The 118,773-nt window shown below is 37.2% G+C and overlaps 2 protein-coding genes across 2 annotated transcripts; both read right to left on the bottom strand.

Annotated features, from left to right (window-relative positions):
- Window positions 1–5,158: 5,158 nt before the first annotated feature.
- On the bottom strand, window positions 5,159–12,930 carry hspb8 (heat shock protein b8). Its single transcript, XM_084115589.1, has 3 exons — window positions 11,991–12,930; window positions 10,306–10,369; window positions 5,159–6,482 (listed from the first exon to the last, which is right to left on the bottom strand). The coding sequence occupies exons 1-3, from the start codon at window positions 12,379–12,381 to the stop codon at window positions 6,287–6,289; spliced, it is 651 nt and encodes a 216-aa protein (XP_083971715.1). The 5' UTR covers window positions 12,382–12,930; the 3' UTR covers window positions 5,159–6,286.
- Window positions 12,931–16,367: 3,437 nt separating this feature from the next.
- Window positions 16,368–71,184, bottom strand: srrm4 (serine/arginine repetitive matrix 4). Its single transcript, XM_084115588.1, has 13 exons — window positions 70,406–71,184; window positions 37,007–37,147; window positions 31,319–31,408; window positions 30,115–30,186; window positions 29,968–29,994; window positions 29,514–29,564; window positions 27,945–28,019; window positions 24,016–24,154; window positions 21,360–21,688; window positions 20,266–20,451; window positions 20,049–20,153; window positions 19,793–19,921; window positions 16,368–18,887 (listed from the first exon to the last, which is right to left on the bottom strand). The coding sequence occupies exons 1-13, from the start codon at window positions 70,534–70,536 to the stop codon at window positions 18,632–18,634; spliced, it is 1,731 nt and encodes a 576-aa protein (XP_083971714.1). The 5' UTR covers window positions 70,537–71,184; the 3' UTR covers window positions 16,368–18,631.
- Between the last annotated feature and the right edge of the window lie 47,589 nt (window positions 71,185–118,773).

Genomic DNA, 118,773 nt, shown 5'->3' with positions numbered 1-118,773 from the left:
AAGTGCTAAAAACTTGCAAGGACGCTATATAAACAGCATCTGCAATGTCCACTGGCCACATTTGTCTTTGCTTTCAATCTCTACAGCATCTCTTTTTGTGTAGTTAGTGCGTCTTTAATCGTACTGTGGCTGGACCTTCCAAAAAAAATCGTTCTTCCTTAGAATTTTCAATTTTGTCACTATGGCGGATGCTATCAAGTCACCATCCAGGCCTCAATATTGTAATGAGGTACCTTGGAATCCCCTGAGCTACAGATGGCCCAGTGCAATCTTTAACCAGCATTACGGCTTGCCTCCGTTATTGGACCCCCGAGACCTCAGCTGGATCGAGGGCATCTTCAGGAGGCTGGGGACGTCGTCTTGGCCCGGGTACTTGCGCACACCCGTGTTCGCTCCCTTTACTCAGGCCTCAGGACAGCACATCTCTAAACTGCACAGGGAGATGAGTGGAGGGGTGTCGGAAGTGGTTGGTGAGATGAGCAAGTGGAAAATTAGCTTGGATGTCAATCACTTCGCTCCCTCTGAGGTTACGGTCAAAATAAAGGACGGATTTTTGGAAATTGCAGGTATGGGTGAAAAAGTGTATTATTCTATATATATATATATATATATATATATATATATATATATATATATATATATGTGTGTGTGTGTATATATATATATATGTTTATATGAATAGTATATATGTTTATTTATTTTATTTATTTATTTAAATTTCACCTTTCCAACAGAATTCAATGTTAGATAACACATTATACATGTAATTAGTCTACAAAACAGAATAAGCCTGGAGATATTGTACATTTTATAATTTATGAATATTTTCTGAATATAATTTTTTTAATATATTTTTATATTTTAATATGATATACAAAATATATTATGCTCTTATTTGAGCTAATCAATCTCAATAATTTTGTTTGAATATATTTGATCCAAAGGAAAGCATGAAGAAAGACAAGATGAGCACGGCTTTATTACTAGATATTTTGCAAGAAAATACAAGTAAGTGTTAACATGCACACTACACTATATCTGAACTACTGTTCAAAAAAAGTTTTTTAATCTGTCTTATGCTCACCAAGGCTGCATTTATTTCATTAAATATACAGTAAAACAGTAATATTGTGAAATATTATTACATTTCAAAATAGCTGTTTTCTATTTTAATATACTTTTAAGCGTATTTTATTCATGTGATGTTAAGCTGAATTTTCAGCATCATTACTCCAGTCTTCAGTGTCACTTGATCCTTCAGAAATCATTCTAATATGCTGATTTCTGCTCAAGAAACTTTTCTTATTATTATCAATGCTGAAAACAGTTGTGCTGCTTAATATTTTTGACGACCGTGATGCATTTATTTTCTGGATTCTTTGATGAATAAAAAGTTAAAAAAGAACAGCATTTATTTGAATTTTTTTATAACATTATAAAATGTATTTACTGTCACATTTGATCAATTTAATGTGAATTAATTGCTGAATAAAAGTATTAATTTATTTAAAAGCAAAACATTAACTCAATGTCTATTTTATTCTGTTTTAGCATATAATATTTCACAGGGCAATGGTGTCAAATTGTCACAAAGCTGTCTATATCAAAGCAAATTTCTAGATTTTTTTCTCACCACTGCCTAAGACTTCCAGGTGGGGTTGATGCTGAAAATCTCCAGTCGTTTCTGTCCGCCGATGGGATCCTTACAGTGGAAGCACCATTACCCAGCATTCCCATCCCTGCTGATGTTATTATCCCTATCCAGGTATTGATTGGTTCTGACAGCCGTTTAATCTTTAATTATGCAGTCCGAACTTATTCACTAACTGAAGCTCAAAATTAGGCACTCAGTGTTCTGGGTGGCATGCATTGCACTTGTTTATAAGTTATTAAATGTGTCACCCTTATATTTAAGTGGTGCTTTCTGTCATTCATAGAAAAGTTTTCAATAGTGACAATTATTGTGCCACTTCACTAGGTAAATCCAAGGTTGAACACTAGCCATTCATTCTCCAGTACTTAATTGGTCTTATATAATAGGTAGACATCGCAGGTAGAGTAACTGTCTATCAGGTGCTGTATTTTAGCCAGTCTAATGTTAAAAAGCTGACAGCTATTTGCATTTGCTGGGAAAAGTAGGGAAAAAAGGGCATCTCAAAACTTATTTCAGTTGTTTTGTTGTATTATATTATTGCAGAGAATGTGGTCATCATGCTTTAAAAATTGCAGATATTGTTTACCCATTGCATGTCTTATTCAACTTAGGCCAATTTGCAGCACCGTTAAGCCGTGCCGTCATAACAGGCTGCAAAACAAAATATTTTTTTTACATTACTGCAAAAAAGATTTCAGAAATAATTAGAGGTATACGATTCTACAATGCCCCATAAACATCAAATGCCAAAGTCGAAGTCAGTTTATAAATTAATCACCCTGCAATTCCAATTACCAGGCTCATAATTGTTCTAATAACCAACAAAGAGATTAAATGCAAGCTCTTATTTTCCCGCAGGGGACATATTGGCCTTTCTTCACTACCCAGAAAATTAATATTCTTTGTGTACAGTGAACCTGGCACTTTAGGGTCTTGATTTGGCATTTAAGCACTTGACTTAATTTGAAAACTGTTTCACGTTTGCCACAGGTTGAGATGGAGGCACAAACCGTGGGAGGAAAACAACAAGAGCCTCAAGACGCCATTGAAGCCGAGGCTAAACCGGAATCATTTGAGGGAGAAACTCCCGAACCCTCTGTCTCAACTGAGCATCCTGAGGGTGAACAAGACCAGCAGACTGTATCTGATGTAGATCCATCTAGAGAACCACAACCCCAGTCCATCACAGAAGCTGCACCAGGTGCCTCTGAGTCTGGAAGAGAGCAGGTTGGAGAACCCAGCGATGGCATAGAGAAGGACAAAGAAGGTGCTATTCAAGAGGCGGTTGAGGGCATCGAGCGAGACACGGAGGAAGTCCATGAGTCTGCAGACAAGCCTCAGGCTCCAGAGACTCCAGACACCATCACCTCCGAGCAAGGAGAGCAGGCAGAGGTCACGCAGCCTCTGGAACTGGAGGGTGAAGAAGGATATACAGACCCTGCTGTGACAGAAGATGAGCAACCAACCTTTGGGCAAACCCAGGAGGTGTTCAACCCCCAGCTGGAGCTCCAAAATAAAATGGATGTAGAGAAAATTTAGGCTACAGAAAAACAACATCCCCAGCTCTTTCCTTAAGCTACGTCTACATTAATCCAGATACATTTGAAAATGGCATTTTCTTTGTCCATACTACTGTTTTCAAGCGTTTTCCCAAAGTTTATTGTCCACATTGAACCATCATAAATGCTAAAATGACCTTACTGCGCATGCATAATACGTAAAAAGCTTACTGAGATGATACCAGACATAAAGTTCTCAGGCTATTCTGCCACGATAATTGTATTAACAAAATATTTCACCACTTACTGGCGCATCCAAGTCGCACTCAATAGCCATTACATGGTCTAAAACACGATTGCCCTCGTGTTTTGCCGCAGGACAGCAAGTACATTTTCTGTCATCTTTCCAGGAATGTAATATGATTGTTCTTAAGCAACACTGTGAAAGTGAATACAGTTCCACATAGCAGGCACATACCGGTATAAACATAGATGTGTACACTGCCAGGCCAAGTCTCTGCTTGGATTGAAATAGGCAAATGCTTAAGAGTCTATGATTGGATGATTATTGCAGTGATTATTATGTTAACAGCATGTTATATGTTTGGCAACTGTTCCCTAATTGATGGAGTGTGTAGCTTTTCATTTTTTAAACAACCATGTAGGAAGACACATCACGGCCATATTCCATAATGACAATATCAAGATTCATCAGGCTCAGATTGTGAAACAGTGGTTTGGGAGTGGTTGAAGAATCAGTTGCACACATGAATTGGCACCTCTGAGTCCAGACCTGAAAGTCATTGAAAGTCTTTGGGATGTGCTGGAGGAGACTTTACAGAGTGCTGGACTCTTGTATTATCAATACAAGATCTTGACCAAAAAATTATGCACCTCTTGATAATTTTTTGGTCAAGTTCTTCTATTGACAATACATTTGCTTATTTAAATCCAAACAGCTTTTTTTTTTTTTTTTTGTCGGGCAGTGTATATTGGTACAACATGTGTCACATGACTTAACATGCGTTGTCATTTTCGAATACCTCCGGTGTTTTCAAATGTATCACTTTGGGAGAGCGTCATCGATAAGCTTTGTTTTCGCAAGACACACTGTCTCAGTGTAAGCGGAAGGCCAAAGAAAAAAAAAATGTTTTCAAATGTATCTGGGTGAATGTAGATATAGCCTTAGCCTCTTAATTCCCATAGATATTTTTGAGTTTACTGTAACATGCATCCTTTTAGCACTAATAAAGACCTGAGCACGATTGTGTGAAGCTTCTTGTTGTGCTTTACAATAACAAGAATGATTAATCAGGGAAAGCTGAGAAATGTTCAAACTTAGGTGACAGACGTAAATCTGTCACATTGGCACCTAGTTGACTTTCTGCTGTGCTTGCAGAGAATTTTACATGAATCATTTATGCAGTGAATATGGTTGCACATTACATCCCTTGAGTTTTAGTAAATATCGTATAATTCTCATCTAACTCGGGTGGTTAAGATGCCAGCTCCTCTTGAGCACGGGAATATTCATGATTCATTAACCTCAAACTCTGAAAATTAGACAACGAGAGAGCTCGGATCAATTTAAAGAGAAAAATCCAATGGGCAACACATCAGTTAATCAGCAGTGGAGGACCGTTTTCTTCAATATTTTCTCTCCACATCCTCGTGGAGGAGATTGAAAGCGAGCCAAAGCGTTCGGAATAATCTCCACACTAATCTGTCACCCAATTACCGCAACCGTGCAGAGACAACTCCCATGGAGTCGTTCCCATAAGCACACAGCCAATCTGCCAACCGAACACCCAGATGTGATCGAGGACAGAGGATTGTGAGACAGAGACAACCGAAGGAGGGAATGATGCTCGATTTATTACTCGAAAACATCCGAAGGTTATACAAGTGGGATAAGCAAACAGGTGTAAAGCTGAGAAATAATCTGTAATGCAGCCCAATTATTAACTTGATTGAGATTTGCAGAGAGGAGTAATAAAAGGCTTGCTTTCGTAAAATCATTTATTATAAAAACGCATAGCATACATCCCTACACAAAAAGAAAAAAGAACACCCACAAATAAGAAAGAAAGAAAAGACAATAAACAGCACTTGAGAAAAAGCTCTAGCATTCAGGCCCAGTTCCCAGAGAAGACCTTCATATAAATAGTCCAATGTGACAAAAATTCTGATTATTCAAACAGGGCCTTCATTCGAACTCAGGGACAAAACAAGATTAGGTTTAAATGAGGGACAGAAAGTCCATAACATATTTTAAAAACATTCAATTTCAACATCAAAGCTTGATTTCACATCCAATGTGTCTGAATGGAATTTATAACTCAACTCAAACACACATCGCATTCTCAGTGTCATCTTGATGAGATCGGCATGGCGGAGCAACAGTTTAAAGAGAATCGTAACTTACCAAGCAAATTAGATAAAAAGATAGGTCAAATGAAAATTAAGAGATTATTTACTCACCCTCGTGTCATTTCAAACCTGTATGACTTTCTACTTGGGAACACAAAAGAAGATATTTAAAAAAATGCTCTGCTTTTTTTTTTTTGTCTATACAATGAAAGTCAGAGGGGTTTAAAACAGCATTGGATCATATTGAAACTATTGTTTGGAGAATTTTTTTTCTTCTTTTGTTTTCCACAGAAAAAAGGTTTGGGACAACATGTTGGAGAATAAGAGATGATTTTTGGGTGAAAAATCCATTTAATTGTTGACATTTGAAGGGAACTCTATCGCCCCCTTTAGGACTGAGAGGAATGCAGGTTAAGTATATACAATGAGACGTGCCATTACAATGTTGACCGTGCATTCGCATCTACGTACATTTTTCCATGCCTATTTCCAGCCGTACAGAAATTGGGCCTGGTCTCATCCCATTTCACACCTTTTCCTTCTCACTTGACCGGTAGCTCTATCACATTTGTTTATCTTCATTGATATAGTAACCGAAAGCTTCTGGTATTTGATCCAACCATGTACTATGTAGAGTAACATTTAATTTATAAACTATTCACTAGCAGATTAATGACTTTTGATTTAAGTAATTTTTTGAAACTGATGAATCTAGATTTTAACACTGGCTTGGAACAAATACCATAGGCATGCGAACACAAGTTCACTCCCTGACATCAAAGACTGGAGCTGAAGCCATGCTGGGTTCCTGTAGTCTGGCCTCAGGTTCTTCCATGGATTCTGCAGGCATTTCGTTGCTGTAGAGGTAGTATGGAGGGGTCTGTCGGGCTTCAATGATGAGAACACCTTCCGGAGACAGAGAGGCGAACACAGTGACTGGGTCCACATCAGATGGGATTCTGCGAAAGTAGAGAGAGTTCAGAACGATGTCCATTTTCCACCAGTAGAAATAAAGGTTCTAAAACTGGATTTTTGCTGACATAGAATGTCTGGATCCCCAAAAAATCTTTCAGTGAACCATTTTTTCTTAGAGTGATGAACATTTTAATAAATAACCTTTTGTGCAATGGAAAGGTTCCATGAATGTTTAAGTTTCTTTCTGGAACCATAGATGCCAATAAAGAACCCTTATTTTTCTTGGTGTACCCCCCAACACACAAAGATTTAAAGATTAGATTAGCTATTTTTAAAGGGAGAGTTCATCCAAAAATGAAAATTACCCCATGATTTACTAACCCTCAAGCCATCCTAAGTGTATATGACTATCATCTTTCAGACGAACACAATCGGAGTTATATTAAAAATATCATTGCTCTTCTGAGCTTTATGATGGTAGTGAATGGCGGTCCTGATTTTGAAGCCCAAAAAAGTGAATCCATCCATTTTCGTACTTTACTTTCTTATTTTTCTACTTTCACTTCAGAAGACCTAAGTTACCCCCCTGAGCCGTGTGGAGTACTTTTATGATGGATGGATGGACTTTTTTGGGCTTCAAAATCTCGCCCCCCCCCCCCATTCACTGCCATTATAAAGCTTGAAGAGCCAGAACATATTTTAATATAACTCTGATTGTATTTGTCTGGAAGAAGAAAGTCATATACACCTAGGATGGCTTGAGGGTGAGTAAATCACGGGGTGATTTTCATTTTTGGGTGAACTATCCCTTTAAATGTGGTTGTACTGTACATTGATACATCTTTGATATCTAATATCTAAATGCACACCATATTTTGCAACTTAAAAAGTGCTTTTTGACTGTACCTTACAGCTGCACTGAAACAAAGCTTGAAACCAAATGTTACAATAAGAACTTGACAATGGTCAGTTTAATATTAACATCTACATGTACACAGAATTGTCTGAACATAACCCAGATTAACTGAGGTCTAACTCAAGTCTTTAGGTTAATATTAACCCAGAATGGGAATCATCATGGAAATTGCAAACACTATGCCCTATACTCTGTATGTTCTCATTATGGTTTAATTTTCAACAAACTTCATTTTCTCTGTGGCAGCTTGTGGCTAGAAGATAATTCTCAATGCATTTTGTGGTTTTCATTTTAATGTTCTGCCTGCCATCACTTGCAATGAGAAAGAGAGAGAGAGAGAGAGAGAGTGAACGAGGGAGCCCTGCTCCAGGTGCTGGCTCAGAAATAGAATCTGTTCCCAATTATTACAAATCGCCTCCTGATGCAAAGTTTATCACCAGAAATTTCTATCTACAGACTAGTCTAATCATCCAGCAGGCAGACTGACTGCAGCTGTTCTAATGAGAGGAGTTCTCACTGTCTGTTTGAATGTGTTGCCTTTAAGGCTGGATTAACATAAATTCATATCTGCTCTACAGAGAAAGGGTGGAACTTGTTTTAAACGTGAATGGATGGTGATATCATGCAAAACTACTTCCTGCTGGTCTTCTTCGACAACAGTCTAAAGGGTGGGGGAACTTTTAGGGCTGCTTTAGAGATTCGAGAGACGAATGCTGTGTTTGGAAAATGCTAGATGAAATAATTGCACTTAACAATATTGCAATATTGTAACCTGTAGTTCTATGTCTGTTTAGCTTCATTGTGTTTTTATTCTGTTCCCTGCTCTGCTTTGCCTGAGTTCTGTTCCCTAGTTAGTTTTCTTGGTTATTCATAAGCTCTACACCTGTTCTGTTTTACCTTGATTACCCTGTCTGTGTATTTAAGCCCTTCATTTCTTAATTTTAAATGTAATTCAATTTTTAATGTAAGGAAATACAATTTAAACAAAATTCCTCATATACCTAATACACTACTGTTCAAAAGTTAGGGGTCAGCAATATTTTTTTTAATTCTTATGCTCACCAAGACTGAATGTATAAGATCAAAAATACAGTAAAAACTGTATTATTGTGAAATATTATTACAATTGTAAATAACTGTTTTCCATTTAAATATATATAGAATGTATTTATTCCTCTGATGTCATCATTACTCCAGTCTCCAGTGCCACAATCATTCTGAAATCATTCGAATATTTGGTGCTCAGTGAAAATTTCTAGTTATTATCAATACTGAAAACACTTATGTTGTTAAATATTTTTGTGTAAACTGTGATACATATTTTCTCAGGTTACTTTGATAAATAGAAAGTTCAAAAGAACAGCATGTATTTTAAATAGAAAGCTTTTGTAATGTTATAAATGTCTTTACTGTCACTTTTGATCGATTTAATGAATCCTGGCGGAATAAATGTATTCATTTCTTTCAAAAAATAAAAACAAATCTTACTGAACCCAAACCCTATCTGCAAATGCTTCCTCCACAAGGAATTTGGCTAGAAGAACAACGTAATGTTATTGACACCTATGATACTTTAAAATGCTACCTAGTTAGCTCACTAAGGTTTTCTGTACTGTTTTATTTTTATGAATGTTGAGAAAGAGTGTGAGAGAACACAACAGAGAGAGATAAAGAGAGAGAGACAGTGTCCCTGAGCTTTGTCAGTCATCATGGCCAAATAAGGCTGGAAGGTTTCACACTTGTTGCCAAGCATCTGCTGAGTTTATATAAACCTTAGCATGTAGCCGACTGCAGTAGCCTGACACTATTCAATTAGCACAGCAATGTTATAGCCGTCCTGCGCTGTGACTCAGACATCACAGCTCTGCTACTGAGGAGCAAATGGCAGAGATTGAGATTTCATTCAATAGCTGAAAGTTATTAATAAAAAAGCTCAATGTAATTTATGCGTGGCCTGTATCTTCTATAAGTGTGTGTTCTTAGCTTAGTTTAGCAGAATGCTAATGTTCAACTGTTGGAATTTCACACAACCAACATGGCCTGTCAACATCAAATTAGCTAAGCAGTTTACATTGGATGTAGAAGAAAGACTTAAAACACTGAGAGGAAGCTTTCATTATTAATCATACTTATCGTTCAAAAGTTTAGGGTCGGTAAGATTTCTTCATATTTTTGAAAGGAGCCTCTTATGCTCAAAGCTGCATTTATTTGATCAAAAATGCAGTAAAAACAAAAAGTAAATAACTACTGTAAAAAAATGTGGTAATATTGTGAATATTATCATTTAAAATAAATAATGTTTAATGTAATTTAATCCTGTGATGGCAAAGCTGATTTTTCAGCATCTACTCTTCAGTGTCACACGATCCTTCAGAAATCATTATATGCTGATATGATGCTTAAGAAACATTTCTTATTATTATCATAGCTTAATATTTATGTGGAAACTGTGATTCAATGTTTTATTTTAGTTTATAAAAGTCTTTACTGTTTTTTTGTGTTCAGTTTTTTCCCTTGCTGAATAAAAGTTCTTTCTTGGATTTTACTGACCCCAAACATTTGAACAATATAGTGTAAAAAGTGCTGGATTTGTTCAATAATTAAACTCTCTTTCTTTCTTAGTCTATTTCTGTGTGTCTCTGTCAGAGAAACAGCATGTTGACGAAAAAAATCAAATCACTATTTATCTTAATTACTGCAGACATCGGAGCCACATGATATGTTGTCTATTTTATCTCTATAACTTTGATTCTTTTCCTCTGCCTCTACCATCCAATTTGACTCTCTGAAGAGCAAGAAGAAAGCAGAGAGGTTGGGGCGGGTGGAGGAGTAGGAATGCTTTGTGTTGCTTTAATAACTCAGAGTGACATTCCTCTGGAAGCTGCTTCATCATTCTAGAAGGTTCCAAATCAGAAGCCCCCGGAAACTTTTGATACAATCATCATACTTACTGAATTTTCTTCGTGAAGTTTTTGGTAACAATTCCGCCCTCGTCTTGCTTTTCCTCGTGTTTTCCTGGTGAAAAGACAAAGGCAGTTGTTAACGCAGAGATGGATATGACCATAAAACACTTGTGAATAAGAACTTATTTCGAAAAAGATGTTGCTTTAAACACAACATCAACAGGTTTCTTCAAGTGAATCCCCACACTGGTTGCTCACAGAAGAGTAACCTTTGCCACACTGACATAAAATTAGACCCGAACATGTTTATTAGTATCAGATTTTCTAGCCATGGCATATAAGGTTTTTTCTTCTTCTTTTTTTCACATTTTACAGACATTGCAAAGGCAACACTATATATGATTTTGTAGTATTTCAAACCAAGGAAGCCTGTTTAAAAGCCTCTTGGCCTCATTCTCTGCAGCTGTTGGTCACTAAATGCCAGTCATGCCATATTGTGTCTCGGCGCGGTCTACATATCTCCAATAACCAGCTCTTTAGAAAACACATTTGATTGATCAATATGCTCATAGCACTTTCAACATTTCTAATCAACAACTATCCACATATATAGACATTTACCCACTGACATACTGTGCAATGGCCTTTCCCTATTTAACAGAGACATTCAAACTGTGACATTTGTTTGACAATGCTTTACTTCAGGGCAACGTTGAACTTAAATGTTTTGCTGATTTTGGTGGTCCAAAACCGGTCATCAGAATCTGAGTTCAGTGAAAAGGCCTTTAGTAAAACAGTGCGTAGGGTGGTTCACTTTGATATCTCTGTGTGACACTTTTAGAATGAGGTTATGTGAAGTTAAGTCTCGCTGTCCCCACCCTCCTCCCACTGTGACTGAGTGACCCAGCTGGAATACCAGCACAGTGTTTATATTAATCCCTGCACACCAGGCCTTTGCTCTCTCCTGAACTCTGAACTTCTGTCCTGCCATCACAGTCAACAAAATGTATTTCTGGAGCAGGCAGCAACTGGCCTTCGACTTTTCCGCATTATAGATACACAATTTCAGTTTTTACAAAAGAACTTTAGTGATTAAAGAGAAAAGTATGGGACTATTTCAATGTGTTTAATGTAAGTGGTCATCAAGGGATCTCAGCAGTTGGCTAATTACAAGTGATTAGCTGATAATGTGCAAGTCATACTCAAAGGCCTTCCATTCTCAAACTGCAGCGGAGAAACAGCAGCAGAGATTTATGGAACATGGAGTCCAATATTTAAAATAGGATATTAAAGCAATTACAATGGGACATAAAACATTCTAAAAATTCAAGTCAATTTTGAGAAATAAACAAATTCATATTAAATAATCTGTGTGCTAGGCCTATATGAAATAACAAAATACATAAATACAAATACATACTTGGCAGAAATATTTGTTATTTATTATTTTGTAAGAAAGGGCCTTATTAATGTAGGAATAATGACAAAAAAACCTACCAAAAATGGCTAGGTAATACGTTAAAAAAAGTTCCTATGTTTCATAGTAAATTAAATGCATATGACGAACTGCTTAATGCTCCTCTATTTAGGGTAAATCGTCAGGTAAATGCACAAATGTAAATTATAATCCATTCAACATTATTCCATGATTCATTATAATAGGCTATAAAGGTAATTCACTTTGTGTTCTCATAATAACTCATCCTTCTCAATGATTAGATGTGTTTTCTCACCTGACACCTCTATAAAACCGTCTTTAGTTTTGACATTAAGCTCCTCAGGTTTGAAGCTGTGCACGTTCACGCAAACTTTCCAAGGCTCGTCTGGGTTGGTCGGGGGCGCGCTGGATCGGCGAGGGCTCTCGCTGTACATGGAGCTGAAGCCCTGCGGCGAACCCATGCTCGCCCGCGGGAAGCCCGTGCGCAACGAGCCCGACCACGGCGCGTCGAGGCGGGCGCTCAGCCGAGGTCTCGCCCAGCCGGGCCATTCCATCGATAACTCGTCGGGAAAGGGTGACAGTCCAAAGTCATCTTCCATAAAGCGAGATGCGAGTGACTGTTCCCGGAACGGATCCCGTGGAATCCTCTGTCGGTTGCCCATAGTGTAGTAATCCCCTTCTGCCATTGTGAAACTTGGAAAAAGTGAGTTTAGACAACTTTTCCTGTTCAGAACGTCGCGTTGCTGTCAGATTTCCGAATAGGATCAATTATTAAAAAGAGCTCAAAACAAAAAAAAAGCTCGTTTTTTTTTTCGCAACAAAAGCGCAAAAACTCTCCAGGCGCGTGATTACGCACCTAAGTTTTAGCCTACCACTGTACTCATGTATGAGTTCTAGAAGTTTACTGACGATGTAAGTGCTCTTTCACCGGTTTATATGTGATTTGCCGGTCTATAAAGTCCAGAAAGTGCTCGGTAGCACACGACAGCTGACTGAAGACCCTCCCTATCCAAGTTTAGACCCCGGGCTGTGACTGGCTCCACCGGACAGCGACTGGTCCAATCTCACCCACCCCCAGATGACTCATTCACTTCATAATAGAACACTACTCACTCCTCAAGGCCAGAGAGGAGTCACACACTCATAAGAACAACACTAATAACGTTCTAAACACGAAATGTGACGAAATACAACATAGGCATGCGGTAGGCCTATCTCCTTTCCTTCTTCAAACGAGTCCTCCTTGCATACGTCATGTAGGGGAAAGTAGGCTACGTAAGATGAGCGAGAAAAACCATGCACTCAGTTATATTTTAGGATGTCTTATATCTGTTGAAATGTATAAGCCATGCCTTAGGCCTACTTAAAATGTATTTAATTGTATTATAAGAAACAAAATATCAACATTTATTTGACTTTTCAGACATATTTTCTTTTAGCAAGTATACATTATTATATAGAATATAATAAGTACATACTTTTAGATATTTTTAAATATAAAAGTTTTTAAAGTTTTTTTAATTTTACTGTATAATGTTAGAAAAAAACATTTTGATCACTTCATGGTTTCCATAGAAATAGGGCCATATGTCATGTGAAAGTGGTCCATGTTAAAAAAATAAATACTTTCACTTTCATGCACTTTTATTATGTGCTCTTCTCAGTCACAAAAAGATAAAATAATTCCTGTTTATTTTGGTCAAATAAAAATCAAGCACACCTCTCTATGTGGCTTAGCTTACCCTCTGACTTGTAACACGTAGAGTCCAAAGAGGAAGATGAGGAGACGATGAAAGTACAAATAAGGTAATACTTTAATCAAAATAAACAAAAGCAAATATCCATAAAGCAACATAACAGTGAGCACTAAAACTCAGTCAACACCAGACAACTGAACAAAAGGAACTGAAGGGTATAAATACACACATGATAATGCTCTGAATGCAAACAGGTGAACTAATTAATGAATAACCATGGATACTAATGATGGTGGGAAACAAAGGACAAAGAAAACAGGATGTAACAAAAATTAAAACCAAACACAATGAAAGTGTGAGAACGCCCAGTAACGGTTCGACCAAGCGATTGGGGGCTGGGGGTTCTGGAGGAGGACGCAGAGCTGGTGAAGGGCTGGAAATCGGCAGGAGGGCAGACGAGAGGAACTAGGGAGGAGTGGATGGTGGCAGAATCCAGGGAGGAGTCAATGGCGGTGACAGCCCACGGCGGAGTTGATGGAGCCTTGGCAGAGTAGACCAGGGTGTAGATTAAGAGCTGAAGTGGGTGAACGACTCTGATGACTTAGGAGACCATGGTGAAGCCACTGCAACGAGCGATGGAGGTGGAGCCAAGGAGCCCGAGGACTGTGCTGATGACATGCAGACTGAGGAAAGAGGAGGAGCATGCGGGAAGGAGGAGCCCGGTGAAGCCGTAGGGGTGGAGGGACTAAGCGTAGCTGACGACACACAAGTCCGTGGCGACTGACCAGGGTGGAGCCAGTGGGACGAGGGAACCCAGAGGAGGCAGAAGGACGATGGTTCTGGGTGAAGCTGAGGGAGGGAGGAGCCAAGGCAGAGCTGGTGAGTAGACTGGCAGAGGTGGAGTGAATAGCTCAGAAGCTGAAGGCAGAGCTATGGGAACCTCTTGCCTAGACTGTGCTGGCGACCGGAGGACCCGAGGCAGATCCACACTTGAGTGGGGTAATAGGAGATGTCAGGGCTGAAGAGCTGGCTGGATTGTGAAGTGGTGGTGGGAGAGGGAGACTGGGCGGGTGCTCTGCAGGTAACAGTAATTCAGAATTGGGCAGAAACAACAATGACGAATACACAGGGGACTCTGAACTAGGCAAGATCATTGATGACAAAGACACAGGAAATTCTGAGCTGGGTAGGATCAGCATCAATGGGAGATAAAAGGAGTCTTCCTCTGCTAAACTTCCCAAACAACTACTGGGCTCTGGAATTGGCGACGTGATGATTGATGTTGGGTGGGGCTGGACGGTCGCGCTGTTCTCCTCTTCAGCGTTTCCCAACTCAAAGAACCATCCGTCCACCCAGAGAGCAAAGTTGATGTACTTTGCTAGACTCCAACAGCGATCCCGACTGGGAATGAGGAAGCCCATACCAAAAACCTTGCATGAGTGTGAGCACGTCACCCGGTGGCAGATGTCAGTGAACTCCTCCACACAATCCTCTAAACATCAGCCACCTTGGAAAATAAAAATAACTCCTCCACGTAGTCCCGGCCAGTTTCACAGTGCCACATTGATGGCAGCGATTTTCATCTTTCTTCTCATTCTTTGGGTCTGGTGTCCTTTAACACGTAGCGTCCAAAGAGGAAAATGAGGAGACGACTTTAAAAAGTCATAAAAATACTTTGATCAAAATAAACAAAAGCAGATATCCAGTCATGATAAAGCAACGTAACAGTGAGCACTAAAACTCAATAAACACCAGAAAACTGAACAAAAGGAACTGAAGGGTATAAATACACACGATAATGATCTGAATGCAAACAGGTGAACTAATTAATGAATAACCATGGATACTAATGATGGTGGGAAACTAAGGACAAAGGAAACAGTCCTTGTCCTTGAAAATGAAAACCAAACACCAGGACTGAATCCGAAATAGCCCCCTAAACCCTTAATCACTATTCCCTACAGTACGTTAGTCCACTAATACAGTTCACAAATGGCGCTTTTCCACTGCATGGTACGGTACGGCTCGGTTCGGTACGGCTCACTTATGGCGCATTTCCACTGCATGGTACGGTGCGGTACGGCTCGCTTCGGCTCGCTTTAAATGGTACCACCTCTGTTGAGGTTCCAAGCGTACCGTACCGATACTAAAATGTGACGTGAAAACACTGCAGATCACTGATTGGTCAGACAGAATCATCGACCAGCGTCATTGTATTTACGACACGAGACACTAAACCCGCTAGATTTAAATAGCCAGTAGACAACAGCCAACACTGTAGCGCCTGTTTTAAAAGTATTTGCTTTAAAAAAAAAAGAGTATAAACTTCAAAAAAGAAATGGCTGAATCGTGGTCAGTGGACGAGGTGCAGACGTTCCTCTCGTTGGTTGCCGAGGAGTGGATGGGGAAATGGGAATGAAAAATTCGCATTTAATATGATGATGTCATGGCAGTAGAGACGGCAACTATAACGATCAGTCCCACCCACTTTGAAGCGGTACTAACTGCAGTGGAAAAGCAACCGAGCTAAAGCGAACCGAACTGTGCCGTACCGAGTCGAGTCGTACCACGCAGTGGAAAAGCGAAGCGAGCCGAACTGTTCCGTACTGAGCCGAACCGAGCCGTACCATGCAGTGGAAAAGCGCCATTAATGGAGTGAATGAAAACGAGTGAGCGAATTGAGACAACCGTTGAGAGTACATCGGCTGTACACTCGTTAATGTGGGATAGAACGAGTGTACTCGATAACGTCCACTATGGTTTCGGACAGCACTACAATTGACTGTCCCTTCAAATAATAATGCCCTATTTGAGGGTATAGGGGGCAATTTCGGATTCAGCCAATGGAAGTGTGACAAGACCCATCTTACCCCACCCTCCATTTTTTTACTATGCAAATCACAAACGCAAGGATATAATTTGAATGTGAATAAAGAGAGTGCAATTTTAAAGAAACAAAATATTGGGTGAATTAATTAGATGAATAATTTATTTAGAACTCTTTGAATATCATTACAGATTCAGACCACAGAGAACTAGCCATTAATTTGAAGAGCAAGGGAGACATTGATACTCTTGTGCACATAGACAGCATTGTATATACATAGTAGAATAGGGTAATATGAGGAATGTCCTTAGCATAATCTTCAAGCCTGATGCCCTGCACTGAGGTTTTTTACTTTGCACTAAAACCAAAACACACTTGCTATATATCTTTACCGCACATTTTGTGCAAAAATAATTATTGGTATTACAGGATGTTGCAATAGTGTTTTGCAGTTACAGAAGCCAATGGCAACCTCTGTAGCATGTTTTGACTTTGATTCTGTAAAAAAATGGCAACATTTCAGCTTTTTTTTTTTTTTTTTTAGAAAGAATGCAAATAATGTAAATTAGAAAGCCAGCCTTGTAAACAGTCAGTACCACTACTCCATCTCAATAAATAAAGCCCATGCCTAATATTGCCGCACTAAACGTTTGCATATTTACACAACAGATTTACATAATCATTTACTAAACTCATTTACGGTTTGAGACGAGAGAACAAGATGAATTCAACAAGATAAAACATTTGATACACTTCAAGTTTTTTCCCCTTCATCTACAACAAATTTTCTGTACAAGTGTCAGAATTCACAACAGTCAGACAGCTAATAATGTACAGTGCATAGAGATCACCATGCCTTCGTTTAACAAGCACTCCAATAGACTTTATGACACAGAAACAAAGAAACTGCCATTATCTGTTGTGATGAAGGTGATGATTTTTATACGCTGTTTCATCAAGCTGTATCACACAACAAATATATATCTTTGATCCTTTCAAAAAATCCTTGATCTAGCCACTCTGATGGATTTCTTATAACAGCCGTCTTCATTTCTCCCAGTCTGTAATAGTTTCTCTGTTGTTACACTGATGTGCAACCAATAAATATGCTTTATAAAACATTTGTATTTATAAATATCATCATCATTTACATTATGTAAAGTTTGTGATTTAATTAATGCAGGACTGAATGTTTAAACTGTGGGATTTTGTGGAAAACTAATAGAAAATATCAATCAGTCAAAAATGGATGATATACTGTAAACAAAAAAGTTTTCTATATGAATATCAAAGGTTTTATATTATAAATAATTCAAGTGATCAGAGTAATAAATATTTATACCGCACTATTTGCATACCTAACAGAAATAAATAACAGATACAAATAGAAATGACTAGGCATTAAAATAATAAATAATTCAAAATATTATACAATTTAATACAACTTATGTTACAAATTACATAATAATAATAATAATAATAATAATAATAATAATAATAATAATATGTATGCCAGTGTCAGTAGAGTTTTACCTTTCTTTGTTCACTCAGAAGTAGCCTTGAATTTGATGGATAAAAAAAAAACTTCATTCTGTCTCTTGAGGTCTTGTAACACATTTTTTAACACAGTATGGACAGCTGGACCCTGCAAAAGGGTTCCTACCAGTGGAGCACATCCGCTGCATTTTGATTGTCCACCATCATCATCATCATCTCCATCACAGCCAATGACATTTGAATTGTTTTCCAGTTCAACAGAAGATAAATAAAGCTGGCATTTGGGCTGATGGGGTGTGCGTTTGCCGGTGGGGCTAATTCGGATGGCACATTTTTCAAAGTGAAGGTGTGTGCAACACAGAAGCGGCTGCTCTCAGTAAAAGCTGTTATGGAAGCAATAAATCTTTCTCCTCAAGCGCTTTTGACATCTATAAAAAAAGAAAACACTACAAAAATACAATAGATTTAAACATCGGCTTTTACAGTCAAGGCTATGAGCGTCTCGTGAGTGACCCTGCACATGAAGACACTTCCTTTTATCTACTACGGCTGCTTTTGATAAATGAACAACAATATCCTCACACCTATGAGCAAAACCAGGTATAGCAGAAACTCACGCATTGCAGTGCACATAGTGAAACCTCCATTCAGGTCCTTCCTACAACAGCAGGTTTTGTGAGCAGGCTTTTTCTTTTCCTTTGAGCGGGATGGATGAAAGCACACAGTTTAGTACACAACAATATGGAAAGCTTCAGTCTTATCTGACACTGAACAGATGATCCTGTCACTGCCTGGTCTTCCACATCCAAGCACAGCATGTTCTCAGTGCTGCTCCATTTCATTTCCAGTTACAATAAGATGCGGTCCTGGGCTCATGCTGTAGCTCAGCATTCCAGCATCTGGTTCATCCGTAAATTAGCGACGGGCTCTGCTGTAGCTCACAATTGAGTCATAGCTTCTGCTCCGACTGCGACTGCGTCTGCTATATACAGAGTTCCACGATGAGCTGCGACTGTAGCTCCTGTATGATGAAGAAGTGTGACTGCGACTGCGACTGCGACTCCGTGAACGACTGCGTCCGAGAGAAAACAGGCGCCAGGACAGGAGGCTGGAGGATCTGCTGCTGACAGAGGGGCTGGGACGATGGTAAGGGATGGGCCTCTTTCTGGCACTGTGCAGGACAGGAAGGCATGCAGAAAGAGAATACAAAGAAAGGCTTAGTAATAACTTGGTAATTTTACATTAGAAAAATCTTTTTTGTCTAACAATCTCTCAAGGAAATCTCTTATGCTCACCATGTCTGCATTTATTTGATCAAAAAATACGGTAAAAACGGTAACATTGTGACATATTATTACAATTTAAAATAAGTGTCTTCTATTGTAATATATTTTAAAATGTAATTTATTCCTGTGATGGCAAAGCTGAGTTTTCAGCATCATTACTCCAGTCTTCAGCATCACATGATCCTTCAGAAATCATTCTGATATGCTGATTTGCTGCTCAGTAAACATTTTTTATTATTATTATCAATGTTGAAAACAGTTGTGCTGCTTAATATTTTTGTGGAAACTGTAATTTTCTTCAGGATTTTTTGATGAAATAAAAGTTCAAAGGAACAACATTTATTTAAAGTAGAAATGTTTTGTAACATTATAAATGTCTTTGCTATAAATATATATTGTTATACAATTGCTTCTCCTAAACAGCCATCAACATTAATTTGAAGACTGTATGTCTATTTTTATTTCTCCTGAGGATGCCAGCAGAAAGCTCTGCATTTTTACACAAACTTTGAATGCCTGACATTCCCACGACTTGCTTGTTAATGTGTTAAATATTTTTTGCTAATTTGCTAATGCCTTCAGCTACCAATTAGAGTGTGCGCTCAGCTCACTTTTAATTCATTCTGCAGGTTTCTAGAGATTTCTTCCTAGAATCAGTGCAGAAAGCTGTGGGAAAAGTATATAGTCTCATTCTGGGTTAACTGATCTCCAAAGTAGGATCAGCAGAGTTGTTTATGTTTGTGATTCATACAGTTTGTATTGTAACACTAGTATTTCTCTAAGAACAAACCTTGTAATTCTACGGGCTTCCAGGTGGCTGGGGGAATCTCTTCTTCTCTTTCTCATAGGGGAGCAAGGTCTTCTCCTGCTGTGCTTTCTACTCTTGCAGGAGCTGCAGTCTCTTTTCCGCTCTCGAAACCTTTTCATCCACACATAAAAGAGATGCGAGCATGTATGTGTTCAAAAACAGATTTCAGCAATGCCACAGTCATTATCAAAGAATTATATTAGATCAAATTACACATCTCCTTTCAGCTAAAAATCACCTGTCTGGTGTGCACCGTGAGTAATTTAGACTGCGGCAACTGCTCGCACTAGACAGACTGTCTCTCCGTGAATCCAGCGAATAACTGGACGAACGGGAATATGATCTGTAAGTGAGCCGGGGGGAATGATATTGTCAGATACAAACATACGAGTTTATGACTAAATCGAAAGCTTAAAATAAGAGTTCCTATAATAAATAGCCGCTGTGTGACCCACCTCCTCCCTGAGGACAGGGATCGGCTTCTGGAATAGCGCCCTGAGTATCTGCTTTGGGATGATATGCTTCTGCTGCGGGACCTCGCTCGTTCCTGATATCTATCATAAGACGGACTCCGATTTCTATCTGTGACGAGACCCAGAGGCTGTGTCTTCTCCAAATCAGCGTTCCTGCCTGTTTCTTCACTGGAATTACAAGAGGGAAATTATTTTATCACAGTGTAAGTGACAGGATATCTGGATATTTGCAGAGAGAGAGTCTGCACTTTGTACCAGGATTATTATAGTTAACTAGACATTAAAACACAAAACTAAAAAAAAATTACTTTAAGTAAAATTAAAATAAAATCTAATTCAAACTATTAATAAAATCTATAATAGTATCTCAATGATGCCTTAATAGCACTGCTCTATGTAACTGCTGTTTTGGTCACTCATCAGTGGTCATATGTTAAAAGTGAAATGGAAGCCGAACCTACACCGACAATTCTTTCACTGGAAAGATACATGGTTTAATGGCATGTTAGTGATACATTTGATGTACACCATCAAAATATTTAAAGAGGCTATATGCGTTTTTCTGAAATTTAAACTCGCGACTGACACCTGTGGCCAAAAAACAGAACTGCTCTTCCTTTCTGCTCGCTCTCGTACGTGCACACTTCACAAGTCATCTGCTGCAAGGAGGTCAACATTATGTTTACAGAGGTAAGAACAGTCAAATACATATATTGTTTGAGATAAGTGTTCTCTTACACTGATAAGAGTAAGTTTCTCCAATGCACTGCTTGCGAGTGTAGGCTACTTGCTGACTAGCGGTGGTGGCAGAGTGATCTGAAACGTTTAACATGAACGCGCTTGACGTCACATCCGCAGACAGCGCGGGAAAAATCCGACCCGACAGAAAATAGGAAAAATAGGATACAGGCTTATAGGTGCACCCACTGTGAGCGGACAAGGTGTCAGTATGCTCATCAGCAGATGTTTGAGTCATAAATGGTAAAATAAAAAGGCTATTGTTACGTTTATTTTGGGGAAAAAGTTGCATATAGCCCCTTTAAAGTTAATGTAAAATGCATTCAAAACAGCCTTACCCTTTAAACTTGTTGAAGACAGAGCTGTGTAGGGTATTTTCTCTGAGTACTGGTTTACCCAGAGAGTCATAGCTGGTTAGTGAGTTGCCTGAATCCGAGGCATTGTCCCCATCGGCTAGTCTAAGCTTCTCAGGACATGTTAAATCCTGACAAGAGAACTTTCCATTTCTGGTCACTTTTGACCTTGTGATGCCAGTTTTACTTGACAGTGGAGAGGACGTGTCATTTCCCGAATCGTAATCTGCCTGACCTTTGCCCTTATTGGATATTGAGTCCTGGACGATCATCATTTTGTTTAAACCCTCAACCCCATGACGTGATGGTGAGACCTGCAAGCAGACAAAGCAAAGTTGTTGTTTTTCTAAAGAAAATTAAGGCCGTATCAATCTGCTACCTGCATGATGCAGTCTGAGTACTCTTTAAAAGGCACATATGTCCCTACAGAGCACAGAGAGGAAATTAATCAAGATTTTTTTGGGACAGAAACTAAAAGATTAAAATCCGCCATGCAAATCTGTCACATGCGAGAAGTTTGAAAAGAAAGGAGAAGAACAAAGCAAGTACTCTTACAAAAGAAACTAATGAAAAAGAGACTGAAGAGAGAAAAGAACAATGAACCAATGCTAATGAAAAAGGCAAATTAAAGAAAACATCCAGATCAAAAAAAGAGAGAAAAGAACCTACATGAATAAACTTCCAGCTACTTTTAAGTCAGAAGAAAGAGAGAGTAAAAGGAAACAGAAAATCCCCAATTTGAAAGTTGCTTTCCTTTAAAGAACATTAAACAGACATCACAGAATGGGCTTAAGTAATATATATATATATATCTATATATAATCATATGAAAAGGGTTGCAGACAAAAGAAATATCTCCATCACTCTAAATATTTAAAATCCTTGAGAAAAACAAAAAGAACATGTTTCTGCTTTAGTCCCCTGTCGGAAGAGATTTTACAGTCCACCAGCGGCCTACAGTAAGTCCCTAAATCTGCGGATAGCATCGACTTACCAATCAAGACTTCCTCCTTAAGTAGGTAAGGTGTAAGAAAAAGGGAAGAGCGGGTGACATAAGTGCATCATTAGAGTGGTAAAGTGCAAGAAAAAGACAATAACCCTCTCTTCTTTAAATCCAACTCCAATCTGCCACACACCGGCATGAGCCTTTTTCTTTACCTTTGTTGTTCACCTGTAGGTTTGAAATTAGGTCTCATTTTCTATTGTGGGACTGATGGAGTAAATTTAGGTAGACTCTACATCCTTAATAGAATCTGTATCCTTTATAGAAAATGGAAAGAAGCTGCTTAGTTTCAATAAGATTCTAGTTTGCTACAATGGCACACAAAAGCAATCAAACTGGTTTATGTTGGAATTTGCAAAAATCTGGTATAGCCCAGTGGTTATTTGTAATGATCTAGCTGTGAAGTATAGACTGGAACAATTATGTGCAGGTTTATGCATTTTGTTTTGCAGGGTATCAGCTTTTTGCAAGCTTCAGTATATGAAACAAACTGCACCAGTGCAAAAGCTTGCTTTGCTTATACAGCTAACCAACCAAGGATCCACGGCAGGGCCAACCGAGCATTAAAATTTACCTCCAAAAAATATATTTTCTTGAAAAGGGAGACTTTCGTACAAAGATGTTTATAGCAACGTCTACAGTTTAGGAACAAAATAACAACAACAAAAATCAGTGGAAGGAATATTTTCTTCACACTATGGACAATCTTTAAACATGATGGTGCAAGACAAAAATATTAGCAATGATTAAAGTTAAGAAAATGTCATTCATGTTACTTTAATGATTTTGTGATTCATCTGCCACGCAGGCATTTATTTTTCTCTGTGGTATTCAAACTCTCTTCAAAGGCTTAAAAGCTGTTGCAAGAGTTTCTTTAAAAACTTTCAGAAACTAATTGTTAGAAAATCCACAGTGCAGTATATAGGATTATGTCATTAACTTTATTAAAATATTCGTTTTTATGACGTTATACAGACTAGGCATTCTCTGGTTCCCAAGGACCATGTTCTTTAGTGATGGTGAACTTTTTTATTTATTGAATGATGTTTGATATTTCTGGTTGGAGTGGATGCATTTAGAGTGTGGCAGTAGGTTGCGTGTCACTTTAAACAAGTGTAATTACTGAGAGAGCATGAAAACACTTGAAAACCACTCTCATTAAAAAGTTACTTCACTTAAGTTTAAATTATGTGTCAAGCACGTGTGCAATATGCAAATCACATGTTGGTTAAAAATTCTAACCACAAAAATAACCTCACTCGAAGGCATTGCTACAATCATTATTGTTCCTATTAAAAACGAAATGGCAATGCAATATGAGCCAATTTACAAAACAAAAAGGACTATAGAAAAACTTAATCTGTGAGAATTAAAAATACTATGCCTTTACGCTTAACTATGGCTAGTTTCAATCCAAATCCAATCCAAAAGCAAGCAAACAGTCACATAAATAACGATAAAGATTTCTCCATACATGGGGGAAAAGATTTGCACTTGCATTAGTTTAACAGACAAGTGTAAAACAACATAGCTTTTGGTCTTGATATCCGTTAAGTAAAAAGAAATGGTTTCACAACGGCCTTACAGAGCAAGAGTTCGGCACTGTGAGCGCATCAGGTAGCCATCAGAAACACTTACGGTGCTTTCAGAAAAGTGGCAGCAGCACTTAGAGGAGATTTTATTGGTCAGCTTGATTGCCGACCTGCATGCATCGCCTCCATGGACAGCTGATGAATGGCCACCGTCTTGGAAACCAGATTTTTCACAATCTTCATATCTAGGCATAGACAAAGCACATAAAAACGTTGTTAAAGGCCCCTTCACCTCAAGGAGAAATTTTAATATTTATATTCACATTAAATATACAAAGTACTGTAAGTTGAACCATTTTAGCTTATCAAGGTGCTCACAGCACCTTTACAACAGTAGCAATAAAATCATAATGTCGGACATCAAAAGAATAATAGTCATTCTTCAGTTTTTCCTTTGTACAGCATTTAGGCAGTGAGGTGGAAAAATGAGTCCTCCACAGGTTAACATATGGGAATGTCACTGTCACTGGGAGAAGCATCAATTTAAGTGGCAAAAGTGTAAAAATACAGTATGGAAGCACTTTGTCTAAAGAATCTATTTAAAAAAAAACCCATTTGTCTCTGTCGATATTATATTTCTGCTGAAATAGCAGTGGCAGAGAGATCCAGCTAATGTCCATTTACTTGAACAATTGGCAACAAGAAGATTTCTATTTCATTGTTTTAGACAATCGTCTAGTTCCTCTATCTTCATAGGCTTAAGGTGGAATAAAATGGTTTCCCATGAAAGGACATGCCAATTATACCAGCTCAGGACATAAATTATATGTAATGGGTCTTTGGAAAGTGAATGAGGATTGGGAACTGACGGCCATTGTTCCTGTTGTGTGGCGTGAGTGGGTTCTCTGTGCCTTTTCAGCTCCTGAAACCATGTAAAGCTTCACTGTGCTCGCCCTCTATAATGATTTTGTCCTTTGAATATCCCTAAGAAATTCCAAATAATGGAGAGATCAGCTAGGGATTTAAAACCAATCATCTCCAGCTTAAGATTATTTCAATTTGAAACCGAAGCTTGGTCTTCTCCGGTCTCAAAAAAGCCAGAAATTCTGCGATGAATGAATGAGAGGCTTTTTTTTGAATGAAGGACTGATGAAGTAATCAGAGTGGTGACACCTGGGAGAGCATTTGAGGCCAATTTCTAGTATGAAAAACTCTTTGTCTGTGATTACTCTGATGTGTTGGTCTAATTCAAAATGTATTTTTAAAATATGCCTTTGACCCAGTACAAAATGGTCTTATTTTACATCTCATAAACTACTAATTTGCCTAATAAGGAATCATGTACTCCAACGTCCTAGCATTTTTCATAATATCTGTACATGGGCGATCAGCAGGACTGACTTTTCTATGCTTTACAGGCAATCTTCACTGACACCTACTATCAAAGAAAACAGATTTAAGCCTGAAACTTAATTTCAGCACTATTCCCTACAGTGCTCCATCTCTACAGTACCTCAACCCCATCACCCCACAACCCACTCCAAGGAGGCGCAACTGTTCACGGGGGCGAGATCTCAAATTTCATTCCCTTTCCCGATTCCATTGATCTACGTGCCAAATGTTGGACATAAGCTGCGAGAGCCAGATAAAAGCGTTTCCTCAGTGTCACCTCTACCTTTATCAGTCATCGCCACAGTGGCACTGGATGTTGACTGATAAGATAAAAAACCTGACTGGTCAGCATGAAGCCATGAATATCTCTGACCCCCAACATTCATCCAAATATGCCAAAACTTTATTTTGTGGAATTTTTAAAACATTCTGAACTATCTAATCCATACAAATGTGGGACTTCTTTAATTCTTTAATGTTGAACATTTACCTGCAGGTAAAGACTTATTTTTCAACTTATAATTCTATTCTATACTATTCTAACTTGAATTTGTGGTCACTTTAGAACACTGTTCCGTCATTAATGAATAACTACACAGGAACAAATGAGTAATGCAATATTAACATTAGTAACTGCTAACTAACAAGAACCTCTGATTAACAATTTAGTAAGTGATAACGCTCAGTTGAATGTGGTGGTTCATTATTAGCTAAACAATAACTATTTTTTCATACCTCCCAGAGGACTACTAAAAACTACTATATACAGGTTCATAATTACTGAGAGTAATGCACAATGTATATGTATAATTATGTCCAAACTAAAGATCATGGTAACCTACTAGTAATGACTCAAGTATTACAGTTTTTCTCGATTGCTTAAACACATTTTTTGAAACTATGCCTCGTATTCTCAAAACTACAAACACAAATCCATAACGTCTCACCCAATTCCCCAAACATCCTATTTTCAGGTCAAAATGAAGCTCTGAAAAAACAAACTTTGCCCTCAGACAGGACACACAAGCCCTCAAAATCACACACACTACAACATAGTCTAAGACACTGGTGCAATAATTCAAAACAACATTTCCAAAACTGGTAAGTTATGTTGCTTGTGGTTCCCCTCTCACAAACCTTTTCACATGATGAACACAAAAGACACAACCAGTGGATACATTGGCACATTTTTATTCATACACAGAAAACACACACACACAAATATTTTTTTTTCCTGTTTTACTCTTCTTTTTTTTTTACTCTTTTTTTTTTTACTCTCTCCTATAATTTTTTTTTTTTATATTTACTTACAGTAAGATGTGTGTGACCAACATATGACAGTAAAAGAGCACACACAAACCATATTCTAATATGGAATTCGAATTGTATTGGAATGGTAAAGAGTGTTGGGACGTGACAGGAGGGTCTCCACTCAAGGATACAATATGATGGATACGTCTAAGAATGTTCCACATATGGTTGAAATACCATCATTTGCCTAGAAAGATAACATTCTGGGAGTCAAGACTATAAAGGAGAAAGGATGCCCTCCCTTCACTGTCACACTCTGCAGCCGCTCTGTGTGACTGTACGACTACTGGCCTTTTCTTGCAAGAAAATAAACCTCATCAAAGACTATTGGAAATGTTTGTCTCTTATTCAGTGATAGAATTTTGTTTGCCACCACACCTCCCTGAAGGTTCTCGAGGCGACGGTAAAGCAACTCAAATTTGGCCTTACTCGTAGCCCAGCCTCCCTCATAGTCACACCATTGACAAAGACATGGGCAACTAGAGTGGCTTGAATTTCATCTGAGACTGCTTGTCTTCTTGTCCTTGCCCTTCCTCCTCCTCATTCTTATCCCTCTTCCTTCATGTCTTTCTGGATCCATTGTTCCAAAACGCAATAAACTGATTTGGGCCCTTTTATATATCTATTGAAGGTTCTGATTGATGTGTGTTAAATTTTGACTCTTAGTGTTTCCACCTGGATAATTGTGTGCTAACTGAGCTGAAGCTGTGCTGACTTGAGTGAACAATTTTGAATGCTAGTGCTTTCTAAATGACAACATGGTCTAAGCAATGAGAAATGAAGGGATTTGTGTGTAGAGTTTTGCAGTGATAGTTCAACAAATCTGACTCATGTGTCAAAACAGGGAATAGTGTTTATAGTTTAGTGAAATGGGTGTGCTTTTTGATAAATGGCGTTATGGTTTTGAAATTTTAGTTCAAAAGCCTGGTTATAGTGTTTAAGCAATCGAGAAAAACTGTGTCAAATCCTTCAGAAGGAATTATTCATTATTTGGAACAGTCCGCTAAAGTCAAAGCATGATAACTCTCTAGTAATGACTGAAGTCATTGTAAGATTTTGAGGTTTTGGATAGGAATAACTCAAGTGATATATATCATTCTAAAATAATTACTGGGCATTTGGATCAGTATTCTAAAGTGAGGATCATTTGTTCCTGTGTAGTTATTCATTAATGACGGAACAGTATTCTAAAGTGTTACCGAAATTATTATTTATTTATTTTTTAGATCATTAAGATGTGATGTTATAATGCCACTGATAGACTGGACAGCAACTCCACCATGGAGTTACACTGAAGTTTACATTTAAATTGGCCTTCTCCCAATTATTCACCTGTTTTCCATGCAGGAGGAACTCCTAATTTCAGCTTTCCGGCGCCGGTGTCTGCGATGAGAGTGGCTCCTTGACCTGAAAGGTAACCAATAGAGACATACATCCAACAAATCAATTATCTCACCTGTATTTATGCTATTTTGTGTTGGTACAGCAAATCAAGATTTTAATTTGCATTACTCTCCCATTAAACCTCTTTTTTTAATTTATCTTATCATTGCAGTAACAGAGAAAGAAAGAGAAAGCAAAACAGTAAGCAAAAGATTAATTACGATGCCATGAGACAATAAAATACATGACATATCACCCCAGCAAGAGTCAGAGCTCTGTCTCTGAAGTGTTATAATTTAATGTGGCACATGTAAAACAGTGTTAATTGAGTCTGAAATGGAGACAGTTGAGTGCAGATTCACATGAGTTTGCTGAGTGAATTCAATTAAAGTTCCAAATTGAATTTAGCTGCCCAACAAACCATACAAAAGAGCAGCCCATGTTTAATGGGTTGAAATTAATACATTTTAAACAGGTAGTTTAAAACCTTTTATAGCTACATTCCATTTATGTATTGTTTTTGAATATGTTTTTTATATAGCCTATACGTATTACAGTAGTGACAATACTGATTTTATATTTTGAGGACACTGTGATGTGTTATCCACCTGGGACATCTTCTTAATGCATTAAAGACAACTTGAATAAGCAATCACAAAAAAAATATATATATATATATATATATATTAAATGAGAGAAACATTAACAGAAATTTTTCCTGTCCTGTGAAAAGCAAAATTGTTTCAGGGGTAGATATTTCGATGATTAAATGAAACATAACATTTACAATTTTAATGCTATTTCACAATATTACTATTTTTACAGTATTTTTGATAAAAAAAATCTTGGTGAGCATAAAAGACTTCTTTCAAAAACATTTTAAAAAATGTACCAACCCCAAACTTTTTAATGTAAGTGCACACAATTATGCACAAAAGACCAGTAACATATTGAAAAAGTAAAACTTTTTATTTAAAAACTATTTTTGTTTTTAACACAATTATCGACCCATCTTGGGTCATGAAGCAAAACCACTAGGGAACCATTGATTTAACCCACTCACAAAACCTGAAGGTTTTGAGGATCAGAAGCCCAGCGAGGCACTTCTTCCCTGGCTGTGTGTGTAGCAGGCTAGCGGCGTGAAATCGGTTCATGTTTCTGTCTCTCTGGCTGCTCGCCTGCTTCAGTGAGGAGCTGCTCTCAGACTGCACCAGCTCTCCTTCAGTTCGAGAGAGCACACGACAAAAGCAGCCAATAACAGCACTCTCCGAGAGGAGCTGAGGTGCACTACAGAGTGGCTGTCAATACACTGTAATCTAATCTAGAAAATATGACTCTTGTGCATGAAGGGTCATGCAGGTGCTTTATAGTGTAGAATACGTTAAGCATTTGACACTAAAGGATAAACCACAGAGGGAACTTGAATATAACTCAATAAACTGTCAGTGTTTGAATACTTTCAACTGAAGTGTAAGCTGGTGGTTTTAAATAATTAAGGCACATTTTGAAATCACCAACCTCTTTTTATGTTTTTTCTCCTCCTTTCTTTTACGTCTGGGACTCGATCGACTGTAAAAATAGCAGAAAAAATGATTGATCGGGTTTAAATGAAAAGGTCCCATAGGAAAGAAAATTCACACAGCTTGAGCAGCTTGCTGTTTCTGCTAGACAACAATGTGATTAAATGGAGAGCAAATGGAGGTACAATAATTGTACCTTTTTTTCTCTCCTAAGGAATTTTAGGAGAAACATCTGAGACAAAGTGGATACTTAAATGATTTATAACTAAGCTCTCCATTCAATCTCCTGGTCTATAAGAGAGGAATCTCTGAGCAATAAAATCATCTTCTGGGAGCCATACACTACATAACAATAATAAACAGGTATTATGTGTACTGTGTAAAAAAGCACTGTGCCCTTTATTGTAGGAAAGAGTATAAAAACAAGCAAAATATGAAATAAATAAATGTACCTGTGCCTTCCCTTCCTTGAGGCAGACCTAGAGGCAGAGAGGAGATGACTTTAAAAGCAGTCGTGACAAAACAACCACACCACATCAGAAAAGCGTATACTCAAAGCAAACCTCTAAACGTGACCTGATGTGAAAATCAATCACTACCTATGTCGCTTCCTTTTCTTTGAGCTCTTCTTTTTCTTCTTCCTCACAGGTGATGGACTGCAGGAGGGAGATCTGGGAGATCAAATAAAGCCATATGTAGTTAAAACACGTACAACATTTTGTTTCAAAGGAATATTTCTACATTTACGAAAATCTTGGAATGTGTTCCAAAGACTTTCAAATGCTTTCAAATAATTTAGAATATGATGCACAAGAAATCTGGATACGTTTTTTTTATTATTATTATTCCATCTGTGCTCCATATTCATTTGAATTATTTTGGTTGAAGTCCTTTTATGCCTCTTCCTATTTGTAAAGTTATTAAAACCCTTATCTTAGATTATTTTTTATTCAGTAAAGGCACATTGAATTGATCAGAAGTGACAGTAAATACATTATTATGTCGTTGGCATTATTACAGAAGATTTTCATTTCAAATAAATTCAGTTCTTTTGAACTTTCTATTCATCAAAGAATCCAAAAAAAAAAAAAAAAATGCATTACAGTTTTCACAAAAATATTAAGCAGCACAAATGTTTTCAACATTAATAATAATAATTAGTGTTTCTTGAGCACCAAATCAGCATATTAGAATAATTTCTGAAGGACCATGTGACACTGGAGTAATAATGCTGAAAATTAAAAAAAATAATAATAATTTATATAACATTTGAAAATATATTGAAATAGAAAGCAGTTATTTTAAATTGTGATAATATTTCTTAATATTAATGTTTTACTGTATTTTTGATCAAATACAGTAAATGCAGCCTTGGTGAAAAATATATGACCCCAAACTTTTTAGAAAAATAAGTAAATGATAAGGACTGTAGATAAGGAGTGTAGATGTAGACGTATATGTTTTGAAGATAAAACCTTTTAAACGGAATGGAATTCAGTGAGTGCATTTCCTAATTAACAGGCACAGAAAACGCAAATGGCAAGAAAACAGAACATCTAAAATAAAAAAATAAAAATGTAAATGCATTTCCTTTAAGCTTAACAAGCTTAGAACATTTATTCTGTTGAATGGCTCTTCTTTACGACACTAACACACTATTGTGAAAGTTAAACGCTGTTGTTGGATATTGACAGCAGACACCATTAAATGCAGCATGAAATCTTTCTATGTCTTTTCCAGTGCTGTAGACTGGTCAGAAGAGAAGGTAATTATCACATGTGACCATTTGTTTTGTGGGCTGACCTGTGTCTCCTCCTCTTCCTCTGTGACTTCTTCTTCTTTTTTTTCGTTTTAGGCACTGGCCGAGGAGAAAGTTCGGCATCAAGAGACACACTGGAAAAGCAAAGTAAAGAGAGAACATAGTAAAAAGTTTTTCATTTTCAAAGTCAGTTCAGAAACGAAATGTCTGGCTAGTGGAGCTAAAAGATTGATGCTCCATCATGTTTAAAAATAACGTACCACCTACATTTAATCCTACCCTAAACCTTACCAACAGTGTTAACAAGAGCAAGTGTGAGTTAACACATTTGCTGAGGCGACCATGCCATTTTAGCTTGCTTCTACAAGTTTCTCAGGTATTTTATCATGAGTCTTGCTTCACGGGACTCGTAAACGAGTGCTCTGCATCATAAGAGCAATCCTGTACCAGTGACCGAGCAAGTTTACTACATCAGAAAAGCTATACATATGGAGTTGATCATGTGATGCAAATGTAAAAATAAATTACTTTATAAATCATGAACTATGATAAAAGTATTTTAAGGTCAACATAGTATTGTGAAAGGAATTGTGTGGAAATAAGTCTTTATTGCTTGATAATCTGCCCCTGTAATCAAGGAATAAAAGTTGTTGGTGTTTTCTGCCACTAGTATTAATTTCAGCTTGAAACTTGGAGTTTTACAAAAATGTGAGTAGAGGCAAGTTTTTTTCCAGTGAGCTTACTGTAGGTTGGCAATGTGTAACCCAAAACATCTCATCTCAAGAACAGAAAAGGCACAGGGAAAAAAAGAGGTTAAAGAGGAAGGATATAAGAGACAGCAATAAGGAGAGAGAGGGAAAGCAGCATGCTCGGACAGATACTGTAGATGACAGGCAGCTTTTAAAATCAATTTACTTTTAGTGGCAACACTTCTGCAACAACAAAGCAGAAGATCAGAGAGAATGGATGGCGTGTCCTGACTGAGTGGGACATGTGTGCCGTTTTAAAAGCACCGCAGCGTCACCTCAGAGGCGTCTTTTAAAGGCAATAACATTGAGGGGAGTGCAAGGAAGGATTTTAAGCTTAACAGAGAGATATCACAGTGTATCCACTACTGAGAGTCTTCCTCAGGCAATTCAAATGCAATCATCAACAGGGAGACTATACACAGACAACAGACATTTATATCACACATTTTCAATGTGTTTACTAAAGCACAGGGCACAGCTGTTATAATTGTGATTATAGCAATGACACACCACTCTCATTCCATCAAGACAACAGAAAGGGTCCAATCAAAAGTGGGCGTGAAGCGTTTTATCCTAATCACTAATATTCTTGATTCAACCAGAAGGGAAGAGGCGAGCTGATCGAGTTAAGACATTTTCCGTGCTAATTGCAAAGGTTACATTTCTGACCCCCTGAATGTAGAAGATTTATCAAATATAAAGACTGAAAAGCTTGAATGAGCAAACACTATTCCCTTGTGCCTATCTTATTTAGCCAAATAAAGTAATGTCCTTCCATCACTTTTAATCCTTTGAACCCCCAAAAAATCCATTAGATGCTTGAAACTCCCCAATCTGTTCCATTCAGACACTGATAAGGCTCATGTAATGGAACAGCTGACCTCTATAATATTTTCAAAGGCAGATTTTCTGATACTCACCCTATTTATATCAAAGAGACTCATTTTAGCTTGCTATATTAAGCTTAAAGTGCTCTGTGACCGAAGGAGCTTGCCTCACAAGAATTAGCACAATGGAGGTAGGAGGGATAAAACACTGAAAATGTAGATGTTCTTGCCTTCATAAAGATATGTGTACAGTAAATAGCACTTCATAATTTACACATACACATCACAGACTGTCATAATGACATGCATCTGACAGACAGCAATGAAAATATGAAGCGTGGGAGAAGGTATACAGGATATTCGTGACAAATACACATGACTGGTGCAGGTTAAAGGCACGATGGCAGCGGCAATGAGATTTGCTTCTTGCGGCACATCGCTACAGCAGGATAATAATATTTCATAGACACAGGGGAGTGCTGTCCGTGACAGTCGATGAATTACAGACTGTTGTAGCTTTGGCTTTGCCCAGCCAGTCAGTGATTCAATATGAGCACTGAGAGGAAGCCATTTAGATGGATCAAAACAGACGGTGAGCCAGGCAGGCCGTGCAGATGTGCTTGCGGGGGAGAAGGCTGCTTACTCCATCTCTGAGGGTGGAAAAGGCTGTTTGGCCTGATATAGTAATGCAGTTCATCCAGCCATTGCTGCATTAGCAAGTCTGAAACGCATTAGAAGCTGATTAGCAGAAAAGCAAGTTCCATTTCTGCTTAATTAAGAACCTTTGTCTCACATTACACCCTCGGCACAAAGGCAAACACACAGACACTACAAAAGTCCAAGATTTTTACAGTTAATCTTGGTCCTGCCTTTTTTGGTAGAGTAAATGAGATTTGGTTGGAGCAGTTTTAAACAAAATACAGTGAAGCAATTATGATAAGCAATCACAAGCAATGACAAGTCACAATTAGGGCTGTCAAACCATTTATATTTGATTGTAATAATTTTTCTGTCCTTTTTAAATCTAAATAAAGTGTAATATACCAAATATGTGCATATCGATATAAATGGATCACAGTTTTATTTTAGTAGGCCAATCATTAAGATACTATTCTAGTTTTTTTTTTTTTTTTTTTTTTAGTAAATTAAGTTTTTGTAATTTTGAAAATAAGTTTTAAATAAGTCTTAGTAATTGTGTTGTGTTGTTTGTCATTTTTATTTATTTAAAAAAAAAATATATATATAGTTCTAATACTTTTTATTTCAGTTTTAGTTATTTTAGTAGGCCTACATCAAGTTAAACTAAGGGTTCTTTCACACTTGGTTCGATTGCCTGGTCCGAACCAGAGTTAGATTGCTCCCCCCTCCCCCTGCCGGATTATACATTATATTATTTGGGTCCGAACCGCTGTTTACCCCTGTTGCTTGGTAACGACAATGAAGGAGAAGGTGGCAAAATGAATACCTCACTTTTATATTGTGGTTTTTGAACCTTTGGTTTTGTTTTCAAAGTGTCAGCACTTGCGTCTATCTGTTCTAAAGAATGCGGGAATCCAGCAGAAACGAGATGTACATTCTCTCTGCTCACAGTTCGTCAGTCACGCTTGACAGGAAAGTGAGTGAGAACACACACACAGTTTTATCAAATCATAGGCCATCAGCGGTTCACTTCCGCGATTTAGTCAATTGCGTTCATATCAGCGAAACGTACAAGAGTTCACATGAACCGTACCCCAGACCAACCTTTTTATGCGGACACGGGTACGGTTTGCAAATGCGCACCCAAGTTCGGAAAACAGTGTTCACATCATCCAAATGAACCGAACTCTGACGTCAATTGAATCTGTGTGTGAACCAAAAGTGCTAGAGAAAGCACCTTAAATGAAAATGAGAAATGTTACTTTGGCAACTAGCTGAAGTTTAAGATTGTTATATTTTATTTTATTTCAGTTAACGTTTATTTTATTTTAAGTAACAAAAATGTTTTTGGTTTTTAGTTTACTACAATAACCCTGGTGGATCGAGGTAATTTTTTTGTAACAATGCTTGTCTGACTTGCATACCAAACTGATTCTATATTTCTTACACTGCATCAAATGCATGGGAAATTCAATTCTGCAATCATTTAAGAATTTAAAAAAAATGTTTTCACTGCTGACCTATGCATTAGCCTTTCGATGAATAAAGGTGCTTCACTATTGTGTGATACACATTTCTTGAGCTTTGGTGATAATAAAATTTCACAATACAAAGAAGACTTATAAGCTTTGATAAGTGTCCGAATTGAGTTTGATTTGAATAAAGATTTGATAAACTATCCTTAAAAACATTTACTGAGAAAATGCTCCTCTAAGGACTTCTGTCAGCTTACGGTTCAGCTCCGATCAGTCATGAATGAAAAAAAAAAATATATTGATATTGTGTAAATAACAAACATATGATAATGTCAAAATATTCCAGTGCCAGTGACACTTCAACATTGCAAGTGGCGGTATTGCACAAAATCAAGTCAGAGGAGATGTCACAGTGAGACACTCTATCTACACCTGAAGTAAGTGTGACTTATTGGTGGAAAAAAAAGAGAAAACATCAAATAAAGTTAAGCATGAATTTGATATTAGCATTATTTTTCCCAACATTTCTATAAATATTGTTATATTATTGTTATTGTGTATTATCGTTATGTTTTGTTCATAACATTTGTGTAGTGAAAATCTGATATCATGACAGCTCTAGTTCCAATCAGCTCTGAAATCAAACTCTTGATAGAAGCAATACAGAACTCTTGAGGCAACACATTCTGATCCATCGACCAATTTCACGTGTCAGATGTGTCCAGTTATTCCTTTTATTTAGCTTGTGGGTTTGCTCTCCAGCTTTTAAAGTCTTTCTGTCAGTTTCAGTTGACCTTGAAGGCGCACAGGTAACGAACATACCCCTAATGGCCACCATCACTTCAGCTGTCAGAAGAGGGTCGTCTTGTGAGTTAGACTGAGCACTGACACACTCAGGAGAATAGACAAGGTTAGAGAGTTAAAAGGCTGTCAGCATTTATAACTGACATTTCACTGAGAGCTTCAGCACTGTTTACACGGCCAGCACTGTACCTTTCAGCTTTGGGGAAAAAAATGCAACATGTTTCCCAAAATTAAAATTGAGAGGCTTAAGCTTGTTACAAAAGTTATAAAAAGAAAAAGGTGCAAGCAAAAGATCCCACATAAGGCTTTTGACTACTAACACACTCCAAAGGATGTCAAACTTACAGAGTAAAAGAAAAAGGACAAAAAGGACAGAAGCCTTCTATTTAAATGTCACATTATTGAGAATGAATTTGACATACAATAAGACTATTCACATTTGAGATGTTTCTTTTATTTGGATTAAGACAGCATGTCGAAAATAACTGTCTATGTACATGATTTAGGATTCTTCAGTTGTACAGATGAAGGAAAGCTGTTTGTGGATTTTGGTGGTTTAGCTTGATCTGACTTAAACATTATTTGATTTCTGCAGTTGTGTGCTTGATTATAAAATCTCAGCTGAAAAAATGCATTTGCATCTGCTGTTTTCTGGCAGAGAACTGAGCATGAACTCAACTAGAGATTAGCATGTTTAAGATAACACTTGATCTGCCGTCCTTCCTGTTTTACATAATGATGCACTGCTTTTGGCCTGTGTTATCGCACACACTTTGAAGGTATCAGTGGAATTATGCCGTTGAGAATCCAATGCTGAATCAATTCCTTTCACCAGGTGGAGTTTGAATTGTTGTGGATGGGAAGTAAGAGGACCCCATAAAAGACATGCCTGCCATGCTTTAAAGTTTGGGGTTTCTAATTCATTCTTACAGAGTGAGGAAGAAGCTTAGAAGTGGATTCAGTGCTTCATATTTACATGTGTTTGATCTTCTTTGGGGTCAAAATAAAATTCACATTTGAATAGCTTTATAGGTTCTATGGTTAAATTGTACAACGTTTTCAACAGCACATGCTGTTTTCAACCACTTCAAAGTTGGTTTAAATCAGCTATTTTACTTTCAGAGAGTATACAAATAGTTTCTTTTCTAGCACATACACACTGAAGTGTTTGCTCCTAAGCACTGAAATGTCTTTGATGGAAGATGTGTGTATGAGGAACAGCTTTAGAAGATACAGACCTGCGAGCTCGGCGGTGACTGTGGCGTTTACGTCCTCTGCGTTTTGTGTGTCCATTTTTCTCATGTTTTCTTGTGACCGTGTCTTTCGTTTTCACTTTCTCCTCTTCATCTTTGGGTGCAAGGCTAACTGCTGTCTCCAATCTGGAAGAACAGAACATCAAAAACTCTTTAGCTTCAAATATTTCATAGTCAACAGGTTGTTAAATCTGAATTATGAAATGATCTTAAATATAAGATCTCAATAATGAAACTGAAATATTTTTTTCTGAAGGCAGAAAAAATGCCCATCATTTTGCTTTTCAGCTTGTAAGTGCACTCATGTTTGAATAATGGGACTGGATTTGGTTCTCTGCTGAGAAACATTGAGCATTTTCATGTTTCTCCTCTAGACCTTCATAAATGCAGAGGTCATCTGCTCAGCATTCAAATGAGGTGTCAACAGAGAAGCCTTTATTTACACGCCTCAGTTGAACTGACATTTCTGAAATTATTTGTGCGTATCCCAAGGTTGTAAGGAACATGGTTTGGAAACTCAAAACTGTGTGCTCGTCTTTCTGTCAGTGGAGGAGAGCAAAAAGAGTTTTATGTGTATTCTTCATGATCTGATATTTAAACTGGAGAAAACTGAAAACTGTACAAATATATTTTTCATGTTGTTTGATGATTCACTGATTGCAAATGTAATAATTGGTTGACATGAAAACTGAGCAATTTGGTTTGTGTTAGCTATACAACAAATTGCTTACTAAAATGTTAAAGACCCCCTGTGGTGAAAATCAAGTTTTTAATGGTGTCTTTAATGTCTATGTGGTGTTTTTTAATATGCTTTAAGACAAACCATGTGCAAATTCATAAGTCAACACCATTGCTGAGTATTTTCTCCTTAAAACTGCAGTGAACCAAAGACAGTCTCAAAAACACCATTTGAAATCGCCTGTGTTTCTGACGTCACAAACTAACTTGTAGCCAATCCCGTTAAGTCTATCAGTAATTGCTGAGAAGCAGGGGAGTCTCAAGAGAAGCCAGGTTATCCCAGTATATTTTTCTGTTGATATGAAAATTGGTTACATTTAGCAACATAACGGGTGTATTATGTGTACACATTGGGCCCTATCTTGCACCCAGCGCAATTGACTTTGTACACCGACGCATGTATCATTCCTATTTTGCACCCGACGCACAGCGGACTTTTCTTTTTAAAAATTAGGGAGTGAACTTGCGTTCCCGGGGCGGTTCAGCGCAAAGAGGAGGCATGTTCCGGCGCAAACGTTCCCTGGTGCTATTTTGCAGTTCCAGAAAACAATTCCGCCACAGACCAGGAAAAACCTAGTCTAAAGTCAGTGGCGCGTTTTCAGTGGCGCATTCAGATGCTATTTTAAGGGCGCATGCTTGGCCATAATGTAGCGTGTGCACAACGCACATACACTTTGCTTCTCTCATCTACACACAGACGCAGCGGTTCACATTTTTGCAAACCATACATAATTACAAGGAAAAATATTCCACATGAGGGAAATCATTGTGGTGTCCATGAAGATGTGAAAAAATAGGCATAAATCTAACTTACACATTTACCAAAATTATTATACGCCTGTTTAACCGAAGCTAATTTGGGTGGGTTTCTCCCATTCCCATACAATGTCACTCTTCTGTCTTTTACGGCCCTGAAGAGAACGTCAGTCTCCTCGGCTGTGAACCGCTCCTGGCGTGCGCCTGGCAAATCCGCCGTTATAATAGCAATCCGCCATTGAACAAGCGTGCCTGCTCTTAAAGGGAATGTGAGATGACGCTCTGATTGGTTTATTTCACGTTACGCCCAAACCACACCTATGAGTAATGTAGCTACTTCAGGCCAACCCCTTTTAGATTTGCGTCGGGCGCAAGAGTCATTTATCCCGCCGGTATAATAGCAACAGCGCCAGAGACCACCCACAAAGCTACTTGCGTTTCGCGTTTGATACTTGCGTTTCAGATCTTTAAAATATGGCCCAAAATGTGTACAGTCATTACTGATCCACATTTGACCAGTTACCAATGATTTAGTGTTAGCAGTTTTCATTTTTCTAACACTAAAACTGCAGCTTAATGCTCTTTACTCTATTCACAATCAAAATGTGTCTGATTGAAATTGCACTTGAGCAGAGAGAGACCCAGGTGATTCAGCAAAGACCGTGACATGACACTTGAGCCATTCTTTTCTTGTCATTGCCATGTTCCTTACAAACAGTTTGAAAATAAATGCATAAATAAAACTGATTGCAAGAGCTGGGTAAGTAGGCCTGACTTGATCTCCATGGCATAATTACAGATCCACCTCTGGAGTGTAAGAGTGTATGTTGCATGCATATGTCTGCGTGCGGCCCCGTACATTTGTACATGAATTTGTGTCTGTGTGTCTGATTGTAATGAGAAGTTAATCAGTCTTGCAGATTAAATGCTGATTGCCTCTCTCTCTCAGCAGCAGGAGGAGGCCTGCCCTCTGCCACCTCTGGATAAGAGAGGGCAAAGCACAATCACATTATTAATGTCAACCTTCCGGCACCGCAGCCCTACACGGCCCTCCAATGAGCCAGTACGTGATTGGAAAATACACCGCCCTGCTGGGTATAATCAGGAGAGGATTAAAGATGGTGAAACAATGAAAACATGTTGGTGTGAGGGCAGTTGAATGACCCAAACATTAAAGATGTTCATGAGTCTCAGTGTGATCACATGTGGAGAAGAAAAGGTCTGTGATTTCGAATGAATAAAAATTTACTTTAGATATTATTGGTTGATATAAATGTTGTTCCAGGAACAACGATATTGATGATCCAGTAACATGTCCCTTGGTGATGAAATCACAATAAGTGTGGTTGAAGGTCAGAACAATGGACTAAACACAGTTCTGTCAGAACCACTATCATCAAAGGTCAAGAACGTCCTAAGAGCATGGAGCGCGTCGATAACCCTATTAGGGTAAACAGAACAGAACCAACATAAATGTTTTACAGGTATTTTTTATGTTCTTTATGACAATAATTTTATGTAACAACAAATCATGATAAATTACTGATTCGAAGAGGAATATCAGAAGGCCAAGTCCTGAGCAACGCAATAAAACTGCTTAAAATACTGAATGAACCTTAATATGGATGCTGTGATACGCATAGTATTCCTATAGGCAGACGTGGATCGGCTGAAAGTCAGCTGATGGGAGCTTAAATGACGTGACCTGCTAGAACTAACACTACACTTGATTTCTGTCAGGACCACTATAGTCAAAGATGACTGACAATAGCATACAGTTTGGATTGGCGGTATGGTTCTGTTCTGGGCAATAACTCCCTGCCCCTCCATGCAGCCTAGCATGGATAAGAGCAGGGAGCACAGCGTTAACCTCCCAAAACAAAACTATATGCCGACATCCCCCAACCACAAACTAAAAGTGTCTGAGTTCCAAGATTTCCCCGACCCCACCCGCCCAAATACCCAGATATTGATGCAATTCATGCCCTGATACTGGAAAAAGACAGACAACAATAGGAGATTTTGGAAAGAAGCAGCATGTCCTTCTGAAATAGCAGTGACTGGGGGCAGCATGCCTCTTACAAGAGAAGAACAGCAGCGAAGGGGTGCTCTCCTGTTACAAGCAGCGGAGAAGAGCAGCATGCCCCTTTAAATGCAGTTACCCGAATGAGCCTCTGAAAAAAGCATGTTGCCAATAATAACAAGAAAAGCGTTTCAGCCGATTGAGCATGTTGAATCAGCATCAGAGCCGTTGGTGAGAGATGATCACAGAGCTCTGAATGAGCAAGAATTGCCTGAATGGGCACACACAGAAGGGTTCTTCTTCTACTTCTGAGCATTCCAATGCAATATTTCCATAAATGTCGTGCTGTCTGGAAATGAGGAAAGTGAAGATTAAGTGATCAACATCAATCAAGCACTGCTTGCTTTTGGTTTGTAAATCCGCGGTACAACCGTACAAGTTCTAGTTACATTTACATTTTTACATTTACATTTAGTCATTTAGCAGACACTTTTATCCAAAGCGACTTACAAATTAGGACTAAATTAAGCGAGTCATCATGAAGAGGCAAAAACAACAACAACGCAAGAAGTGCTCAAAATACGAAGTTCAAGCATTATTCAGAGTAGCATAAGCCCGATAAGTGAGGTTTTAAAGGGAAAGGTTTTTTTTTTTTTTTATGAGGTTAAGTGCTCACGGAAGAGATGGGTTTTCAGCTGTTTTTTGAATGCTGTCAGGGATTCTGCATTCCGGATGAGGGTGGGGAGAGTGTTCCACCAGCATGGAACTGTGAATGAGAATGTTCTGGAAAGTGATTTTGTGGCTTTCTGTGATGGAACCACGAGACGTCGCTCGTTGACCGATCGTAGGTGTCTGGTAGGGATGTAGGCTCGTAGGAGTGAGTGAAAGTAGGAGGGAGCTGAGCCTGTGATAGAGATCTGTAAGCAAGCGTCAATGCCTTGAACTTGATGCGAGCAGCGAGAGGTAGCCAGTGCAGGGAGATGAACAGAGGAGTGACGTGGGCCCTCTTGGGCTCGTTGAAGATAAGACGAGCAGCAGCATTCTGGATCATCTGTAGAGGTTTGGTTGCACATGCTGGAAGTCCGGCCAGAAGAGCATTGCAGTAGTCAAGCCTAGAAATGACCAGGGCCTGGACGAGAAGTTGTGTTGCATGCTCAGTTAGGAAAGGCCTGATCTTCCTGATGTTGTGCAGTGCAAACCTGCATGATCGAGCTGTTTTTGAAATGTGATCTGTGAAGGTCAGCTGGTCATCAAACGTTACTCCAAGATTTCTGACCGACCTTGATGGGGTGATTGATGATGAATCTAGCTGGATGGTGAAGTCGTGCTGTAGAGACGGATTGGCAGGGAGGACGAGAAGCTCAGTCTTTGCCAGGTTGAGCTGCAGGTGATGTTCCTTCATCCATGTGGAGATGTCCGCCAGACAGCTTGAGACCCGTGCAGCTACTGTGGGATCATCTGGTTGAAATGAGAGGAAGAGCTGTGTGTCATCAGCATAGCAGTGGTAGGAAAAACCGTGTGCCTGTATGATGTGTCCCAGTGATGTAGTGTAGATGGAGAAGAGGAGGGGACCAAGAACTGAACCCTGGGGAACCCCTGTGGTCAGTTGATGTACTCTGGATACCTCGCCTCTCCATGCGACCTTGAAGGACCTACCTGTGAGATAGGACTCAAACCAGTGGAGTGAAGTTCCTGTGATGCCCAGTGATGAGAAGCTGGACATAAGGATCTGATGATTCACAGTGTCGAAGGCAGCAGACAGATCCAGGAAAATAAGGACTGAAGATTTGGAAGCAGCTTTTGCAATCCGTAGGGCTTCTGTGACCGACAGTAATGCAGTCTCAGTTGAATGCCCTTTCTTGAAGCCAGATTGGTTGACATCCAGCTGGTTGTTTAGAGACAAGAAGGATGTTACTTGGTTGAAAACAGCTCTTTCAAGTGTTTTCGCAATTAACGGTAGGAGAGAGATAGGTCTGTAATTCTCTACAAATGATGTGTTTAGTGTTGGTTTTTTAAGCAGTGGAGTAACCCGAGCCTGCTTGAATGCTGTAGGGAAAGTGCCAGTATGGAGGGATGAGTTGATGATGTGTGTGAGTGCTGGTAGAAGTGTGGGAGAGATGGCTTGTAGAAGGTGTGAGGGGATGGGGTCTAGAGGGCAGGTGGTAGGATGACTGGAGAGGAGAAGTGTAGATACTTCTTCCTCGGTTAGCGGAGAAAAGGAGGACAGAGGGTTATTGGCTGTGGAAGGGGTCAGTCTGGGTTCCTGTGTGTGTGGAGCTGAGAACTGACTGCTGTTCTGACGGCTGTTTCTTAATGTAGCAACGCGTCTAAATAAAATACAGAATTATGTGAAGTTAAAAATACAGAATAAGCAGAGAATCGAAGATAGGCTTACCTTGACTTAAATACAACACTGAAATAACAGGAGAACTGAGTATTCTAAAAAGCCACTTGCGCGCTCTTGCCGTGCGTCTTCTGCTGACCGCTGGTCCTGAAGAAATGACCTGAAACTCCTCTATTTATATCTATTCTTACAGTTGCTGTCTCGGTCCGGCAATTAAGCCAATAAAGCGAAAATGGGGCAAATCGAAACTGCTAGGAGCAAAAACTTAAGTGCAATTAAACTGCAATAATAATTTTCACACGCGGCTGTTTCTTAATGTAGCAACGCGTCTAAATAAAATACAGAATTATGTGAAGTTAAAAATACAAAATAAGCAGAGAATCGAAGATAGGCTTACCTTGACTTAAATACAACACTGAAATAACAGGAGAACTGAGTATTCTAAAAAAACACTTGCACGCTCTTGCCGTGCGTCTTCTGCTGACCGCTGGTCCTGAAGAAATGACCTGAAACTCCTCTATTTATATCTATTCTTACAGTTGCTGTCTCGGTCTGGCAATTAAGTCAATAAAGCGAAAATGGGGCAAATCATTTTGAGTGTAGTTACTTTTGAGTGACAAATACAGAGTCGCCAATAACAACTGGATGGCTTAATTTCTCATTTATGAAACGAACGTACGACAGAAAACTGGGTGATGGCTACGATCAAATGTCACGTCAGGTCTCAGCTCGTGTACGCAAGATTTTGAGTTAGCGTGAACTTGTGTGCAGCCTAGTCAATCTGGTGGAGAATGGTAATGAGAGCATTTTGTTCATTTAGATTATTTTCCTGTTCTAGTTCAAGTTCTAGTAATTATTTTCCTGTTCTGATGCGAGCTTGACTGACTTGACCTGCCAGAACTAACACTCAGCTTGATTTCTGTTCTAGTAAGCTATAGCTCCAAAGAAGTAAAAGTTTATAATTCGCATAAAGTTATTTTTGAAGCACCTGTGGCCAGATTCTATGTGGAACATAGTTCTAAAAATGTCTATAAATTATAAATTCTTAAGAAGTTTGTAAGAATCTTCCTAGGTGCAATTATTGAGAAACCTTAAGAAAAAAAGAAGAAGATAGGAACATTCTTAGTAAATTTATGTGAATACATAATATTCTTAAGAATGTTTTGTGAATCCAGACCCTGTTGACCAAAGAGGATAAACCTGCTGGGATACAGCAACCATCTCAAGCTCAATAGGCAGCTATTATTGCTTAAATAACAGCCTTCCACTAGCCTAGAAATCTAGACGCACCCTAGCGGCAGCAAAATGTATTTTGCAGCCAGGGTAGTCTAGCAACTCTCCGTTGACTTTCGGAGCTGTAAAAACCTAAACTGGGTCAGGCCAATCACATCGTGTATAGAGTAGGCGGGACGGGCTGAACATAATGACGACAGAGTTGTGACGGTTCCCTGCTACTTGAAAACAAAGAATGGCTGCTGCTGGCGAACAGTCCTTCGAATCGGCTTTGGCTGCGACTCTGGAGGACTTGGAGTTAAGTTTTTCTTTGAGAAAAGAGCAAAGAACGGCACTTAAGTCATTCTTAAAAAAGGAAGATGTGTTCGTAGTTTTGCCGGCCAGATTCAAAAGTTGAATCTATCTAACGTTAGCTCCGCTGTTGGGAAAACGCTCTGGTTGAAGCGCTGTCCTATTGCGTGCAGAGTGAATTTGAAAGACAGCCATTTATCCTGCCCCTCGGATTGAGCCGTGTCAATGGTGAGTTGCCAGACCTAACATCTTGATGTAGGTCTGGCTTGCCAGGCTAGCCTTCCGCTGTAATAGAAGCTTTCTCTTAATTTTCCATGCACTTCTTTAAAGCCAGACTCTTTCTTACTGGCCATGAGCTAGAGAAACCTGCTTATGAGAGCTTTAAATGAAATTGATTTCCCCATCACTGAATGACTTTTCTCTGATCGGCTTCAGAATTTATGGAAGAACTTCTCCACAGGGAGTCAGATTTATGGAGTGCTCAAACACACCACACACACACACACACACACACACACACACATGCTTGCATCGGTTTGGGCTTGCTAACTTTCAAAGCTGTCTTGAGTACTTGTAATCCATTACTCTGGAAAGTACAGATCATATGAAGAGTCTAAATGGAACTATTCAGAATTCACAGCAGGAAAAAGCTTTCTAGCTAATAATAAGCTGCAGATTTTATTGTAGAACTGTTAGACACTTAAGCCTTTCTGTTTGTTAGCAGTTATGGAATGGAGACTTTTATGGTTTAGTTTGATTAAAAAATAACAAATACTGTGATGGGTTTATGACAATTCACAAAACACAAGAGAGAAAGAGAGCGTTAGTTCTAAACTATCTTTAGGAGCTTGCTTAAGGACTTGCTTTTGACAGCAAGCAAAATCTGTTTACCACTTTCAAGGATAGATGGGCATGATTTATAAAAACTTATATAAACACTGCCTTTACTGATTCATATTTGGCCAGTTTCTAATTATTTAGTTTTAGCAATTTTCATTTGTATAACGCTAAAACTGCAGATAAACCAAATGCTCAGGAATTTGGGCTTTGTTCAATATTAAAAGTGATATCCTATACCTTAGAAATCACCACTAATAAATAATTTTGATGATTAAAAAGGCTTATAACAACCACAATCATGGGTCTATAAAAAACATTGTTCATATAAATAAATTAGTCAGGCACAAGAATATTATAACTGGCAATCTGAGACTTTAAAGTGTTGAAAATGTAGGGCCTTGTCCTGTCCATGGTGTGTTGTTTGTGCTGTGATGTACTGTAGGGTCTCTGTGGCAGTCTAATGGCAGCTCTCCAGGTCGTGTTGATGTGTTTCTGTTGTTGAGAATGAGTCATGGCTCCTAGCACAGGTCTCCTCACAGCCACTGTCATGTGACACTGATACCGGGGTGATGGGAAAGAAAGGCAGGGAAAGCAATGGAAGACTGAGAAGGGAGCGTGATCCAGAAAGAAAAGGCAGATGGCTTAGGATGCACACAAACACACAGATGGGTGGGAGAAATATCACGTCTCCACAAAGACGGCAGAGAATACAGAGGTCTGTTTTAGAAGTTTGAAGCCATGAACACACACAGGTGCCCAAATACACACATGGGCCCTATTGCCATCAGGTATAAAGATGCAATTTTTGTGATCCACACTAAATACAGGTGGTAACAGGGTCTAAAACATTTTGTGATCAGATCGCTGAAACCGCATTCAGAGGAAAATGCATGTGACCACATAGAATTTCACAGTACTCACCGCCAACTGGGACATAGTCTCGCATAGCCAGACCTTCAGACTGACGGCAGAAGGACTGGACTCTATCCCAGCTTTTCTTGGCCAAGGAGCACCCAAGAGGACGTTTGACTGACATATGACGCAACCAATCACAGTTTGTTTTGTTCCGCGTCATGTTTAGGGTCGTGACAATATAATGTCGATGTCCCTACAATAACAGACCGGTGTGCATCTAATAAATTATTCATTCAAGAATGTTGTGCAAGTTACTGCAACAATGGAGCCGCGAACTTCACATACTTTTGAAAATCCAGCGTTTAGCCTAGTTGATCCTGGTAAGCGCTTGTTGTCTTGTCACAGTTGTAAACAGAACAGCTTTCTTCTTTCATGAAGGGTTTTGGCATCACGGCATTTGTTTCCAGGCGGATCGATAAAGAACGCGACACACACGTCTCCCGGACATCCTGTAGAATTCAACCAATCAGACTGCGACATCGAAACTCCTGAAGTGTTTCCAGAAAAGTGTGCCATATGCATCAGACGTTCAGCCAACGTTCCGTGGGCGTGACGTCTGAGGCTGAGACTAACTGGGACATGATGTGAGAATGCGCACCAAAACAAGCAATCTTAATGCCAGGTGGAAAAACATTCTTCTTTTGTAATTTCAAGTTAAGTTTCAATTAAGGAGGATACTAATCAATGCCTCAATCATCCCTAAAATACTTAAAAAAGACTGCTACATTTACAATAGCTACATTTACATGCACCTAAATAATCTGTTTACAATCGAATTGATGGCTCAGTCAGACTCAAAGACCTTCATGTAAGCACCTAAATCTGAATGAAATTTCAGTCAGATTGAAAGGGGTGTTATAGACCTTAAATATTCTGATCAGTGGGAAGTAAACTATGCAAATAAACGCTTGAATCTGACCACTTTCTCAAAAATACCTTACATACATGCGCAGTGACAATATATGTAATATAGTGTTAACATACGTTTTACATCTTATGAACATGCATATGTTTATTTACCTTCCACAAACTGGTCAGCTATATATATATCCTCTATATATTTCAGTTTTCTTTTTACGTATGTCACCAAGGCATAAACAGCAATTACGCTGGTGGTAGCTCTGATTGCATTACCATGGCGGCTTTCTCTGGTCCTAATCATGGCAGCTGGGCACTGTGCATACATGCAATGCACATCAGATTGCAACATTAAGGCCACGTGTTTTAAATAAACAGAAGTTTCAAAATCTGAAATCGGATTAATTTGAGCAGGTAAACATACCTTTCTCAAGATTAAACCTAATTGACTTTGCTGAGATATTTTACAAAATATATATTTAGTGTTCCACAGAAGAGATAAAGTAATACAGGTATGGAATAACATCTAGGGTGACAGAATTTTCAGTTTTGGTGATCTATCCCTTCAATATGCAGAGACTACAAAGAAGCCCTTTGTTGGGAAATTTCCTAAAAATCATAAACACTGTGGCACTGTCATTTCTTGTTTAGTTTAGTTTGATTGGCCCAATAAAGCAACCAATAGCTTGAGTTTGGGGCAGGATCTGTCCGCCCAATTGTTTTTTTTATTCCGTTGGGTGACATTATTGGGACAGAAATGACACACTTCTGATTTAATTACCACTCAAAGAAGTATGCTGCTGTATCTCCAATTAGAATGTTTATGCAATTTAGAAAAGGATCATGAGATGACAGCAAAACAGAAATATGAACACATTTTACTAAACAGACTTAACCCTATATGTCATCTTAAATTGCCTGGATGCACACACATACATTTGCAGTGCAGGAGTTTATGTAACTGTGAATAAGCGTAATTTAAATTACCTGTTGAGCTCTGAAAACTAACTGCTTATTGTTTCACTCGCCATTATATTGCTCTTAAAGACACTCACAATCTGTTCTGATTCATCGGGGAAGAAGTGTTATTTGAGAATGCTGCTAGTTACCATAGCAGCCAGATATGAACAAGTAAGAGATGTTTCATGGAAGCTAACTTATGACCCATAATTATATGCTTTAACACTCAGAGTAATTAGTGCTGTTAACACTCAACAAGAAGACCTGTCACAGAGCAGATGAGAAATGTAGAACAAAATCTTCACATTAATACAGCTGGATGTTTATTTTTTGTGACATTTAGTTCATATTCTTTTATCTTTGTGTTTCCCTCTTGTAGAAATTATCCAAAAAGGGTAAAAAAACAAACAAACTGGAACATCAGTTCTATGTTTGAACTACAGTACCTACTAAAAGCCTTACAGACTACTCCCTAGACTCTTGGTCTGCAAGAGGACAACAGACATAAAATGAGACACCATCCTCCCACTGCGGGCACATCTGATATACGAGTCTCCTGTCCATCCTGTAGTTCACTGAGGCTATCCAGTGCTATTAGGCCTGTCATATCCACAGCCAAACAACTGATAATCGCTATCATGAAAGAGGAGGGCGGCAGATCATTTTGAGAGAGAGACATGATTGAGCATGTTAATTAAGGGTGGATACCGATTAACTTGCTCCAGAGCTCCGTCTATCAAAATGAAAAGTGATTATACTGTTTGTCTAACATTCAGGGTAAAAGACAACCTATTTTTATTGTGATATTGATACTAATGATGGGTATGCTTAGGCCAGACATGGCAATTAAACCATGTTTAGGCAAGTGAACATGCCGTTATGAATCAAGACTTGATATTTATCATTTAAAGATTTCCAAAAATAAGATCTTCTGAATGAAATGTAATCTGATTAATGACCAGAAAGCAAAGAGCATTTTATATTACATTAATTGTATAGTACATTTTTGTGATGTGCTCCAGTAATCTAAAGCTCGTAAACTTGCTGCATCACACTGCTACCAGGTCAAGAACAATGCAAATGGATAATCACAAAATTATGGAAGTTGTATTATTCTTGAGTAACACACACACACACACACACTTGCCTAATAACAGTGGATGTGCATAACAACCCTATGGGAACTCTACATGAGGAGCTGAGCTCATGTCTCCTAATGGAAGCAGTTTATAGGATCTGCATCACTCCTAGATCCACCTATCAGAATAGGCAATATCAAACTAAAACAAATCAGATTAGCTGTAAGTGTGAACAAACACTGAAGGTTAAACATGTAGCAATGTATACCAAAAGCATTGTAAGCACTATTGAAATGTGCACTTTGACCCAAATAATTTTAGTATATTCATGCCTTCGGCTGTTGATGCAGGCCAACGAACACATCAAAAAATGGAATCCACTGTCAGATGCAATTACACATGAATGTGTATGAACATATCACTTGCCATCATATCACTACAAATTCAAGTGCTGCATAAAAGTTCTGTATTTTCGGTAATTCCTTTGCCAGGCCTTGATTTCTACTCCGTGTAAATTTGAGCTGTTGCTTCTTATTTGATAAAATGGGAAGACAATAACACCGGCTTAAATTTCTGCAACATGAGGCCTGCTGCCTCCACTGAGAAAATAACCTGCGTGGCATCATGGGAGAAAGAAAATCACAGCATCAGACCTCATTATCTGCCACAGACAATGTCCTTGCTAAATCCCAAACGAGCAAGGGAAGGTAATTGATTTGTAGAGACACTTTCAGAGTGAGGGGGAACAGGAAAGCAAGTTAGGCAGTTGGGCGGGTAGTCGTTGAGAAGAAAATCCACAAACAGAATTGGCTGCCCTATTTCCAACTCTGCATGACAGCTCCACTTGAGCAATGCAAGTGGACATGAAGGATTTAAGAACAATCAGACTGATTTAGCGGCTTATTCCAGCCCTCCCATCTCTCTCACATTTGTTTTGCTCAGCGGGAGGTAACGACATAACAACAGAAAGTTACATACTCGCTATGCATGTGATTATTTTACATCTCACTGAATTTCTTTCTTCAATCTGAGTGAATTTTTACAGTTTCTGTAGAACAGATGCAGAGTTATATACAGGTATGATGATGAACAGACGGATAGACAGATGGAATGATAAAAAGGAATCATTTCAGAATAATTTTCTTGTTTATATAATGAACAACAGGAAAATTTCCAACCTTCTATGCAAAAGATGGTCAGCACATATAGCGAGGAAAGTCATTCTGAAGACAAGTGGAGTTAGTTTATTCAATTATTGCTACCTGATGATAAAATGGAGCAGCATAATGGTTTGATTAATTTCCTTATCACACCAGGCACAAAGAGTAATTATGGCCCGGTCCACTACTCTACGAGCCACCAATCAATCAATTTAAGCACTCTTCACTCCCTACCGTCCCCTCTGCTCAAACAAAACAAATTACCCCTCTTTTTCTCTCTCTCGGTCGCACACTCACGCTCTGGAAAACTTTTGCCCCAGGCTGTGGAAATAATGCCAGGCAAACTCCAGATGTTCACACACACACACACACACACACACACACACACACACACACACACACACACACACACACACGCACATTGACTCAAGCCAAAGTCTCTGTACAACAGCCTAACAATAATTCTGTGGAGAAGCATTGTGAGAAAAAGGGCACTGTTCACAATGAGCAATCAACAGCTTGTCACTCCAACTTCACCCAGTGCAATGGTGGGTGAAACATGTTGAAGCATATGTTAATGACTCGACGGGTGCATTCAGAGCCTTCTCAGTTTCTCACATTTTCTCATGCCTGATTGGACTCATGTATCTGTATATATCCTTAACTGAGACTTATCTGAGGTCATGATCAGAGGCGAAATGAGAGTCCCCTGATTTCTGATTTACATATTCATCTTCTCCACCATGCAATTAGTTTTAAAATGCTGCCCTTAAGTCATGTCAGAATCATATTTATGAGATGAGTGTAGTCATGGTTCTACAATAATTACCATTAGGATTTTATTTGAGCCCTGATGAGTTTTATGCTGTCAATTAAAGAATCATGACAAAAACGTAGTTGTATTTATCATATTAAGTTGTATTTATGAATGTTGACTATAATTTAGTTTGTATAGAACTAAGGACAAACTACATTTTCCATAATTCTTTTTTGTAGCACAAGAATGATAAAATAAATAGATAAAGCATCAGTTACAGTTACATCTAGCATGCATTTTTTGCTCTTAATCTTGTTGCAGTAAAGCAAAAAACAAACAAAAAAGGCTTATGGTGTTTGTTATAAAATTAAAAAGAAATATGAGATTGTCTAACATGTCAATTTTATTGAGACCAAAATCACTTCAATCACTTCCCAGAAGGCAGCATTAGCAGAACTTTCATCAACGCTAACTGAATACAGGTTGTCTCTCTCGCTCCCTCTCCATGTTAAACACAACTCTATTTTAGAGGTTCAGTAATGCCTCAGGAGCTTTTGGAATGTGTGGAGTCTGCTGGGAGAGTTTCTGTTTGTCTCTAACCAACCTCTCTATCTCATCCTGGCAGATGAGAAGGCACACACTTGATATCTCCATTGAACACTAATAGAAAATATTACAACATTCCGAGAATAGAAATATGGTATAAAGAAAAGACAGAGTTTTACAAAGTCATATTTAAAGTGTTTAAGTGTTTATAACAGCCATTTAGCACAACAGTGATGCATATATTATGATATGACATAATGATATCATGATTTTTTTTAACCCTCAGGTTGTGATTAAAACCCTATAACACTTCCAGTTCCAAGGTCAAAAATGACAGGCCTACAAAAAATAGCTTATAAATCACTTGTTATGCTATATTATCACCCAATATTGGATTCAATCTTTCTGTCAACTTGTTCTCTTTCAATTAGGACTGGTTTTATATTTCTATTTGCATCTGATTAATCGTAGGCCTCATTTATCTGAGAGTAGGCATCTCATTTATTGAGTAAAAAAAGCATTATTTATGAATAATTTTGGAAATATTAAATAAAATATGAAAAAAATATGCACTGTTGATCACACTAGTTTACTTTAATGTTTCACAAGGAATTTTGTTTTGAAAAACTTTTATTTTGTACAAAATGGCACAAAGTTATAGTTGTGGTGTTCCCTCATATTTTGAGCTTTTTTTACTCAAAATATTAGATGCCTACTCTCAGATAAATGAGGCCTACGATTAATCAGATGCAAATAGAAATATAAAACAAGTTCTAATTGAAAGAGAACAAGTTGACAAAAAGATTGAATCCAATATTGGGTGATAATATAGTATAATGAGTGATTTATAAGCTATTTTCTGTAGAACACCACAAGTGTAACGAGGTGACAAAATCCCCCGTAAAAATGTAAGAAAATTGTCAAAAAACATTTGAGAAGTAGGCATACCCTTTGTGAACAAAGTTACTAAGTTTCAGTCCAATGCGATAACATTAACTAGTATTTTCGGGAAAAAGAAAAATTTCTCCGGGTCAAGATGACCCGAACACAACAGGGTTTGATGAAAGGTCTGAGGATGGTTGTATAAATGAGTACCTTATTCTCTGGACACCTTTGACTCTTCAAATGTTTTACAGCCCTTGGAACACAGACCTCAAATAATATCCGCCCCATTTCCACTTTCTCACTGACACTCTTCAAATTCCATTACCTTAACAGCCACCCATGCATTACAAGCAAATTTATTTCATTTCATTAACCTGTATCAAAAAGCTTTCATGACTGCTGGGAGATAGAAAGGGAAGAATGCAGTGTAGGACAAAGTGTTAATCTCAAGGATGAAAATAAAGATGCTAATTAAAAGGTACTTTTTTATTATTGCCTTAAAGGGGACCTATTATGCAAAATTCACTTTTGTATGGTGTTTGGACATAAATGTGTGATGGCAGTGTGTGTACACAACCACCCTACAGTGATAAAAATCCACTCACTCCTTTTTTTTTAATCCCCATAAATCATAAGCAGTCTCTCCAAACGACCCGTTTTCAGAATGTGGCTTTAGTGACATCACTAAAGCCACAAGCCCCGCCCACGAGTGTTGACTGACACTGCCGTTATAACTTAGACCCGCCCTGATCGAGTTCACTGCGAGTTGTACACATCAGCCATTGCTGCAGCAATGCACTCACGAGAAGCGTCGAAGCATCTCCCAAGCGTTGAAGGTGTTGTAGCTGGATGTATTCATTCACATAGCTCTCTCTATTTACTCTTGAAATCTGCCAGCCACTGAAGACGAGGTGGATTCATTTTGTTTTCAAAGAAAATGCTCCCTCAACTCTACAGAAATGTATGTAAGTTACTTATGCACTTCTTATACTGTTTACTCAGCTCTAACAGCGATTTTCTGAAGAAAAACTGATGCTTCATCTTTTGTGTGACATACAGTAAACTTTATTAAACTCATCAGTATATTTTGTGTCATCATTCAGACAATTCAGATCGTCAGACGGAGTCCTACAGCAGGCTTGCATTAATAGTGTATACAAGCAATGCCAAATAGGTTATAATCGTAATTAAACTAAACTATACCTGTTCCAACTCCATACAGCATATATTCTCTGACTCTGTAGGCATTTTTATGGTCGAAATGAACACCATTACTGTGACCGTCTGTTTTATTATTATCATCTTCCCTGTTCTGGCTCTGATAGGCTCCGCCCCCTGTGCCGTGAACCAGCAGCTCATTAGCATTAAAGGAGAAGCACTAAAACAGTGCGTTTTTCACAGACCCAAAAAATTATGATTTAAACGTGCTGTAAATAAAATTCTGTTGGGTATTTTGAGCTAAAACTTCACATACACACTCTGGGGACATCAGAGACTTATTTTACATCTTGTGAAAAGGGGCATAATAGGTCCCCTTTAAGCAAAGCAATATGTTCTAGGTTTGTTTTGAAATATTATTGCCAGTATGGCTAAAAGTGAATCTCACGAAACCTGTAACACATATACCTGTACACATATATATCAACCCATTCTCACTCCCAAAGCATTAAAAAAAGAAACATGGCATCTTATATTGAAGCATCAATGTAAGATGCTAAAGGTACCACATGAGACACACAAGAGTCAATGACATTTCACAATCGAAGCTGACGTAACGCTTATGCAGGCCGCAACTTTTGAATGTGTTTGTGATTTGAGCGATGCGGCTGATGGAGACTGGAATCACTTTAGGGTCTGTCCCTCACACAAAGAAATTTTTAATAAATTGTGAGTGTAAATAGTGTCATGTAAATAAAATTACTGAGCTGTTTAAATCATACCCCAACATATATGTCATAATGACTAAATTATACCCCAATATATAATCTAATGACGATAAACTTCCCATGCCCTTCATGTCTGTGTATTGACGGCATAGGTTTCCTTCTGAAAGCATTTGGTTTCTTAGTCTTAATAGTGACGCTGAAGGCACTTGACCATGCTTCAGTTTTGGACACCTTGGGGGTGAGAATTGATTGTATATACGGATATATATTATAATATAAGTAGCCCACCTATCTACTGTAAATTTAATATATGATATATATACATATATACAGTATTTTAACCATAAAGAAAACTAGCAGTGCTGTAGTGCACTCACCGAGATAACTGTAATGCCTCTCTTAAGGTCATAATTAACAATGCTAATCTCACCCTCATCAAGAACAGATATGTTTTCGTTTGTTAACAACCAAAGAATGCGCATTAGATCACAATGACTCACAAAGCCCATCAGCTAGTCTGTAAATTACTCTGTAAAATCAAATTAAAGAAAATGAGACATTCTTTGTTGCGCAATGATAGAGACGAAATGTTCCTTATTTAGATTTTTGTGATAAGCCCAATCTCCATGACACTTCCTGTCTGCCTCCTGGGGAGAGAAAATATGTCTCTCACAACACAGCTAATAGACAAAGAGAATAAGGGCTCCAATCAGTGGGCACACTAGCTAATTACAGTGAAAGGGATGCGTGGAGGACGAAAGAACAAGAGTCAGCTGGGGCTGCTGATTGGCGTGTGGCATTTCAGAGGGAGCAAAGGATCCACCATTAACACATCAGGCATGGTTCACCGAAGCAGATTTAGCTTCTTACCACAGAGAAACTCCATTGAGCGTCAGGCTTAGATGTGGGCCAGTTGCCACTCAGAAGCAGCAGGCCGGGAATTTGACTGAAAAGATGTGAGGGCTGGTCCAAACCCATGGGCTCTATTTTATACACAAAAGAAGACAGATGGCTCGACTTGAGATGTGAAACTTCTGATTTGTAGTTCTTTTGATTTGGGAAGCTTTTTTCCATGTTAAGGAGAAGGACAGGAACTTAGCAGGAAGTCTGTACGAAGGAGGCCAATTAATTTCAAGCGTGCTGATTCTAGATGGCTGAGAAGATGAGCAAAAAAACCAAATACAACTCAACTCAAGTTAATTGCTTTTCAACCAAGACTGTTACATTGTACAAAGTCAAGCATGGTACTTCTTTTTCATGTACTAGTAAAGTTTAAATTAAAGTTCATGGTGTTCAAACGCCACAAAACTGGATGATCAAATACTAATACAGTTTAATAGTGCATATTGCATTTTAATACATCAATGATAAAATCCTATTGATTTTTTTATGTGGGAAAGTTTTAACGAGGACAAAAAGTAAGTGCACCTTTAAAGTAAGACAAATATTAAATGAAAGTTAAAAAAAATACCACTGAAAGAAGAGTGCAAATTAACGTGAGTTAGTTAATGTAGCTGAGGTGAACAAGAAGGCACACAGAGAAACTAATTCAGTCTGTGCTGTCTGATAGGGCTGTCAAATACAAATAGAGCTTATTATCTTTAAATTCCACATGGCTAAAAACAGAATCACTAGCAATGGACCCTGCAAGCTCCCTCCTTATGTGGCACTTGCAGAATTTTCAGACACACATCACGAATTTAGAAAATGAGTATTGAAAAAGAGAATTTATGGTTTGTCATTATTCAAAGGGGCCATTTAAAAAGGTGGTTCAGTTGCAAAAGGTTTTAAAACCCTCTAGAATTATCTCAACAAAAGATAGCCTACATTTAATGCTGGCATTGTCTTTGGAAGAACTACTCTGCTAATGCCAGTGGTGTGCCAATATAGTGATTGTATGAAGAAAAAAATCCTATCCCAGCTAGGGATATGGGGGGAGTACTCTGGGTTCGGTCAAAATTCAGAGTTCAGAGCCATTGGACAAGCACGCCAAATTTGCATATTTGGCATAAGTGTGAACTCATGAAAATCTATAAGTATGCAAAGTGGATGTGCGGCATCATCTCATAGTCAGAGGAAGGATGACTGTAACAGCGATGAGGCAAACAGCTAACGTACTGTGCAGTGGAGCAGGACTAAGCAGCTTCACACTGAGACTCAAAATGGAAACCACAAATCATTGATTATTTCAGTCCTGACTGAGTCCCTCTCTCTGAGGAGAATGTCATTTGTGGAGGATAGAGCCTGCGTCGTTAAACCAAACCCCACCAGAGCATCCCTAATTACTCCAGGCTATCAACAAGTCACCATTTGTGAGTGGGGGGGTTCATTTTGTTATAGCCCTGGGAGTACAGTTGCAGAAATAAACAGAGAACAAACACAAAAGCAACCATCTTGTTTATGTATGTCTCATTTTGATTACGTTATTAAATTAGAGCATGAATAATTAAAGGGGACATATCATGCCAAATGCACTTTTTTAGCCCTTAAATGCATTTTGTTGTATATTTGGAGTGTTTAGAAGTACAGAAAATATGAAATTATTCTCTTCAGGTGCTTCGTTGATATCTTTATATTCTGTTTTGGTCATATTTTTCAACCTGTTCCGATTTTTCTGTTATCTATGACGTTTTTTGAACTATTACGTCACAGTATTTGCAGCGGAACTGCCAAATAAGGACATTGACTTCCGGCCCAACACTTCGAGCAATCCGCCAATTTTATTTCTCGCTGCAATTTTGTAGTCCAAGCTAAAGGATGCAGAAGTTACGAGAGGGTAAGTTAAAATGTTCGGTTGTTGGATGTAGTAACCCACACGCTTCATTACACCGTTTAATGTAGATGAACTGCTGCACTTGTTACAGGACGCATGTTTAACTGAAAAAACGAGCAGAGAGAGAGACCCGGTCGCAGTAACACACCATTGCGATACATCCATATGAAGACGTTGTTCTACAGGTTCGTCGTCTTCATTTTCATCTCGCTCCTGCTCCGACTCTGGCTCGAACATGTAAGGCTGGCTGGACAAGTCTTCCGTTGTTGACATTTTGTTAATAACGTGTGAATAAAAAGTTTCTGTGCCGCTAGATAATCGTATCTCTGCTATCAAACTACAAAAATGGCCGAACGGGGTGGAGTTGAACCGAGTGTGGGCGGGGTATGAAGTGTCTCAATTGTATTTAAAGAGACCGCACCAAAACGAGTTGCTCTCAGACGCACATCAGAAAAGGGGTAGAAAAGGGGCCTGTGGAGCTATAATAATGAGGAATTCAGACCCAAGCATTGCAGTTCCGCTTTATATAGACTACAAATGTATGATTTATATGTAAAAAGGAACAATTTAAAAGCATGATATGTCTCCTTTAAGAGAAAACAGACAGATGTGTCCATTTTGGGTGTAGTAACTGATTTTTTATGATTTCCGAGTCCATCCATCACAGCAACAGGTGTGTATGTGATATTTACATAAAATGATTCAAATGTATGCTAAATCTCAAGAGAAAAGGTATTGCTAATATGTTCAATCAAGTCCTTAAGTCTCCAGGATTTATATTTGCATCCCACTATTCTTTAGTTTCAGTGACGTGAGATTTATGACCATCAGTGGTGGGGCAAAGTAATGGCTGTGAATAAGGATCAAATCCAATGATCAACATCTTTCTTTTTACTGCTGATGGTCATACATATTACAGATTAGCAGAAATGACTGAAACAGATGAATATCCTCCTAAAAGTTATCTACTGATCGGCATGGTAATTTGTAGCTTTAAATGCATCAATCTCTCCCTGAAAGCAAACAAAGACAAACATTCTTTTCTTCCCACTGGCAAGTCGTCCGCATGCGACTGAGACTCAAGAGGTACTGTGGCCCCGACGAGAGCCAGATACGGTAATTAACGTGATGAGAAGCTGAGAGGAGGAAGCAACACTGTGTCATTCCTCAACTCAAGATTCACCCGACTCCACAACCCCCTCCTCTCTGCTGGCCTTTGCTATGCAAAACAGCTCACTGAATAATTCACAAAGCTCACTTTTTTTATGAGCAACCAACACACTTCACACAGCACTCTTTACGCAATAATGAAACTGAATAAAATCTTCTCTTTTTTTCTGAAAGACAGAATTTCTGTGGCAAATTTACAGTTCCTCATAAGAGCAAGGGCAGATGAAACATATTTTACTTCCATTGCCTTTGGAGGAATTTCATCTATACGACCAGGATTGAACAGTAAATCAGCACTCTTTGTTAATATTCTATGAAATATAGGCACCCTACAGTGTTTTTACTGTTTAATGAATGCATAGTATTCTCATTACTGAATACCTTGGAGGAATGCAGTATCATGTATAAATGCCTCTCAAACTCTGGTTCACGATATTTTCTATATACAGCTTATTTTTTATTGATAGCTGCACGCTCCACAAATGAAAACTCATTTAGCTAGTAACATAAGGTAAAGCTAAAAACAGGTTGCATTGATACACGTTTTCCCATTACCATCAGTTACACTGTGATGAAGGTGAATTTCGTGTAAGATTCATAACATATACGGTGTTTTGCATGTAAGAGCTTCCACTATGAAAGCACGGTTGGCTCTGATGAGGACTAACGTTACACTCCGGAGACAAGTAGCCTACCTTTCTACCTTACTAGTTCTTTTTTTTTGCCTTGTTTGCCTTCGCTGACTGTATATGCAGGTACTGGGAATTTTGACTGCTCTTTCTCTGCCATAATTGTGATTCTTCCTAGCTTCCGTGCCTCTCTCCGTGCCTCTTCGCCTCCTCGAGTCAAACGGGTGCGCGCATGTGGACAGCTCCTGTAGCAGCAGGGGTGGTAGCCATGGTAGCGAGGGAGAGTGACAGTCGCCCAGCCAATCATTTCATTTGTTCCGAATGGAAATAAGTAGCCGTGTTTATTGCAGCCCTGAGAGGACTAGAGACAATCGATTTTTATACTCTCTTTTTCAGAGTACTTACATTTTAATTATGTATTGGTATATAAAGACAGTTTAAACAAATTTGGGAAAAAGTTTTTTAGAAAAATCCTGCTTACCCTGCCTTTAAAAGTAATGTTTTCATTTAAAATATAAAATTTGATCAATTCATAAAAAAGCTATAAATATAGTGTATCACAATCACAAAAATGCCCAATAAAAAAATCAGTCCCACTTTATGTGTCCTTAACTACTATGTACTAACATTTAAATTAATCATTTGATACAATGCACTTATTGTGTCCACACGTGTTTTTACATTGTACTTATATTTAAAAAAATACCTGCATGGAATTACATCTATTATTACACTTTTGATCCTTAAACATACCCATATCACCAAACCTGTCCCTAACCTTATACCCACATCCCACCTCAATAGCAGCACAAGTTTTTGCAATACAATGTGAACACAATACGTACATTGTACTTATTTTTTTATGTAAGTGCATAGTAGTTAAGGACACCTAATATAAAGTGTGACCAAAAAATCCTACAGCCTAATATATTGTATGTCTCACCTGCTTTTCAGCATTACGGAACCACCGCCAAACAAACACACATACGTTCATTCCATGGACCTGCTCATTAATTCGAAGCACATAGTATCTGCTATATCCTCCCCACCTGTGCTCTGTTACATAGGCAGATGGACAGAGGGCCCCTCTCTGAGTAGGACTCATCTGTCTACTTTGTGAGTTACAGTACCCTTCTCTGCTCTGCCAGAGACTGAAACCAACCGGGCAAACACTGCAAGAGGAGCTATTTTGGAGTTGGATGCTACTGACAGTGGCCCGTGTAATGGCTGCCTGCTGACACCGTTCCGCTTGAAAGGATGGGAGGCTGCTGGGACATGCACAGATCCGTATACATGGAGACAGACCACCAAGCCAAGTCCTTTGGTCTTTTATCTGCTGTTTTCGATTTGTAATTATTGATTTTATTGTAATTGAATACAAATGTTCTGTTTGGGAAATCATATGAAATCACTTCTAAAACTTTGACAAGGAAATAAAAAGGAGAAAATCATTCACTTGGTGGGAACTGACCCCTATAAGCGTTCTTAATCAGTGTGTCCTCATTAAAGACACTGTGAACTCCCTCCTAACAAGCCGGTGTAGGAAAACCATTATGTGGATGCCCAATAAAAATGCTGTCATCATTTCCACTAACCTTCTATATTATTTAGTACCCCATCACAAAGAGGCTATTTCCATTTTATGTGAGGGAGGTCCATTCAATTCGCTGAGTCTCCACAAGAATACTCTCTTTCAAGGGCAAGTGGATTATTCTGTTGTCCATAATGTGCATATGAAGTGCCCTCAAGGACCTACAATTTACAAAACACATTGACATTTTGTATGTTTGATGACTCATATCCTCAACAAAAAAAGTTATTTATAATATGCTATACAGAAAACACTTCACAAAAAAGTTGAAATGAGATCAGAATATTTATAAATTGAGAATTTCATAATGTGCCAAAGTTAAACAAGGACTCACTAATAATGTGTTTTGGAAAGGTTTCTATTTTATTCCAGCATTCAAGAATAATACTGTTGATCTACTCATGTCTAATTGATTCATTTTGTTGGTGTTATTATCCGTTTTTAAACCTCTGGCGAGGCAATCAAATGAAGTGAATATCATAAACTTGCATGAGCTTAATTAAGCTCTGTCCATTCAATTTGCAGGCAGCTCAAGGAAATGACCAAATATTGCAACACATGCTTCTGTATGCTTTAATTACATTAAGTGGAAGCTAATGAGAAAAATGAGGGCATTAATATTAGGATTTAATATCAAATTCTAAGAAGCTAATGAGTAATTGCCTAAATTAGCATATTTTACGTTATTTTGTGTGCAAGTGTAGGCATTTTAAACAAGGTATTTAAATCCGTATGGCTACATTTATTTGATAATAAATAGCAGCAGAATTCATTATCAGGACAAAAGCGAATGTCATTATCACGTAGGAAAAACAATTACAGTTACACTCTTGACAAACTGCATTCTGTATGTTTGATTTCCTGTCCAGAAAATCATAACAAACCACAAAAGATGAAAGGGGGCATCTTTTTAAAGTGAAAAAAGATTTTTGGTCTCAAAAGAATACACTCAACGCCAAGTTTGTAACATTACTTTGCCCTGTTCTTGACAGCTACTTTATACCAAGTCATTCAGAGGCGTCAGTCAAATTTGTGCCGTCCTTTCTCCCACTCATGTCAGCTCTTATATCTTTTCTCTTATGACCCTGATACTTTAAAGTAAAAAGGGAGAGAGGATAAAAGAATAATGACTATGATTAGTCATACAATTTCCCTACAGGTTTTGAGACAAAGGGGAAATTTGATATCAAAGCAAAATAACTTTTAGCATATTGTAGATCAAGAGAAAATGTCTCATAAGAATGCATTTATAGCTAATGTAGAGGACACTAATGTTTTTCCCATATTACTTTGTAAACTACGATCAGAAAGAGAGAAATCTGATTCACTCCAAAAGTCGCATTATAATGGGGATGGACGGGAATATCCCTACGTCTTGATCAAAGACTCAGTCATTGGTCCTGTGTAATAAGCTTGATTCACTGTAGTGTTAGCACTTCCTTTCCAAAATCTTAGCTGGAGAATGAGAGCGAAACAAGGTGTTTTTCTCAGTTCTACAAAGCCTTTTTATTTAAAACTAGAAATAACTACTTAATTGCTCACCTATCTGCCTTTCATGTTCTGCATATGAATAGAGAAGAAATTGAAATATATATGTGAAAATATTACTTTCTGAACATGGTTCAGTAGTATGTTTGAAGTTAGCCTCTGAAATACTTTCTTCAAAGCCTATGAAGATACAATCTTTTATTAGCTTAATCTTCACTTGGGAAGAATTCAAATGTTACATTTCTTCACATCATTTCGCTCTGGTTTGGAAGTGCACAGAGAGGTTAGGAGAGAGTGGTTAATGAGTAAGAGTAGAACACTTTAAAAAAATCCTCGCTGTAGGAGAAAATATCTCTAATGCACTTCACAATGCGCTACAGCATCCAGAGAAAGACAGCAAACCTGTCAGCTTTGGTTTTTGTAATAACTGCTCAGCTGAATCTCTCGGCTACTGAAATGTCAGTGGCGATATTGCTCAGTTTAAGAAACCCATCGCAATTTAGCACCTCCCAGACTGCGTCCTCTTTGCGACTGCCTGGCATGTTACAACTCTTTTGGGCTCAGATGGTCAGTGTCTCATGCAAGTTCTTCCCTTTAAAACATATAAATGATCCTTAAGCTATCATTCACTGATGAATAGATATGATAGAATGTCCTAAATTACTGTGAACCTCCCATGCAATATGCAGTAATACTGAGTACAGAGAGCCATCTTAAAAACATCATTATAATTATGCCCCATTAAACTTTACTGTTCTGCCTCGACAAAAACACACACAGTAAAAAGAAGAGCCAAAAACAATAAAGCTTTAAAGAACATATGGAAGCCAATAGAATATCCAGACTCATATTCGTCTACTTTCTTAAAGGGTATCCTGAATGCTGAATAAATCATTCCATGACTTACTATCAGAGTACTCCTAACAGTTGAAGCCTGAACATCTGCTCAGCCAGAGGGTGAAGGAAATGTCAACTTAAGGAACACTTGTCCTTGACTCCAAGATTGATCCCTAAATTGAGAGGTGGGAGAGTTCCATTCGCTCGTTATTGCTGTCACTGCCTTGCCATTGTGCAGTGACAGCGCCACAGAAACAATCCCAGCCCAAATGAAGCATCAGTTATGCAAATGGAAGCAATTTTGTGTGAGTGGCAGATCGTCTTCCTGAAATGAGGATGGGCAAGGGATGGAAATGAAAAATGAAGGGGAGGCAAAGAAGAGGAGAGCCAGTCAAGCTTGAAATGATTTAATTTAAGTGATGAAGGTTTGACTTTGATAAGTTTGCCTTTTAATAATGGCTTTTGATCCCTCCAGGGGTCCAGTGGTGAGGAAAATAGCACTACAGCATGTGAGTTTCAGGAGACAACAAGATGATAGACAGTAACCTCTGCAATACGTGAGACACAGCTTGTAGTAAGATGTGCCTGCCTACTCATCTCATGTTCTGTTTGACACAACCTGCTTGACTGATTGTCCAATGATTGCATGTATTGAGAAAGTGATGTTCAGCCTCACTTGTGCAGCACCATGAGTAAATAAGGTACGAACAAATCAGAGGAGGCATGCAAGTTGGACATATGGCATATTAATTAGCTGGGGAATTATATAAAATAGATTTAGCCTTAATACCACTTTATGACCTTCAGAAACATCAACAAAGACTGCTACGTGCCAAGCAAATTTCTTTTTTTCTTTTTTTTTCTTGTGATCAGAGATGCTCAATAAATAGGTGATCACATCTTTGTATGGAAATGTTTTTTTTATTATCAGCTCTGGATTGATTAGTCAGATATTACTAGCAGATAATATAAAGGCATTCATTGCCAGGTGCTACTTCAAATAGTATATATATCACTCCACAGCAAATCAAATTTGAAGACTAGAATGGTTGTATAAAATGTTTTGATACCAGATTCACTTCATTAAATATAAAATTGCATTTTTGCAATGAATGCAAAGTTTGGCTTTATGCTAAAAAACGACAATTTGGCTGGAAAAATAATCAGCTTACTGCTGCCTAAACATTGAGCATATTGCCAGTGGAAAAACAGGTTATGTCCTAGCCTAAACATTCACATTGCGATATTTCCTAACAGCCTTATATATTTGATTGGACATTGTGATAGTAAATGGAAATATGACTTGCTCATTTAGATACGCATTTCTGTGAATTCTGAGTGTGCACAATATATATTGCATGAAAAGTAATAAAATAACAGCAAATTTGACCTCTCAGAAGTTCACCCAGCAAACAAGTCCACACATTGTAAACGCTATGGCTAACTATAAACCGTACAGGACAATCTATGATATTTTCATGTATAGTTAAGGATAGAAATGAAATTTCTGAAATTTGCTGAAAAAAGAGTTCCTGTTAAAACTTTATTCAGTTTAAATGTATATTATTGGTTTTAGTCAGTCAATTATCAAGCCATGGCAAAAGTGCATAAGTGGATTCATACTCATTATATATGAGTGTTAATATTTAATGGAATCAGTATTACTTCTCTAAATGTATGCAGACCTGTTCCAGCACTTTATGGATTATTCATCCTGGTAATATTACTCCAATATAACCCCAGGTTGTGCCTCGTTCTCATTTTCCTTAATCTCACCAGTTTTTCAGTGATTCATTCACTGAAAAAAAGTGGCTTGTGGACTTCACGAGAGAAGGGCAAGATGAGGGTGAAGCATTCATCGCATAACTGATGTAATTTAATGTGGGGATCGCTAGAACTAAATTATAATCAAATCTGTTTAGAAGAGGAAGTGCACTATTTTGGTATCGATTCAACATTGTGCATCACAGTCTTGAAAAAGCCCAGAAAGATATCATAAATTCCTAAAGTGGATGGTAGCACATACTCTTGCAAACATCTTTATGTGCACACACAGTTGATACTTTTACATGAATGGTGTTAAATGCATTATATATTGATGATTCAGACTTCATTTGGATTTTCTCAGCACAACTGTCAAAGACAGAAAATAAATATTCTTAAAGCCTTATCACTCTAACATCAGATAACTACTTCATATGACAAGTCGCCAACTTAAGTGCCCCATATCAAGACCTCTTACTGCATTTCAACATCTCCCTGGTGTTTCACAGCTGTGCCTTTCATCTGCTGCTGACTGAATGTTGGACTCACTTACAGCTAAATAAAAATGTCTCTCTCTTATACCTCTTAGATGCTGTGCTGGAATGTAGCAGTGGCTACATTTAAAATAAATTATAGCTGAACCCTGGAGGCCTGGCAACCATATCAGCATTTCTACAGCTCTGCAGCTGTCTCTGAGCCAGAGCTCAGCTCCAGGGGTTACAGTCCCTTCAGAGACTCCGCCCACCCACCCAGAGAGACAGAGAAACACCAAGAGAGAGTGCCAGAGACTCAAATGCTCTTCTAAAAAACAAAATAAGCATAGAAATTAGATTCTTTGAAATTTAACAACTCTATTTGCGACCACCGCTTCAGCTGATTTAAATCAACTGAATTAGAACTAAGCAGAACTGAGTGTTCTGACTGGCTTCTACATTAGGCCCTGACACGAACAACCTTTGAACAATGTCGTATCCTTCTGCTTTCAGAGCAAAATCAAAAGAAAGACTGGGTGTACTAGACCGCACTGATGAAGATCAACAAAATCATTGTCTTTCTGTTCATTTTATCACCTCAGCTGTAGCCTGGGTGTGGGGCGACTACTTAATTAGGAACAAAAAATAATGGATTGAACATTGATGTGTACATAAAAACACAGTTTTCACAGTGCAATAGCAGTTAAATCCATTATAATTTTGGAATGCTTTTTTCTTTATAATTGCTATGACGCTGCACAAGCTGATTGGGTTACGATAATGAACTAAAGGTTTACCTCAGTCTTAATTTAATTTAATTTCACCCAGTCAAATCAATACCAGAGGAACGATCAATCTTTGAAACAAGCAACTCAATAAACTCAATTCCTTCTCAAAGCAAGCATGTCCAAACCTTTTGTCTTCAATGAAAATAAAAAACTTCCCAGAAGACTGTTGTAAAAAAAGAAAAAAAATAGAAATGAAAATTAGCTTGAATGATAGCAGGTTGATTTGAAAAGCAATTTGAGGTTTAAAGATGACACGCTTGTTTTCATATATTTTCTGGAAAATAAGTCGCACCAGGTCAAAACTGAATTGCTGAGAAGACATAGATAAGTCGCATCGTTGCATAAGTTACATTTTACTGTTATATGAAATGTAATTTATACATTTCATTCTTACATTCAGAAATCATAGCACTCTAAATAAAGTTCAACATTTATTTAAACACTTTAATAATACGTACCCCCCCCCCCCCCAACAAATTACTTTAAATGTAACATTATTCAGAACAGAATAAAAAAACTAGTGTAAATAAAAAGTGTAAAACAAACATAAATTATAAACAACAATTATTATAAATACCAAGCATTAACAAATTTAAAACTAAAACTACCGGTGTATGGAAAATGTAATTTACAAATAAACTTGGGCTCACACACCTCTCTTATTCGGGACGAATCCAAATGTGTGTGCTTTTAATTGCATTATATAAGTCACAGCATGTTTAAAATGATTAAAAAAACGCAACATATATATAGTATAGTTATTTCTCTTCTTTTGCATTTGGGTGCAGTTCCATTCCCAGGTTACCCTAATCTCTTTATTCTTCTCCTCGTTAAACTAGCATCTGCTAGGGTAAAGGGTTCTCCCCCTTACCCTTTCTCCCATGGGCCATCTGCTTCCTAACCCACACAAACACACTTACACTCAGTCCAACTAAAACCCTCTGCATTTTTAATGAGGTTTGCCACTGAGAAGAACAGCTTGTGGGGCTGCAGTGGCCGGGGGCAGGACCCTCTGGCTGCACAAGAGTGAACTCCTCTCTCTAGCCTTGCCAGAAAACACTAGGTCTACAGAGGAGGATCAGCAACAACCTTTGTAATTGCCCTGCACTGTGGGTCTCTTTAAAGCTCAGTGACACCACGAGAAAAGAGGCGGAATAAGAAAACGAAATATGGTCAATTAAGTAGGGGGGGGGGATGGGGGATGTGTAAAGCAGGGCAAAATGGGCTAAGTGTACGCATAGGTGACCAGCATTTTTCAGCTGACATAACCAATAATGATGTTTCTCCAGTCATGCAGCTGATACTACAAGCTAATGGGCCTTATGCTCTGTGATTTATTACTGCAAATCGAAATAAATTATTTTATTTCTCAGGCATTTTAACATCTTAAAACGTCTGTGTGTCTTGACGGCTCAGTGCCTGGGGTAAACACTATGAAGACGAACCTGAATGCTGAATTTGCAGATGCCACTGGTTAAATCAGCGACATTGGTTTGGTTGTAAATGTTGCTGTCATTACCAGCCTTGTACACATCAACATCAACGTCAGGTGCGCCCTGAAGGGTGAGAAGCTTTATGAATATGTAAATATTCACAGTGAGATAAACAGATAGAGAAGAAGAGACTAATAATGAGATAGAGAGAGGAGAGGCTAGTGAAAGCAAAATTAACAATGAAAATTCTGGTAACACTTTACAATAAGGTCTCATTTGTTAACATTAGTTAATGTATTAACTAACATGAACTAACAATGACCAATACATGTCTTACAACATTTATTCATCTTTGTTAATGTTAGTTAATAAAAATCCAGCTGTTCATTGTGTGTTCATGTTAGTTCACAGTGCATTATTTAATGTTAGCAAATGCAACTTTGGATTTTAATAATGTATTAGTAAATGTTGAAATTAACATTAACTAAGATTAATAAATGCTATAAAAGTGTTGATCATTGTTAGCTCATGTTAACTTAAGTAGTTAAATAATGTTAACTAATGAAACCTTATTGTAAAGTGTTACCAAAATTCTTAATCTTAGTATTCTCTCTTTATCAAACTAATAACATTCTCACATTTCTCAGAGTTCAAAATCTTTTGACTAATTATTATAAATGTATTTTTTACTTTGCATACAGTTTGAAACCGTGTTAATTTTGACAGTAAAAACTTAGTCATAGTCTTTTGACAAAAATGGCATTTAGTTTTAGTCATATTTTAGTCATCTGAATTGTTTTAGTTTTAGTCTACTTTTAGTCGACTAAATATCATAAGATTTTAGTCGACTACAGTAGATTTGGTAGACTAAAATCTAATGGGTTTAATTCAATTGTAATGCATCAATTAGGCATTTCTCTAAAATTTCCAAACTCATTATATAGCCTACTGATGGAGAAAACATCTATTAACCTGTTAATATGAATGATATTAAGGTTTGAACATGCAATACAGACACATATTTAACTGCTGTGATGTATAACATGTCTTTATTAATCTTAAAATGTAATAAAAACACTTCTCATAAAGAAACAAAAACATGGTCATATTTTTAATTGATGATATATTCTTGAAGCCTGAGACACTCCAAGTCTTCTTCAAAGAACTAGCGGCGACGAAAGCCGACGGTGTTGTAGCCTCGGGTCGGCTGGGTCTGGACCAAAAAGCTGTGCTTTAACACACAGCACAGACTACAGCCGACTGCAAACTAGCATGTGCGTTCTGCGCCTGCGTGTACGGGATTAACTGTCTATATCAGCAGGTATCAATAGTCTATATTCGTCATTTAAAAGGAGAAACCAAAACAAGAATATACGAGATATGCGCAGATATACGAAACGGCCGACCGCCGGCTTGGTGTGTCCCGGCCTTTATAACAACTTGCATACAACATTGTTAATTCTTTCAAGCAGTATTTATTTGTATAAATTAAAGTTATTCAGTCAAAAGCACTGAGTGATTTTCTCTTTTCCTTGTGTTGTTTGATAAACATTAATGACGGACAGCAGCAGGTTTAATAGACTGCTGTCACTTTAAGGCCGAATGCACGGATCCAATACACAGTAAGTATATGCCAACTAATGTCCCTCCCTAACATTTGTCTTGTTTTTATTAGTGGAGGAAAATGCCAATAGATTTTCATCATAGTTTTTGTCATTCAGAACTGGTTTTTGATGTAGTTATTGCCTCTTTTTCTTCTGTGAAAAAATGTAATTGACGGAAATTATAATGAAATTAACACTGGTTTGAAAAGAGGATTGAAGAGATTGTTAAACCAAAACTGAATAGACTAGACCTCTTTAACTTTCATTAAATTAACAACAACAAACAAATCTTCTCACAAGACATTTTTCTAAATATATTTTGTGTTCCCCAAAAGAAAGAAAGTCATACAGGTTTGAAACAACATGAGGTTGAGTAAATGATGACAGAATTTTCATTTTTGGGTGAACTTTAAAAATATTTTGTTAGGTAACCTAAGAAATTATAGTATTGTTATACAAGTCAATAATAATATGTAATTAATGCTGAATACATTGGTTGCACCATCAAAGTCTATTTCGGTTTCAGGTCCAGTCCAGATTTAAAGAATCAATGCCACATTTTCCATTTTTTTATAGAATACAGACAGCCAGGAATCAGTAGGTTTGTGTCTGAATATTTTGACTATTGATCGACCAGTAATGTGCTAAGACTCCAATCAAATCTTTGTCCTACTGCACTATGAATATAAAGCTCATGTGAGTAGCAAAATCGTGATACGCCACTTTTTAATACACACTTTCATCAGGTGCCTTGATAAGGAAAAAGTGGACAAAGCACTGTGAAACCCCAGGTTCCTGAGATGGGAGACTGCAAGATGGGTAACACAGTACATGGAATGATACATGCACATAGGGAACAAGAGTGATTCATAAATCAGTTACGCACTCCTTACCGGCGTAATGAGCAAGGAGTAAGTCTTGATCCTGATTAACAGGAAAGGATGCAAAGGGAAGCAAACCCCTGGTTTCTTTAGTGCTTTTTAGCCTTTTCTCTCTATTCGACATGCTGCCTTGCCTCCTAATTCATGGGTGAAGGAAAAGGCGCTGAGATCATCTTCATGCCCTAACCTAAGGGCATGATGAAGGGCTCTACTCTGACTTGATTCATTAGGACTCTGTGTAGCCTCTCGCTCTGCTGTGCACTTATGTGTGCACAAGTGAAACTGACTGGCCTCCAGTGAAGGACAGTCAATTATGAATGGAGAGCATAGGCAGAATTCACGCTCACTGTTTGTGTGACATGAAAATGGGACAAAAAGGCAAAAGTTGCATGAACACAAGGGAGGGCAACCAAACGAGAGGAGACTTTACCGAGATCCCAATCCAAAACAGATTGTAAGACAATAAAACAAATACAGAGACAAATGTCAGGAACAAACTGCAACCACATTTTCACTAATCTGAGAAATGAATATTGTATCTAGAAGGCATAAATCAGTAGAATCATTAGAATGGCCTTGGGGCTGGTCTGTAACAAAGTGATTCTTGATTCTTGAGAATTAAAATAATGTTTAGTCAAGCTAAAGACTGAGAAAGGACACAGGAAGCCTCTAAACAACTCACTTTGTCACGGCTCTTCGTGCGGTGATGCTGGCGATGATGATGCTCTCGGGTCTCGGCATTGCCACGGCTTCGAACGTGCCCTTCCAGAACTTCTCAAAAAGCTGCTTCTCTCCCAGAAGTACACCGGTCATGGCGTGTTGATGTTCTGGTGGTGAATACCGAGAAGAACTGGGTCGGTTTTGTTCAGCAGGTTCAATGAATCCTCACACAGACGGTTTGGTAACCGTGTGTAGGCGGCTGCACGAGGGAGCTGTCCAAGTTCTGAAACCAACGGATTGTTTGAGGAAATGCAGCTTCTTTTCTTAATGTTTCTGTTTTTTTCTTACGTGTTAAACGTTTTAACTTCTTTTGAGAGTCCGTTTTTACGTTTCCCCCGTCAGTTCCATGACGACGTTACGGCGACCGTTTCAGCGGGCAGCTTCTATTTATTGGCTCGGCGTCCCCTCTCGTGCTTCATTCCTCTCAGCGCTCGCGCTTCCCTACTTCAAATCAATTTGAGAGTCTGAGCTCGCGAACTAAATCCTTTTCTGCGCTATTACTAATATCCATTAAACTCCTGGCAGTTAGAAATAAAAGTCCAGTACCAGCGTATCTGTGTGTGTGTGGAAGAGTTGTGACAGTCTCAGCTGATGGTGGCTCGTGCGCGCCGCGATGTGAAGAACTCATTTGATGGTGGCTGGTTTTTGTTGCGCGCACCTTGTGACGTTAAAGAAGAGGAGACTGGGGGGCTTTAGGTCACGGGGAGCGTGACCATCCCTCCCCGCTTGTTCTCTTTCTCTCTCGCGTTCTCTGACTTGAACAAAAGACTATGCCTGTTGCCTTAATCAGCATAACAAAAGAGGCAGGGGTCGGCGCAGAGGCAGCAGACGGAGCATGTGTCAGGCTCAATACTTACGAGGCAAAGCATTTCCCCCACATCAGCCCTCAGGGGCCTCACAGAAACCATCCCCCTCCCTCTCACAGCAACCACCTGTCACTGAAACCCCACCTGCACTTGCAGACTGCACAGGTGATAGTAGTACAAACAAAAGAACAACCCTCCTCAAAAAGTGCCTTTGTATTTATATGTACACTCCTCATATGCACGTCATTCTTTCAATTTGAAAGACACTGAGTCAAAAGTTTGGACACACCAATGTATTCTATAATTACTATTGTCAAGTCATCAAAGCTAACAAGCATAAAAGTTGGAATTATGTATGGAAAATATTGACAAAATATAAAAAATATACATATCTTACATTTTAGCCTATTAAAATAATCTAAGCTTAAGCACTTAACTCAAAGGTGAAAAACAAAATGAAATATAAGCGCTTTATTATATCCTAACAAAACCATAACTTAACCCTTTTTTGTATCCTATAGGGGAATACAGACTTACTATATTGTAAAGCAACTACTTAAAGGGGTGGTTGATTATGATTTCACTTTTCTAACTTTAGTTAGTGTGTAATGTTGCTGTTTGAGCATAAACAACATCTGCAAAGTTACAATGCTCAAAGTTCAAAGCAAAGGAAGATATTTGCTTTTAAAGAAATCGTTTTTTAAGGAAACGGCTGGTAGGGACTACACGACATTCCTCCGGGTTAGTGACATCACCAACCCTAGAATTTACATAAACCCCTCCCCGGAACATGATTTATAGATTATCAAGACAGAATATGCTAATCAATGACTAGAAGAACTACACATAAGCTACATAAATTCATCAACTAGACATACAGAAATGTCCTGTTGCTGTTGTCACTTATTCTTGAGTCTCTCCATCATTGTCTGAATCTGGTTTGAGCATAAAAGGCTAAAAGTTTTTGAAATTTTCAGTGCATGTCTGTGTGAGTGCCAGCTCTTTAAGCTCTGCCCTCTGTGCCGGGAGCAGCAGCTCATTTGCATTTAAAGGAACAGACACAAAACGGTGCGTTTTTGCTCACCCTCAAAAAGTGACAATTTTAACATGCTATATAAAAATATCTGTGGGGTATTTTGAGCTTAAACTTCACATACACACTCTGGGGACATCAAAGTCTTATTTTACATCTTGTGAAAAGGGCATTATACCACCCCTTTAACTACTCAAATGATATAAAACTCTGGCTTAAACTCAGAATCCTTATCCAAAAGTAACATGGCAGCATGCTGTGGTACAAACAGTAGAATTAGTATTCAAAGCATGAAATTAAACCAAATGGGAGTAAAAATGACAAATTGCATGAAAACTTGCTTTATATTTTTGAATATACTGTCAATTCATATTTGAATTTATCTGTTGAGCATTTATCTACTATACATCTGCATATGCATATTTTACAGGCCTATTCACTGTATACTCTTTAATGACTTAATGATAGCTATTATAAAGTGTTACAAAAATTAAATCATGAGAAACAGAGTGTCCAAACTTCTGACATGTAGCTAGTGCTCAGCCACATTACTGTTTAAGGTTCCTGTCAAATAATTACTCAAAACCACAATGAAAAAATGAGTAACACTGTGATATTCTTCATTAATAACAGAACCACCATAAATAGTTAACCTTATTTTAAGTCACTTTTATTTCTTTGGTCAAATGTATTTTTGAAAAGAGACTATTTATAGATTAAGTGATTTGGGATAAAACTTAAACTTAAGGCTTAAACTGACAATCTTTACCCTTAATTAACATTAATTAAAGAAGGTGAGTGATGAAATTGAATCCAAATGGGTTTCAGTGCAAAAGCAGCCATGAAACCTTGATTTATATATTTTTGCATGCTGTAAATTCATAATTTAATTTAAATGTTAAGCATTTATCTGTAATACATCTGGATGTATATTTTATACTTACCCTCATTAATAACTTAATGATAGCTATCATAAAGTGTAAAGTATCAGTAAAATTAAGTTCACACATTTGACAAATTTATCAAAGTGTGATAATGAGTGACATGAATTAAGGGACATAGAAATATGACTGAATATGATGAAAGGAATACGATGACATTCAAATATTTGCCACAGTAAAGCATCTGAGCGCTCATGAAGACACAGGCTGATATCCTAACTGCCATTCATTAGTTCTGCTTATTTGAACTGCTAACATGAAACTCCGTTGTGCATCGCCACCATCCACTTGATTATAAAAGAGAATCAGATTGCTGTGATGTGAATGAGGATTAAGCTTGGCACGCTTCAGTTGAACCAAATTCAAAGATTAGTTCATCTTAACAACCCACATGTTGTGTTTATACTGCTTTTTTTAACAAGCCTATGAGCAGATATCAAGCTTGCCATTCGGAATGTATAGTTTTTTCCCCATTTATCCAATTACAGTTGTTTTTAAGTTCTTATAAGCTTATTTCTGCATAAAAAGAGAATATGTATTATTATTGTAAATATTGTCAAATGGCAAAAACAATGTTAGAGAGATGACGCTCTCTGCATTTCAAAAATAGAAAAAGTACAATCAAGGTCCATTGTGAGTCGTCTTAAAAAAATGCTGTTTGTTTTTTCATAAAATGACTTGACATCTCATCATATTTTCCTTTTTCATATTAAGAGGCATGGAGTTTTGGCTGTCAAAGCATCTCTATTTCCTCCCTGCTATCATGTCCATTACAAGAGAAGCCTGGCTCTATTCCTGTCAGCACATGAAACGGAATTGTGGGTAACTGCTCAATCCCGTCAGCTTTTGTTTAATTCCAGTAGTCAACATGTCAAGAGATGGGACACTCCATACACAGTATAAGGGGGGTTACATAAATCACTGACGGAAACAAACTAGCATGAAACATCATTCTGGATACAAACTGGACAAGATGTTGATTCATATTTAATTTCCTTTGAGTGCATTCCTGCATGAAATATCCAAATGTAAATTCATTTTTATAACTTTATTCTGATTACTGAGAGAATGGACTGTCATCTCTAGGGGGGAAATAAATATTTTGTTACTCATTACTAATTGCATGTTGTAAATCTATTTGAAATTCAAATGAAGCCATCATTAATTAGATTTTTGAGTAATGGAAACTTGAAAATGTAGGTTTAGGACAAAAAGAAAATATAATTTCTCACTAATTCTTGCCTTCATACACACTGTCACATTCCAATATGTAAATGAAAATAGCATAAGTTTAATGTAAATCAGATTTGATGGTGCTAATTACATACATGATTAAATCATAGTGGCCAAAAATACCATAACCAGCTGCAGTGTCCTTAGCATGTTCTTCAATTACACGTCACAGTGATTCACATTCACACACACATACGTATCTCCAGCTTGATTTATATAAGGGCAAATCATCAGGAATCAGCAGCCCTTATCTACTGTCTACCAGTGATCTCTATCATAGTGAACAAATTAAATTGTAGCTAAAGGCAATCAGTTAATGAACCAGTCTTGAAGCTCATTCTGTGTATTTGTGCGAGTGAATGTCACTGGATGACTTTGCATTGAACTGATGACTTTTGCATTGATTACTTTCCATTATTCTGGAAATATACACAATGTGCTCCATAAACCTGAGGTCATTTTTTTTTTTTTTTTAATCTGGAAATAAATAGAGTTTTTTTAGGATTTTAAAATATTAAAATCAAATAAATGTTATTATGTAAAATGAATATTTCAATATGATTTATTTATGAAATATATTTCATATTCTGAAATAAATACTTTCTGGGTCACTAGTCAAGCAAGCACATTTGTGACATTGACTCCATTGTACCATTGCTTTCACTGAAGCACAAGATTCAGAACATTCAACACTATAAAAAATAGTTTAAATTCAGCTTTGCACTAGATTGCTATGGTAATATTATCACTAAATGCTCCTTTATATTCACTAGTGGTCTGTCAGTCAGACTTTTTAACCCCACAATATACATTATGCATTATATATACCCATCTATTTACATGTGATGATTACAATTGCTTTCAGGCAAATTCAATGCTCAGTACAACAGTACAAGTGCTCCTTTAATTTTTCATTTGAACACTCTGATGATGCTGTTCTGATGCTGTTACTTCTTTGGCCTTGTGTAAATGCTTGTTGCAGCAGTTCTTTTACCCGTTTGACCAGTTTCAGAGGGTCACATTTCTCTCACTATGCGCAAAGCCAGCATTATAGCGCAAAAATTGTTATTAAATCATAAGTGGAGGCACTGATGCAAAACTTGCCCAATACATTTCAGCACAAGCAGGCAATGTCAGCTTCTGGCCATATCTGCAGACATAGGTTTTGTCATTAGAAAAAGGGCGCTTTTGCATTTATCCAGTTAGAAACAGTTGGTATTTATGTAGCCTATGTCTGTAAAAAAGTAAAAGATTCAATTAGCTAAGTGCTGAATGTGATGTTAGATAGTAGTGTTCCTAATGGATTGTGCGGTATATTGCGGATGATAACTACAGCTCTGGGGAGGCAAACAAATAAAATCTGATAAGGATCATTAGGTTTTGTTGAGAAATCTAAATGTCAGTCATTTTTTGTTGATGATCAAGACATGTCTTTCCACTCAGGCTGTGGCTGATTCCAGCATATCACAAACTAGCATTTAATGAACCCTACAGTTCAGAGCTATAGATGTTTTCAAAGGTTAACTTCAAGTTAAATAATGCTCTACAGATTTCACTTTGCATTTTAATATCAGCTGATTCATTTTAAGTTGCCACATTACATTATTCGCCCTTTAACAGATGCATTCGTATTCAAAGCATCTTACACTAGGGACAATCCTCTTGTAAAAACATGGAGTTTAAGTGCCTCGTTCAAGGGCGCAATGGTGTTAGCGCATGGATGACGCCATCTGGGACCTGAAATTACAACCTTTATCTTAGCAGTCAAGATCTTCAACCACTCAGCTGCTCTATATTTTATGTCATGAGTGCAACAAAACCTGTCACAGTGCTGGTTATTTTCTTTAAAATGTAACTAGACTGCCAACATTCCTTAGTATTGTTGACGTCCTGTATAGTTGTATACATTTTAAAAGGTTTTTGTTGACTAGTTGAAGTAGTTCCACTATCATTAACTCTCTGCAATGGCATCTCTCTGCAAGAGAGCAGTCAGACAGGGCAAGGGTACAAGGGACACATCCATCCTCTCACATTAACTCACTGCCATTCTTCTCTCACCTCAGGCTAGAAAGAAGAGACCTTTCGAAACAGAGCTGCAGAGACATAGCCTAAGACCGGGGCATAATGTTGATCGATAATGATAGTCGCCATTCCTAGTTAGGTTAATAGAAGCAGTAAATGGTTACTAAAGAGACAGCCTTTCCTACATGACAGGGTTAGGGTGCTATTTTAAGACTGTTGTTCTGTCTCTTAGTCACTCCCTTGTTGACAAGAGCGCTTAAAGTCATCATTGTGTGAGATTGTTTATGTACTGTATTATTCTGGTTTGTTTCTTCCAGTAAATTAGGTTGAATTAAGCAAAATTATGTTACTGAACACTGTTGCTTCCATCTGTTTATTTATTCATTAACTAGTCTGCTGTTTATTGGACGGTGTGACACCTCTTTCCGTCACTGTTTTCTCTATCTATTCTGTAAGCTGCATTTATGTATTATGCATCACAGAATTACTGCAGTGACTAAGCCGTTTTGCGCAGTTGCTTCAAGTGACAGAAAAACGTAAAACTATCATACTGCTGAAAGAAATTAAGACAATTCATATTTTGATGTGGTCCTCACAAAGAGGACAAATGCATTTATATAAAACACAATATGCAGATGAACAGAGGACATGTTCTACGGCAACAGATCAACAACAGGTTGTTATGAATTACAGCCTTTACCAGCCAACAATTATTACAACCATTATACAACTATTTTAAAGTTTGATCACTATCATTGTTTTGTATATTGCTATTTTTTTCAATGAATACTACCCCGAAATAATAAAATACTACCCGCTAAAATAGGACATTACTGATATTACAGCAATTCTTCCTGCAAAGCCGCTTTGAAATTATGCACATTGTGAAAAATACAACTAAATTACTTGACCTGACATCCAAACAATGGAGAAGTGCTTGTTTGTGCAGTAGTTACAGTATATCTTGGCACAAACAATATCTATTAAAGAGGCCATAATATGCCCTTTTAAAAAGTCTTGACTTTGTTTTTGGGGTCTATTCAAATTTTATGCTTGAATGTTCAAAAAACATAATTTTTTCACATATTTTACATCATTGCTGCGCCTCTCTTCCTAGTCTGTCAGAAACGTTCTGTTTAGTTCCCGTCTCTATGAAGCCCCTCCTTCTGAAAAGCACAATGTGCTCCGATTGGTCAGCTGGACCAGTGTGATTAACCCCTTTGACGGTGTTTCGAAAATGTCACGCCCCTTACCATAACCATGAGTTTCAACACACTACTAACGCAACACAACCAGGCCTTTACCCTTGACCTCGTTGACTAGAGAATTATTTAAATAAGGAATATTGTGACATGTACGCTCCTGGAAGAAAATTAAAGACTACAAATGAGGCGTTTCAGGGAGTTCAGAAACAGTGCTTACTGCTGATATAGAGAATAACTCTATTTGGAGTGGACTTTGGGTTTTTAAACTTTGCAGACTTTTTTCATGCTCAAACAGCAACATTACACACTAACAAAAGAAAATGTAAAAAAAAAAAAAAAAAAGGCAAAATAGGTCCTCTTTAAAAAACATTATGCATACAGTATGTATTTCTGAGAAAAATGGATACTGATAAACATTGATTCTGTCCAGTCCACTGTTTGGTTATGTTTACACAACAGCAGTTTAGGGCACTAAATGCGGTAATAATCATAAGAAGCCTGGTTATCAAAAAAAGAGACAATTGCATTCTATAGGCCAATTCACACTGCACTGAAAGATGCCAACACTTCGTCCGGTTTTGTCGGACCAGTTGGAGTCTGTCGGAGCTTGTTTTCGCCAACTGAACATACTGAATCGGTGTTTGTCGGTTTTGGAATTTGTCTAAAGAGTGACGCTCTATGTCGCCGTTGGTCTGCGTCTGTCGGTGCAGTGTGAATTGGCCTTTACACTGAAGAAATAAATCATAAACCGAGTCATAATTGAATTCTAAAAGTCCGTTTGGTTGATAAGTGCTATGTGAACAGAACCACAATGGACATAAATGTAACAATGCAACATAAGTGCAGGTTATACTGTTGCTGTCAATCACTAATGTTAGGCCTGACAGCTTCTCTCAGCTACAAGAAAAAGCAGAAAATTGGGCTATTGTGCAGCCATAAAATGAGCTAAAAATGTTTGGGCAGAGGTAGGAACACACAAAAATTGTTTTGTGAACAATGAAAGCAATGGAAAATGTCAAGCAGTCAAGTCCCTAAAATACAAAATTCAATAGCGAGAAAACTGAAAATGTCATTGGTTACCTGTGAGGTCAAGTTTTGGCTGGTTAGCATGGTCCCCTAAACCCCTGCTGGCAAAAAAAAAAAATGCATTTAGCAATAATTACTCATATTAGTGAATATTATTATTAGTGCCCAATATCTTAGAGGACTTTTAAAAGCGTCAGTGCCATTTACATAGCCATTTACATAGCTAGTGAAGGGTTAAGGACTCATAAGTCATAAATTCATGTTTTTGTGGCATCATCATCATCATACAATCAGCGTTGTCATGACAATTTTCCTGCCTCTGTTAGAACAGAGAGATTAGTCACATGGCATTTACAGAGGAGGAGAAGTTCTGATTTTAGTTTATCAGTGTTGTTATTGTTAACTGAAACTAAAAGTTGAGTACTTAAAGTAAAGCTGGTATTAAAAATAAATATTAGATATAAAAAAGAAATATATTAGAACTTAACTTAAAAAATAGAGAAAAAATGAATTTTGAACTTTGATTAGAATATTTCTGAAACAGACGGAGCAACTCGCACAGACACTCTCTCTCCACATGTTAAATGAGGATTCCAATTAACAGTGGAACAAAAATCACAGACACACACAGACTCTCAAAAATCACTGGTCTGTTGAAAGTTGCTTCAGAACTGGTGTTAATAAGTGAGAAAAATCAATACTGTACCTAATACTGAAATGAAGCTGCCTATGGCCTCACACTGGTCTCACCAAACTTTTAACACTCATACAGAAAGACACACAAAAACATGCACACAAATATGATTGTGGGCTCAACAAAATAACACAACATAATTTCAATGAATCATGTTAAAAGATACTCAAAAATTAATTTTTTCATGTTCTGACCCTTTCAAATGGATCAGTCTATTTTCACAGTGTTCCAGACTCTTAAATGCTATAAGACATTGAAACATAAGTGCAAGGTTTAGCTGAACTACTAGCCGAAATATCTATTTTTTTTTCCCGTCACGATTAAGAGTTTATATCTCACAATTCTGGGAAGAAAAAGCAGAATTGTGAGATATTCTGCAATTTTTCCTGATTTTTTTCTCAAAATTGTGAAATAAACTCGCAATTGTGAGGTATAAATTCTGAACTGGGAGATAAAAAGTGAGAATTGTGAAATAAAAATGTGTTAAATTATAGCCTATGTCTGTGACTATGACAATGGCCCATCTGCCCCTCCATCCAACAGTGTATCCAAAAGGCTTTGTCTGAAACAATGCTGTTCGGACAGCAGCAAAGAATGTAAGTTCTTTTTAACTGTATTGTGACATGGGACAAAATGGACAAATATTACAGAACCTCTTTTGGTTCAAATTACTGTTTGGAAAGTATTACAGTACAACACTGGAAGAAATTGTTATTGTACATTTATGTGAAAAAAAAAATTGTTGCCGTTGAAAGAATTTTTTATTCAGCACGGATGCACAAAATTAATCAAAAGGGGCAGTAAAGACTTTTAAATAGTTAAAAAAATATTATTCAAAGAATCTTGAAAAATAATTATCACAGTTTTCACAAAAACACTAAGCAGCACAAATGTTTTCATCATTGGTAATAATAAAAAATGTTTCTTGAGCATCCAATCAGCATATTAGAATTATTTCTGAAGGATCATGTGACACTGAAGACTAAAAAAATTCAGCTTTGCCATCACAGGAAAAAAAATATATTTTAAAATATTTTACAATAGTAAACATTGTAATAATCTTTCACTATTACTGTTCCTTACTGTATTTTCTTATCAAATAAATGCAGCCTTGGTGAGCATGAGAGACTTCTTTTAAAAAGACATAGAAGACATAAAAGACATAAAAGAATATTACAGACACCAGAATTTCGAAAGGTAGCACATGCTTTCACTGACAAGAGAAGACAGCTTGTTGGGGGTCAAGGTTTGACTGATAGATATCTAAAAAAAAAAGAAAAAAGAAAAGAAATCTGGCTTTCTCACTTGAAGGCCATTCAGAAACATAAGTGTTTTGATGGAATACAATTTTCTGAAAGGACAATGCAAAATATTTGGAGCACTGCACTTTACAACGATACCAAACTTGTGCTGAGAAGAAGCGCCAGTCGAGAAGCGAGCAGAACATTTTTAATGGACAAAGGAAAGGTAGGCTACTCCTCTCAGAAAACGCACAAATAAAGATACTTTCAGATGTTTAATCACTATTTGGAGCATTGGGATCGCTATACAAGGGCTTAATCAACAAATGTTTGTGAAAACCTCAAAATCGACCAACTTTGACCTTTTTCATGAAATTAGCCTGTGCACATGTCGACTCATTTTGCCAGCACAGGTCATATAGCCTATATTCTCTGGCTTTGTAGACATTATTGTCTGACTCCGGTTCGAACTAAACACCGCTACTGAGAGTTTCTGACATATTCAGTGCGTCCTGACACCGGAGCATGAGCTTTTGAAGCTCCGCCCTCTTCTTGAAAGGAGACCGAGAGCACCAGCTCATTTGCATTTAAAGGGACACACACAAAAAAACGGTGCGTTTTTTCTCACCCCCCAAAAAGCGTCCATTTTAACATGCTATAAAAAATGTGGGGTATTTTGAGCTAAAACTTCACATACACACTCTGGGGACTTCAGAGACTTATTAGACTTAGGTCCCCTTTAATTTCATATTTTGAGACACAAACCCCACCGCCGTGACTCATTGGTATAGTATGTACTAAATGGACACTCGTTCTGTTCACACACACCATTACTTCCATTTTATCTTTTCTGGTAAGACTGTAGAGTATTCTAGTAGTGCAATGCAGAGTATTTCTCATCTTTTAGTAACAGTGTTTTGGCCTCAGTGATACCTGCCACATCAGAGCATCATTCCACATCAGATTGTAGAGCATTTCATTTATTCTTTATTGCATCTTTTCAGTTTCACAACTGAAGGCATTCCTAACTTTTCCATTGCAGTAGTTTTCTGCAGACAGCTTTCTGAGCATACATTTACCGTTCACAACGCTGCCATGATTTTTTATCCTCTGAACATGTCAAAAGGGAAGCGGTTTTTATCTCATAGTGAAAGCCGTGTGAACAAATCCTTACATCAAATGGAAGGTTTCATCTGTGGTTGAGCAGATTGGACTCAGCAGTCTCTTTTGACACAAGATGTGTGTCCAAGTTCTTAAGTATTATGATGTCATAATGCGGTTGCTATGCGATTAATGACATAGCGACTGCATGAATTATGATTCCATCATGCTGTTCATTTTAATTGCCTCTTGAATACTGAGAGTTAGCTGACAGTTAATTACTGACTGGATGGATGGACAGAAAAATAAAAAATAAAATAAAATAAATAAAATAAAATATCAAGCCTGCTCTAGTTCAGCAAGAATATCACTAAAAGCATTACAACATGACATTTCTCTCTCCTGTTCTACAAAACCCTTTACAAACAAACTGCAAAAACTCCCCAGCCTGCAGTTAGACGGTAGCTGTAGATTCACACCAACTTCATTGAATTAAAGCGTAATTGAATTCAAGGGCTGGGACAGGAGACTTGTTATTTTTACATTTACAAAGGCAATTCGATTTTGACAGAGTCTTGGGCTGCTATACATTAAAGTGAATAGCGATCAAATAGAGGAGATGTGTCTTTCTCAGGTAAGTGACCATCCTTGCCCAATTAAAGCAGAAGATCTGACACGGTCTCCTAGGGTGCAAGCACAGTTCACTCAATAAATATTGACCGTTATGTTCCGAGTCTCTCTCTCATTTCTACCCGGTCCAACTTTCTCTTCCTTTCACCCTTTTCCAATCAGTCTTACAGCTGCTTCAGTGACAAGTACACAACTTTGGCCATCTCCAGGGGCTCACCCCACTTGTGCTTGTTACACAAAGTAAAATGCAATTCTGTTTGTCTTGGATAAAACGTGACTCAAAGCAACAGAAATAAAGTGAGCAATCTCTTTTTTTTTCATAGTGCCAAATTTGTCCTATTGAAAAGCAAACTGAAACAGAGAACTCATTGTGTTTTCTATCCCTCTCCTCATTATTTCAAAGAGAGACGGAAATTACTTTTTATTTTCCTTCAATAAAAAAAGACAGCAAGACAAAAGCACAATCTTAAATCAGACTAAAGGAGCAAGACAAAAGCCATTGTTTTCCATCTAAACAGGATTCAGATTAAAAAGCAACTTAAAGGGTTAGTTCACCCAAAAATGAAAATTCTGTCATCATTTATTCACCTCACCCTCATGACTTTCGTCTTAATAATTTCTGTCCCTCCATTGACAGCTAAGCAAGTACACTTTAACACTTCATAAAAGAGATCATAAAACTAATCCATATGACTTGAGACCAAATTTTCTGAAAAGACACAATCACTTTATGCGCTGAACAGATTGAATTTAGGCTTTTATTCACTTATAAACATTCAGCAACGCACACATCAGATGTGGTCAATGGAAGCTCAAGCATGTTCGCTTGATGTGCGAGAACCAATGGTTCAAGGTTCATTCTTGTGTGTTACGCAGCACGTTTGAGCTTTCACAAGAGGTTTTGCGCATCAAGCAGGTTTAGTTGAGCTCTTCAATGTTTATATGTGAACAAAAGCCTAAATCCCATCTGTTCATCATATAAAGTGACTGTCTCATCAGAAAATTTGGACTAAACCGCTCAATTCATACGGATTAGTTTTACGGTTCATAAGGATTGTTCATTTTCTCTTTATGAACTTCTTTGAAGCATCTTTGTCACTGGAGGGACAGAATTGCTCAGATTTAATTAAAAATATCTTAATTTGTGTTCCGAATGTGAACAAAAGTCTTACGGGTTTGGAACGACAGTTTGATTAAGTAACAGTTGACTCAAAAATGAAACATTTCTTAACATTTACTCAACCTCATGTTTTTCATTTAATGACAGATCTCACAGAAAACACACGTACAACACCACAAATGAATAGTTCAGCCATGAAACTCTATTCACGTTCTCATTGGTTCATTCAATGTAACATTCTCAGCCAATCGATTCCACATATTCATTACCAGAACCCTTAATAACCACGACTTATCCAAATGAATACACTATCTCGGTGAACTATGCAAATTCTTATTCTAGCCCTCCATCTCCCCAGCACCACCTGCCTAGATTTGCTACCTCTATAGCAGCAGCAGTAGCAGCATGTTTAAATTAATTTTATGTTCTGAGAATTTAGCAGAAGCAAGTAATGATATAAAATACAGCAGCAGCAACCATAGCTCCAGCAGCAGGATAGCAGATCTAGTCCACCAAGACCAATATGTACATTCAATATACATTAATACAATGTTTTAGAAAATATCCCAAAAATTCTCATGACTGAAGAGTGGTTTATCCGTCATATACACGCCAGGTAACTTGATGAGGAACAAAATGTAAGCAATTATTCAATGATAATCTTCCCTCCAAAAAGCTGTTAACTTGAGAAATGTGGCATGTGGATTAAGTCAGTGAGTTGACCTTGAGAACTGAATCAGTGAACAAATCATTCTTTTGAGCTGGTTCTTTTGGATTAACCATTAGACTTGGTTCACAAATCTCCATCATGTATCATCATCAGTTTAATTCACTGACTTAATGATCCTGTCACAAAGGTTCTCGAATTAATACCAGTCATTGTTTGTAAAGCAACATATGGTAAATAGTGAATTTACATTTTTAGGTGAACTATTCATTTAATTAACCTGTCGCATAACAGATTGCAAGATAAGTGAAAAGGTCCTTGTATAAACTGGAGTAAGTGCAAAAACACACATCCACTAGGCATTTGCTTTTATTATTAATCATGCAATAAAACCATTCGCCCTTCAAAGCAGAAATAAATAAGCAGTAAGCATGTGCAAAGAGCTGTGGAAAACAAATTACTACCTAAATTCATGGTGCTGGAACTTCACAGCAAAGGGCACCACGCTTATCTATGCAATGTGCATCTTAATTAGCAGTTCTGTCATTGTGAGTATCTTTGCACAGTGGAAACTGATTAGGTCCTATATGAAGCAAAATATTCTTGGCGGTATCTGTACAGCAACTTTATTTATTTTATTTACATATTACATTTATTTTAAAATGATAGGTGTGGTATTAAACCAGTGTGTTCCATCCAAATATCTGCTTTTTCATTGCACATTCTTAACCCAGTTATGCTTAAGCTGACAATGCATGCAGTCATTTCAATGCGTTAACCTGTTTTCCTTTATCGGAGTAAGGTCATAAACAGCTTAAGCATTAACCGATTGACTTTTGTCCCTACCCTGGTTTCGTTCAGCATGCAAACACAATTATTTTAATAATTAGGACTGTCAAATCGATAAATTATGATTAATCACATCTAATTATGTGGTGAATAAGATATTTTATATAAAAGATGTTTACATATGTGACCCTGGACCACAAAACCAGTCATAAGTCGAACGGGTATATTTGTGGCAATAGCCAATTGTATGGGTCAAAATTGTATGGGTCAAAATTACACCAATTGTATGGGTCAAAATTATCCATTTTTCTTTTATGCCAAAAATCATTAGGATATTAAGTAAAGATTATGTTCCATGAAGATATTTTGTAAATTTCCTAGCGTAAATACATATTGTAAAAAAATCTATATTTAGATTGTATGTCTGACAAAATATTGTCGTATCCTAACAAATCCATCCATTTTATTTAATCAGCTTTTAGATATATAAATCTCAATTTCAAAAAATTGACCCTTATCATTGGTTTTGTAGGCTAGTACAGGGTCACATATAGTCCACAAGGTTTAAAACTTTTTGAACTTACTTTTTGAAACACACATATATTATATAAACACAAATTTTAATGTTAGACGCGATTAATCACGATTAATAATTTTGAAAGCACTAATTTTAATGTTCCTTGAGGTTCACTTAATGTTAATAAAGTTTTTTGCACACAATATTTATATTTATATGTGTGTGTGTGTGTGTGTGTGTGTGTGTGTGTGTGTCTGACTGACCCTCTGTCTGAAATGAGCAGTTTTTAAGGGGTGGCTCCTTTAAGCCTTGTCAGTAAATGAAACCTCTTTTATATCAAAAAGATAAAGGCAAATGATTTCTCATGTCATGACCCCTTGAAGCAGAAGTGGTACAGTGAAAATACTGCTTATTTAGCATCTAATTTCACATAACAAATGGAATATTCAGAGTCAGATAGACGAATGATTAGGTTTTGATGTCAATACTGGGGAATAGCCTGATTTTTTTAATGAAGTCTTTTGGGTTAACGGGTTAATTCAATAAGCTGATTTGTTGGAGTTATCAGTATATCAGTGTGTATGTGAACAATGAACATGCTCAAAAGAGACATCAGCAATGTTATTCTAGATCTCATAAAATATTAGAAGTCTATGAAAAATGCTTTATCTTTACAGACAGTCCCTATAATTTGATTTACAGGATGATGTATGATGAATGACATCTTAGAGTTTCCAGAAGGAATAAGACCACAACAGACTCCTCTTTTCTCCAGAGGTCATTTTGGAGAAGGACACCGACAACAGAGCCGGCAAAGATAAAAATCAATCAATACTGCAGTATGAAATTATATTCCCCTCCCAGTATAATCCTCCAGGAAACAACAACTCAACCAGGACTGCCACTAGATGATAAAATGCACCATTCTGTCAATTAATATTAACCTAAAATCTCAGTGTGGCTTTACTTTCAGGGTTTAGGTAGATAATTCTGTGTGAATGATGTTGTCACATGTGTGAAATGAAATTTCCACATAATTCTTATACTGTATATATGAGATTGTATGGTCTTATAGAATAATTAAATATCTTCACATTAATGTAAATTAATGTAATATATTAAAATTTAAAATAAGTATCAGTACAAATGTAAGCTTGTGATTCTGAAATTCAGTTCACATGCTCAATGACAAATTTGCTTATATTTGATAGTATTTTTTCATCATATTATAAATACATAATTAAGATTTTGAATAAATTACTGAATGTATTTAAATACTTTTTTTCCATAAAGGTTGTTTATTGGCATTGATGGTTTCATGAAGAACCTTTAACATCCACAGAACCTTTCCATTTATTGTGGAAAAGGGTTTTAAAAATATTTTACACACTTAGAAAAAATGGTTCTTTTATCACTTAAAGGTTCTTTGAGGAACCAAAAGTTGCATAAAGAAAATCAAAGCTTTTAAAAAAAGCACAAGAACCTGAAAGAAACTATTCAATAGTTCACCTTTATGACTGAAAGGAAAAGCAAGTCATCAAACGCTGCATAAACACACCAGCACCCTTCCTCTGCAATGTTTTCCTTAATACGCAAAGCCACTTTTGTATCAGCGTGGCATGAACAAACAAAGCGATTTATTTTCCTCCACTATCATATTTCCTCTCAAGCAGACAGCAGTGCTCAGTCTTCTTAATGGTTTTGGTATTTGAGTTTATCTGGCTCTGTTCTGGAGTTATGGCAGAAATGTGTTTCTGGCCTGCTGATTCATATAGATCATGATTGTTGCAGTCATAACATCAGAGGCCAAAGCGCCGCCTTTCGATTCCATCGGTTGGTCACGCTTTATAAGCCCTGATTACTCCGTAGCGATCAAATGAATCTGTGTGCACTGAGAACTGTTGCAGGAAACAATGAATCCACTTTGCAGCAAACGCTGGTGATGATGTGTTGATGGGAAATCTGTGAGAAATTGCTTACTGAGTGGTTGCTTTGGAAAGTATGAAATACAACCGTACATCCCCACAAATTCCCCTCTATTTGTGCACGTTTCCTGTTGCTTGTCCTTTAGAAAGTCATAGTGATTCAATAACTTGAGGATGGTGTTTCACTCTATCTGTATTTTAGCTGTGGATATTTAAAATGAATAAAAAACCTTCCCTAGACTGTTCTGAAGAACTCCATTTCTCACTTCAAATTCAGAATGATAATTAATCAAAAAACTTCATTCATAGTCAAACCTTAATGGCTAATGTCCACAAAATTTGTCCATCAAAAATATATTTTAAGGAGAAACAGTAGTAAAGACCTTAAGAGATCATAGCTAAAATATTCAAGAATTAAATATTAAATTAAATACACACACTATAGTATAAATGCATTATATTTCTACTTAATCTGTTTATTGATGTCATCATTATTTAATATAATAATATAGTAAATATTTATATAATAAATCTGTCAAAAAAGTAAAAGCTTTTGAAAAGATTTTTTTTGAAAAATCTTCAGATGCCACTTTCTCAAAAACAAGTTTTTATGGCAGTTATGATTTATATGATAACATCTTGACAACAATTTGGATAATAATAATAATAAAATTGATTATGATGATTATTATTATTATTTTTTAGTGCACAAAATTGATGACATAAAAATCTAAATGGGTTTCAGAGCTGAAACAACTCATGAGCAGGTCGCATCCATCAAACGAGACTGGCAGAAAATCAAACATTTAGAAGAACAATGACCAAGGCACGAGGCTGTCGGGGAAAATGGGCAGGGTGTGAAAACGAAAGACAAATTCAGCTCTCCACTTGATCGCATTTTAGCGAAACCCCCCCCCCCCACTCTCCGCCATAGGTGTTGCATGTAACCTTCAGTCTGTTGGGACAGAGCTGCTTTGTGCTAAAGTTCCTGCAGCGTTTCTCTCTGATGCTCATGTTTTTTTGTTTTTTTTATCTGTCTCAGACATATGTCCCTCGTCACTCTGTGTTCTTATCAGTCTTCTCTCAGAGTGAAGCCTTGACCACCCCGAGGGAGGAGATGATCTTTCCACCAAATTCACTCTCTCCTCTATAGGCCCTTGTGATCCGGAGAGCTGTCACTCATCTTAACCCAGGTGACCCTTGAAGGGAAGAGGTTGGGATGCTGGATTACGGTGGTGTGTGTGTGTGTGTGTGTGTGTGTGTGTGTGTGTGTGTGTGTGTGTGTGTGTGTGTGTGTGTGTGTGTGTGTGTGTGTGTGTGTGTGTGTGTGTGTGTGTGTGTGTGTGTGTGTGTGTGTGTGTGTGTGTGTGTGTGTGTGTTGTTAGCTGTAAAAGTATACCACCGTTGTGGGCTCGTGTCTTGCTGTGACAGCTGTCTGTAAAAGATACTATTTGCTCATGCAGATTTGCCAGTCATACTGCAATAAAAATTCAAACTGCCATCCAGATGAACCCTGTCAATTTATATGGCAATCCACTTAAATTAAACACTCTAGATTTAAAAAAAAAAAAAAATGTATTAAAAGTTTTTATTCTTGAAGAAGCATATAGTACATTTGAAATGTAATATACATAGAGTAGGCTAGTAGGCTAATAAAAGCTTCTTTTTTTGGGAGATGGTTACCTAAAGTAGGTCAACGTGTTGAGATCAAATGAACACTTTTTACTCACAGAATAAATTAATATGACTGACTGTGAAGAGTAACTGCTGGGATATCAGCCAGCACAACAAAAACAAAAACTGAGTGTACCTTTATTTATTCTAATTAGAAAATATATATTATAAATAAAAAATATTTAATTATATATTATAATTAGAAAATATTCTAATTGGAAGCTAAATGTAGTTCAATCACCTGAAATAAAAACCAAAATTAAAGTTTTTATTGAGCCAAAAACAAACCTTTGTTGAACCTTTTTTCTAAAGTCAACATGAAGCTGTGTTTGCAACCCATTTTACTTAGCCTAAATAATCTGTATTTCTGAGTGAAACAGAATTGAATTCACATGCAACTGATCTTATTTCCGTCATTTATGAGACAACGCTTCTACACCATTGACTGAATTTTTACCGGCAATCCATGTTTGTACTGTTATACGGTAGGGGGCGCTATTACAATCTTCTGAAAGAGTACTGAATTTCCAGATCAAAACACCAGCGAAGAAGCAACAGAAACAATCCACAAATGCATTGTTGTTGTAGTCTTTGACAAAAACACGATTTTCTCAGTTTTTTGTTCAAAATGTAGCTTTTTTTATGAAACTTAAATAAATAAAAAATACATGAAGCTAGAGGCTGTTCTTTTTTTCTGTTGCTGTACTGTATGTTAAGATATTCATGTCAAAAAAATATTCTGGGGTCCATGAAAGTTTTGTGGAAATGATCAAAAATGCTGGCGGTGACTGGCAACCTAACACTGGAAGGGAAAGAGTAAAGTTCCACAAAGAACATTTTATTAGTTCTTTAGAAAACCATCCACGTATTGGCGCTTTTAATGATCTTAAAAACCAATACACTAAGGAATGTAATGTAAGTTCTTTTTAATCTCCAAAATACTATATTGTCAAGACCGATATAGTGGTTCTATTTAAGAAGCACGATCATTAGTGAACAGGTGATCAGTAAGCCATCAAAATAAAGTGCTGTTATGCCCTTTGCACATACAGGTGTACAGAAGAAGCAGGAGGTGAAACCCCAGATTGGTTACCTTCTGTTGAAATTATAAACTTAAACAGATTAATTAGTGAACCATGTATAAATACATTTGTGCCATTCTCGGTTAATTTGCCCCGAAAATAATCTGCAGATTCTTTAATGGGGGAAATTACCCAGAGAGCCGCAGTACTACCCATTTAAAACAACGCTTCATCTACTTTCAATTACATATAAAGCGCAGAGGAATACTGAGAAGATCCAGCTGTTGTGCTATTACTGCCGATATGGTCTGAAATGGCCCGTTTCTTGTACATGCACTTCAAGGACACCTGACGTACAAGTTTTCAGTTCCATGCATATTTTAATTCATTACAAGGCAATATGAAACATATGCACATGAATGGAAACACTAATTCATAATAGGATGAATAGCTAGCTTACGCAGGTGTACGTTTTTTACATAATGCTATAGCATTATTTTTGATCAAGGTAAAGTCTACACGCTGACATGTTTACCTGTTGTAAGCTTATAAACGTTAAGTGCATGAAATAGATGCTGAAAATGCATCAATGTGCCATGTTTCAGTCAATGATTTGTTTAGTCAAAAACAAATATTTGATTGGCCAAATATTTGAAGACCAAATTCTTGATGAACAACACTGATGAAAACCTTGTTAAAGGGGTGGTTGATTATGATTTCACTTTTCTAACTTTAGTTCATGTGTAATGTTGCTATTTGAGCATAAACAATATCTGCAAAGTTACACTGCTCAAAAGTTCAAAGCAAAGGAAGATATTTGCTTTTTTTTAAATAGCTTTTTAAGGACTACAGCAAACGGCTGGTAGGGACTACACCACTTTCCTCCCCGGTTAGTGACATCACCAACCCTAGAATTTACATAAACCCCGCCCCCAGGAATGTGATTTATACATTATCATGACAGAATATGCTAATCATTGACTAAGATAGTTACAGTTTTTCTCAATTGTTTACACACATTTTCTGAAAGCATGCCTCATATTCTCAGAACTCTACACACAAATCAAAAAACACACACACAATGGGCAAAACCCCTCAATTCTCCTGCAAAATGAAACTTTACATTCAAAACAATGTTATTTCTTCTCAAAATGGTATTTTGTTTTCAAATGACACACACAAACCATCATATGAATAGACATTTATAAGAACCAGTTGAACACTGATGTGCTCAATGTAAAACACTATGATGAATGCAAAACACTTCTTCTCCATTCATCATAATGACTTAGGCCTTTTTTTGTTCATTGTTATACTTACTACAGACAGTACATACATACATAGGCGGAAATCGCGGGGGGGTCGGGGGGGTCAGGACCCCCCCCATCTGAGGGTTGTCCCCTCCTAAAAATATAATTAAAATATGTGTATTGTAAATAATATAATGATATATATTTAAAATAATTGTTTAAGTAGTAAAACAATAAAAATGCAAACGGGGCAACAAAAAAAAAAAGTTTTAACATTTTGAGTCCCCCTCCCTTGCCCCACAGTGCTTTGGTCCACTGCCTGCTCCCCTTTTACCTCATCACAAACATAGTGGGAGAGAACAAGGTTTTTCAGTTGTGAAACTCCAGTAAGTCAAGGCTATTTTATTCACTTTAAACCTCGGATGAAGTGATTATTTTTTCTTTAATAAAGATTATGCTGCGTCATTAATAAATCATGACAATTTTTAATTTTCATAACCAATGTACTTTTGTCACCGATGTAGTCCGCCTCGCTATGTTGGAGATTATAACCTTGTTTTATACAGTCTGTGCGTTTACCGCGATTGTTTAAAACCGTTCCCTCACACACACCCATAAAGTGTACGCATACACTATGTGTAACGTTAGTCTTGTAGAATAGATTAACTGTTAGACAAGTGCGGGTGCGCATTTAGATTTTCACGCTTTCACTGTGTGATTTAGTCAGTTTATATCATTTAATATAGTTAATCTAATATAATATCACACAAAGAGTGCAGTTTTTCTCCAGATATTAACATGATAATAAATGTGATTTAATAAATTGATAAATGAAAAGTTTACTTTTAGACACCATATTGCCTGTTTTAACTCTATTTCGCCAACGAAAATAGTTGAAAACTAAGCCGCACTGTATTTGCGTCTCTGAGAAACACACGAGGTATTTCCTTACTGAATCATGAATCAGCTTTTTGAACGAATCAGTTGAATCTCAATGACTCACTCATTAACAATGAATTGCTGCCACCTACTGGCGGTTTTAATTTCTTTCACATTTAAATGATCTTTTCATGGTTTAAATCATTTTATATATCAATATTCAACGTTTTATGTTTTAAACAAAACATTATTTATGTCTGTGTAAAAGCATCTAAATGCCATTTCAAATGCAGCTTCTGTGTTTCCTCTCCATTGCAAAGATTTTGTTGATACTTATTTAATTTGATTGGTAACAGCCCTATTGTGTCTTATTATCATAATTAAATTTAATTAAATGTATGAAATTGACACAAAAGATTATGCATGCATATAATTAGGTTTAAAAATACATTTATAAAGGTAAAAATGCCAATGAAGGTAAAAGTCTATTGAAACTTATTGGAAAAATTATTTCTGTCACTGCTGTGAACTGACCACCACACAGAATATAAGAAAATCAAAAACTTTAGGAGTCAGCTGTCCATGGCAGTCCTAAACATGCCAAGTTACCAGCACAATAACACACTCAGCAAAATATTGTCTAATTATCGTTATCGATAAAATCCATGAAAATATAGAGATCATTTTTTTGTCAATTTCGCACACCAATGAAGAATATTTTGGTCAATTTAGTCAGCTTTTTCAGTGAACCAGAGAGAAACTTTGAGAAGAAGGATAATGGCACGGTCTCCATGCTAGCTACACTAATAGTAGTAAGGCTTTCCTCTGTGAAAGTACAATTTTGCCTGTATTATTGGTGTCCCCTTCAAAAATTGCTGTTGAGGAAAGTTATGTTAATTGTCCCCCCCAACATTTAGATGAAATTTACGCCCCTGCATTCATAAGTGTGTTTTAAAATATTTGAGAATATTGTTTTTATACTCAGAACACACAAATACACGGTAACAAATATATTTTATTTTTCCCACAAAAACAATGTACACAGTGTACATCCCAACCAACACAAAGTTGTACATACAGTGGTCTACATACAAAACAACAGAAGAATTGACTCAGTTACAGTAAAATAAATAAATAAATCCAATGTTGGCATCCATTGCTCCATTGAAGGGCTGACCTGTTGCTCTTTTATGCTAAAGCTCTGATTGCTGATTGTAAAACTGTGTGACGGGTGTTTGCCCATGTGATGAGTCAGTGTGCATATTTGAATGGCAGTGTGTTCCTTGTGAAAACAAGAGATTTTCTGCATGAAAATTGTGCCAAAAGCAGAGAATTGTGTGTAGTGTTTTGAAAAAAGTGTGTTGTAGATCTGCAATTTGAGTGTAAAGCAGGAATTGTGCTTGTAGTTTAGCAGAACTGGTTCAGGGGGTTAGTGAATTAGTTACATGTTGTGGTCATTGTGTCTCAAGTACCAGTATTTATGTGTAAACAATTGAGAAAAACTGTAACTCCACATCAGCTGCATAAATTCTTCAACTAACCATTCAGAAATGTCCTGTTGCTTTCTACATGTTGTCACTTCTTCATGAGTCTCTCCATCATTGACAGATATAAAAGGCTAAAAGTTTAGAAATTTTCAATGCATGTCTGTGTGAGGTAAAAGAACACAAGCTCTTGAAGCTCCGCCCTCTGTGCCGGGAGCAGCAGCTCATTTGCATTTAAAGGGACAGACACAAAAACGGTGCGTTTTTGCTCACCCTCAAAAAGTGACAATTTTAACATGCTATATAAAAATATCTGTGGGGTATTTGGAGCTAAAACTTCACATACACACTCTGGGGACATCAGAGATTTATTTTACATCTTGTGAAAAGGGCATTATACCACCCCTTTAAGTTGCTGTTTTGAGTTAAAAACTGAAAACACATCTAAAGACTCACAGAATGATAGATACTATATTTAGCTAGACAGCTTGATAAATAGATTCACTATCAAATTCAAAAGAATAAGGTGTAATACCCTGGACCTCAATTTCTCACGACATTGTTCTTTGATTTTGAGGTCATCAAGCTGTAATTCTAGATGTCTGTGCCTGTTCTGATGTCTGTTACCTGTCTTGCTCAGCTTGTTGTAGTCTTTAACATTTCGAGTGGCTCCTCTACACCTCCCCTCCATCCCCTCTCCAATGCTGTACACCACTGCAGAGGAGCGTCGTATTGATCCCTCTACATCTGTTTGCTCTAAATGAAAAGCAGAGAATGGAGAGGGTTGATGAATGTGAAAATGAATGCAGGATGACAGATCGAGTGTCCTCCTCATGGACTCACTGTACAATGCCAAGCAGTTTGCTCTGCTCTCTCAAATGATGGCATTTGATTTAGTCTGGCAAGTCCTGCAAGTGTTGTCACACACAGACGGCAGTCTCTCGTTCTCACATCGTCTTGTTCTTTTTCTCTTTTCTCAGATGACCAATTTACCCTTGTTGCTTTCCTTTCTTTCCGTCTCTTTCTTTTTTCTGGGATGTGTGCGCACTCTATTCTTTCTCATTCCCTCTTTCTCATTTCTCTCATTTCTTGTCTCGCATTCTCGAGTCTATGTGCACTCGGCTGCCCTCTTTAAATGTTAAAGTGGCTCATTCTCTGAATGATCCAGGATGTTTTACAATGCACAAAAGGCTCTTGAAATTTGGAAATCAAAGAAAATCATTTGACCAACATTCAATATCAAGAAGATTGCAATAGTTCACCACCAAGATATTACATTTAACAATGCAATGTTATGATGTCAATAGCCGCTTTTCTACCATCTGGCCAAACCATTCTCATTGCTTAACAGTTCCATTCCCTTCCGGAACTGATATGGTTTCATTTTTCACTGATAACAAAGCTCTTTGGAATGTAATACAAATACATCAGTCGTTGCCTTTGTAACACAAATTAACAAGTTACAGATGATATAAATAGCGACCACGTTATGGAGAATGATCAGATATTTATTTTGGTTGTATTCTTAATTTGCATAAACTTCGCTCAAATAACGCGCTTGGCCAGCCACAGAGAAACTGGAAGCCATGCAGACAAGTGACCAGCATGGAGAATTCCAGGCCGAGAATGGTTTGTAATCGTGCCGTGCCAAACCAAGCTTGAGTAAAAATTGAACAGGAACCGTTTCTTACCGTACGGCCCAACGGTGGAAAAGTGGGTAATGGTGCAATGAAGGCTATGCCTGATTTGGTTTCTTTTAAACACATTGTAGAAAACGCGATTACAACAAATCCAAAAAATAAATAAATAAATACTGTGTACACTTCATTCATATTGTTAAAAGCGCTATATAAATGAACGTGACTTGACTTGACTTCTCAGAGGATCATAGCATGTGAAAATTCATTGCATTTATATCTTGGGTCTAAAAGCAGCAATGTAACATTTTACATCAAGTTCATGGAATATTTTATTCTGAATATCCTTGTGAATACATGGAGTCTCTAAAATTAGTTATGGTCATATGAAGGTCTGTGAGGTGGCAGATGAGGTGATGGGTGTTATTTTAGTTTTTTTCGGCAGGTGAGACAAACTGATTTATGACAGCTTAGGATTCGAAATGCCAAATATCTCATCCTGATGCCACAGGCAGCCCTGGCTGCTGTCATCCAAGCTTGATACGTGTGAATCTGTAGAAGGAAGACACACAATCTACATTTTAGACACCTCTACTTAATTTTTATTTTTATTTTTTAAATAGAGAAGGAAAAAGATAGGGCTACACTCTATCTCTAAGTAGAGATTAGACACCTCTACTTAATTTTTTTTTTTTTTTTTTTAAAACATACAATGTAAAAGAAGTCACTCACATAATATACAAGATTCAAGAAAGTTATCACACATTTTACTGCAGGTCATATTTATAGTATAGAGTTATTTTTGAAAGTCAATTTCTGTATAGAGATATATCAAGTCTTCACTTATAGCTAATGAATATTTGCATCGTTGTGGCCTGGATGGGGGGCAAATACAGTTTTATTTAACATACACTGGCCTTTTGTAACAAGTACAATCAATAAACAGGTTTGAACCTTATATGCTGTTTATTGATTTTGAGAAGGATACCTTTTTGTTGAAATATGAAATACTATCTAACGCTAATAAATGAATGCATTATGTCTTTCACAACATATCTCTATTTCAAATGTATTACAGTATATCATATTGAATCTATCTTCAGAAAAATAATTACTATTAAAAAAGAATTAGTAAATACAATTATGAAATAAATACAATTGTGAAATAAAAACAATTCATCAAAATTTTAAATGACAAAAAATCATTAAAATAATAAATTATATAATGTATATTTTAAAATGTTAATAAGAAACCATATTAATCAATATTAATAAAAAATAAATTAATGAAATTGTAGAACATTACAACATATAAAATAAAATGTATGACAATTGCCACAAGCAGACAAAAGAAGAAAAAAAAATACTGAGACCATAATTCTCACCAAATGCATCATATATGAAGTTTTGGCTAAATTCTTGTATAATCTGAAATCCATTTCATATTAAAAAACAGAATCAGATTTCAGATTCTCTGTTCCATTTATGTTTTTCCACCCTTCATTTCTCTGTCCCTTTCTCTCTTTGTTTGACTGTCTGTCTTTCAATCACTCCCCTTGATTCTTGTTTTCTTCTTCCTCAGCTGCGGTCATGAGCACAGTCTCTGAGCTTCACTTTGGTTGCCATGATCTCCATCTGTTTGGCCTCCATGGTCCAGCTGTGAGCCAGTCTGAGCGATTTCACACACTGGAAGAGTAAACACAAAGATCTGGCAACCCACAGATCCCCTCTCTGACATCGACTGGCAGAGCTTTCCAGCACTGGGAACGGAAACCATTACAACATCAGCAAGATGCTTAAAAAGACATGGTGGATGAGCAGCGTCTATAAACTAGAACAGATGAAGGATCACTGGCCGTTCACATTTAAAATATGTTGTGTAATATGTTGGCACAAATAACGAGGGCATGTAATTGAAATTTGATTGCTTGATGTCTGTCTCTCAATCTGTACTGACACATGTTAATTGACAGAAGTTTGAAAAAATGTGAGCTTAAGCGATGCACAGTTATATAAACATGACAAAGATAGCAATATGTGGTTAAAGTTTAAATTGACCCCGTTTATTGGGCACAATTCATCAGTTTTCCCATGTTTAATTTGCATTATTCCAAAGAATGAAAAAAAAATTTGTTCTTCTCACAATTTTTTACTGAGGGGCCGTTTACACAACACCGTTTTCAACCAAAACAGAAAAGTTTTTTTTTTTTTCGGCCGTTCATTTACCTGACAACAGCGTTTTGGGGGCCTGAAAATGCAAACTTTTTAAAACTGGTTTCAAAGCACCAAGTTTTTGGAAACGATACCATTATTGTCTCCATGTAAACTACAAAAACGTGAATTTGTGAAAGCTGTGACGTCATGCGCATTATGTGATCAGTCTAAACATAGATATCCATATAAGGCTAGATGTCTTACGGCGGAGTCTCGAACGGCATCACCGGCGGCCATCTTGTCACAGGCAGGCTTTCTGGCGGGCTCTGTGGTAAGGTGAGTGATCAGCACGAACACAAATACTCTTATCTCGCTGAAATCTTGACAGATTTACAAACGGTTTGGTTTCTGACAAACGTTATTAACGTGGCTATAATTCCGAATGCTTGATGTCCATGGTTATAATTATTCATATGTATGCAGTGTCATAACTACATCTCTGACGTTTATAACAAACCAAACCGTTTGAAAATCGGTAGAAAACTGAGCAAGTTATGGTTATTTAAAAAGTACATGCAGCATTAAAACACAATGTTACGAGTGAGCGAGCTGCCTGTGGCAAGATGGCCGCCACGTGCGGACGTAGACCTCCATTGTCCAGCAGCACGCATGAGACATCTAGCCTTTATTATATATCTATGAGACTAAAGGCATGTAGTTGTTTTTTTTTTACAAAGTGACATCGCCAACTACTGGCCTGGCAACAAAATACAGTGTTTTTAGTTGTTTTCGCAGATCCATGTGAATGGGGATCGTTTTGACAACGTTGTTTTCTGTATACATGAAAAAAGAAAAGAAATTTGTTTTCTGTTTTTAGTACATCGTTGTCGTGTAAAGGTACCTTATAATGTAAACTTGCTCCGGTTAAGAAATAATAATATAATTTAAATACTATTATTATTTAATAATCATTCAATTAATTGTATAGTACTATAATGTATTATTTATAATTGTAACACCTTAAAAAAATATGTAAATTATTATTATTTGTTAAAGAAGGAGATACTGAAGAGACTATAGATGTGTGAAGTTATTATAAATAATGCTTAAAGTCTCCCTGTATTCAATACATTTTTCCTTTAAAACTCATTTTTGATCACCAAAATTACATATTTAAAACGATTTTTCCTTGAAAAAATATTTCTTCATGCCTTAAAATAGCTTGAATGTAACTCTACACCCATGACTTATTTAGTGTAAGCGGTTCTATGAATATGCAAATTATCCCCGCCTCCACTCACACCAGCTCAGAGATCCACTCCTTGACGATCACACGTTGACGTGATTGGTTACAAGGTAGTGTGTGACATCAGAAACACCAGCGATTTCAAACCTCATCTTTGGTTCACTGCAGTTTTAAGGAGAAAATACTCAGCAATGGTGTTGACTTGCATGAATTTACACGTTTTGTTTGAAAGCATATTAAAAACAAAACATAGACATATAAACAACATTAAAAGCTTGATTTTCACCACAGGGGGACTTTAATAGAGGAGTGATGATATAAAACACTATGTGTAGGTCCCCAAACTGCCAGTGCTATTGTGGACGAGGAGGTATTTGAATAAGGTATGTTTGTACTTATGTTATTATGTTTGATTGTTAAATGGCCTATGTTTAAAAAAAATATTATTATTTCTGTAGAAATACTTAATACTTAAAAATATGTACATTTTTATTAATATCACTACTGCGACAACTATAATAATAGTATTATTATATTTCTTAAATTAAGGTATTACAATTATACATAAGATTATAGGCCTACTATAAACTATAAAAATTAATTTTATTAAATAATTCACTATAGGACCATTAAATCCATGTAATTTTATTTTTAAATATTGTGTGGCAATTTATTTTGAACTTTATGAGCATGTGTGCATGAGACAAAATGACAAAGACCCTGAGAAAAAGGATGAAAATATGATCTTTCAAATGCAGGAGGGACCAGTGCTGGAAAGAAACCTGAATCTTCCCTCTACACCCATCCCGAAAGCATGGCATTTTACCCCCTAATGTGCCAGGCATGCCAAAGTAGCTGTCCTTTGTGACTAAAACATATCTGTGTTCGGGCTGCTTATATTATAACTGAATGAAACAGAAATATTACAAGCAACAAAGAGAAGCTAAATGCACTTCCTGTTTGTGCATGCAAGTATCTGTTGAGTTGTTGTCATTGTTGGGTTTCTGTCGGTTTGCCCTTTGTCCTTGACAAAACACTCAATTCAACATTTCCATATTTGGACAACAGACGTGTTTTGGTGTTCACAAGTGGCTTGGGTTGGAATGCCAAGGCTGGCAGTGGATTCACACATCTGTGCTGGAGCTGATAGTGACACGCTAACACTGCCATCACTCAGCTGCATTGTGTGTTTGTGTGTGCGAGCATGTTTGTGTGTAGAGTGTGCTTTTGTTCAATCTATTATGCCAGAGAGGCGCACGGGTTTAGGCAGGTCAAAACAGGATCAAGTTCACAATAATTGTCATTTTGAGCTTCTAGAAATCAAATAAATGCTTTTGTTGGCCTGGTAGGTAGCAACTGACCAACAATGGTGTTTATTTTTTTATCCTATTTAACATTTAGATTTAGATTTAGGTTAGATTCTTAAGACTTCCACATAGCTTCAACATTCCCCAATGTATTGAACTCTATTGGGCAAAGCATCAAGCAACAACTAGGGTTGTCAAACGTATTGGTACAACCGGTACCCATCGAATAGACACTGCTTTCAAGCACTCTCGAACGTGTTTGTTTGTGCGCTCTCTGAGAATCAATTTACAGTGTTTTTACAAGCGTTGAGCATTGTAGCCAATCACAATCATATATGTCGAGCATGTGAATACAATGGCCTATCAGAAGTGCTAGTCAGTAAGTTTAAGTTAGTCAGAATCCGCTTGTGCTGGGTACACACCAAAAGATAATCGGGCTGTTTTTGGGCCGATTTCCCTCCTTCCGACAATCCTAGCTGTGTCCCGATTATCTTGATGGTTCTACAGATTATCTTATCAGATTTTCCCTTGGTGTGAGGTGTGTTAAGAGTGTCCGAACCTGATCGGAAGAACGTCGGAGCCGCCCCGATCGCGAATTGTAAATATTCAACATGTTTAATATTTACGATCAGAAATCCTGATGTGTGGGGGGAACCCCGAGGACAAACGCGCACACACTCTGGAGATTATCACGTGAAACAATATCCAATCAGAAAGCGAGATGAAGGAAGACGGAAGCATAACAAACGCAGTCATGGCGCAGCACAAAGTGAAATTGATGTGGACAGCAGAGATGGAGGATCAGCTTGTTGATTTGTGGCAACAGCACAAATGTTTATACAACTTGTTGTGTAAAACCTTTCCAAACACTATCATCGCAATTTCTTCCTGCATATTGTCCGCCATGCTTATTCTGAGGTCTCGTGAGATTTTGCGAGATTTCCTGTGTTCACAGTCGAGACTCTGGTTGAAAATCTGTTATTGTGTGGTGTACTTTTGGTGTCTTTTTCACATCATGGCACACCACACACTATAGGAGCAAAACGGTTAAATCTAGGATTTTTTGTCCTCATGTTTGTGGTCTATCACATTTTGAAAATGTGTAAAAAATCTTTTGGTGTGTACCCAGCATTAGTATCGCTGAAAATGCACAATATTTTTTTGTTCAACGTGAGCCAGTCCTTACATTATAACCAACAAAGTGTAAAAACGATGTAAATAAGAGATTAATTGTACAATTAAGTTTAAGATTTTATTGTAACGGGAGTTTTCGCGAGAGTGCAGAATTCAGTGGGCTTGCACTTTAGAGACTGACAGCCTTAGTGATTACAGAGAGGACTCTTCTCTTGCTTTCTGTTAATTATTTCCCATTCACAATCTCAATACAAGTTTAGTTTTCATTATGCTAAGTACATTGCAAGTTTCTAGACTGACACCCGCATTTAAATGTGCGATTGAATCGGAAACTGTAATGATTTACAGTGATAGCCAATGGATGAAACAAAATGAGACAACATTTTTTAAAGTAGCCAACTTAATTCAACAGTTTTTGCTCTGGTACCAAAATTGATACCAAGAAAATGCCTACTGAAATTTTGGTAAAGTGACAACACTAGCTATAATGCTACTCCCATGTGTGTTATCCAGAACATGCCATCTCTTCAAGGGTTCACAATACTGCTCAATGGAAAAACTTGCCTCTACCAACATTTTTACAAAACTTCAAAAACGTGCCTATATACAATTCCCTGTAGTTTTCAACTAAAATGAACAAGTGGCAGTAAAACAGCAACAACTTATATTCCTTTTCACACAAGTTATGATTACATGGATTACACGGTTCCTTGCACAATGTTATGACCTCAAAACACTTTTACCATAATACATGGCTTGTAAACTAATATATTTCGCCATTTGTCTCACATAACCAGCTCCATATGTATGACTTTTCTGATGTAGTGAACATGCTTGTTTGGCATAACACAAACTATGGAAAAATAATATTTATGGTACTCAGACCGGTATATTCTATGCAATTGTGTTGATAGAAAAAAATGAGATAAATCTGTAGCTTCAACATTGTTGTTCACATATTCCTCTTCAAAAAAAAAAGTATCAGCTGATCAGTAGTATCATCCAAAGTGACCCACATTTGGTTTTTGGCCACTGAAAATGCACAATTTACTTTCTGGGATTTAACCAAATAGGGCCTTTAAAATGAAGATACAAAAAGAAATGTTTGTTAAAAAACCCAAATCTAAAAGGATATCAAGATATCTTTAATACTTCTTGAGTTACAGGCATGCAAACTTGGGGCAAAAAGCACATTAAGCACTTTTTCCCCCTTTTTGAACTGTCACCGTTGGGATATAATGACACAAACATTTCTAAAGTCAACAGATTTTACTAACAGATTTTACTAATAAAAAATAAAATAATTATACTGCCGTCTTTCTAAAGTCGTTTTCATGCCGACTTTAATTTGACTTTACTCACTGACGTCTTGAAGAATAGCCAACGATTACAGGACCATTGGTATGACTGATTCTGTCCATAAATCAATACATTCAATTGAGAAAAAAAGGATGGCAAAAAAGCATATGTTAGCATTTACTTTCACTGTTTAGGCTTCCTGCTTTCTTGCAACCTATCAATCTTGTAAAAAACAAAACAAAAAAAAGGATGCTGTCTCTGATAAACAGAGTTGATTACTAGTAGGAAGTTGTCGGAGCCGTGACCCAGCCGTTAGGTCACACTCTGTGGCACAATAAGGAGGGATAAGAGTTTGAATTCAACTTCAGACACATGTTCTTCTCTCTTCTCCTAGCTTATCCTTCACTGTCCATCGAAAATGGTAACAAGGCCAAAAAATAAAAACTGGGTTAAATTTATTGTACTCATCATTTATCTGTTTACGTACAAACTGGCCTATTTTTCTTTGTGTTTACACATTTTTTAATGTGCATCTCTTACTCTCTTTGAGGAAATATTATTCATACCGAGTTGTCGCGTTGCATTAACAGACTCCAGATGGCAACTGATGCAGGGAACAACATCCCCCCTACAAACTAATGTCATTGTGCTGCAGGAAACCAATGATCCCTGACACATTTTATGTCATGAAAATGAGCTGAATTTGGCTATACTTTAACTCCTGCAGAGAGAATTTAGCAACACACATTAATTATCAAATGCCAGATTATTGCAAATAAAAAAAAGTGTTCTAGAATGAGCACAAGATTTTTGTTTCATAGGCACATAATCAGACTTACCCTTTTTTTTTTTTACTTTTACTTGTGTCTTATGTTTTCTTTAGTTAATATACTTTTTTTATCCTCATCAGTTGTACTCGTTTATAAATAATAATTATATATGCTGTAAATCAATATAATTTGTATATCTTAAATTCATATAATATGAATAAAAAAACGTAGTATGCATGCACATACTCTAACATGCATTTTTTTTGTCAGTTAAAATTACTATGACAAAATCCAGACTTTTTTTGTTTTTGTTTTTCAATTCAAAACCTGAGATAGACAAAGTTTTAGGATTTTGAAAAACTAAAAAAAGTTATGCACTAGGCCTATTAAAATAATAAATTAAGCAATTTTTGGAAAGCATGATGATTGATGTCAGACCCAGTAGGCTACTACCATCAAAGAAAAAGACAAACTAAACGTTGCATAAATTCATATTAATATTTCAATTAAACGTCAAATTGTTGTGCTGATAATATAACATATGAGGGGGAAAATGTATTAAGAATGATAAGTGAATGAGACATTTGGACCTCACGGAATGTCGCTTGAAATTTACAAGTTTGGAGCTCTTCAAATACTTTCTGTATGATTCTGAATTTCAAAGAAATAAGAATAAAGCATTTTTTTTTAAAACACCGAAACGGATTGAGATTAATGAAGGCCTGTTAGACTTCAAAGGCACCGCAACGGTTACAAAAATAGAGGAGCAACAGAAACGCAGCTTCAGCTTCCCTCAGCGGCTGATGTCGTTAGGAGTCGTTTTGGACCCAAGCAGTCATATTCAAAAACAAAATGCTCATAATTAATGTGCTGCCTTTCATCACGAATGAACATCAAACAAGACACAACATTCTGCTGCTCCCAGGATTCTCTGGGTGTCTGAAACTCGTTCTTCAGAGTAACCCTTTATATCCCGCTCAAGATTCAACAACTAGACGCTTCGCTTCGGCTCCGTACATTAATCCTGATACATGAAAGCATCTTTTGAAACCCTGAGCTCGCTTTTGAGTCATTGCCATTCAGGGTAAGGCCGGGTGCTACACAAATGTTGACGGATTGCTGTTGTTACTGATGCATTTGTTGGTTTTGTTTACTGTTAAAACGCTGAGCCAACAGAAAGAAAGTAAGAGAAACAGGTCACGGAAAAATTAAACCGCTGTCATTTAGCCTACTTACCCGAGGAGGTCGGAGCCAGCTGCAAGTGGGTGGGTAGCAGCAAGTGGGTGGAGCTTTAGCCGCAAGTGGGCTGTACAAACTTCCAGAGGATTTTGATTGGTTTATTTAGTATCACCTGTGTTGTAGTAGCTATTGTTTTATGCTCCACAGTTGGTGGCGGTAATGTGTAAGTTTTGTTGCGATCCATCAGAAAACAAAGAAGAAAACCGCTTTCACATGTCAGCGTGCCGTTGAGATGAAGGGGTAAGCTTGTTGTACAGTTTTTAGTTTTGTAAAAAAGCATTATAAGTTCTGAAAAAGACCATTTCATAATGGCGTTTGTACACTGTTTTTAGTCTTGATGTATTAAAAAAAAGAATAAGGGTAAAGTGTATCCAAATAAATTTCTGTAGTTTTTTTAGTAGCACACAAATTACAAAATCTGTAACGTGCATGACAAGATCTTTTCTGCATTCCATTTCTACAATTTGCTCTCCAGATTATGGATTGTGAAGACCATAAGGTAGGGCCTATTGTGGCAGTGTAATTTTTGTACGTTTTAGGACTGCATTGATTTTCAAATTGTAAATGTCTTAAACGTTTTGTAAATGGATTTGATATTAGAATACAACTCCTAACTTAATTGTACAATGCATGCAATTCTTTTAAAACTTGTTTTCATTTTAGTTAGGCTTTTTTCTGCGTAATCCACAATGTAATGTAATTGAAACATTTGTTTTAATATCATTATTTTATCAAATGTATTACTCATAACAATCAGTGAAATAAATGTGAAACGCATGTTATTGTGCTTCTTATGGCTAGAAAGTAAATATTGACATTAAAAAATAAAATGCATAACAAGAACATCATTGATAATGTTATGTTCATATTTTTTTTTTCACCTCAGGTGTTGCATGCTGGAAAAATAACTACACTACAAACAGCTCACTACAAACAGCTCTTCTGGAGGATGTACTCAATCTCCACTTGTTTGGAGTGTGGGTTTGAGTACAAATGCTGCACACCTGGTACGTTTTGTGTAAATTGGTGATGAATAAACTAGTTAGTCTAAAGGAAAACTAAAAATCGAATTTACTTATGTCATCCCTTGGAGTTTAAAAGTTCTGGACACCATTCATTTGCATGGCATGGAGCTACAGAGCTGAGAAATTATTCTTAATGTTTGTAAATGTTCAATGTCAACTATAAACCCTAGTTCTTATTGTGCTTCTTGTGTATCCACCAGGTTATGCTGGGAAGGGAAAGCGAGGCGAGCTCCAGGGCATTTATTCAGAAACCTTCCACCCTGGATTTTGCAGTTTTCACTGCATGCAGATCAGTTCTAATGAGCTGATATAGTGTCCTTACAAATAACAAAAAAAGACTAAAAATAATAAAATAAAATAAACACTTTTGCAATCAATTCTGAGTGACTTGTACATGATTTTATTCATTGAAAAAAATAATTTATCCACCCTGAGATTTAAATGTAATGTATGTGTAACACGTTCAGAAGAACATTAGTCTGCTATTTAAAAAATTATGCAGTCCAATTGCATCACATTTTAATATGTTCATTTACTTGATACTGTAGAATTGTAGAATATATATCTAATATTCAGAAATATGCTTGAATAAGGCCTACAGCCTGATGAATTTAAAACACCATCACTTTAAGTATGGTAAAAGGTGTAAAGACGTGACTTCATCATTGACAGTGAGTGGTAGGCTATTGGACACACACAATAATAACAAAGCTGTAAGAAATCAGACCATGATGAGGAATGTAATATTTTATCGTTTATTTTCATTACTGTCGCTACTTCCTGCCGTACTCATTCACCGCCGTCCTCGGCAATGACAGTTTGGGGATTTCCGCATAAGCTCCTCCCACTTGCGGCGTAAACTCCTCCTACTTGCACATTTCTGAAATCCCTCCTACTTGCGGCATAAGCTCCTCCTACTTGCGGCGTAAGCTCCTCCCACCTGCAGGTCTCCGGGCTGCAGCGATACATACATGGAGTACCCTGTCTGTCTAGAGACGTTCGCTTGGGAGGGTGATATATCCATAATAAAATATCCATTAGGTTTCTTAAGCAATGAAGTTTCTAGTTGCTTTCAAATTGGAGTAAAACTATAAAGGCCCGTTCACATCAAGGGTTGCTATAACGAAAACGTTTCTTTTAATCATTCAAAATGTAAAATAATAGCACACTACAGTCTACACCACAACTAAAACGATAACAATACAGAGGAACGATATTGTTGGAATCACTGACAAAACTTCTTTTTTTTTCAGCTGAACGATAAAAACATTGACAGCCAATCAGAGTCCATCCTGCTTCAAAGAGCTCGAGCATTTAAAGTGGCAGACAACCTAAATGCAGCACATGCGTTCTGGTTCAATGGTGTGGATGCTCACTCCCTAATACTTATCTTTATAGTTAAAAGTGCTAAGCGATGTTGGGTGACATCACTTCTTGTTGACGTTCAAAGTATTGTCAAACAAAACGGAGGCTAGCTCGACCCTCCCTCCTCCTCATCCCATCCCCTCCCCTCCCCCTCCCTTCTGTGCTTCCTGAAACAGTGTTCCTTCTTTTCCCTATTCTTTGCTATTTGTTCAGAACGTCATCTCTTTGGTCGTGTGTCGGCCATATAAAAAAATAAAAAAAATAAAGAGAATATAATTCTAACGTTTGTCATTGTCTAGGACATCTCTCCTATAGCTTACTCCCCACACACCCCCCTTCATGTGCACGCGCACTAACCCCCCACCCCCAAATCATTATTGTCGGTTATTGGCTGGATCACTGTTTGTTATGTTTCGTGGTCCAGGCTGGGCCAGTTTGTTTTTCTTGCCTTTTGCGGAGCCTGGGTTGTCTACAGAGACCATGTTTTTTGACAGTGTGTTCAGGGGACAGGCAGCTAGTGGATAGTGAGGAGATGTTTGCTGTATGTGACAAAAAATATTTCGGCCTAAAAAACGCGTGACATCGCTTAGAGCACCTTTAAATTGATTGGTGTGAACGGGCTTTAAACAGTACTACTATTGCTAAACGCATCCAGGATGACTTTGTAACTCTCTGCAACGTGATACACCTCTCGCTTTCAAACATAGCACGATCCATAGTTTGCGCGGGCACGTTGCACTCATGTCCCCGGTTGCACAGACAAGGTTTAAACCTAGTCTCAGACTAAAATGCATGTTTGTTTTAGCTGTTTTAACTAAAAACAACTTGCACTGACATATATTAAAATGTCTCAAGATGCACACCAATAATGTTTTTTTTTATAAAGCACATTCATAAAAGCTACGTAAATGCCCTGATTGAACTAGGCCTAATCCTGGCTTAGTCTATAAGCCCTGTCTGTGAAACTGGGCTATGTAAACCTACTCAAACATTCCGTCATTGCATGATTCTCTGAAATGACAGGAAGAACAGAAGAAATTAACTAGCAAGAAAAATAAGCTGTGCAGGAACCTTGTTTTTTTTTTTAATCCAGTGAGACTATCCTCTTTAATGGCTTCATCGCTGTCTGTCCAGGACAAATGTTTTAATAAATAAAACATGCTCAAGTTCGTTAGTACTTTCAGTTCATTATATATTTCACTCACAGCTGTCTCATTTGCCAACAGCAGTTTTTAACTTGCGCCTGATTAGTGGTTCTGAAAAACAGGAAATGACTGAATGTGATCAAGAATTAAAATTAAGTCAACAAGATGAAGCCAGATTGCAGATGAAATTCAAGGTGAGAAAGCGTTCACTTTGTCCTATGAAAATATTGGTTAATTTGTTACAGTTTTACTCCTGAAAGCACACAAATGATGATTAAAGGAGGTGAATTTCCCCCTGGTCTTGAGAGTGGCACAGATTTATCTCAGACGAGATGTGAGAGAGAGTCAGTACTTGTATTAATTTCTCACTCCAGAATGAGAAGTATTGATTCAGTACTGCCTGTGTTCTCTCCCAGGATGCTTTGCAAATGATCACATAAATCATAAAATGTAATTAGATGTGCACCATCTGCTGGAATAATTTTTCGTGAGGGGAATACATGCTGGCTTTAATATCTGCAAATGAAGCAACAGTTGCGTGAAATCTCGGATATATGGGGTCTGAAAAAGGCCTTTAACACCATGCAGAATGGAAGCCATGATCAGTCCTGGCCAGTAACTGAAGTCCAAAATCCTTCCTCTCTCTCATTTTTGAATTATTTAATTATATATCATATAATACAAATGCTCTGACTAACATTCCCATAGGGATAGATGATTGCATCATGGGGTCTGACCTCTAATTACGAGAACAATCAAGAGCGAATGTATTTTTGTTTCCCTCTCTCTCTTTTCCCTGAGGTGGACACAATCATATTTCGATATAGGCTTTCATTCTATTGTCTTTTTTTTAGCATTTTGGTTGGATACCACTGAAAAGGACTACAGATGAATTTACCAACGGATGCATGAACATAATGTTCAAATTTGGTCCTTTTTCTTTCTTTCATGATTTATGTCATGAAAACACTAGACAACAACCTAGTGGATTTTTGTTTTTTTGCTTTTACTGGAGAATTGAGTTTTCATTTATGTTTCATGTAAGTATCAACTTTGTTTCTCCTAAAAATTCCTCAGGAGAAATAAAAAATAGGCACAAACGAGACACTCGTTGGCATACAGTAAGAATATAAAGCTATAAAATAAATGACTATATCATTCCTCAGATACTTTGGTCTCGGGAGAATTTGATGGAAGTTCATACTGGAATCTCGGACTTTTGACGACAGACTTTTTGAAAAGAACTAGATTTGAACTAAATCTGTATTTGCTCTCTGTTTGACCTCATTGCTATGATATAGAAAAGTTCTCATCTGTGTTTTTTCTTTCCTATTGGAGGAAAAAGCTATATTGGAATCAACTGTGAGTAGAGACTTTACGTGTGCTTTACTTGAGAAGTGCTATTTGTGTGACAAACCGTTGCTGCTATGTATAAAGTACATGACATTCTCCACTTATGAGCAGTTTTACGGGTAACACAGTGAATGTCACACAGAGAGAAGCCTTGATTGCCACTACTCTCACTATCACACCCTTACACACACACACACGCGCATGCTCGTTTTATGATTTGATTGCAAAATTATGTAGATTAATCCCAGCCTCCTATTAGTGTCTGCATCAAATTACAGGCCTAAAGCTTTAGGCACAACAATTCATTTCACATGAGTAAGATTCATTCAGATGGAACCCAATAAGTGATTTAACATTTAACATTCACATCAGAACATACTAATTTCATTTAACTGGGAGTGGATTTCATGAATGTCATTAATATCAGACTTGATGCCCTCTGCAATTGCTTGTAACTTTGCTGTGGCAGAAATGAAGTTACAAAACATCTTACAAATGAAGGCATGTCCATAATCTGTATTCAGTCCGTATGTTGAGAAGTAAAACTATTAAAATAATTGAAAAACAGCACAAGTCTGTTGTCTTCAGAAACACTATTACGCAGCCTTACTTCTGCTAAGTTGTTTGCCATTATGCATTACATTCTACACCCCGCTGAATAAAATCAATCTGAAAGTAACATTGCTCACCCGGCATTGTTTCTGAGGTGATTCACCCTGACAAAAACATAATTGCAGAATCTTTAAAACAGAAGCGTGTCTCCACCTGCATCTGATACAAAGCATCTGTTAGAAAACACTGCCTAAAAAACACAGGCTTTTGCAGTGGTATCAGAAGCTGCTATTATGTGCTGAGTGACAAATCTGCACTTTCAGATAGGAATGATAGATGGGTTCGGGAGATTGTATGTAATGAATTGAGCCAGTGGAACCAATCAGGACAGATTTACAGGTATCTGGATTACACCTTGTAAATTCACAGGAAACTCGACCAAGGCCGAACAAAATTTGCTGCTTTGGTGGGCCTGAAAAAAAATTGGTGAGTCCACAGGCAAATTTAAAATAAAACATGTTTTCATTCTTCATTTTATTCCCTTTCTCATTGATATTTAATCATTAACAAAATGATGTATGATTGTGTGTGACTGAATGTCAAGGTGGACTCAAGGTGTGTGGAAAATCTTATATCATATTATGAGTAAATTTACATCATGATAAAGGTTTACTTTTTGTTTGAGAGCGGTTTATATTAAATGGATTATATTTTAATTAATTGTGATAATATATATATATACAATGACGAGCCAAAACATTATGACCAGACACAGGTGAAGCGAATATCATTGATTATCTCCTAACAAGGCCAGGTCTGGCCAGATTAGATTAGGTAAGGCCCTACTATTCATTTTTAAAGTTTTAACTGGTCTAGTCCCGTCATATCTATTGTTATTGTACACCAGCCAGTAAAGAATTTGAGATCTGCCGATAAACTTAAAGGTAGCGAAAGGGCTATCGTATCGGACTTTTCAAATAATTTCACTTAAGTTGAATTAAATCTAAGCTAGCTATGTGTTTCTGGGCAGGTTTGAAGGCTGAAATTTACCATTTTCTAGTATGTGGCATGAGAGAAAGGTAGGTAGCTGAGAGAAAAAGAAAATGAATGTGGTAAGATACAGTAATTTAAATATTAGAGATGTAGTGAGTATGTGAGTTCATTCGCTGACAGATGACATGTAAAATATTGCACAATGAAGACTTTTAAATAATCATGTGCATGAGCTGAGGTCAGGTTTGATTCTGTGCTATTAATTCCACCACTGATTCTGAGAACTGTTATTTTATGGCTTATGACTTTGTCCTTCACACTTTGACACCTTAATTATACTTTGCATGTACAAAGCAACAGCATTTCGCATTACTCAGTCATATGTGAACAAATATCGGCTGAGCATCTGAAGTGCAGTCAGGTATGATAAGTTCTTTTATTATACCCACACAAAGCCATTACCAGCAGGGACTATGACACACACGACAATGATAGCTGGGCTATAGGAAACGACAGACACGCTCAAAGTCATGCGCACGTACCCTGAAGGACAGCCTCCGCACCTGAGAAAAAGAAGTAGCCTTCTCTGATGTTGCCCATTAAGAGTGTGATGAATGAATTCCTGCTCTCGAATCTAACAAAGCCAGTCTACCTTGAAAAGCCAGACTTAAATCAATAAGACATTCCACTTATTTGCATCACAACTCTGACCTATAAAACTTCAGGGGGAAAATGTTTTGTCTTACCATTCATCTGAGAGATGAGTGGTATGACCCAATGTTTCACGGTCACATGATGATGAATCTGAAATGAAGCACAGAGGTTGGACCTCTGTTTTTGTGTTTAAACCACAGTGACACATTCAGCTTCGGTTTTAAAGGTCCCGTATTATGCCCCTTTTCACAAGATGTAAAATAAGTCTCTGATGTCCCCAGAGTGTGTATGTGAAGTTTCAGCTCAAAATACCCAACAGATCATTTTTTACAGCATGTTTAAATTGTCATTTTTTGGGGCACAGAAAAACGCGCTGTTTTAGTGTGTGCCCTTTAAATGCAAATAAGCTGCTGCTGGACGACACAGGGGGCGGAGCTTCATGAGCTCGCGCTCAGTCTCAGGACAATTTCATCTCACGGAATGATGATAATATCAGAAACTCTCAGTAACGGTGTTCATTTCGAGTCGGACAATAATGCCTACAGAGTCAGAGTGCTGTATAGAGATGAAACAGGTATAGTTTAGTAGTTTAATTACGGTTATTATAACGTATTTGTCATCTGCTTGTATGTAAACATTATTTATTAATAGCCTATAGCCTAAGGTTACAAGTCTGCTGTCTGAATGATGATCAAACATATACTGATGAGTTTAATAAAGTTTATTGTACATCACACAAAAGATGAAGTGTCAGTTTTACTTCAGAAAATCACTGTAAGAGCTGAGTAAACACAGTAAGTTATAAGAAGTGCACAAGTACATAAACGAATTTCGGTAGAGTTGAGGGAGCATTCCTGTGGGCGGAGGTTAGTCAAAAAACTGTTCTAGTGACGTCATTAAAGAAGGAAGTAGAGGGATGTAGTCCAAACGGGCCGTTCGATGTAGGCGACTTCTGTTAAATAAAATATCTCGCTTGGCATTGAACTTTGAGCTTTATCATTTTACAGATATTATTTATGCTCTAACAGCAACATTACACACTAACTAAAGTTTGAAACATGGGATCACGAAGAACAGGACCTTTAAAAAAGAAACATGTTTCTTTGCAGCCTAGTGTATACTGCATGTGTGGCATGATATTGAAAACTACAGACAATCATTTTGCTGCTCATCTTGTAAACGCATGGAATATATCTTTACAGTTGGCCTTGCCTAAGGGTCTCAGTGTTATTTTGGTACCATTGAGATATTCTTATACATTCTATGTTTTATTTTTATTTTAGTTATGGGTTTAGTGATTTTGTATAGTATGTTTTTGACATTTTTGTTTTTTTAATGTCTATATTTTTTATATTTCATTTTATTATATATATTTATATATATTATATCATATATATTTTATATTTTTAGTTAGTTTTAGTTATTTTACATGAAGTTAAACTAAATGAAAAGGAGAAATGCTGAAACTAGCTGAAATAAATGTTTTTTTTTAAATATTATATTTGAGTAAAAGTTTATTTTATTTCAAGTAAGAAAAGGTTTTAGTTTAGCTAACTATAATTATCCCTAGGCCTATATGAATATGCAATAATTTATTACATAATAACTATGTTGAACATGTGATGTTCTAATCTGCATAGATTAGGTCAGCCGGAACCGGGAACACTCCCCATAAATCCTGATGTACTTATTACATCATAAGAAGGATGGCGTCTACGCTAATATTAGTCTCTCTGTTTATCCCGAGGTTTACCGCAGTCCGCCGGATCCAGGCCGTATCCAGATCTGATGAAAGACCTGCGTCTGGACACGACGACCACACAGTCCTGAAGTGTCAACTAGTCTCTCCCCTGTGAAGGCCTCCTTCCCTTCCCTTTACCTTAGTACAGATAAAATGTTGTCGGGATAATTCCGGTTCGCGTGGCTACGCAGACATGACAAAAAAAAATTAAAATCTGGGGAAAAAAAAGAAAAAATTCTGTATAATAAATTTTTAAGGCCAGACAAGTAGTTTATTGAGGGTTGATTTGGAAAGAAGGACTACACGCCTGTGCACATATATATTCAAATGCACATGTGCGTTTTCGCGGGTTTGCGTTTTTGAGGTTTGCGCAGAGATTACGGATAATCGTTTGCACCTTCGAACCTATTTCAGGGAGTGCGTTCTCGAGCCATCAGGCACTGTTTTGTGTGGATGGGCGGCCGGAGTGCGTTAAGGGTTTTCTGTTAGTCGTGTTAGCGGCCCTAAGTTAATAAATAATGATTTTCACAACAGAAGTGAATCAATCAATCAAAACTAACTTTAGCTGGACAATAACTTTATCCTAGAGCTGCTGTAAAGCCTAAACAATCTGTTACAGTAATTTTCTATTATCACTGTAAAACTGCTTTGAAACAATCCATATTGTTAAAAGCACTATATAAATGAAGGTGACTTGACTTGACGTGATATAGGCTATTAATGATATTGACACTTCTTCATTTCGATTTGGAAATTACTGTAAAATAATAATAATTTGTCTTGCAGTTCAGTAAGTGAGACGTGTTGATTCAGTAACCACTCTGAATGAATCAGTTCAGTGAAAGGTTTGTCAGAATGATTCAATGATTCTGTAAATCGTTTTTCTTTTTTGGCAATTCTTTTTAAAAAATGACTCCCACCGTCATTAGTTGGGGAGTCCGACTACACTGGTCGCGCTATATGTTTCTGTTTTCGTCTGAATCGTCTGTTCGTGAATCGGGCCCTATTTTTTTACAGTCTATGATCGGGCCACACACACACACACACACACTGGTCTTGTTGAATCTTTTTATTTATTTATTTGTATGTCGCAAGGACATAAAAAGACTTTCCTTGCAATTTCTTGCCATTACAATGCTGTGCACTTTGCTGCTAAGCTTCAGTTATTTTAAGTATTATTTTACTTAGTTTCCTGTCCATTTAGCAGGGCTGCCAACTCTCACGCAATTGACACTTTTCACACGCTCTCACGCCACACATCCATTTTCTCACGCACAGAAAAATTGTGGAGCAAAGAGGTACTTTTAATATTAAACTAATTCTCAGCTCTTAGATTCCGTCAATTTTATTACGAAATTCAGACAAAAATACCTTTGGCGCTTGTAAATGTGACGTGACAGATCGCTGAGCGCCTCAGTTCAAGTGCACGTGAACCGATCATCTGTTACTTTTTTATTTAAAGATGCAGTACAACTTACCTAAAGTATACATAATATCGACCAATTAGTGTTTTTCAACCACGGAAAGAGGTCAATATAACAGCAGGAGAACAATTATGTCACATAACGTTACATTTACCTCAGGAAAGCCATTTAACGACCAAAGCATGTTAATTGAATAGAAAAAAATAGCTAGAGAGATTTTGCTGAGCACTATATTACATATTTATTATATTTTTACTTATGTCATTAAATAATTGTTATTATAACAAAAACTGCATTATATTTAATTTAATGTTATTTTTAACCTTTAATAATACCAGCAGATTGGGCCCTCTATGTTTACAGCTTTAGGTGAGATTATTTTTTTAAATAAAATTTAAAATAAACATGTATCCAAATTAGTCAATATTGAATCAAAATCGGAATCAAATCACAAGAATGGAATTGAAATCTTGAAATTTGTGTCAAGCAATAATAAAAACTGTATCCTACCAGTCATTGTACAATGTAAACATTGTAACATGTTGTCACTAAACTTCATAAAATTCTATTTAGTTACCAAATGTTTTGACAATCACAATTACACTTATTGTGATGCAATATTTGTTTTTACATCCCCCCCCCCCCTCGACAAAAAAAAAAAAATCTCACTCCAAGCTAAACTCAAAAGTTGGCAGCCCTGATTTAGCCTTTAGCCTACACACACGGAAGGCAAGTTCTCTTTGGTAAACGACAACTTCATATTGAACAACTGAACTTTAAAATCTGAAATATTAAAGTGTCATTTTATATGACAAATCTCTTAAAGATTTAGCAGTCTCTCATAAATGTCAGGGCAACCTTATCTGAATGTAACTGCATTGCAGGATCAGATGTAGAGATATCTGAGAAGGTATAGCTGCTCCATGATCAAACTCTGGGCTATTTCAAGCACCCACATGAGGGGTTCAAATTTGACTGAGACATAGTAGGTAGTCTTCAATACAGAGAGAGACACACATCAAAATGTAATCTTCCACAACAGTTGAGAGCAAAACAGACACAGCAATACACAAAGCCCGAGGGCTTCTTGAGAAATTGAAAACTTCATTTCTTCCAGATTGAGGGCAACATAGTGAGGTCAAAGATGTGCAATAGCAAAAAATGTACATAAAGAGGTTTTCCTCCACTTAATCTGAGAGATTGTAAACTGTCAGAAATAATTGCACATTATACACAGAATATTTTAATGAATATTCTGAGCTTATAAAATAGGTGTTTTATTACAAATTAATCATTTGTAACAGGTGTATGTGAATGTCACAAATAACGTGTGGGTTATATTTCACCCTTAAATAAAAAAGCTTACGTATTAGGGCCAAATTTAAGGAAAAATGTGCTTAATTGCAAGGATATTCATTAAAATTAGAAATATATATATATATATATATACTCCAATCACCCACAATCCTTTGAACACATTCCAGAGCAGAAAATGAATCAGCGCTGATCTGGTCTAATTTTGTTATATATATATATACATATATATATCAACGCATTCTCATCCTAGGGCGTCATATACTGACGCTTTTGAAATATCTTCAATATCCGACGCAAAGGGCACCCTTTAGCGTCAATATGAGACGCCGGTTATGGGTAGGTTTAGGTCTGGGGTAGGTTTAGGGTTAGACCGCTAGGAGGCGCCTCCTAGACTCATATTTATCTGCGTCTCATATTGACGCCTAAGGGTGCCCTGTGCGTCGGATATTGAAGAAATTTCAAAAGCGTCAGTATATGACGCCTTGGGATGAGAACGGGCTGTATATATATATAACAAAATTAGACCAGATCAGCGCTGATTCATTTTCTGCTCTGGAATGTGTTCAAAGGATTGTGGGTGATTGGAGGACGCGAAGGATACACTTGATGTATCCTTCAAAACAGGCTGAATAAAGGACGCGAAACAAAGGCTGCCTTCAAATAATCCTTTAAATTGATATGGCCTTTGATGGGGCTTGATGACAGGGGAAGCATTGCACAGATTTATTTGTGCAAAATAATTTCTTTTACTCTCAGCTCTCTCCTGGCTTTAGTCATTGCTGAAAGTGAGGTCACCACATGACCTAGCAGATGGTTTTCTTTCTCACTGACTTCACTTTTTTTCTCTCATCTCAGCACTTTGCCTTGAAGCGATCAACACACATCTCTGTATTCACCCGCACAGTAACATTGAGAGTTCTTTCTGCTGAATGTTCTGGAAGCTGACATGAACAGATATGAATCAGGGATGTGTCACATTTACGAGACGGCCCCGTGACAGTCGGTTCTCCCTTTGCTCTCAAACTTGGCCTCGTTTAACATGAAGATAACCGGATGAATGCAGATTAAATAAAGGTAATCTCAGCCAGAGATTTATAAACAGAGTATAAGAACGTCAGTTTTCTTACAGAATTTTCACCAAACCTGATGTTATAGAATATATTACTTTAATATAAAACATTTATATAACAAATTTTGTGTGAATTTCATGAAGCATGAAATGAACATGCTTGGGTTATATATTTCACTCTAAATTTAAAAAAAAAAAAAAGAAGTATTTTCTTAATGGTAATCTGTGTTAAAATGGCTCAACCAATGGCGTTAATGTGGGTGGGGCTCTGTCTGGCCAACCAGTGACAGATTATTTTTTGCATTTGGTGACTATGGTTTATAAAATACATACTTCACCTCAAACAAATAATAAGCTTATTGATAGACATTATTTTATGACAATTATCCACAATTTCCCTCCAAAATATCATTAATCTTATAACTGTAGTAGGTCTACTGAGGTTTATGTAAGTGCAATTATGGAAATGTAAGCATGTCAGTAATTGCGGTAATGTAAAATGTGCTTGTAATTGTCCTGAGAATAATGTCACAAATTATACAAAAATAGGCTTTCTTTTCTTGATGCTATATATATATATATATATATATATATATACAGTGCAATGCATAAGTGAATACACCCATGCTAAAGTTGACTAAAAAGAGGAATAAAAAATCATCTTTTGGAAATTGAACTTAATGCCTTAATTTAAAAAATTAGGAAAAATCCAACCTTTAAGGACACCAATTTTCTTTGTAAATGAATAATGTATCGTAAATAAATAAATGTTCTTCCTTAAAATACATGGTGCATAAGTGAGTACACCCCTATGTTAAATTCCCATAGAGGCAGGCAGATTTTTATTTTTAAGTATTTTTTTAAAAAAAAAATTAGGATACTATGCATCCTGATAAAGTTCCCTTGGCCTTTGGAATTAAAATAGCCCCACATCATCACATAGCCTTCACCATACCTAGAGATTGGCATGGGGTACTTTCCATAAGATCATCTCTCAATGCAAATCAAACTAGCTTTTAGGCTAACTGAAATAAAATCATGCCAATCTCTAGGTATGGTGAAGGCTATGTGATGATGTGGGGCTATTTTAATTCCAAAGGCCAAGGGAACTTTATCAGGATGCATAGTATCCTAAAAAAAAAAAAAAAAAAATACTTAAAAATAAAAATCTGCCTGCCTCTATGGGAATTTAACATAGGGGTGTACTCACTTATGCACCATGTATTTTAAGGAAGAACATTTATTTATTTACGATACATTATTCATTCACAAAGAAAATTGGTGTCCTTAAAGGTTGGATTTTTCCTAATTTTTTAAATTAAGGCATTAAGTTCAATTTCCAAAATATGATTTTTTATTCCTCTTTTTAGTCAACTTTAGCATGGGTGTATTCACTTATGCATTGCACTGTATATATATATATAAATGTAAAACAAAAATGACCTTTAGGCCTACATGTTTTTATAAAATGTTGGTTTATATACTCAACCATAACAGAGCAAACAAACAAAAATATCATTTTATTCCTTATCAGTGGTCAGCACATTATTGGCTCAATCAATATTAGTCCATTTGAGGATTTCAGATCTCAGGGATGTAATTAGAGGATGAATTGTCCTTGAAGCTTTCTTCTGAGTCCCTGAAGGT

The sequence above is a fragment of the Abramis brama genome, assembly GCF_963993115.1.
Source record: "Abramis brama genome assembly, chromosome: 5".
NCBI lineage: Eukaryota > Metazoa > Chordata > Actinopteri > Cypriniformes > Leuciscidae > Abramis > Abramis brama.
This window is presented reverse-complemented; position numbering and strand designations above follow the sequence as displayed.

What these genes read in the sequence shown, in the direction of transcription:
- hspb8 (XM_084115589.1), bottom strand. Translation starts at nt 12,381, where the DNA reads ATGGCAGAAGGGGATTACTACACTATGGGCAACCGACAGAGGATTCCA. An exon ending in CGGTTTTATAGAGGTGTCAG is followed by an intron (nt 10,370 to 11,990) that starts GTGAGAAAACAC and finishes TCTTTTCACCAG; the next exon opens with GAAAACACGAGGAAAAGCAA. An exon ending in AACTTCACGAAGAAAATTCA is followed by an intron (nt 6,483 to 10,305) that starts GTAAGTATGATG and finishes CTACTTTCGCAG; the next exon opens with AATCCCATCTGATGTGGACC.
- srrm4 (XM_084115588.1), bottom strand. Translation starts at nt 70,536, where the DNA reads ATGACCGGTGTACTTCTGGGAGAGAAGCAGCTTTTTGAGAAGTTCTGG. An exon ending in GAGAAAAAACATAAAAAGAG is followed by an intron (nt 28,020 to 29,513) that starts GTTGGTGATTTC and finishes GTTACCTTTCAG; the next exon opens with GTCAAGGAGCCACTCTCATC. An exon ending in TCACGGTGCACACCAGACAG is followed by an intron (nt 19,922 to 20,048) that starts GTGATTTTTAGC and finishes GTGGATGAAAAG; the next exon opens with GTTTCGAGAGCGGAAAAGAG.